General features: G+C 39.7%; 2 protein-coding genes across 2 annotated transcripts; one reads left to right on the top strand and one right to left on the bottom strand.

Moving 5' to 3' along the window:
• Positions 1–17612: 17612 nt before the first annotated feature.
• Positions 17613–22993, bottom strand: yipf5 (Yip1 domain family, member 5). Its single transcript, XM_026182743.1, has 6 exons — positions 22888–22993; positions 21998–22115; positions 21519–21691; positions 19897–20042; positions 18995–19176; positions 17613–18773 (listed from the first exon to the last, which is right to left on the bottom strand). The coding sequence occupies exons 2-6, from the start codon at positions 22105–22107 to the stop codon at positions 18611–18613; spliced, it is 774 nt and encodes a 257-aa protein (XP_026038528.1). The 5' UTR covers positions 22108–22115; positions 22888–22993; the 3' UTR covers positions 17613–18610.
• A 17041-nt stretch (positions 22994–40034) lies between these two features.
• Positions 40035–125733, top strand: kctd16b (potassium channel tetramerization domain containing 16b). The gene is made up of 2 exons (XM_026181513.1): positions 40035–41871; positions 124620–125733. The coding sequence occupies exons 1-2, from the start codon at positions 41034–41036 to the stop codon at positions 125081–125083; spliced, it is 1302 nt and encodes a 433-aa protein (XP_026037298.1). The 5' UTR covers positions 40035–41033; the 3' UTR covers positions 125084–125733.
• Positions 125734–144179: the final 18446 nt, after the last annotated feature.

Here is a 144179-nt window from a genome sequence, read left to right as displayed (position 1 = left end):
CGGATTACATTTTTTATTTTTCTCCGATATCCGATCAAGTAATTTAGGTCAGTATCGGACCGATACGTAATATCGGATCGGTCCATCTCTAGTTATTTCTAGACCTTACCATTATCTGAAAAAGAAATAAGTAAATTATAAAAGTGGTTTACTTCCCAAATTCCATACATAAGCAATGCCTTGGTATAAACTGTACTGTTAATGTAAACTCTAAAGTTTTAAAGTTTTGTAACTGATTGAAAGCGGGCATTGAATTTGTTTTTCTTAAGACATCTCATGGTGCTCATCGTTTGTTTTCACAATGAATCCTTCATTAAGTGCAAAAACCTCAAGACTGAGCCACTTGAGATGAAATCGATCTTAAGTGTGCCAGAGTTGATCTCAAGCAGCTGTGCACGGCCCATGAAATAACATCTGAATTTATGATTAAGTAAGACTGATTTGTGTTGCCTTCTTCCAATAATCAGCTGTGTCTCATATGTATGTTTGAGAACAAAACTCCTCTATGTGAAAGGAAATAAGACGAAACAATAAATAATACAATTATACTTGAACTTACAAACAAACTACTCCAGGGCCTTGGAGTAGGGGTATGTCACCAGGGTGCAGAGGAGGCTACCCCCCCCCTCTGTCCCCTTCTGGCTGCCTCTGCCTCAATTTTATCCCACAACTTAGACATTCACATTATTCACACTCTCATTACACATACATATAGGATCTTGGGGGTGGGCACAATCACGGAGTCCAAATTACCATCAGGGTGTACACCTCACCCCTGGCGTCGTTGCCCACCTCTCAATTTTAAATACATGTAGACATTGAGGGCTATCAGGAGGGACTATGCGCTTACCTGCTGCTCCTTGGCAGGTAGCTCCATGCCCTCCTGGGTTTTAATTGCACCTTAGAACACACATGCATCAACACTACAATGAGCGGGTGGAGGGAGGTTTGGAGTCTTCTCCCACCCCCATTCTCTGCGGCCTGCTGGAGCGGGAGGGCTAGGTGGAGTTGGCCGTCCGACTGCGGTCTGGAGTGTGGGGCCTCCCTGCTGCTACGGAGTCGGGGTGGTCTGCCTCTCCCCACCGCAGGGAAAAGGGTAACACCACCTGGGTCTGGGTGCAGTTCCCCCCTCCAGGGGCAAGGGTACCTAGACCCGGTTTGTAGAGTACGCTTGGGGAGTGTGATCGTGTGTACAACGTCTCTTTATGTCTGTCTCCACGTTGGTTGAGTGTGGAGTGAGTGCATATGAGAGCATGAGGGGGGGAATGGATGTTTGTGTCTGTGTGTGCCTGTATGTCTGTGTCTATATGTCAGGCTGGGTATCAGACGCCACCTCTCTGGGGTCACCTCAGGCCCTCCAAGGTTTGGAGGCCTATCTCCACCTACCACCACTTCCCCTGCCGGTGGCGGACTCCCTCAGGTGTCGGTGCGTTGGTGGTTCTTTGTGTCTGGGGGTGGGCGTCCAGGTACACACCGGCTCACTCCTTGGCGGCCACTTATCGGGGCCTGGAGCGCTCGGGCCCCTTCGGAGGTGGGGTGCCCCTTCGGGGGTGGGGTGCCCCCGGCCTCTCGGCCTGGGGCTCGGTCACTCAGGCACAGCTGGCGGCCGGCGGAGCTCATGGGCGCGTCACTGCAACTCCCCCTGGCTTCTGCTCCGCGGCTACTGAGTGAACCCTCATCTGGGACTCTCCTCAGCTCTTACTGGAACAGTGGCGCGGCTGCCCCTCTGTTGGTCTTCCATGGTCTCTTGTGTTCTGGGGGCCTCTGGATGTCTGGAGTTTTGATCTCCTCCATACCTGCTTCACACCCTGGAGGACGGGGCTGTGGCCCCCCCACACTCCCTAGCAGATCGTTACATGGAGAAACCTTTGGAATACAAGCGCGCTGATCCACACAGGTATGCACACGGGTGTTCACTGCTCGTAGACCCAAATTACACCTTTCTTGGCTGCTACTTCGAAGCACATCTGTCCTGCGTGCTGCACAACAACATTGAATATTTAGTATTTACTGCTGTTTACACTTAGCTAGATTAATGCGATGGTGTTGTGTTTAGTATGTTGCTTTGTTTTTTTTTTTGTCTTTTTTTGCTTGTTTTCTATTCTTCTCTCAACAGGTGATCCAGGAGATTTTTATTTTTTTTCTCCCCCCCTTTCTCACTGTCCCTCTCCCCTTCTGTTTTTCCTTTCCTTCCTCTTTCTTTCTCCCTTTCCTATCCCTCACTCATGTCTGTCCCGTCTGTAACATCTGAAAATAAAATATAATAAATAATAAAAACAAAGATCGACCAAATGGACCAATACGGCAATGCCACGATGATCCATTTGGCAAAGTATATCCATTGGGTATCCTTGTTGGTCTTCAGACAACAATTCTGATGGCTAAAGAACCAAATGGGACAGGCGAAAAAAAAACAAACTTACAAACAAACAAAAGACATGTGTAACTTAGAAAAACTATTTAGACAAAAATCAGAATAAAAAACAACTGCACATATGTGAAGCCATGATCCCTTCACCAAAGAAAGATTTTCAGGCACTCCACATTCTCTGAGCAAGAAATAATGAATCACTCCTGAGACACCATTGTACTCTTCAAACCATGCTTTCTTTTTGAAACCATCTGTACAGCTGGGAACCATCCACAGTCTAGAAGAAGAGCTAATTTTCTCCTGCCTTCTCTTAATTATTCACAAAATGTGTGTTTGCAGTAGTAATGCATCTTTGGGACTGTGTTTGTGAAAGTGCTCTCCGCTGAGCCAAAATGGAGTTTTCAGGATGCCAGAGACAATTACCAGGCTTTAAATGGCCCGTCATTACAGTAGTTTTTATGTCGACATCGAGAAAGAAGGAACAAAAAACTTTTAACAATGAAAAAGAAACTATGTATAGCAATTTTGTGTGTTTGTTGTTGTAATATGGTGTCATATTTAGCTTTGACATAAAGATTACTAAGAAATACTGACTGACAGTTCTGTCCTCATGCAGTTTCTGTTTAGGCCTCTCTGCCTGAAGGCCTTGTAAAATGACTTTAGGCTTTAGAAGAACTGAAATCCAACTTTACTTGCTGCAGCTGTTCTTACAAAGTACATACTAAATAAAATGTACACGGTATTTACAGTGAATATGTCTGCACTTATACATATTCACTAATGTTTCATGTATAATTAGTGTGAATGTTTATCAGCATTCACAGTATTGTTCTTTTAATCTTTATTATTCCATTTTATATATTCCATACGTTTTCAGCATCTATCTTCTTCAACACCGTTCAACTTAGAAAACCCATTCAACCACCATTAGATTCCTCTTCTTTAGGACATTACTGCTTGTATTTTTCTCATTTTTAACATTTATAATTTTTAAATTATTCAACTTTATTCAACAAAAATTTTCCATGTAATTCAAAGGGAGGATCTTCAAATTCTCATTCACCTTACTCGTCTTTCAACTCTAACTACTTCCATACACATTCACATAGAGACACCATTAAAACTTTAAAACGAAGCCAAGACATTGAACTATTCAGCTTGTATTTATCTATTTATCATTTTATTTTAATGAAGTTTACTTTAAGTGTTCAGATTTGTACTCATTTTTATTTGACTACATTAAAGTAATCAAATAAAGACAGTTTTGATAGAGCTCCTGATGTCAGATGGTAGGTTGGGGTTGCCAGAGGTCGTGCGTTTTCTCAAGTCTATTTTCTGTGAGACAAATTCTAAAGGATCTTCTCGATGGCACAGCGGATGCTGGTCAGAAACACGTCATTTCCCTTCTTGTTGAAGTGAATTCCGTCCTGTCCGAATAGGGTTTCGTCATAATATTTCAGGGAGGGATGTTCAATGATGAAGCCTCCAAAGGAATGAACTGCCTTTCTCATGATTGAGTTTACAGTTTTTTCGCCCATGTCCATAATGTACTTTGGATTTCTGTACCTCCACACTTGGCGTTTGTTGATGCAGGAATATAGGATTGTCATGGAGGGGATCCTTGCATGCAGTTCAGTCAAGTCTTTAGTCATTGCAGAGGAAAGTTCCTGGGCGGATACGAGTCCCAAGTCGTTCCCGCCTGCATGAATGACCAAAATATCAGGTGGACTCTTTCTGGACATCAACTCTGCATCAAAACGAAGAAGGACGCCATCCCAGCGCATCCCTGTTTTTCCAAACCAATGAACATTGGCATCAAGTCCAAAGTTTTCTCCAAACACGTGGCGTGCTGCCCATTCTCCTCGCTTTATGTAGCTTGAGCCGATGATCCATATGTTAGGTACCCTCTTCTGTGTCTTGCTCACTTCAGTGTGACTGCAGGGTTTCTCTTTTGAGAAACGCCGTTGCTTCTTTGCTGTGGAGAAGCTTCTTTTGTCATCAAGTCGATCCTCAACTTCAGATCACTTTCTTTTTGATGCAAGTTTGTTGCTAGTTAAAGCAGATTGATCAACCAATGATAGTTTCATCACACTGGGTGGACTTTGCACTCCAGTGGAGAAACTGCTCCGTACTTGGCTTGTAGACTGTGGCGGAGGCGTGGCCCCGGGCGCAGCTGCAGGGGAGGAGTGGAGCGGAAGGCTCAACGGGGCGGCGCCGCGAGGCTGGTAAGAACAGCTGATATTGTTTATGGACTAATGATGGTCTCCTCCGCTGTGTTTATAGTGAGACGAGGAGGAGCGGCCAAGGGAGATCAGCTGGGCTCCAGCTGTCAGACGGTGCGACTGAGTCAGCTGTCAAAATACAAATATATCAATAAACGTGGAAGTTGGCTATACCTGCCTGTGTGTGCATGTGTCTGTGCTGGGTGTACTCTACAAGTGGTGCCGAAACCCAGGATTAGTGCCGGTGGGGAAATGTCCGACCCACAGGCCACGCCACCCGCCCAGCCTCTGCAATTCTTGGCGCAGATGCTGGCGGAGATGGCGACGATGAGCCGGGATCAGGCGGCCGACCAGCGTGCCCACCTGGCCGCGCTGCGGGAGCAGACGGACCGACAGACGCAAGTTCTGGAACGGCTGGTCGGGGCCGCTGCCACGCCGAAGCCCTCGCCGCTGTCGGTGTCGGTGCCCCGGATGGGGGACGGGGACGACCCACAAGTTTTTTTTGGAGACCTTCCGTGCCACGGCGGAGGCTTGCCAATGGCCGCGGGAGGAGTGGGCTCCGCGGCTGCTCCCCCTGCTGTCTGGGGAGGCACAAACAGCGGCCCTGAGTCTGCCTCCGGCGTCGAGGAGCAGCTTCCCGGACGTGAGCCGGGCGGTGGTGGACAGGCTGGGGCTCACCGCCGAAGACCATCGCCGGCGGTTCCGGGCCTGTCGGCTGGCTACAACGGACCGACCATTCGCCTGGGCCCGGCAGCTGCGCGACGCGGCGGTGCGCTGGCTGCAACCGGGAGCATCGGAGGGCGAGACGAAGCTGGTGGACAAGGTGGTGCTGGAGCAGTTCACGGAGGGATTGCCAGCGGAGACGGCGAGATGGGTCCGGTGCCACCGGCCCGCAAGCCTGGAGGTAGCGGTGACGCTAGCGGAAGACCACCTTGCCGCTGGAGCAGGGGAACCCGGGGACGCCGGACGGAGGCCGAACAAACAGGCCCCAGTGCCGGCCCCGAGACGCCGTGTGCCGGCACCAGGGCAGGCAGAGCGGCTGCCGGCGCTGAGCCCCACTAACCCTTTCGCGGCGTTGGTGCCGTCCAGGGCAGCCGAGCCAAGTGGAGCCGCCCCCGAGCCACGGAGAGCAGCACAGACGCCGGGGCCGGAGTGTTGGAAGTGCGGGCAGCCGGGGCACCTGAGGAGGGATTGTCCGCTTATGGAAGTGGGGCAGGTGTTTCGTGTTGCTGGCGCCCCAGCACCCTCCCCCGGTCCAGGAGGGACATACAGTATTCCGGTAAGGACTCGAGGGGGTATACGCCAGGCGTTGGTGGACACGGGCTGCACGCAGACCCTCGTACACCGAAGCTTGGTTCGCCCCGGGGCATTGCTGGAGGCAGAATGGGTGGAGGTGAGGTGTGTGCATGGTGACGTTCACAGGTATCCCATAGTGCCGCTGTTATTAAAATATAAGGGCAAAATGCATAGAGTAACGGCGGCGGTTAGCCCGCGCCTGTCGCACCCCCTGATTCTGGGTACCAATTGGCCGGGGTTTCATCAGCTACTGGGGCAGTACGCGGGGGTGCGATCACGACCGGAAGCGGGGTGTAGCGTGTGCGCGGCATTCAGCGGTGACGCGGGGTCGTCCGACACCGACTCCGGGGGGGAGGAGCCGGCGGGTCCCTCACGGGACGTCCCGCCGGCCCCGGAAGTGTCCCCCATGGGTGATTTCCCACTGGAGCAGTCTCGTGACGGCACCCTACGCTCAGCCTTTGACCAAGTGATGGCTATTGATGGTCACGTGGTGCGCCCTGAGGCCGCGCAGACCTACCCGCGTTTCGTCTTATTAAACGACCGGTTATATCGAGTGAGTCGTGACACTCAGACCGAGGAAACACACACCCAGTTGTTGGTGCCGCAGGGCCGCCGGGAAACGCTTTTCCAGGCGGCCCACTATAACCCCATGGCAGGGCATATGGGCTACGAGAAAACTCTGGAGCGAATAACGGCCCGATTTTATTGGGCGCCGCTGGTGCGCGTCCTGCCCGGACTGCCAACTTGTTAACCAGCCGGCCATACCGAAGGCGCCGCTGCGCCCTCTCCCCCTCATTGAAGTCCCGTTTGAGCGCATCGGCATGGACCTCATCGGGCCGTTTCACCGGAGTGCACGCGGCTACCGCTTTGTGTTAGTCCTGGTGGATTACGCAACGCGGTACCCGGAAGCAGTTCCGCTGCGCACCATCTCTGCAAAGAGTGTGGCGCAGGCACTGTTTCAGGTCATCTCCCGAGTCGGAATCCCGAAAGAGATACTGACTGACCAGGGCACGTCGTTTATGTCTCGTACACTGCGGGAACTGTACGAATTACTGGGCATTAAATCTATTCGGACCAGCGTCTACCACCCTCAGACTGACGGGCTGGTGGAGCGGCTGAATAAGACTTTAAAGTCCATGATTCGGAAGTTCATTAACGAGGATGAACGCAATTGGGATCACTGGCTAGACCCTCTGTTATTCGCAGTGCGGGAGGTGCCCCAGGCCTCCACGGGATTTTCTCCCTTTGAACTGCTGTTCGGCAGAAGGCCACGTGGGGTGCTCGACCTGATTAAAGAAAGCTGGGAGGACGGTCCGAGCCCCGCCAAAAATGAGATTCAGTACGTGTTGGACCTGAGAGCAAAACTCCACACTTTGGGGAGGTTGTCACGGGAGAATTTGCTCCAGGCTCAGCAGCGTCAGCAACGCCTGTATGACAGAGGGGCTAGGCTCAGGCAATTCTCACCGGGAGATAAAGTGCTTGTGTTACTCCCTACTTCCAGCTCGAAGTTGCTCGCCAAGTGGCAAGGACCCTTTGTGGTCACACGGCGAGTCGGGGACGTGGACTATGAGGTCGCTCGGTCGGACAGGGGAGGAGCCACGCAGATTTATCACCTCAATCTCCTCAAACTGTGGCGAGAGGTTGAAACCGCTTCTCTGGTGAGCTTGGTGAAGGAGAGAGATGAGTTCTATCTATCATAGACACTGGCTGTTGGGTTGGATCATCTTTTAGGCTCAAAGCCTTCATCATTCTAATGATGGTCTTCATCGAAGATGAAGAGTATTTCTTTGATAACCCAAGCATGATATCACAGCAATGACTTCAGGGACTTTTAAAAACCTTTTGTCAAGATGTGTGAGAATTGCAACTATAAGCTCCGAACTGAAAAACAACAATGAAAAGAGTTGAGGTTACAACCTCTATTTAATGATCAGCTGATCGGCTTTTCTGTCGGGAGTCCGTCTCTCTTCTTTGTTTTTGGTCCACTTTGCACCAGAAAGAGGAAACCAGCGGCTGAACAACAGCAGCACGTTTAAGCTTGATAAACTGTTGTTAGAATTTATTTAATATTACTTTCTACACCAGGATCCTTTTCTACACAGCTGACGGCTGTAACTGTGCAGGGGCGGATCTAGCAAAGTTTAGCCAGGGGGGCCGATAGGGCATTAACAGGGAAAAGGGGGCACAAAGACATACTTTTCTTTCTTATTTTCATTTAAAATGTCTGACTGTTATTAAATAATTATCTGAATCTTACACCCAAAGTTTTAATCTGATGTAAAATGTATAGAAGTCCATTACTGTATATAGTAACTGTTAAGTCTAATATACCCTAGTAAGCTATACTACTTTTTCCTTTGGGAAGGTAGCATCTGTGCAGTCTGCAATTCTGTTGAAGAAAGATGTTGAATCTATTTAATATTTCTTGAAAAATAATTGATTTCTGTGCATTTTTTTTCACACTGCATCAAATTAAGGTTGATTACGTCGATTAAGCATCATGAGGTGGAGCGTGAGGGGTGGTTCCCTATTTTTTTATTTATTTATTTTTGTTGCTGGGAGTTGGAACCCTATTAGTTAGGTTGCTTAATATTTACGCAAAGTACTCTTTAAAATACCAGAATAGGGAGGATGGTGTAGGTTTAAGTTTATTAGATTGATCAGTATTGCTGAACTATGAAATATTTTTTTTTGCATACAGGTATAACAGAATAGCTTTAGTGTAGTTGTTGTTTTAAACTTGAGTATGAACTTATACAAAATGCAGCAAGATATTTAAAAAAAACAGTTTTGTTGATTAAAAAACACTGTTGCGACCCGTCTAGGGCCAGGCCATAACATGAGCGAGGCACTCGCTTACCCCCCAAGACCCAAGCAGTCACACGAAACCAATCCGTTAGATATGAGGTGATTTATTTACAATGTGAATAAAGAGAACCAAAACGGGAGTGTCAACACTTCAGGGTGAGCCAAGGCCAAAACAATAAACAAAACAAACCTACACAAATCCCGCACCCCTGACCTTACCAAAACAAAGTCAAAAATAAAGACAGAGTCTGACCTCCTTAACTAACTCAAAACAGGAGAAAACGGGTGATCAAAAGAAATGGCAGCTCACCCCTACCCACTCCACTTCCACAACTTTCAAGCGTATACTGCAGCCAGCGGCTACCACAGGACTACTGCTGGGTGATGAGGAGAAACGCGAGGGCCTCTCCCGCTGTAGCACTCCAGCCTCCTTTTAATGGGCGGGTCCTCCAGCTGGATCCAATCACGCCGGGGCAGTATATCCACGCACCAATCGGAACAGGGCCCTGGCACAGCTAAATTAACATAGAAAAAACACAACACCTGCACAAACAAACACATGGACATACAAGTTCGTAACAACACTATATCGGATTCATATCGGTATCGGCAGATATCCAAATTTATGATATCGGTATCGGTATCGGACATAAAAAAGTGGTATCATGCCATCTCTAGAAATAACCTGAATTTTTTGTATGTTTACTAGAATGGCAATTTACTGAAAACTTCATTAATGAATTAAGAAATTATTAGTGATTTTCCTGCAACTGTCACATATTGCAGAGCCATTAAGTGGACCTGACGGGAACACTCTCTCAGTTAGGAAAGGGAATCTGAGGCTACAATTCAAACAGGCTCCAAAATTCAGAAGGTAGAGTCAGAATGTGTAATAAACAACATGAAGTCATGGATTCAGCCTCCCTTGTAGCAACAATTCAGGCTGGTGGTAATAGTGTTTTTTGACACGCTTTGAGCCCTTTAGTACCAACTGAGCATAGTTTAAACATCGCAGCCTACCTGAGTATTGTTGCTGACCATGTCCATCCCTTTATGACCGCAGTGTAATGATGACTGCTTCCAACATCTTTAACTGGCTTTTTGAACACGACAATGACAATCCAACAGAGGACGTTTGGAGTGGTGGAATGAGAAATTCACATCATTGATGTGCAGCTAACAAATCTGCAGCAACTGTGCGATTCTATCAGGTCAATATGGAAGGCAAGGCAAGGCAAGTTTATTTATATAGCACAATTCAACAACAAGGTGATTCAAAGTGCTTTACAGAGACATTAAAGAACAAAAACAAATAAAAAGCATGATTTGAAATTGATTAAAAAAAACAAAAAAAAAAACCCCAGTAGATAAAATCAGAACAGTAGATAAAATCAGTAGTTAAAATGTAAGTTTTGAAATTTAAGCATAACAGTGTGGATTTGGTGTTTTATTCAAATGCAGCTGAGAATAGGTGAGTCTTCAACCTGGATTTAAATAAACTGAGTGTTTCAGCTGATCTGAGGCTTTCTGGGAGTTTGTTCCAGATATATGGAGCATAAAAGCTGAATGCAGCTTCTCCGTGTCTGGTTCTGACTCTGGTAACTGATAAAAAACCGGATCCAGATGACCTGAGGGATCTTGAAGTTTCATACTGGGTCAGGAGGTCACTGATGTATTTTGGTCCTAAACCATTCAGAGCTTTATAGACCAGCATCAGAACTTTAAAGTCTATCCTCTGACTGACAGGCAGCCAGTGTAAAGACCTCAGAGCTGGACTGATGTGGTCCACTTTTTTGGTCTTAGTGAGGACTCGAGCAGCAGAGTTCTGAATGAGCTGTAGTTGTCTGACTGATTTTTTAGGTAGACCTGTAAAGATGCTGTTACAGTAATCAAATCTTTTATCCTTGAAATATTCTTGAGGCGATAGTAAGCTGATTTTGTTATTGTCTTAATGTGTTTTTCTAAGTTTAGGTCTGCATCCATCGCTACACCCAAATTTCTCGCCTGGTTTGTGGTTTTTGGGTGTATAGATTGAAGTTCTCTGGTGACCTTTTCTTTGCAAGCTCCTTTGACTACGATGACCTGGATGACTGAGAACCTTCACAGACAGACTGTTTTTGGTGATGATGTCAAAGAAGTAGGACCTCCTTGCAATCCTCAGTTGTAAATTATAATTGTGAAGTTTCTCTTTATAGATGTCATAATGAACCTGGAGGTTTGTTTTTCTCCATCTGCGCTCAGCTTTCCTACACTCTCGTTTTCATTTTTCACCAGTGTGGAGTTTCTCCATGGAGACTTTTTCCTTCCAGAGATAACCTTCACCTTAATGGGAGCAATGGTGTCCATGAGATTTAACATTTTAGCATTGAAGCTATTGACGAGCTCATTGACCGAACCTCTGGACAGGTCAGGTGTTAAGGGGAAGACCTGGTTAAATATCTCACTACTGTTTTCAGTTACACACCGTTTTGTGATCACTGCTGTTGATATATTTGTGTGGGCTGAAATTTTACTTTCAAAGAAAACACAGTAATGATCAGACAGGCCCACATCAGACACAGTAACCTAGGGCTGCTCAATTAATCAAATTTTAATCACGATTACGATCTGGGCTTTCAACGATCATTAAAAATGACTGAGCCGATTATTAGCCCCTCCCTCGTGCTTTACTCTCGCGCTGCTCCGTGTGGCAAATCGAGCGCACCTCTCTGCATTTCCAACACGTATCACAACAATTAAGAAGACCCAAGGGAAGCTCGGAAAGCTAAGCAGAAGTTATTTGGGGAGGAGAGTGACTGCCGTTGGTTGAAAAGAGAGGTAAAAAACAAACAAACTTCAGTGGTGTGGAAACATTATGGGTTCTACTTGACGTGGATCAAGTAGACATAGTGTGTACACTTTGCTACAGTGTCGTAACTGAACCACAGAGCAACACTGCAAAGTTCACTAGACATAGATGTTTACATTTTTCATTTATTTTTTATATTGCAAACATTTGCACTGTTATCAGTATTTGCACACTATTTTATATTATTTTTTAAAGTCATTATTCAATACATTGTTATTGTTCACCCTTTAAATCCCTGTAGAACCGGAACCACGTAAGCTAGCGCAATAATTTGTTTTGCATATGACGCCAGAGGAGTTGTACTTACATCTTATGCCATCAGCCTGTCCTCGGTCACGGTTTCCTTCCACATAAAGCTTTGCAAAAATTGCATAAAAAGCGCTTGCAGGAACAAAAAAATAATATTCCAGAAACACGGTTTGCCAATCCGATCAGCTGTTCGTAACACTTCCCACAATGAAAAAGATGTCAATCAATCAATCAATCAATCAAAATTTATTTATATAGCACATTTTTAAGACCGAAGTACACCAAAGTGCTTTCCATTAAAATCGCAGTACAAATAAAATCACAATAAAATATAAATTACAAATATATAAAATAAGATAATTACATAATCTAAATACAGAGCCAGATGTAAATTACCCTAATTCGCCTTAAATGCCAGATCAAACAAATACGTTTTTAAACGTGATTTAAAAGACTGAATGGAATCTGACGCGCGAATATGAAGAGGGAGAGTATTCCATAGCCTGGGTGCAGCAACGGCAAAGGCACGGTCTCCTCTGGTCTTCAGCCGAGACCTAGGTTGCACCAAGAGCAGTTGACCCGATGATCTTAGTGCTCTCTGAGGGCTGTACAGACAGAGGAGATCAGCTAAGTAGTCAGGTGCCATATTGTTCAAAATTTTATAAGTAAACAATAGAATTTTAAAATCAATTCGATATTTGATAGGAAGCCAGTGTAAATTTTTCAGAACAGGGGTGATAGAGTCAAACTTTCTAGTGCCGGTCAAGAGACGTGCTGCGGCATTCTGGACCAGCTGCAGACGCTGCAGAAGAGAAGATTGTAGACCCAAGTAGAGTGAGTTACAATAGTCCAGTCTTGACATAATGAAAGCATGAATGAGTTTCTCCATATCTTTGTGTGGTATGTAGGGTTTAGCCTTAGAGATTAGATGTCAACGCGAACTATCGCATGTCCGCCATTTCCTGTCCAAAACCGACGTCATTTTCACGGAAAATGTAGTTTTTTACTTGTAGGCCTTAAAAGCCTATACTGGTGTTTTTATAAGTCATGTTTGACTTTTCTGAATAGTTTCTGTGATGCTTAGAACTCGAATTGCACTGCTGGAAATAGTTTATTTTGATGCACATGCTGTTTTCTTTGCAAATTTGCATCATAGGATTGTCTTTTGTTTTTCCTGCAGTATATAAAAATTGCTGTATCTCCAAAATAAAACTATGAAGACACTCAAAATAAATTTACTGTGGTGGGAAACTATTTTTTGCAACTTTTTTGTATTTAAAGTTTTGAGGGATAAGCCTCTTAAATTTCCCCAAGTAGAAATATATGTAAAAAACAAAACAAAAACGATTTTCAATTTTTTTGTAGTTTATTGCACTTTTTTGTAATTAATGTAATTACTATGGACTTAATGCATACATATTATTAAAATATGGGCTATAACAGTTGTATTGATGTATAACAACTTGAAATGCTCCCAAAAATGGCACTACAGCATGTAAAAAAAAAAAAAAAAAAAGCTCTGGCGGACTTGGTTTTATGGTAGGTCTTAAAGGGTTAAATAAATATCGTCAAATAATCGAGATCTCAATTTCAGTGAAAATAATCGTGATTATCATTTTTGCCATAATCGAGCAGCCCTACAGTAACCTTTGAAATGCTTAGGCCCTTGGAGATCAGTAGGTCAAGAGTGTGTCCTCTATTATGTGTGGCCTCTGTTACATGCTGAGTCAGCCCAATGTTGCCCAGAGTGTTACTCAGGTCTTTAGTCCCTTTGTCCTGAGGGATGTCCACATGGATGTTAAAAACCCCAACAATAATTACACAGTCAAAATCAACACAGATCACTGACAGCAGTTCACTGAGATCATTAAAAAGTCTGTGCAGTATTTGGGAAACATGTAAACATTAAGAAACACAACTTTGGATGGGGCCTTCAGCTGTAAAGCCACATATTCAAAAGACTGAAAACTTCCAGGAGATGAATGAAATGATTCATTAAATAAGACAAAATTTGTGAGGAATGTTTTCAGCACCTTGTCGAATCTGCAACATGAACTGAATTAATGCAGTTCTGAAGACCAAAGGGAGTCCTAATAAGGTTTGTGGTGAGTGTATGTTGATGTGTAAATGCATTTGTCTCTTAAAATATGTTTAGCTTATGCATGCATTTGTCCTTGCTCTCAAAAAAAGATCTTTTTACATAAAGAATTAGGAGTTCCTGTGAGCATGTCGCTTAGAATACACAAATATGCAATATGCACACAGAAGTACATGCTTGTGCAGGAGTGCTTGTACACAAATTACACTTAGACTCATGAATACACAGGAGCATGCACTGAAGGACATGCACGCGCTCACATACACATCCATATTTCATCTTAGCCAGACTCGGCTGATCGGGCCTTGCAGTGTTTGCATTAGTTCATTGAGTTCTGAATCAACTGTTAGAAGAGTCCACAGTACAATGAGGGGTACAATTAGCCTAATGAAGTGCAGGAGCATATCACACTCAGTGCTGTGCTAACAGTTGCTCAGTGAATATTCATGTGCTGTTGGCTTTGCAGATGCATTAAAAGGCAGCACTGCGTTGCTGAATACAAATTGTTACATTTCCACCCGTCGCTTCTCTGGCACCTCACTGAAGATGACATCCTTATCAGCCTCACTGCTCCAAGGCCTTTTGGAGTGTATTGCTTACACAAGCTACACCTCTTATCCAGTAAAATCTGCTGCTGTCAGTGACTCAAAATAAAAATAATTTCTCATAAAATATGATATTTAAACATATTTAAAAAAAAAAAAATTGTTATAGAAGTAGATGCATGAACTCAATTATGTATGAACATTTTCATTTAGACAAGAAAAGAAATGACATTCTCAATAAATAGAGTTAGGAGTTACACAGTGACTTTAACTTTGCACCCCCCCCCCCCCCCCCCCTCAAAAAAAAAAAAAAATCCAACAATGACAATTTTGTGGCTTCTTTGATTTCCTTTTGTTTTTAATTCTGAGTAATGAAAATCTTCCCATGAAGGCACTGCACATGCTAACCAAGTTAACTGCAGGAAGGAAATGGAAAACAAATTCCAGGTTCCAATGTGGCTTTTTTTAAAAGAAAAAGTTGAAATGCTGACTTTTGTTTTCCAAGGCTGCACGAATGCCACATGCATCCTGATTTACAGCAATTCAGCCTGCAAGCGACCCGCAATATTATCACAATCTTTCTGAAACAATGAGCTTTAAGTGGTTTCCCCATAATAGTTTCTTCCCCTTCTTTCGTAATCTCAGAAGCTTTTATCGCTCTATGTATTTCTCTCAAGCTCTGTGTAAAATGGGGTGTTTTCTTGGGGACAGTTTCAATATTATCTGCAGCTCACTGGTCAGCCAGGCATGCTTGCTGGGTAGGACAGACTGTGTCCCAGGCCAGCCAGATGGAGGTGAGATTATCCAACATTAGATGACATAATGGTGGGCCTTATTCCTCAGAGACAAACAGAATGATAAGCTACTCCTAAAACAGCATGAAGGTGAAGATGAATTTTAGAATTAGTAATATTTTACTAGCTGTACAAGTACTGGCACAACAGAAGCAGCAAAAGTGGCACTATATATCTATTCCAGTGAATACAAAGATTAATATTACTTTGCGCCCATGTCGTAAAATAAAATGGTTTTGATTTCAAACAATTATTTATTTATTCATAAGAACTTTACGTGGGTGAAAAAGATTTGGATTTCGATATATTCTCCTACTTGAGGCACTTAAGTAATTACAAAAGAAACAAACCGAAAGTTTAAAAGCCAATCACAAAAACGAAAAATGAACAAAAAAAAGTCAGAGTACAGAGTAAAATGGGATGGGTGTGTTTGGCTACCGGATGATCTTGGGCTAGAGTGAGACATAAATTTTATGACTAAATGTGAAAAGAAGCAACAATGCAGTCATTGCTCCAGGGGATATATACTTCATATTGTAACCAGTGAATACATGAAAAACACAAAATCCAGTGAGTCATACGGACAGTAACTCAACACTGTCACCTGGAGGCGCCTGAGTGTAAATATTCAGGAGGCGATGAAAAATTCAAATTCAAATTCAAATTTTATTTGTCACACACACACAACCATACACAGTATGACATGGGGGTGAAATGCTTGTAGCTGTACAATGCCCGACCATTAAATGACAGAAGAAAAGTTTTACAATATTTACAATTTACTACAAAAATTTACAAATTAACTTAGGAATTTACAGTAAAGAATGTGCAAATAGCAGAAGAGATTATAAAGATAAGGATTATAAATTATAGGAATTATAGGATTATAGGAAATGTGTGGTGGTGCGTGTGGTGACGTGTGTGAGAGTCCAGTCTTATAGTGACGTGTTTGGGAGAGTCCAGTCCAGTCCAGAAAAAGGGAAAAGCTGGATTCTCTTTTAAACAGTACTTGATCTTGTTGACAATTCTTAACTATTAGACTTTAGGAATCTCAACTTTGTGGTGTTTAAATATTTTTTGCCTCTGTTGGATACACACTTAATTTTTTATTTATTTTTTTACATTTTGGGGGTTTTCCAGAGGAATTTCGATGTTCCAGAGTGTTGCAATTCTGCAATTGGGAAACTGTAGAGAAATGTATTTAGAAGAGTGACTATTGCCCCTCAGTGAATTCTGTATCCATCTGTGAACTGATGTTCAAAAACAGAGACAAAACAGTTAAATTGTGACTAAAATGATTTTGAGGAACTACTTTACAAATAGGAAATGAGACGTATCAACTTCCTTTCCTTAACATTACCACAGGACTGCCACGGGAGCAGAGTATTCCCACAGCAACTACTGACAGAAAGAAGGAAAAAAAAAAAACTAAGCCCAAGAGGAAAATGTAACAGTGAACCTCTGAGTGAATGGAGATGCAAGGCACTGAAATCTATGAGCTCTGGAAACCGCCTGAAAGCAAATACTGTACGTTAGAATGTTTGAATGTCAACATCCTGTTCGCTTCTATCGTACAGAGAAGGCTTCATTGATCCCCAGAGCTGAGGCGATGCATAACTGCATAATAATTTGGAGCACCCGAGACACTCAATGCGGTGAACATGAGTTAAAAATTCCTGAAATGACTCTTTTATTAATCGAGAAACTGAGAACATCTGCATCAAAGTGCAACATTACAGTCTTCCATCCATTAATAGCTTTGACACGTTATGAAAGTACAGGTTGAAATTGACACTCAAATTAAGACCACACATACACAGAATGTCTATATGAAGGGGCCTTTGATCAGACTTCTCCCACTAGGTCTTCTTGAAATGCTAAGTTTGTTTTGGTGTTAAGTTTGTTGGAATAGAAAAAAAGGGGTCCTTTTTAAATTGTTGAATTATTCATCTATCTAAAGTGGGTTATTATCCATTTAAGGATGCTCTTTGTATGCGTGTGTATAAAACAAAGAAAAGCTAAAAGAGTGAAGAAAAGAACAGGTTTGAACCCATTATTTCAATAGGAAGCTGCAGGTTCTTGCATTTGCGGACATGTGGCATTGTTTCAGAACAAATTGGATTTCAGTGTAATCTTTCTAATGTCCTCCACACACCACATAGCAGATGGGCTACACCTGAAGCTGAGGGTCTGTAGTTGTAGGCTGACAGTGCCCTCACTTGGCCAAGCTTTAGCACTGTAGGAGAATGTTGAATGTTTCTTTCTCTGCCAGCCAACAAACAACAGTGGGTCCGTGGCCCAAATAAAATGTTTTTTTAAGTCTTCATAGAGGTCGTAGAATTTCTTAGGGTGACCACCGAAACATTTACCCACACAGCAGGTAACCTTCAAAAACAACTTTAATGTGCATAAGAAGACATGAACAACAGATGACACATCAAAGCATTAAGTGAGTCGTCTCTAAAAATAAAGATTTAAGAGATGAAAAGGGATACATACAAGAACGAAAACCTATAGAGACACTTCTGTACCTAGACATACAGCATCTCTACCAATATTAATTCTGAGCATTTGATCAAACTGGTTTGGTTTGGGAGCAGTGTTTTTGTGCAAACTGTTGTTGTCTTCCTGAAAAGGCATCAGAACTCAAAGGAATCTCCAAAGAATATAATAAAATACATTAGATGTAGCAGAGCAGCTGTCTTTCTGTTCAAAAACTGACACACTTGATAAAGTTTGTGGTTCTTCGGTTGCGAAGAAAATGCGATGTTGCGGAGGAGACGACCCCTTCGCTGTTAATGTAGTCCTGTGCAGAATGAAAGTGGGTGTTTCCCTTAGTCTTGTTGTTGCTAAATATATGGGAGGCAGAAAACGCTCATAAAAGCTTTTACAAAAATCAGGACAAATGGGATTTTAGCTGAATTCAGATTAGATTGCAGGGTTCATTTTTATTCTTGAAAACTGCAGTTTTTTTCCCACCTGTGTCCAAAACACTTTGTTCCCTTAATGTCCTTAAAAATCACAGGACTGTATAAGACCATTTAAGGCTCGACTCGGTCCACAGAAAATCCCCCCTCCCAGCACGCTTGTTGACAGTCTTCTCCTGTAAGACGCATATCAGGGGAGGAAGGCGACGAGGAGTCATGTGTGACACCATATAGTCCAGCTTGCGAATGGTCAAGTTGTAATGTGGGGAAAGGTGGAGGCCAATAAAAGAAGACAGAAAAAAAATCCTGGTACCAATTTAGGCAGGAGCGCCCACTTTTCTGTAGTAACAGCATTATTAGCCAATAATTTCACTAATTACACTTACGCCAATTAGGCCGACATTACAGAAACTGGGGAACAGTTATTTGAAACTGTTGATGAATTGCGGTTTTTAGAAGACGGAGATGAGTGCGAAAACCCCATAAAGCAGAGCGCATGGGTAAGCAACCAACAGCTGCTGCCCATCCATGGCCAACGCTGAGATGAAGATCTTCGAGGCTGAGAAACTGCACCAGCTAATAATTGTTGCTGTTAGTATAATTCCCATCATGCCTCTAGAGAGGACACAAAAATAAGCAGAAAGTTAGACTTACTACTAATAACTGATGTTATTTACGGGCTGTACTACAATAATATGACAAAACTCTTTATTTTAAACTAGTAGATTGTATATTAATCTAGTAAATAAATACTATATCTTTTTAAAAAAGTCCTTTTGCCAGATTTGCAGGCTACATTAACAATCATAAACCTTTTTGTTTTCCTGTATACTCACTGTAAAGAGAAGAGAACTCCAAAACTTGAGAGAATGATCATGGGGAGGAGGCAGTATCCCAGCACGCTGGCCACGCAGCCAAACGACACGCCTGTCATACTCATGAGGTTGAGTAGGCAGTACATGCCAAGGCAGCCAATTGCACTGATGCCATACACATAACCAAACTGGATTTTACCTGACTGTAAACAGAGAGGAGGGGGAAAAAAAAGATCCACACAATTAGATATAGACTACACCCACCAACAGTTCACACATTGAGTTTGTACAGTTATATGCTCTGTGCTTTTGTTTTTTAACAGTAATTTAATTGCCAGAACACACAAAAATAATTTGACTACACAGCAGTTGTGTGCCGTTTCAACTATAGCTGATAAATAAAAAGCCATTTGCATGACTCAGATTTGATTGGAAGCAGCCATTTACACTGAGATCTAACTCAATGATCACACTAGGAGATTGTGATCACAAGATTATAATGAGACTCAAACTAAAAAAAGTAAAACAAAAACAAAATTACTGTGGATATCAAAGCTATGAATTTGGTACAGTCTAATGAAGCAGAAGCTCATGATGAAGGCCTTGTGCATAAGTCTCATAAAAAAAGATGGTGCATGGTAAACAAAGATTCATAGTTTTCTCATAACTTGAGCACGTTCAACTGAACAAAACCAGAACACTTACTTTACTGATAATTTCATTACTGATAGTGCTAACAGTTTGTAATGTAAAAGACTACACAGCCTCTGACACATCGATACCAATCTACCCAAATTATAATTAAGACTTGGCACTTTTATTAATGTAGTAGCCAATATTTTCTTATTTTTAAGTACTATTACTCGTCTTTACCAGTTTATCTTCTTTTTATTTTTCACCTAAAAATCAACCAAATGATTTACCAGAAGAAGTGTTGCTCCAAAGGCCAAACAGAACACCATAGGCCCGGCCAAGTCTGTCTCGTTCATGATGCTGCCATCTGCTACTTTCATTGGATGGAGAACCGTCAGAGTCTTCTGCCAGATGTGGTCAAAATTGATTCCTAATTCTAAGAGAAGAAGAGATGAGACATTTCAGATATTTATACTATACTATTTTCTATAAAAACACCAGGCCCTATTGGTTCCAAACACATCTGTCCTCCACAAATACTCAACCGGGGATTTCTTCGATGAAATGCTTTCAGGTGTGTCTTCACACCTGAAATCTGAATCGTAATTGTAGATTTTCCAACTAAATAATGGCTCAGTCTTAAAACGAAACTCACAATGAACCATTACCAGTTCAGTATTATTTTTTTTCTACCCTGAATTCTGATCATATTACAGAAGAGTACAGAGAAGATATGATGAATCCAGTTTTAACTGCAGGACAAAGTCAAGTAAAGTAGTGCCAATAGTCGACGTTCAGGATCGATGGTGGTCAGAGTAATCATCAGTCATCAGAGTAAATTGTATTAGACTGAATCTGCCTTTTTATAGTTTTGTGTAAGCATCTCCACATATAAGCAACACTGCAATATAAATGCATCTGGGTGGGCAAGTGCACATATTGTGCGTTTGTGGAGCAGCTACACATAAACAAATTATCATCATTGTCAAATGACAGATAACGGAAGTATATTTCTGAATGCAGAGATGCAAGTTCAGGTCTTTAACCCGGATTTTGATAAACTAACACCAAAAATTTCAACTGACACCGGTCAAACACAATGTGCTGATTTCCCAGAGTACAGATTTATATACTTATACTTGTTTTGGGGATAAGGTACTGTAAGACTACAGACAGTACTGGAACCAAATATCTACAAACACTACAGTCAGAAACACTTAAAAATAAATAAATAAATGTCTGCAGTCTTTCTCAAGCATGTAAGTAGACGCAAAATAAAACAATAGGTCTGCCAAGAACAGTCAGAAAAATCAAGCCTGCCAGTTACGCAGACACTTGGCCGAACTCCATCATTTGATCCATCAATGCTTTTATTCTATCAAATCGTTTTGTAGTCATGAAATTCTCTGAGTCTGGAAGCAACTGCAACAGGCGAGTGAAACTCTAATTTCATGCTTTGAGAGACAGTTTCTCTGCTGAATATCAGAGATGATACTGAAGGCTGATTTCAACAATGCTAAACTTTTGCATGTTGGGACTTCAACTGGAGCTCCTCCTACACTGCCTTGAAATCATATCAAAGACTGACAAACAGTACTTGCAGTAGCTGATTTAATTCAACAAAGCCATTCAATTTATAGTATTATGAAACAAGAAGTAAAATGATTTTTCTCAGCAAATGATAACAACCATACTAGTCAGCTTTCTTGCTTAAAAAGAAAGAATAACTGGAAGAACTATTGAGATACATTTCACAGAATGCAATCGAGATAATTTAATGGATTACTCTTTTGCTCTGGTTTTCTATAGTATTGAGACTGGAATGAAATATTTTTGCTCAATCTTGCTGATAGACAGACAGACAGACAGACAGACATAACACATCGGCATGTAGTCTTGGTGCTTGACATACCTTCTAGCAGCGGTGGCTCGTCATCAAAACTGTTACTGTACATGGACTGTGATGCTGATGGTGTGTAGGTCTGTGTGGGCTGGAAGATTTGTCCGGTGTATGGTTGCTGGGGCTGCATTACTCCTGGGGATGAGTAGCCCATGGGCTGGGAGTAATCATATTGACCATATGGCCTGGGAAATACACAATAATAAGTAACTGGAAACTTAATTAAAAAAAAAAAAAAAGCTTTAGAAACGTCTCTTTTGTATTTACTCAGGTAATCTTTGTCTAATATTAAAATGTGTTTGATGATTTGTGTGACAAATATGCAAAAACTAGGAAATCAGGAAGGCAAAAAATACTTTTACATGGCACTACATGTCAAATACACAAGTTTCCAAAAGATCTGGAGATTAGTTTTGAGCACCTGAAATGGCCCAGTAATAGTGTACCAGCAGCTGAGAAATTATCAATTAAAAATGGCTTCATACACTTACTTATTGTAGGGGTTGTCAGTGTTGCTGTAGCCATAGCCGGCTTGGCTTTGGTCATCTACACTGTAGCTGGACTGGTAAAAGTCTGTGTTAAAGTTGTCAAAACCCGACATCTCTTACTCTGAAAGTAAAAGAAAACACAGTCGATCAGCGTGAAAAGTTATTTTAATGCGTCTGCTCTATATACAGATAAAACACTCTTACACTGCACAGCATAGACTCGCTTAACAATGCCATCTTCCTTCGTAAGCTATCAATATCAATTAGAAATACTCAGTGTTGTTATCCGAAATGTCAACCTTTGCATTTAGTTGCGTTTAATCTTTTTGTGTTAATTACCTGACACCTTTAAACACGTCATCGTACACAAATGCGCAGCGACCAAATTTCAAGCCTAAATGCACAAACAACGCCACGTGACAGTAGTAGTCATATTTAAAAAAAAAAAAACAAACAAACAAAATTTTTACCTTCCATTTGTTTGTTAACAATAAGATATAACAATAAGCCTCACAACAATTAACGCTAGTTGGGTCCCTAAACGCATCAGTGCTAAAGCGGCTAACAAAACAAACCAATTCCGTAAGCTGTATGCTTCAAGCATTTTCTTGGCTTATTGTTAGTAACTGTTCCATCTATAAAATGGTTCAACAGCTACGACCACGGACACGTAGATGAATAACTGGTGCTTTCGGTACAGACTGAGCTACTAATCTTTGGGAGGCTAACGTACCGTTAACTCTGCAGCTAATTGGCTAGCTAATGCTAGCCATAATAGCCGACACAGACCTAACTTACACAAAATATCAGCGACGGCTTACTACTCAATCCAACATTTCAAACTTAATCACTATTCTCACGCTATGAAACACCACGGTCATGCAAACTCTTACCTGTGCTGTGTGATAACTCTGCCCAGAGCCCTGCCAACTTCGCTGCGGCTGCTACGTGTCAGGAGAAAGGTAAATCTTCCGGGACCTGCCGTCGCTAACAGGAAATTGTTGGGACCACTGACAAATTCCTGCTCGCAGAATATCTGGCGCATCCTGCCGGCGATTGATGGTACTACACGTCCATAAAAATCACTTGCTACCAAAAGGAAGAAAAAAAAACAAACAAAACAGAAGACCAAGGAATACATATTTTGACTTTGTATACACTTCAGTCACTTCTCGGTTTACACACCTCGCAAATAAAGGCAATTACTGTTAGTTTCTGTGTTTTCTGGGCTGCGGTGACTTTTTTCTCAGGGATTAAAGAGGCTTATACACAATGATTTTGTTGCTGTATTGATATGAGCATTTACATATGCACCATATCCAAAGATCAAGTGTGTAGTAGTGGCTATCTGATAAATTCAGTCAGTTTGAAATGTCAAACAACATAAAATCATGCAATTTTCCCTCTTAGTAAATTATTATTATCATTATCAATTTATTTTTAAATAATATACACACACACCCAGCACGCCCCTGCGGGCGGTTTATCCTTCAAGCTCGGGTCCTCTACCAGAGGCCTGGGAGCTTGAGAGTCCTGCGCAGTATCTTAGCTGTTCCCAGGACTGCGCTCTTCTGGACAGAGATCTCTGATGTTATTCCCGGGATCTGCTGGAGCCACTTGCCTAGCTTGGGAGTCACCGCACCCAGTGCTCCGATTACCACGGGGACCACCGTTACCTTCACCCTCCACATCCTCTCGAGCTCTTCTCTGAGCCCTTGGTATTTCTCCAGCTTCTCGTGTTCCTTCTTCCTGATATTGCTGTCATTCGGCACCGCTACATCGATCACTACGGCCGTCTTCTTCTGTTTGTCTACCACCACTATGTCCGGTTGGTTAGCCACCACCATTTTGTCCGTCTGTATCTGGAAGTCCCACAGGATCTTAGCTCGGTCATTCTCCACCACCCTTGGGGGCATCTCCCATTTTGACCTCGGGACTTCCAGGTTATACTTGGCACAGATGTCCCTGTACACTATGCTGGCCACTTGGTTATGGCGTTCCATGTATGCCTTGCCTGCTAGCATCTTGCACCCTGCTGTTATGTGCTGAATTGTCTCTGGGGCATCTTTACACAGCCTGCACCTGGGGTCTTGCCTGGTGTGATAGACCCCAGCCTCTATGGATCTTGTATTCAGAGCTTGTTCTTGTGCTGCCATGATTAGTGCCTCTGTGCTGTCTTTCAGTCCAGCTTTGTCCAGCCACTGGTAGGATTTCTGGATATCAGCCACCTCCTCTATCTGCCGGTGGTACATACCGTGCAGGGGCCTGTCCTTCCATGATGGTTCCTCGTATCCCTCCTCTTTCTTGGGTTTCTGCTGCCTGAGGTATTCACTGAACACTCGGTCAGTTGGGGCCATCTTCCCAATGTATTCTTGGATGTTCGTTGTCTCATCCTGGACTGTGGTGCTGACACTCACCAGTCCCCGGCCCCCTTCCTTCCGCTTAGCGTACAGCCTCAGGGTGCTGGACTTGGGGTGAAACCCTCCATGCATGGTAAGGAGCTTTCTTGTCTTTATGTCAGTGGCTTCTATCTCCTCCTTTGGCCAGCCTATTACCCCAGCAGGGTACCTTATCACGGGCAGGGCGTACGTGTTGATGGCCCGGATCTTGTTCTTACCATTCAGCTGACTCCTCAGGACTTGCCTGACCCTCTGCAGGTACTTGGTGGTTGCAGCTTTTCTAGCGGCCTCTACGTGGTTCCCATTCGCCTGCGGGATCCCCAGGTACTTGTATCTGTCCTCTATGTCTGCAATGTTGCCTTCTGGTAGTTCAATCCCCTCAGTTCTGACTACCTTCCCTCTCTTTGTTACCATCCGGCTACACTTCTCCAGTCCGAACGACATTCCAATGTCATTGCTGTATAGCCTGGTAGTTTGGATCAGTGAATCGATGTCTCGTTCACTCTTGGCATACAGCTTGATGTCATCCATGTACAGGAGGTGGCTGACAACTGCTCCGTTCCGTAGTCGGTATCCGTAGCCAGTCTTGTTAATGATTTCACTGAGGGGGTTCAGGCCTATGCAGAACAGCAGTGGGGACAGAGCATCTCCTTGGTAGATTCCTCACTTGATGGTGACTTGTGCTATGGGCTTGGAGTTGGCCTCTAGTGTTGTACGCCACATCCCCATTGAGTTCCTGATGAAGGCTCTTAGGGTCCCATTGATCTTGTACAATTCTAAGCATTCCAGTATCCAGCTGTGGGGCATTGAGTCATAGACCTTCTTGTAATCAATCCAGGCAGTGCACAGGTTGGTCAGTCTGGTCTTGCAGTCTCGGCTGACTGTTCTGTCTACCAGTAGCTGGTGTTTTGCGCCTCTGGTATTCTTGCCAATTCCTTTCTGTGTCCTGCTCATGTATTGACCCATGTGCCTGTTCATCTTAACCGATATGATGCCTGACAGGAGCTTCCATGTAGTACTGAGGCAGGTTATTGGTTGGTAGTTGGAGGGGACCGGTCCCTTCTTGGGGTCCTTGGGGATCAGGACCGTCCGGCCTTCAGTTAGCCATTCCGGGTGTCTCTCGTTAACTAGCAGCTGGTTCATTTGTGCTGCCAGACGCTCGTGGAGTGCAGTCAGCTTCTTCAGCCAGTAGGCGTGAACCATGTCGGGCCCTGGTGCTGTCCAACTCTTCATACTGGAGACCCTTTCTTGGATATCTGCCACTGTGATGGTTACTGGACCCTGTTCAGGGAGGTCGCTGTGGTCTGCCTTCAGATCCACTAGCCACTGAGCATTGCCGTTATGGGTTGTGTCCTTCTCCCATACGCTCTTCCAGTATTGCTCCGTCTCCAGCCTTGGTGGTGCTGTTCTCTTATTGTTCCCTTGCCACTGAGAGTACACCTTTGCTGGTTCTGTGGAGAACAGCTGGTTTATTCTCCTGCCTTCTATCTCTCTGGTGTACCTCCTCAAGCGGCTGGCCAAGGCTGTGAGTCTTTGCTTGGCAGTTTCCAAGGCCTCAGGTATGGACAGCTTGCTGTATTTCTTAGGCACCTTATTTGTCGCACCTTGCTGCAACTCCGTTAGTTGGCTAACCTCCCTCCGTGCTACTTTGATCTTGCCCTCTAGCCTCCTTCTCCATGGAGGGTACTGCCCCTTGTCGCTGTTCAACTTGTAGCCAAGCATCTCACTGATCACTGCTGCCGTATTGTAGATCAGCTTGTTAGTGTCGGTAATCGTGGTTGTAGGTATTGCCCGTAGTGCTGCATTAACATCATCTAGCAGACCTTCTGAGGGTACTTCACGTAATCTTGGTAACCGGCTACGGGGGATCCAGGTTTCAAGCTTGGCCATGATCCTATTTTTCAGGTCAGTTCCTCTCGCACTCAACGGTCCTTCTCCTATCGCACTTGGGGCTATGTACCCAATCTCGGGTGGGGGTGATGATATCACCCCCCTGACCTGGCGTCCTGACTATATATATATATATATATATATATATATACTGAAACATGATGGTGCAAATATCATGGGAACAAGCTGATGAATTGTGTTTCCATAGTGACCCATACAAAATGGAAGATGAGCTGCAGGAAAGAATTAGAAGTGTGCACAGAAATAGAGCAGGAACACATTTTTATAATGTAAAATGATAAATTCCTTGTATAGCTTTGCTTAACAAAGTCTCACAAACAACAAATTTTACTTCTTATGAATTCAAGTGTTGCTTATTGTACTTACATCTGGTATGTAACCCTATTAGGTTCTGACTCATATCCTGAGTAAATGATTCTCTAGTGATACCAAATAGAGACAGGAAGTGTGAGATAATTTAAGAGGACAAGCACTGAGCTCATGGTAAGAACAAAGGTAGCAGGTTTTGTTGAGAAACAGATCAATCAGTATGCTTATGCAGGAGGACTGCACCGCTATAGAAATACTCCGGCGAACCCATCCTCTTTGATGATGACGGCAGATAATGGAAAGTAATGTGCTGATGACCTCTGCCGAGAGGAAATAGAGAAGGGAGGAAATGGGAACTGAGTGAACATTGCAGATGCACATGGGTTTGACATGTGGGACATGGAAACACACAAATGTAGAAATGTAAGAAGAAAAACACATTATTGGTGCCTATACATTCCAGTGCTCTCTATCTTTAGAGTGGTCAAGACCAGTATAGTGAATTAATACAACAGAAAAAGCCAACAGGAACAATAAAACTGATATGAATTCAGATGACTGTTATTAAACAGTCTCCTTCCATTACTACTATCTTGATCTCTTACCCAGGGCTTATTAAAACTGGATTATTTCTGCTTCACTGACACAAAAAACACTCCTGGCAATCATAATAGGAAATATGTGAATTTTTTGACATAAATTAACTGGTGCAGTGTGAAAGGCAGCTGAATTACACCTGGCTCCCTACCTAGCCTAGAGTTACATTCTTCTTTACAGAATGATGAATGATAAAAATGCTACAGAAGTGCATGAACCAGAGATTTATCATTATTCACGGCAGACATAGCAAGTCCCCTCTGTCTTTAGGCAATAATATACAGAAAAGCCTTTTTTGGTCAATATTGTAACAAAACTGTTGTCTAGCCAAGGTTGTGCGGAAGAAATCTACTGATCTGGTACCATCTGTCACATTTTATCTCCCTGGTAAAAACAATGCTCAGATCCCAGCATTTGCCATACCTCCACGATACAATGAAACACATCCCAAAGGTGCTCTATTGGACTGAGATCTGCTGACAGTGGAAGTTATTAGAGTACAGTAAACTCACTGTCATGCTAAAATCATTTCCTTTTTTTCTGTTTTTTAGCTTTGTGAAGTGGCATGGTTATTCTGCTTGAAGCAGCCATCAGGAGATGGGTACACTGCTGCATGTTGTCAGCAACAATGCTCATTTAGGCTTTGGTGTTTAAACAATAATTAGTTGGTGTGAAGGGGTCTAAAATGAGCAAAAAAGTATCCGCCACACCACTATACCACCAGCAGGAACTGCTAACACAAGCCAGTATGAAGTCATGCTTTCATACTGTTTACACTAAATTCTGATCCTAAAATTAGCTCAAATCAAGACTCATCAGACCCGGCAACAAATATTCAGTCTTCAGTCGTTAAATACTCGTGTGCGTTGCTGACAGGAGTGGCACCCAGTGTGGTCTTCTGCTGTGGTGGTCCATCTGCTTCAGGGTTTAATGTCTTACATATTCAGAAATGCTTTTTTGCACACCTTGTTTGCAACGAGCGGTTATTTGAGTTACTGTCATCATCCTCTCAGCTTGAAGGAATTTTCATTCAGAGAGCTGCTGTTCACTCAATATTTTCTCTTTTTCAGACCATTCTCTGTAAACCCTAGAGATGGTGGCGTTGGAAAAAAATCCCAGCAGTTTCCGAAATACTAAATCCCTCCCCCTCTGGTACTAACAACCCTGCCACGTTTAAAGTTTTAACATCACCTAAATAACCTTTTCTTCCCTATTCTGATGTTCGATTTGAACTCAGAGGGCGATCTTGATCATATATACATGGATAAATACATTGAATTGCTGCCACCAATCAACCTTTGCTTGCTGATTAAACATTTGTGTTGAACAAACGTACCTAACAGAGTCACTGGTCAGTGTATGTTTTCATCACTTGCTTCAAGATTGCTCCAGGATGAATCTATTACAGGCTATTTTTGTGCAAGAAACAGGTCAACTCCTTTCCCAAAAAACAATCAACCAAAGTGCATAAAAAACAGCAACAAAAGAATTTCATTAAAAACCCTTCTCATGCTGTGCAGCCCTGGCATGGATCATTTCTCTGTCTTATGAAGAACAAAATCAATTTGATGCAGGGAACATGAATTCTTACAGCAAACACCCATGACTAATCATAAGCAGAAATGAGTTGCTTCTCCTTCATTGCCTCTCATCTTTCTTTAGACTTTTAATCATCTTTAAACTTGAGGAACATGCCTTTCTTTTTAATCCACTTAATTAAAGAAAATTGAAAAGTGCCAGAGAGGGTAATTGAATTTAGGGTACTGTATTGCCATATGCTGTCATAATTGCCCTCTTATAAAAAGTCTCTCTTGTAATCCTGCTGTCACTGCCTGCCTGGATGAGTGGATTAAAACCATTGAATTTCCTCTACTGAAGCAAACCTTCGTCTTCAACCACCTACTACACCCCCGATTAAGATTTCACCTGCATCAAGCAAGGAAAAACTTATAAATCTTATAATATGTTCCCCTGAAAGAAAACTATGCAGATGGTAGGTATTTTTCCTATTCAGTAATGCATACTGAACATTTTAACGAGCACAGAACTAATCCTGTCTCCTAAAATTAATTTCCATTACAGCTAAACTGCATTCTCAGTTACATTTTAACGCAAATGACGGGGCTTCACAAAGCACACAGAGCTCTAAAGAAATGAATCTTGAGAATATTTACAAGGCTAACTTCAGTTAATTCATCGAATTCATTTCCTCCCGCCCTATATGACTGCTGCACAGATCATAAATTAGTAGGCATCTGGTTCGCTGGAGCAGCTTTCTCCATTCTATGAGTTAGCTACACAAGCACTAAAATGACAATAGAAGACTTGAAGAGTTTGAGAAGTTTATTCCGAAATGAGATTTTTACCCTCTTGAGGTTTTTAAAAAAGAGAGTTAGTCAGCACGAATTATCTTCAATATAATATGTAATAATATGATGTCTTCTGTGATATACCAATGAAGTATGAGGTTAGCTCTCAATGCTTTCTTGATCTGTATTACACACATGCAAGGTAGCTATGGTTCAATGTAAACCTTTGTTTGCAAAATGAGAGATAAGAATTGAAGCATTTTAATGTGTAGTGTGGACTTTTGCCAGCTTTTTTCCTTCCTGTCTCTGGTTGGCATACAGGGACAGCACCATTCGACCCACGAGTGTTCTACCTGTCAAAACAGATTTAGGAGCTTCTAAAATAAACCTCATATTATGAATAGCTGCATGGCTTTGGTTCTCCTTCTTATTTCTATGCTTCCCTCACAGACATCCTTCCAAGTTTTACTTGGAGTAAGTTTTACTTAGCATGATGATTCCATTCACTTTGAGATATGATGAACATATATTATTTTTAGCCCAGTGAGCTGATGCTGAGATGCATGTGTTTCTTTTTATATGAATGCAGCTTAAAGGAGAGACGTCGGTATTTGAATGTTGTTCACTGTCTTGCCCTTTATTGCCATGAATTCCCAGTTACCACAGTTACTCACATGGGATTTGGTAATGAAGTTTATGGTGAAAAGTTTATGACCAGTGGCTTTGGATCTGGAGATAGTAGGTCATCTATTAATTGGAAGGTCAGTGGTCAATTCCTCGGCTCCTCTGGCCTACATTTCAAAGTCTCCTTTGTCGAGATACTGAATCCCAAGTCAATAATCAGTATATCTGGGATATATTTGCAAATGTGTGAATGTTATTTGTTGCTTAAAAGTGCTTAAAAGCACTTCAAGTGCTCAGTATGAATAGTAGTAAAGTACAAGTACCACTTCATATACCATGATAGCTAACCTTTCAGACCTTTCTTTCCTTCAAACGCATCAGTGTCATTTAGGAGAAATAACAGCTACATGTCTCTTTCATTACATGCATCACAGTATTATAATTACTGCCAATGGAATAATAAATATGTGTCCCATAATGAGAGATTTCTCTCTGTGTGACTGTTGACTTTCAGCAGGAGGAGAGATAAAAACACTGGCTCATTCTGAGGGACGGACACAAAAACCTGAGCCTTACTATTTTTGTCTTCAATGCTAATAAGCACCAACTGGACTGGTAATATCTTAATGAGATTTCACATCATTAATGAAAAAAAAAAAACAAAGTATGAAAGCCAGAATTATAAGCCAGAAACAATCAGCGTGGTCTGTGCTTTAACAGCAGAACGAGATAAGAACATGAAATTAATAAAGTTGTACTGCAACTCCTGACTTCCACAGAGAGTGAACTGCATTGTAAACTGCGTCTAAAGCTGCAATCGTTCCCAAGATTTGTAATTCTTGTTGACTTGTTCTGTGTGTGGGGTGACTCCCCACTGGATGTTCTGTCTTTCTGAGGAAATTATTGATGGCAGAAGCGAACTGAGACCCACATCTTCTACTAACTGTCACCTTCATTTTCTCACACACAGAAATGATTCATTTTCACTGTGTCTGCTGAGGGCTTCATACACTACTTGAATGCTTCTTCGCCCATTCTACTGTAATATTGAACTGCATCCAAGTTACATAGTGCTGGATTGGATATAAAGACAAATGAAACACATTTAAAGCATCAAAGCATGAACAGCTGAAGAGCAAAATTGGATGCTATACCTTTAAAGGGGTTTTACAGTTCAAAGGACTTGTGGAGATTTGGCCCTATCAAGAGATTTGTCACACACTGAGGACCTGTGGAAACCACCCTTTAATCCCAAGAGTCTGTAAGCAGGAGCAAGAGAGAGATTGTGATGTAACACACAGACACACACTCTCTTACACACAGGGAGAGGCAAATATACACACCACACCAGTACACCAGCAGGGCTAGCTACCCCTCCACAGTGTTCCCATGGCCTTTGTGCTGGCAGAGAGAGAGAGAGCGGATGCTTAGCAACATCTCATCTGCATGGTTTGCCAAATCAACAGGGTCAACATCCCTTTAGGCTTGGAGAACTCTGCTGTGCTGTGCAAGGAGCTGCCTCAGACATGCAGAGCCTGGTGCAGATGTGGGAAGATTCTCCTCATTGCAGATATCTCTCGTAAGCTGCTTGGTATCAGTATTCACCTTCAGGATATATTCTTCTTAAAACAGAGAAAATGTTGCCATTGTGATCACTGACCATTTGCTTCTATTTTCCACTGTTTCTGTTGTTTCAGATTTTTTTGATTTGATTTTTTTTGTCAACGCTTTGTTATGCACACTGCTGCCTGTATTAAGAAATATGGACTTTACTGTATGTAACTTTCTCCTGAATATCCTTTGTAATTTCCTTGGATGTACAGTACATGGCATCAACCTGACTGCATGGCTGCTCTGTACATTTTACTAAAGCTCATCTGTGTCTGATGTAATCCACATAGGAAGATGAGTCAGTATGCACTTACACACAGTCTGACTCAATGGATTTTTTTTTCTTCTTTAACAAATGAACAGAGATTTCTTCCTTCACTGTGGAGCTGTCAGATCCTCCACCCCCTCCCATCCTTTCACTACACCCACAACTTGATCCTGGCCAACTGCTTTCTGAGTCCCACATGGTGCAAATTGAATCAAGCGCCAGCTACTGTAAGATACACTGAAAACCTCCTGGTGTTAACACTGCATAGAAGTTTGATTATCTCTTCATGTGCAAAGTTTCTACATTTGTTCCAAGAAGTGAAAAAGAACTTTAGGAGAAAGGTCTGGCTACTATTTTCATTTTTAACAGCAATACTCCTTATTCTAAACTTATTCTAAACTGAACTTATTAATAAATTAATAAGTTCAGTTATATTTCTACAGTCAGTTATGATCAGACTGCCTTAAGCACATCTTGTGAAAAGGAAAACAGAAATCTGTCTGATACAGTATCCCTGAAGTTAAAACTTGGGAGGGTATTGTAACTGAGAAATTTATTGGACATGTTTAAATATCTGATCGTTGTTAATATTTCATATATATATATATGAGATTAGTTTTTTTGTAGATACATTGTATTATATGTATATATATATATATATATATATATATATATATATATATATATATATATATATATATATATATATATATATATATGTATATGAGCTGCGCCTTAGATAGAGCGCTGACCTGAACATAGTGTATCTCTCCTCTTGGCCAACTTGGTTTGGCTCTAGTTCATCTTGGGGAATACGCTGACAAGGTAAAAATTTTAGAAGGTGGTTGGATGGTGAATTCATGGATGGATGGATTGTTTATCACTTTTTGTGAAGCATATAGTTAGCTTGTCTACTTGTGTACTATGTAACATTCTAACACAGTCCCCCTTAACAGTTAGAGGAAAACACACCGATTCTAATGAGTGAAAATCACAAATAATGGAAGGTAAGTGTTGCGCTCCAAACTGTGATGCAGTCTTGTAATTCTTTTGTATCTCATCTTGTTCTCTGTGGAAGCCACAGTACATGAGATAGGAGCCTTGAATACAGCAAAAGATCGTAGACCTCTAAAAAACGAGGCCTTCAACATTGCATTTATGCAATGACAGCACAAACCAAACTTTCAAAAAAGCTAAAAAACTAACAAACAAAAAAAAACCCTAACATACTTAGAAAAACAGCAGGACACCTAAATTAAAACTATGGATCAAAATCTAAATTGGAAATACTCATTTGCATCTGTGAGACACCGAATGCAATAATAAATACCATCTATCATTTAAGAGTTTGAAATACAATGTATCTACAAAAAAACTAATCTCATAGCACATGTATGAAATAAACAAAGAAATGCAGATGCAATAATACCTATATATTCATAATATAAGTTATTAATATTATTATTAAAATGTAAACACTGGTCTAGAAGAAACCACACAAGTGAATTCTTGCTGGAACAATATGCAGTGTATACTCTCCTGATATCTAAACAGCCAATCCCCTGGAAGTAACTCAATGCATTTAGTCACTTAGGCATGGTAAAAACAACCCGCTGAAGCTCAAACCAAGCATCAGAATAAGGATGAAAGATCATTTAAGTCATTTTGAACATTGTTTGTGCCAGACGAGCAGGTCTGAGTGTATCAGAAACTGGTGATCTACTGGGGTTTACCTACAAAACCATCTCTAGGGCTCACAGTGAGCAGTCCAAGAGAAAAGAAACAGAGCAAATATCCAGTGAGTGGCAGTTCTCTGAGTGAAAATGCATCGTGTTAGAGATTAGAGGAAAATGGCCACACTGCTCCGAGTTGATGGGAAGTAATTCAGCAACCAAAAGGTATGCAGACGAACATCTCTGAATGCACAACCTTGAAGCAGATGGGCCACATTGGATGCCATTCCTGTCAGCTAAGAACAGGAAACTGAGGCTATAATGCACACTGGCTCACCAACATTGTTCTGTATGGATGTCACAGAGGATTGGAAAAACATTGCCTGGTCAGATGGTCTCGATTTATATGACATTCAGGTGGTAAGATGAGAATTTGGTGCCAGCAAAACCAAAGCATGGATCCATCTTGCTTTGTATCAATGATTCAGGCTTGTGATCTTTTCTTAACACACTCTGGGCCTCTCAGTAGCAACTGTGCACCATTTATGCCACAGCTTATCTGAGTATTGTTCTTAAACACGTCCCTCCCTTTATGTCCACAACATGCTCTTTTTCTAATGGCTGCTTCGAAGCTCATCTCATCTCAAAGTGATTTCTTGACTGTGACGATAAGTTAACTGTACTCAAACGATCTACACACTCACCAGCAACTGTGTGATACTATCATGTTGATATGGACCAAGGCATCTTGTTGAATTGATGCCATGGACAATCAAAGCAGTTCTGAAGGCAGAATTGGGGTTAAACCTGGTATTAGCAAGTTGTTTGTAACAAAGTGTGTTCCCATTGAGTAGATTTCAAGCTAAAACCCAAAACAATTATGTAAACACTGAACATCACACAGGATGTGTGTCAACTGGGTGTATAGAACAAACACAGGAAACTATTATAGAAATGTTCTTGATCAGATCTTAATTTAGCAGTAAGACCTACAGTCATCTCTGTGCAGATACACTCGTACAAAGCCTTGGCTCAGTTGGTTGCATCTAAAATATCTTTGGATCTTAGATTTTGATGCTCTGTTTAGACTTGGCTGCAAGGATCCACCCGCTTCCTTGATGCCTTCTCCTGTACAAAAAGTAGTGCAGCACACACACACACACACACACACACACACACACACACACACACACACACACACACACACACACACACACACACACACACACACACACACACACAAGACACCTGCAGCGTCAATGTTAGTGAGTGGGATGACAGCTCTGCTGCTATGTTGCTGGCCAAAAGACAAGCTGAGGCGTTCAACTTCCCAGCTCTCTGTGGTGTCTTGCAGTCCTCTTCTAATTCTGGCTCCAGAAGTTGCTCGTCTGTCCCTCACCAAGCCACTCTGCTCTGGCTGCCAGAGCCCTTAATGTTTAGTGGGCTTCCTGGTAACTAGCCATGTCTCCAGGGAGAGCAGTGGGCCTAGTTTAGCAGGGAATAGCTTCATGGCCTTGTGCAGAGAGTGGATAAGGAGAGGTTTTCAAGAGTAGAGCAACAAAGTGACACAAACCAAGACCAAAGTCATTTTTAACCTGCTGAAATGAATAATACTAAAAAAAAACCCCATGTTGCTGAAATTATATTGCTCCATTGGCAAGAGGATATAAAACTGTCAAAATTCATAGACATGCCCTCAATTTGTCAGTCTTGACATTTTGAACCACAGAGGATTACTCTCTGCTCAAGATTGTTTGTGGGTCACATTACTGACATTGTATTATGAGATATGATGATTGTGTCAAACAGTTCAATCTACTTCTTCAGTGCAACTGACTCCCACATTAGATCTGTTTGTTGGAACCAGCTAAAAATATCTTGTTTAGATACCAAATCTGGGGCATCGGGACTTGTTACCGACTCCCACAAGGACTTCATTGAATTGATGTTTGAAGATTGATATCAGAGAGACAAAATATTCCTTAACGATAATGAGTCCATTAGTGTACTTCTAAAACAAGCCAAAAAATTGCTCAGCAATGTTTAAAGGCACATTTGAGAATGATGACTCATTGCTGTCCTAGCAGCAGGTGTTGGAGAGTAAACACTTTCAGGACAGAGTTCAGTCAGCCTGCATGGATCATCTAATTGAGTCGGAGTATCAGGAAGTTATTGTTTTTTGGTTTTGTGTATGAATAAATAAAAACAATAATGAAACAAAGATCTTTATAATTCAATTAACTAAAATAGAGCCTTCCCTTTTTCAGACTGTTACAATTGTGGACCATGGTTTTAAATTAAACAAACAAAAGGAAAAAAAGAGTTTTCCACTTTAGATGATTTAGTATTGATAAGCTGTATAACAACTTTTTAAAAATCTGAACTATTAATAGGGACAAAAGTGTTTTAGTCTGTTTAATGCAGTGTTTCGCCACAGGGTGATTGTCAACATCAAAATAAAAGGTTTTTGCAATTAGCAGGCTCTTAATTTCTGCCATTCCACCTTCTGGTCATATGCAAAATAGAAGCCACCAGCTGTATTTTTTCACATTTCCCACACATTTACATACATACACGGATCAATATGACCACCTGCCTAATATTGTGTTGGTCCTCCTTTTCCTGCCAAAACAGCCCTGACCTGATGAGGAATGGACTTCACTAGACCCCTGGAGGTCTTCTGTGGCATCCTGTAAGTTACGAGGTGGGCAACTTACAGGATGCCATGGATTCGAGTTGTTTGTCCAGCATGTCCCATGGATGCTTAAGTAAATTGAGATCTGGGGAATTTGGAGGTCACGATATTAGCTAAAACTCATTGTTGTGCTCATCAAACAATTCCTGAAGCATGTTATCTTTGTGGCAGTGCACAAATCCTGCTGAAAGATGTCACGAGCATCAGGGAATACGGGTGTACATGGTCTGAGACAATTGTCCAGCCAATACAATTTGGCCCTTGTCAAACTCGCCAAAATCCTTATGCTTGCCCCGTGGGGACAAAAGGTTTACTTGCTCCCTCATGCATCCCACCAACTACCAGCTGCCATGATGAAGAGGTAATCATTGCTATTCACTTCACCTGTGTGTGGTCAGACTTTTATGACTAATCGGTTTAGTTTTTAAGAAAATCATTCATGCACACACAGACACAGCCACGTCTCACCTCAGAGGACATTAGCTTCCATATAGTATAATCTACTTAACCTAACTCTAACCCTATCCACAATCTGATTAAGTCTTAATCTAACCTTAAACTGAATGTTAACCCTAAAAATTACATATGCCATAGAACCTGATTTTACTTGTCATTAAAGTGAAGTCAGGCTATTGCAATGTGACTGCACAGATTTATTTGCCCACATCATTAGTCATACAAGCAAAACTGCACACATTGCTCTCAGGCCCTTTAATTTCACAGTGATTCAATAAACTTGATGGCTCCCTATTGGTAGCAACGATTAATTCAAAAATGATGCTAACACTAAAATGTTTTAAAGAACACCAATAATCACTTTCCTCGTGTATCTGACTGAAATGACTGCTCTCTTGCAGAATTCCGTGCTAACATGCTTGAGTTTTTTCCTAGTGAAATTTTGCAAATAATAAATAGCTGTCTATACATAAATAAAAAAAAAAGTTAAAGTACACGTTGAGAGATAACTAAGGTTTTCATAGAAACTCTTGGTAAATACTCATCCTCTCTGAGTCGGCTGAATTTATGCATTGAATGTCTGCCTGCTGTACTTGCAGATTTCCCATCTAAGGCCTGGCATCATTCGGTGTGGCTGTAATGAGAGATGGAAGTGGGAGTAGTATGCTGTTTATTTCAACCATCTGTGACTGGCCTGAAAATTTCCCTTTAATAGTTTTCTCTGCACTGCACAGGAAGAAAATAACTGTGCTGCCAGTTGATCTGTATCAAGGAAGAGGAGTGCTCACCAAGTCGCTTTCTTTTTCAAGTGAAAAATTAAAAATCTCTGTGATATAATGTTTCTCTCTGAAAAACCATAAATTATTAATGTTGCCGCTGTGCTCGCAGAGTGAATGTTTGTGTATATTTTTAATTTGTTAATGTGAAACTAAAATGATTTTAAAAACATGGAGAGCAAGGACATAATTTGGAAATTGCAACTACTGCACAAGCATGTTTTATGAAAACCCAGTAAGTTTGACATTATAACCCTAACAGAATAACTCAGAATCCTGCAAAAGACAATTTCCAAAAACTGATTTTCTGGACTTAAATGAAATAAATTATTTGAAATAATTCAAACCTATGTTGATACTGTACATTGTGACCTGAAATGCAGGCACGGTGCACAAACCATAGATGAATGTGTCTGGTGACGGTCTTGCTGTGTGTTTCGGAAGACTACACCAGTGAATCCAGGGCTCTTTGGGGACAAAGAAAGCTAAGGTGAAATTAATTTTGTCAGCACAAGCAGGTTCAACTCCTTACAGGTGGTCAATCGTCTGCTCTTTAAATAGCACCACAGTGGGGAGTGTTGTAGTGCCCACATGTATTTATGAAGACGCAGCCGACATGGCCTACTTCTGGGTGACTGCTGATGTCCCAGCTGGGCACATCTCCTCTCTTTCTACGTGTGTGTATGTGTGTCTGTTTGCATGATTGTACTTTATAGGAATTTTTGTGCGACTTTACAGCTAAATTGATAGTAAACCTGGTGACTTAATTCTCAAGCGATAAAACCAAAAAATAAAAATAAAAAACCCAAATAGTCACTTTTTTCTCTCTAAGAATTTCATTTCCAGTAATTTTTGTGCAAAACCTGTGAGGTGTGGGTGTTGTGTTAAAGCAAAATTAAAAGTTTAAAAGTGCTTTTAAAAAACCCACATGACACCGCGTCCCGTAGAAAGGCATTAATAGCACTAAAAGCACTGAATGCAGGATGAGATTGTGCATTAATACCAAATGAAAGAGAATCAATTCCAGTATAAATGTTTTAGTGACTTTACTTTTTTAATTTATCTGCTGCATTTGATTGCCTCTGTGGCTATGTTGCTTTAAGCTACAGTTAAAATGGATGAAAATTAGAATTAGCACTGAAATAGAAAAGTAATGGCATCATTTTCTCAGTGGTAGGGCGGACACAACAGTTAAGCAATATGCCTGGAAATGCAGTTTTTCTTACAGCAGGGTTGGTTAAAAGTGGACAGATGAGCAGACTACATCATTCTCACCCAGACTTCTTATATACAAGTCCCTCTTTGGTTCTGCAACACTTTCACCATGCAGTAACTGAATTCTGTATAATGGTCATGTATAGTGCCGACTACTTTTGTCCCCATGACATAAAAATTTGATTGGAAAAAAAAAGAGAAAAAAGATCCCTCTTTGTAAAACTTCCCCAGAAACAGAAAAGTGACAATCCAAGCCTTGGAATGTCTGTCCGGAAACTTTGCAAATGCAAATGAAAAACTAGCGCAGCATGCATAAATGCATTCATTTACACTAACTGTAAACCAAAAACCTTTCACCCACTAATTCCATCACCTCTCTGTGCGAGGATATGTCCATGGCACTGAAAAAGGAACTTGGGAGGGAAAACATAGGGAGGCGCTGTTGTTCATTTTACAAAGCAAATGCTGAAGGCTCACACAATTCTTCAATTCAAATGTGCTTTTTTTTTCTTTTTTCGCAAGCGTTTATCTGAATTTTGAATGTAGGTATTTGGACTTTGGATTTCAATTTGTAAAACAGTTCTAAAGTGGAAACTGCAAATATGTTGCACGACAGTAACGCACTATGGTAAAAATAAACGTGTCCTGTAATGATGTATTTAAACTAAATGCCATGCAAATGGATTCAAGCTGCGGGTCAAATTACAGCATTGTGCTCTCGTTATAATAATGGCACAGCGATGGATGGAACATTTCTTCCTCTATGCACTGTAAGCGGCTGGGAAATCTTAAAAAAAATATATTTTTCATTGCAGCTCCTTAACCTACGACAGCACCAGTTTCCCCACATTTGCATACAGCGGTGCTAGTATTACAAATGGCATAGGCTAATATAGCAAACTTTAGTGTGCTGTATATTCAAATAGGGACAAATGATTTTTGCTCACATGCGGGGTTTACTTACACAGATGCCTGCGTTTGCATGCGGGTACATGTAGGAGAGAAGGGGCAACACTGAAGACACCACCCAACTCTGTAGGGGAAGGGAGGCGGTACAAGTGTATGCGAAGGAGAGTGAGGAGAGTGTATGTTAGGGTGTGTGTGCTGAGGGAGGGGGGAAGGGGCTGAGGGAGAGAGAGAGAAAGAGAAACAGAGAGAGAGAGAGAGAGAGAGAGAGAGAGAGAGAGAGAGAGAGAGAGATGCTCGTTTCAGTACCGCGGACAGTTCCCGGTAATGCAGCCAACAGTGGTTCGGTCCTTTCTACTGCTTTAAAGAAAGAAAAAGAAATCCAAACGGAGGTTTTAACACCTCTTCAGGACATAAAAAAAGAAAAGAAAAAGAGTCGTATATGGGTTTTATTGTGTGTGTGTTTTTTTAATGAATAGGAGGGTACTTTAAATCAGCGCGCACCAGGCGACATGTCTGGATGTTGTGACAAGCTACAGACAAAATGATTAGAGGACTGTGTTTGCAATCTCTGCGAGGTTTCTCGTCACTGAAAGGCTTTTTTCCTCCTCCTGTCAGTCTCTACAACCTTCAAAATCGTCTGCTCTTGAAAGGAAGTTAAAGAAAAAAAACAACAAAACAAAAAGAGAAAAGTGACAGCGTCGCATTTGCACCTTTTTCATTTCTGGCTAGATTCTAAAATAAGTTGTTCGACTTTTTTTCTGGTTACGTGCGTTTGTGGAAAAGGACATATTCCTATTGGATGTTACTTTCAAAAACTAAAAAGGCAAGCAAGGCAAGTGCTTCCCCCCCTCCATCCGGTCAAATAGCCTTCTTCCAGCACTCACTGGTTTTCCATGTAGGCTAATGCTCTTTTCCCAGAGGCGAAGGGAGTCCCACAACCACTAATGCAGTCAGCTTTTTGATGCGCCAGAATACACTCATCCTCTCTTACAACGACGATTCTTTACTCCATTCAAGTTGCTCTTTTCAGTTTTGCCGTCGAGACTACGAAGTGACATCTTCCTCTCCATTTTCGACAACTGTTAAAGACTGGTAGGTGATAATGGCAATGCAGCCATGAAAAATGCTCATTCGGATCGCTGTGAGATGAAGTTGGAGGTCCTGCGTCAAAATAACAGGGGGCTCAGCTCGGGCAACTTTTGACACGGACCCATCGCTTTTTTCTTTCTTTCTTTCTTTTTTGAGACTTGTGGTTGAAAGAGGTGTGTAGCCTGCTTGGAGCTGTTCATGACGGAAACGATGGCGCTGAGTCTAAACTGCAGGACTAATCCCAAAGAGCAGGCATCAGTTCAGAACAGTTTCCCAGATGTTGTTGAATTAAACGTCGGGGGACAGGTTTATTACACGCGTCACTCAACTTTGGTAAGCACCCCGAATTCGCTGCTCGGTAAGTTATTTTCTTCTAAAAAAGACGCATCTAACGACTTAGCAAGAGACCCCAAGGGTCGATATTTCATTGACAGAGATGGCTTTTTATTCCGGTACGTGTTGGACTACCTCCGGGATAAGCAAGTTGTCCTCCCGGACCACTTCCCGGAAAAAGGGAGGCTCAGAAAAGAGGCTGAATACTTCCAGCTGCCCGACCTGGTGAAGCTGCTGACCCCTGAGGATATCAAGCAAAGCCCGGACGACTACTTCCACAGCGACTATGAAGATGGGTCCCAGGGTAGCGACCACCGGCAGTGCCCGCCACCCTCTCTCGTTCCCGCGGACAGAAAGAGCGGGTTCATCACTGTGGGGTATCGAGGGTCGTGCACCATGGGCCGTGAGAGTCAGAGTGACGCCAAGTTCAGGAGGGTACCTCGGATACTAATATGCGGCAGGGTAGCCCTTGCCAAAGAAGTGTTTGGGGAGACGCTGAACGAGAGCAGGGACCCGGACAGGACCCCGGATCGGTACACCTCCCGGTTTTACCTCAAGTTCAAGCACCTGGAGAGAGCTTTTGACATGCTGTCGGAGTGTGGTTTCCAAATGGTGGCCTGCAACTCGTCAGTCACAGCTTCGTTCGTCAACCAGCACACAGAGGACAAGATCTGGTCCAGCTACACAGAATACGTTTTCTACCGTAAGTCACAGTGGTGCTTTAGTGAACGAAAGGTCACCGTTTGCAGGCGTGCACGCACACGCAAACTTGGAACGCCGCTAGAAGGCGCACATGGGTTGTCAGCTGGCGTGAGGGGAATATCTAGCTCTGGGGATGGGTGGGCCTTCCTAGCTGTGGACTCTTTTGACTGGTGTGAGCGTGCCAGTCACTTTATAGTGGGTGGTGAGATCCGATTGTCTGTATGGCAGTGCTCTTACACCTGACTTCTGCCAGCAGATTTGCTCGTTGACCAGCAGCCTGGAAGATTTCCACGATAAAGAACCATTATATATAAATTCCTTGCATGGATTCCACATTTCTGTGCCCTGTAGGTAGCCTGGATCTTCCTCTTTAAATGCAAGCACAGCTGCAGAGTCAGGTTTGCATTCTCAGTTGAAGTTTGTGGAGCGAAACCCATTAGAGATCATTTCCTGTAATTGAGGTTAAGCAAAGGTTTTCCACTTCTCCCTGGAAGCAGTGAAAGCTTCGCAGCTAACACATGATTGACAGGCTAGTCTGTGTTCCGATTCTGGCGTGTTCAAATCTATTACAGCATGCTGCAGCCTTCAGTGGGCTCTTATATTTCAAACGATTTAACCAGATTTTAAACATTTCACAACCATCTGAGCCAAGGCAGTTGTGAGAGCAGTGATTCATCAATGCTTGCCATTTCTTATCATGGTACAATTTGCTATTCCACCTCCTCTCTGCTTTTATCCAGCCCATCTTTTCAACTTCTTGCATTCCCTCATAGCTTTTGCTACTGCTTTCCTTCCATTTTTCCATCTTTGCTGCTCAGTAGCTGCTGGCAGAGTGGTAGTAAAGAAGATGTCATCATGACTGTTATACTGGCTCTCATAAGATTTTACGAGGCAACAAAAACATCCATATTTTTTAATCTGAGAGTATATAATTGATGACAAATGTCATACTGATACTCTGGATGTGCTTAAGTTTTCAGTACCTGACTACTTAGATGGCAAAGCTTTTGTCACACAACCCCTGAAATGGTAGCAGGGGGGCATTTTTAAGAAACCAAGAACAATTCTGGAAATAAAAAGGCCTCAGATTTGATTTGACATAAGATAAAACCAAGTCACTCAACTACCTCACTGCATTTGATCAGGAATTATATCATAGCATTATGAGTACATGTAGACTATGGGATCCTATACTGCTCATAGTTACCATCCCGTTCAGTTTCTTAATGTGGAAACAATGTTTGGTTCATAGGTTTTTTGGAAAATGGCACATTTTTCTTTAAATTTTGCCACTGTACACCTAAACAGAGTGTTTTAAATAAAAAAATCAGTTTGTTGGTTATTGGATGGATATTTCAAAGGATTTTATTTCAGTCAAGGAGAAATAGTCCTGCAGTCATGCACTTCTGTGGTCTTTCTATGCACCAGATTGTTGATTTTGCCACTCTTAAAGTTTTTCCTATCTCCCTCATAGCTCTATTTGGGGTTTCCAGTTTAATGATGGCCTCCTTTATTTGCATTGACATCTCTGGGCATCTCATCTTGAGATGTCAGAGAAAAGCTGAAACTGCAAATTACAAGTTCAACGCTTGGAATCAACTCAACATGTTTTATATGCATAATTTTGCCATGAAATAATAAGGGAAGAGACCTCATTTGGCCATAAAACGTCTTGTCATTCAATTCAGATTACTTCTGAGCGTCTGAAAAGGACTATGTATAAAAATGGCTGCAAGTCCTAAAAAATGATTGCACTTCTTTTATGAAACTTTTTTGAGTTAAAGCTGAAAGTCTGCAGTTCAATCACATATTGACTATTTCAATTAAAACTGTGCTGGTCTATATGTGCAACTGAATGTATCAACAGTTTTATATTAAATTTAAGTCTTGTCACATAAGCAAGGTACAGAGGACAGCATCGTGAATATAGATGCAAATAAAACATTTTAAAGCTGACAGCAGTGTTGTGCCAGATATCGTCACGTAAAAAAATAAAGGAGAATATGTTTCAGTGTTGTCAAAAAAGGTTACAGTTCTAAAAAATAAGAGTTGTGACCCGACTTATCTCCCAGGTAACACTCGTAATGCTGCAATCTCTCGGTTTAGTATTTTGTGAATACGTGTTCATTTTGCCGATAATTACATTATATTCTATGCAGAGTTCTGACTGGCATCCTTTTTATCCCAGCAGAAAAAGAAAACAGTGCAAATCAGCTTGTCTGTTGCAGTTTTTAGCAGCAGCCATGTTCTAAATTCCTATTCCATCCTCATTCCCAAAACATTTGTAATTACATAGCAGACCGTTCTCCTACTTTAAAGAACTGCAATAAAGCATTGGACACTGTTTTATATTCATAAGATTTTGTATTTCAAAAGGTAGGCATCTAACCCAGTTTTTTAGCACCACTGGCTTTGTTGTCTCATCTCAATGCCCAATCCTCCAGATGTTTGGCAAGCGAAAAGAGTTTATGAGCTAATCTGCACAAATTTTTACATATAACATTACATTCTAAAACGCTTATTTTTTAACATGTTCATACAATAAAATAAGGCCTTTATTAAATATTACAATAATCTTTTTTTGTGCATCAACAAACTTGTCATTGCCCCCAAACTTATGGACCTGACTGTTTTGCCTTTGTCCAGAACTATGGAGAATTTTAAATCAAACATTCAAGGTGCGATTGAAATGCAGACGTTCATATTTAATTCAAGGGGTTTAACTAAAGTTTTGTTTTTAGTGTTTAGGGTTTATAGTAATTGGTACACATAGTCCAACATTTTCAGAGGCTTGAAAGTAACTGGACACACTAACATCTTTCAGAAATTTTTAAATGAGTGCCTGATGTTTAGAATCCAGGGACATAACAAGATACTGTGTTTTGTCCCTTGAGATGCTCTGCTAGGGCTTTACCATCAGCTGAGACTTGTTTGTGGGTCTTTGCACTTGGTTTTGTATTTACTAACTGAGAAACATGCTTTAATGGGTTGAGATCAGGTGACTGACTTGGCCATTGCATTGAGAAACCCTTGGGTTGCTTTTACAGTATGCTTTGGGTCATTATCCATTTGTACTGCAAAGTGCTGCGCTGTTAGTGTTGCAGCATTTGGCTGAATCTGAGGACAGTATAACACCGTACACTTCACAATTCATCCTTCTATTTGTATGAGGAGTCACTTTATCAACAAACACTAATGGCAGCCTGTTTGACATGAGCTTTCTTTCCTTTTAGTTTTTTCTCCTCACATAATTCATTCTGCTATTTTTAATCTTGTCTGATCTTGTAGGTTGTTTTAGATATTCTCGACAAAGTCTAATCTGGCCTTCCTGTTATCAATTCTTTTAAAAAAATATCAAATTGTTGATTTGGCCCCCCTCTGTGAAAGGTTTATTTGGGGCTTTCTTCCTAACAAATATTGTCCTCTCTTGTGTACGTGTGTCCTCATGTCACACACATAAAACTGCTTGTCATTCAATTCTAGTATCTTCTGCATGTTGTGTCACTTGTTGATTAATTTGGAATGGTAAGTGGACTGATTCTTATGTAGCACTTTTCTACTTTGCCTGAGCACTCAAAACGCTTTATGTAACTTACCCCATCCACAACAGCTTCTGCTGAAGTGCTTTCTATCTAACAGTTGCAAACATTCATACTCCTATGGATGCATCAGAGAACATCTTGTGGTTAGTATCTTGCCCAGGGATATTTGGCATGCACACTGGAACAGCCAGGGATGAAACCATCAACCTTCTGATTAGTAGATGACCTGCTCTACCTCCTGAGCTACAGTCACCTCAGAATCCAGTATAGTGGTGTAGAAAATTATATATTTGAAAAAATAAAATAAAATAAAAAAGGAAAAAAACAAGCAAACTGATGGACCTAACTGCATTTTTTTCCACCTCTGGGATGAGGGCCAGAGCCCCTGGTTTCAAAAAACACAGAGTCATGCATTCATCAGCGGCCTTGGGGAAAACCAATGCTAATCACATCAGTCAAATGAACGTGTGGTCCCAGAGCAAACTGGAGTAATTAAAAAAACAAAACAAAAACAAAAACAAAAGAAAACAAATGAACAATCAAACAGAAAAACGATTTGCAGAACTGTGTCCAGAGCTCTGCATTAAATGCCGGCATAAAGCACAATGACTCGAAGGCTCTTGGCTCTCATAACCTTCAGAAGTAGCACTAACAAGCTAAATAAAGTGGTGTTGAGGGCTGCTCAGATGAACACACACACACACAAACACACACACACACACACACACACACACACACACACACACACACACACACACACACACACACACACACACATACACACACACACATTGCTTATACAACATCTGTGGACTGCTGCTGCCTTTCCTTGCTTACTGACAAACAACAAATGCTTCCTGGCTTTGCTGACAAATGTTCAGCTTGTTAGAGGCCACATGCTCAAAGGAGAATGGCAGATGTGCTTTGGCCTGTACTTCACTTCACAGTAGATATGCACACAGGTAAGCATGGCATTACGGAGCTTGTATAATGCTGTGGAATCACTGCAGTCACTGACAGTCCCATGCTTATCTGCCTGTCACATTTTTGGCTCGCTCATCAACCCCCCTGTCTCCCCCCCCCCCACTACGCACGCACGCACACACACACACACACACACACACACACACACACACACACACACACACACACACACACACACACACACACTCTTCCGCTCCTTCATTGTCTGTCTTCGGTCTCTTTTCTTTTCATGTCACCTCATTTTGCTCTAGTCAGTCATACCCAACTCTTCTCTCTTGTCTCGGTTCCCACTGTCCCTCTCCTCAGCTTCATTTTGCTACATGCGCCGCAGGGGTAAGGAGCGCTGTGGCGGCACCAGTTGCCTTTATATGCCTCACTGAAGCGTCACGCCTTCTGTCTTGCTTCTTATTCACATCTTTGTCTGTGTGACTCTGTAATTGTTTATTTTATCTCCAGATTTCTCATTCCTCATTTGAGGTATTCTATCAGCCTTTTTAGTGTACACTACTGTTAAGTCTGTTAAGTTATGTGTGCCTACTTTTGCTTACTTGTCATCTTAGGCTGTTTATTTTTTATTATTCTTGTTTCACCTTAGTAATGACCCCTGCACTGAGCAAGTTCCATAAAAAAAGATTTTTCCCACAGTGTTCTGGAAAACAAAAGACAAGTCTGCTGTGTATTTAGCCCTTCCTTTAACCTCACTTAACATCTTTTGGATGAATGGCATCATCAGCTGCAGGTCTTACCAATTTCACTGCCTTACTAATGCTTATGTGGCTGAATGGCCCAAATCTCTGCAGCTAGGTTCAAAATGTTGTTAAAAGTATTCCCTGAAAAGTGGAAGTTGTTATGGCATGACACGGAGGCCTGTTGTTTTGTGATGAGCTCTGCAAAAAGCGCATTTGCTGTCGGTGCAATGTTCAGTTGTTTAAAGAGCTTTGGCCATGTAGGCAATCTACCTGACACATCTATGTTACCATTACCAGCTGTGAATCATTTCCCTTAGGCCTCCCAGTGGGTGGTGTACCAAAGCACCCTACAATTAGCTAGCTAGTGTTACCAAAAACCTAATTGCTTGTTTTAGTCAAATGAGTATCTTCAGGGAAAGCAGGCTAAACAAGACAATGCTGTGTCAAGGTTTTTTCTTCCGTTTTTTCCATGGATAAATCTTTGCACAGAAACAGTCTTGATTGTCAGCTATCTTGTTATTTTATATTTAGAACACACACAGAGGACAAAAAAACCCATACACAACAGAAATGACTGATCTTTAGACACATTTGGACAAACACTTGATCATGAAATCTCATATGTTTAGTATTTAGTATTAGTATTTATTTATTTATTGTCATTGTCAAGAACAATGAAATTGCGTTTGGGGCTTCCAAATCTGGTCTTTTAATGAAGCGTTTTAATGAAGGTTTTTGTCTAAAAGCCCTGACGTCGGAAACTAATATGTTCCCCTTTAGGAAAGATATGAAATACATTTTGCATATTTGTTCGCAGACAGCAGCTCTAACTTGTAAATTTCCATCAGATAAGCAGCAAAGCTGTCCTGAGCCATAACATTTACACCACCATACTTTAGGCCAAACAGAGCATTTCAGCATCTCCTGAAAAGTTCTGTTTGACCTGCACCAAACTGTACCAAAGTCTACTGTTGCTTTGGCAAGAAAAATAATTGTGCTGTTAAGATAGCTCAGACAGTAGATAGATACAGTGTGACACCAAAAATTACTAAAGTTATGTGCAGATCCTGTAATGGCATATTAGGGTTCTTGGAGACGTCTTTCTGCATCCTTGTCTTCCTGAGTTGAATTTGTTGGTGCTGAATGTAATGGCAGTTGCTTGAAATCTACACCACTTGTAGTTGATTTCCCTCAAGGTAACATAATTAATTCAAAATATTTCAAGAGCTCTTTGGATCCTGGCATCATGACACCACACACTTGAATCTCAAACATATTAATTAAGACATATTTCACCTGCCACTTCATAAACTGGTTCATATCGTTGACAGTTTAGAACTCCATCCACCCAATCATGCATCCATGCATCCAACCATTTTCTTCTTCTTATCCTGATCTAGATGTGCCGTTTCCCTGAGACCATCCCTTTGTGTATTTAAATCATGGCTATAAGTAGAAAAAGTGAATTGTATGAGTATGTCATTTGTATTAATCTGCACTATTTAAAAAAATGATTGGATATTTGTCCTGTAAAAACATGTTAAGGAAGCAAATCTATCGGCTGTACTTTTTCAGTGACTCCAGATGCTTTGCTTAGGGGCACTGCAACAGTGGATGAAAAGGTAACTTACCTTCTATTCCCAACATTGTCAGCCTTCACTCAGGGAAATTGTATTTTCTTGCCATAAGCTGAACCTCCTTTATCTCTTCCAATCCTCCGTTTGCTTGTTATCCATCACCCTGTATCCTCTTCTCCTCTAATTGTACCTATCAATCTCTTTCTGTTTCAGGCTATTCAAATTCTGAATAGTCTCTGAAGCCTTACAATGCAAAGTGTATTTAGCAATTTGTTGCATGGCTGAAGTGATTGATAATCATCTCTTGTGACAGTTACTTCAGTGAATTGCTAACGTTGACCACAGCAGAACCTTCAAGCAAAACATCTACCATGTGGCAAAAAAAGAAATATTTAAAGTCTTCAGAAAAAAATGATTTTGTTGGATCAGGATGTTTTTCCATCGAGGCTTTATTTTTACCTCCGCGGAACATGCCAGTGAGTGAATTATGTGTCATCACAAATGGCCACTTTCATGCGCCCATGTATGCTGGCGTGTGACACACTATGCCATTAGCTTTTTACGCACAGACGAGTAACTCCTTGTGTGGCAAATGTGATTTGGCAGGTGGCAGCAATTACGGTGTCTGTGCTTGTGTGTGTGTATGTGATAATGTGTGACCCATGTTGCACTACCTGAGGCATTTGCACACCCGTTGAGCCGCCAGCTAAAACCACCTGCACTCTACCGCTCTAACATACACGGAAAGACACACTCATCACCATGTGAAACTACATCATGCTAATCCTGCAAGCTTCTCCCAGACCAGTCAGTGATGACATTAGCAGCAGCGGCCCCCGTGCTGCAGGCCTGTAGGAAGTGATTAGCCGAGGAGCAGACAGGCCATGACAGCTCTGAGGAGAGTCTTGATAGAGACAGCTGCTACCCTGGCCTCAGCACCACAGGGGAGTCCACCACCACACACCTCAAGTTTGCGTTATTTAGAGTGAGACAGAATGGGAGAGGAAGCAGGTGGGGGGTACAGTTCAGTGCCTGAAAGAAGGGACAAATACAGATACGGACACTTTTCTTTTCTTCTTACAAATATTTCTGCTTGTATAACTGCTGCTGATACTGCTTGCTCTCGCTCTCTCTATCTACATACATATATATTACTTCAGAAAATTGCTGATTTGACCATTTTCACAAGAATGTTTTTATGTTTCTTAAGCTGCTTATCAGTGACCTATGAATCAAACAAAACATAAAAGACATAAAAAGGCACCAAGCTCAATTGAGAAAAGAACCAGCGTTGAGCACTTCGTTACTAGCAGCTTGTTGCAAACACACAAAATTTGCTCCATTTTTTTTCCTCTTTTGTCAAATCTACAAAAATGCCAAAGATAATACAGTTTGACAGGCATAAAATACCAACAAGCTGATTCCCAAAGTGCTATTAGCCAAGACCTTAACATATCTCAGCATGCACGGTGGGCAGAGTATCCTTAATGAGCTTCTGGAAACGGGACTATTGCAGGTCAAGCTGCAGAAATAAAAACAAGCAAAGCAAAATGTCATGTCTTTAGGAAATTGTAAAATAGGGAAAAAAAACCTGACATAGGACTGGGGAGATGCACCTGGTCATCTATACTGTTTGCTGAAATCTTATTGTGAAGCTGGCTTCAAGAAACCATTCTTAATATGAAGGGAAGCAGGCAGAAAAGAGTGAAGTATGCTAAATTACACAAGAATGGGACTGAAAATCAGTGGCAACAGGTCAACTGTTTAAAGTCAAATGTTCAAATTCTCATCAATATGTACAGAGCATGTCACAGGAGAGGTACAACAGTGAGTGTCAACATTCATCGGTAAAACAAGGTAGAGGCTCTATCATGGTTTTGGGCTGTATCTCAGCCAGTGGTGTTGGGAATCTTGTCAAAACCGATGGATATGGAGTTTGATCCACCTTGCAATACCATCTGGAAAGTTAGACCTGTAAGTCTCAGTTTTTGATAATGAATTTCAACACATCTTTGCAAGTTTTAATAAATTGCTCTATTTCCCATTATCTTAGCAAGATATAAAGAAAAGGGGGGTTTCTCAAGGCTCAGTATATGTAGACAGACTGTCTTATACCTGGGAACTGGCTATTCTAACTGCTACAGCTGTGTGTTTTTTTTCTTTTTTAAAGCTGTCTCAGTTAAAGCCTCAATAGAGCTCCAAGAGGGAGAGAAGGAAAAAAAATGACAAGATAAGAAAGAAAAGAGTTACTTAAAGGTAAACTCTAAAAGTAGTCTAGGGCAAACAAAAAATGAACTAAATTTTCACTTTTGAAATAGAGTTTACTCACCTTTTGAAAGTGATAGAAAATACGTTATGGGATATGTTATAGATAGATGTCTTAAAAAGTAACCCAATCCTGAAACTGTGTATTGTTTTGCATTTATTTAGCCAGTTTCTAATCAATTTGGCACATATAAAAGCAAGAGGGCAATAAGGAAACAAGGAAAGGCCAAGTAGATCATATAGAAAGAAGTACTTGTTTGCATAGCCTCATTTTGAACTTCTCCCTTAGATGTTTGGTGTAGCTAGAGTAACTTTCCATGATCCCCTCCCACTGGAGAATATGGGGAATTACCAAGCTCGGAGACAAAGAAAGAGGAAGAAATACACAAACAAAACAAAGTAACAGTGGAGCATCAACAACAAGCTTTCCTAAGTCCTCGGTGACTCCCTACTCTCTTAGCCGTCTATCAGTCCATTTTCTTTTCCTCTGTGACTCCTGGCACTCTATTCTCTCTGCGGCGGTGGCACAGCTGATATAATGCTGATGCTCTTTCCCGTTGTGTTGAAATAAGTGCACTGTGGTGCGACGAGGTGTGGAGCGTTGCCATAATGACAGAAACTGCAGCTGGAGAGCCTCTTCACAAACTCAACCCACCAGCTGGCTCCTGCAATGCATCAATGCTTTAATAACCCTGCTATGTGCCATTCCAGATTGGCTGTAAATGCAATGTAAAGGGTATACAGCAAGTATAAAACAGCAAAAGTAAGAGGGAGTCTATGACGATGTTTTTTTGCTGCTGGTTCGGTCAATATTGTTTGGAGATTGATAAAACTAACAGCTTTAGAATCAGCGCAAAAAGGGTGTAAACACAAAGCGCGGACCCGCCGAAACATCAGAATCAGCGAGCTGTCAGCTTTCAGCCTCGACCGTGTCCGTGCCGTCGGGTGAGAAAGGCGACATCTCACTGATTCTGATCTGCAGGTCCGTGCTTTGCGTTTACGTCTTTGTGCAGAAGCCGTGTACCTGCTCTCATTTACTGTTTTAAATGTTTGGTGGTTGTCAAAATTTTGTGACGTTCCACCTGAGATTCTGGAATTTTGGGCAAAATACATTTATATAAAAAAATCGATTCAGGATTTTAATGAATCGATATCACGTTATCCAAGCCAGAATCGATTGTAATCAATGAATCGATTATCAAAACCCACCACTATTTTCTAGCTAGGCAGCAAACCATCCACTACAGCTGTTTCTGCCTCTGAAAGCAGACCAACAGTCGCGATCCTGATCTTCGAGGATGCTGACGAGCTGCCAGTTCAGTCAGTCTAGAAGTATTCAGCGTTCTGCAAGTTCAACTAAAACAGGTGCTAAGATTGATATGAATACATCGATTGCAGCTTTATGGCTAGGAAATGTGCATCTATTGGTGACTGTGGATAGAAGAAGTATAAGGATACAATGAGATGGATGCTAATCTCTGAAACTGCTCTTAGTGGATCATGTTTGTCATTAAATGATAGTTTTATTCTTACACTTCCCTCTAATCCCCCCTTTACGGATTCCCTTTAAGTTGTTGTTTTGAAACAGTCATGTTATTGATCTTGTCAATTTTTTGCCTTTAAGTTCCTTGAATTTTAAAAAAACTTAAAGAAGTTTCTTTATTCAGAGAAAACCTCAAGAATCAGACGATCCCATTTGAGCAAGCATTTGGCTATGGTGGGAAGGAAAAACCCCCTTTAACAGGAAGAAACCTCTAAGCAGAACGAGGCACAGAAAGGGATGTGAGAAAGGGGGCAGCCATCTGCTGTAACTAGTTGGGGTGATGGAAGTGAGACAAAAGACACACTGTGGAAGAAAGCCAAAGATTAATGATAACTAATGATTAAAAGCAGAGTGAAGTAGAAACACTCAGTGCATCCTAGGAAGCCCATATCAGACAAGATCTATTGCAGGTAATCTGAGCCACCACTAACTATATGTTTTATTAAAAAGGAAAGTTTCTGGCCTAATCTTAAAACTGAAGAGGGTGTCTATCTTCTAAATACAGACTTGGAGCTGGTTCCTCATAGGAGGCATCTAGAAGGCTGCAGACTCTGCTTCTCATTCTACTTTTAAATATCCTTGGAACCACAAGTAAGCTATCAGTCTAAGAGCAAAGAGCTCTATTTGTGTGATATGGTACAATGAGGTATTTAAGATGGGGCCTGATTATTATTGATTAATTATTGATGGATTTAAACAAACATTTACCTTCATAAGTTGGAGTTAAATGAAGGGGGTTGTAATGTGGCACTTTCTGAGTCCCGTCCAAGGTGCTTCATCTTTTTAATTCATCAGCACCTGCATTCAGCTCCATCAGGAAGAAAACTTCACAAAGAAACCTCACAGTTTGATCATGTTTGGAACCATTTCTTATTCTGTTGTGCCTCATTAGAATCACACATTGTCGCTCACACAGCAGTGGTCCACATCCCGTTTGAGCATATGGTCATACCCTTGTAATTTCATTCCTCGGTGCTTTATATCTTCCTGGGGCAGAATGACAGTGCCATTTCATTTAGAAGCAGCAACGAAGTCTTTATGTGTATTAAGATAGCTAGAGGCACTGGTGTAGTAACTCCAGAGGAAATTATCTCTGGCAGAAATTGCAAAGGTAACTTGTGATACCAGCCGAATGTGTCTTGGTCTTAGAAAAGGCTTTGTTTCAAATTTCCTTCCTTTACCACTGAGAGAAAAGATGCAAATAATTGTCAAATGTCGTTATCCTGAATGTGCTAGAGCCCAAAAGAGGAGAAATAATTAATCTCAAGCCATTACAGTTACATCTTAAACAGATACCTGAAACCATAAGTCATGGAGCTTCCAGAGAAGAGTGTCTGGGCACTTTTACAGTTGTGAATGTCTTAAAGGAGTATATACTATATTTAAGCAGTTAAACACTTTTAGCAGGCAGTACCACTGTTAAGGATTATTCCAAACTTCTACACTGTGTCTCATTAGTAATCCCTCTTTGTCATGTCAGGGTACTCAGCTGCTTGCTAGAGCATACTGTCATCGCCATTTCATTCCTAAGTATCTGTGAAGCTCCCTGTCCATTAAAACACACACACATGCTGTAAGCATATGCATGGCATGCATGCACACATGATCCCTCCTCCCCTCGCACACGCTCGAAGGTTAACTTTATATAAACAGCTCACAGATGAAAAATGGCTCTCATTAGAGAAAAGATTATAAATCAGACCGCTCACTTAAACACACTTAGTGTATCAACAGATACCGGCAATCTTTTCACTGTTGTGTAGCGTACCTACTGCCTATTAATTTCAGCCAGAATGAATTTTGTGCAATGCTTCATTACAAAGTAACACCTACCATGCACACAAATTATTAGACATACCATGCTGAACCTTAAGCCACCTCATCGCCTAACATTTCTGCTGTAATCTGTTTTCTTTGCTTTCATCTGTAGCTCCCTTTTAAGACTGAGGGGGATTTACAGGGTAAATATATCACACTGAGATCAGAGTTCATACCTGAACACAGTTGCACCTCTCTCTCTCTTCTCTAGAAAGCAGAACTTTCAGCTTGTTTACATGCACATGCCTTCATAGGCTGCAGCCTATTTGTCTCATCTGTGTGGGACCTAACTAGAACTAACATGTATACATTCGTATATATATATATCTATCTATATATATATATAGATATATATATATATATATATATAACCCCGACTTACGAAATTAATTCGTTCCCGAGGGTCTTTTATAAGTCGAAAATCGTCGAAGTCGAAGCACCCATCGCGCCTTTTGAGTGAAGCGATGCTGAACAATAGGCTAATTGATAACTAGAATAACAATACGTCATTCAAGTGGAACAGCAAAGCGCAATTACGAAAGCCAAGGGGTTGTCACATGATTCGGAAGGCTTTGTGGGCATTGTGGGCTCGGCCAATCAGAGCCAGTGGATTTTGTAACATGGGCATTTTGCCGTAACACGGGCAACAATATTGCCGTTCAGTGCGTTCGTAACTTGAATTTTTCGTTTAATGCGGTATTCTTAAGTCGGGCTTCCACTGTATATGTGTGAATAAAAACAAAAAGACCACTGAATAATCACTTCTTGGGTTTTTGGTTAGCTTTGCTTGATCAAAGTCGAGTGAAAATGAACAGGTGTTTTTCGACTGATAGTTAGGAGGATTTTTAGAAAACCAAAGCGTCCACTGTAATCCCATCTAGCCCACAGTCTTGTTTACTATTCATGCTATAATGAATTACTGAGAGCTGTTCACAGTAGACTGCCCAGTCCGTGGCAGTCCAAAACAGGTCCCTGGCTGTTTGTTTGAAAAAGTAATGGTTTGCTACTGAGAGCCCTATGTACACATACAACCTGTGTAATGGTCTCCTAACTGCACAAGCCAGTATTACCTGTGTGTAGAAGATGATTTGCTGTCTGTGAACCTGTGTGATTATGGTCTGCAGACAGGAGGTCTGTTGATAAATTGGTTTTGTGGGACAACAGCAACCGCATCAAAGTGCAAACATCCCACAGCACATATGCACAAATGCATGCAAGTACACACTCGCACAGACTATATAGATAAGATCAGACAGCATTCTGGCCCAGAGACACATTGTTTACTACTAGATTAACCTGGCCAAAGCTTTAGAGGGATTAGTAAGCAGTGTGCGCCTTTACAAAAGTCAACACAACCAAGGCACCAACGCTAACAAAAGTCCAATCTGCAGACCTGTCTTTGTGTCTGCATGCAAGTGCCAGCCATACCAGGGACTGATATGATCTCAGGACTGCAGCAGGCTCATTTGTACATGAACATGCTTGTGTGTGCTGGGATGAGAAACAAGCAAATGGAGCAAGACAATTATCTACATCCATCACTTCAGAAACTCATTTAGTCAATTAAAACTGTTACAGGCTGACATTTAGGTGCAATGATCCCATTTTAATAATTAAGACTGTCATGCACACACACACAAACACGCGCACACACAGAAATACACATACACACGCACACACTAAGCTGTTAAAATGGTAGGATCAGAGCAATAATGGAGTTGTCTCATAATATAATGACATGTCCTTGTTGAAGCGCAAATCTCATTCATCCTGATTAGGAGTGTGTGTGTGTTATATTTTCTTGTGAGTGTGTGTGTGTGTGTGTGTGTGTGAGGTGTAACAGGGGACACTAGCCTTTTCAGAGTTCACTCCCCTGTTTTCGTGTGACACTCGAAAACAAATGTCACTCTGCCTTCTGTTATCAGACATCATTCGCCCTTTGCAGACGCTCTTCTTTGTTCTACTTCTTAACTTCACCAAGCCTCACTTCTCTTTCACGGATGAATACACGATGAATACGTGATCAGCTATGCTTTGTTTCTTTTTTCAGCTAAAAAACATTGTGCGGCTGGAGAGATGTGCCACAATGCTCAAACCAACCAATCAAAATTAGACTCAAAAACAGACAAACGCTAAAGAAAAATATTTATATGAAATTGGCAACCATTAATCCAAAAATGAATATTTAAAATAACTATTCAATTTACTTTTGAACTTACAATCTCTTTAAAAATGTTTTGTTTTTTATCGTGTGTGTGATTTTGGGTAGTATGCTAGTGTTAATACCTTCTCAAGGCCTTTGGAGGACTTTGCCTTGTTTGGATTTTTGATTTCCAGCTCCTGTTTACTGGTCAGGTGGTTTGTGTTCTCACTGTAACACTTAGGGCATCGTAATTCTGTGCTGTTAAGCACACCACATGGGCCATCTGGATATTTGTTAATAAAGTTTTCAGTGCAACAGAATATTCTATGTATATTATATAAGCAACTCTTTTGATGATTAAATTACAAAAAAATGCATTTGTAATCAGTTACAGCTACCGAGATGGGATACATCCAAAAATATTCTAATTACCTCTTATAAAAAAATGTGTACAATATTTGTAGACTAAACCAGTCATCTTGTTGCACTGCATGCTTTTGTTCTGCAGGAATACCTTCATTTATATTTGCGGACAACGTGGGTTAGCAAAGTTACTATAATGAACTTGAATGCAACACCATGAAGAGGGGGATTCATTCACATTAGCACAGTTCAATTCATTTTGTAGTAAGCACAAAATGTAGCACTGTTTTTGACAAGTTCTTTTCTATTTTCCTTTTTCAAAATTTCAACCACTTTTTGTCTGCCAGTCCAATCGCTTTGCAACCAGTGAACGAGGCCAGGCTGCCGGCACTGTCGTTCCTTGGAATTCATTAACGTTTTCCCTTTTCAAATCGGTCCGATGTGGACTGTGATGAAAATGTAGTCCACATTAAAATGCTTGCTCATTACATTCAAAACTGCGTAACTAGTAATCTGTGATGTACAGCTACATGCAATGCCCTCCTTCCAAACACTGATAACTTGAACTAAATACATTTTTTAAAAAGGGGAAGCAAAACAGAAAAAGGGACAGCAGAGAAACAAACACATGATGGCTAATCAGAGCACAGCTAACTTTCCAGTAATGGTTTCAGTATATGTCTGCTGCATTACAAAGTTTTCTGTTTTTAGCAGTTTTACAGCTAACGTTATTGCAAACTATCAATGGATGCTTAGATATGGCTCAGTGGCAACACAGAAATATGCTTTGGAATGAAATCTACAAGTGGGCGTTGAGCATATAGGGCACAAGCATATTTTTCTCTGTTTTTTGTTTGTCTTCTCAGGTCTCACCTTCCTCTTCCATATTTCCTGCTGCTTTAAGGATTTGATTCTGAGCCAGTCATACAGATCAGATAGGTTTCAGTTTTCTCCCGAGCATTTAAAACATTGTGGTGTTGTGGTGAGAGCACAGCCTCCTCTCTTCCGTAAACAATCTGCAACTGCTTGTTTTACTGATTCCAAACATTAGACCTGAAGTGAACAGAGTGATATAGCTGCCAGTGTTGCAGCTGCCGACAGATGTTTTTTTTTTAAATTCAGGGTTGAGCTTCTGTCTCATTGTGTAGTCATTTCGCTTATTAGCCTTCGTCTCTCTATTTCCCTCCCTGCATTTCCCCCACCCACGATGGGAGTGTTTGGTAGGTGCTTGAGACCTTTGTTGTTTGCTGACTATATTCCCGTCTGTATTTGCTTCTCCTTAGCCCCCTTCATCCTGCAAGAAATGGGTTTAGCTGTGATTTCATCCTCTCTTTCTGGAAGAATTGCTGCCATTTCTTTCTATTCTCTGTCCTTATCATTATTGCTCTTTGCTTCACTTTTTCGTTCCAAGTGCCCGAGGAATAAAATCAGGGGCAGAGAAAACAACAGTCCCGTTGGTCCTTTTCATTCTGCGGTGTTTTATTTTCTGCTCCTCTCCCACTGACTCAAGCTTTTTATTTCTTTATTTCTTCAGTAGATTCTCAAACCCTTTCTAATGCTTACTACCACCAAAGAAATATAGGTAGAGACTAACAACAACCAACAGGAATGACAATACAGTAGCCCAGTTACGTTAAGGATGAAAAGATGCACTTCTTGGTCTCTTGCGCCTCTTACATTAATCACATGTAGCATAAATACTAAAGAAAACTTTCAAAGGTCAGATCAAAAAGGGTGGGTAGGACTGAGTTGGTTGTAAGGGAGGCTGGGTCCATCTTCCTGCTCTCAATTGTGAGCAAGTGTTGCCCAGGTGTGTGAAGAGAAAGTCAAGGAAAAGGTCAAAGTTTTTAAGAAATCCATAGGCCTCTTTTGAAACTTTGTTTCAGTTGTTCCTGTTATACTATAGCTTGCATGCATACTAAGACACCGTCCACTGAAAAATGACATGAACACATGAAGTGATCTTACAATATGGTGATGTATAATGTGTGATCTCCAGGGCTCTATTACCCACAATTAGAGCATACTTCATGACAAAAAAAGCATTTGTCTGTTTCTTCTTGTTTCCGTCCTACAACTTCCCCCAGCTGACGCTCCTACTGAAAGCAATAATACAATCCTGAAAAAAATTGACCCCAGTCTGCCTTTTATCTTTAACTTTTCACATGGCAGAGGCAACAGTGACTTAAATCATGAATAGTGACGTTTAGATGATTTAGATCTTAAATCCACACAGAAACACACACACTGCTTACAGAACTGGTACGGGACAAGACCCATCTTGCATCTCAACAGATTCATCAGTTTAAATCAGTGCAGTTGAAGCAAACTATGCATGTAGTCCATATGCCCTTTTCCCCGCCCATGTCCTTCAGGTCTTCCTGGGTAATCCTGATGTGTTTCCAGGTCAGATGGGGGTATTTAATCCCGCTATAATTTTTTAGGTCTTCTATCAGGTGGATGTGCGCAGACGCTCACAGTCCAATCATAATGTGGCTTCAGCAGTCACCTCAAGGTGACACTCACATTAACAATTTAGTGTTTCCAATTAACTGCATGTCTTTGGACTGTTGGAGAAAGCCAGAGTACCCAGGGAGAACTCACGCAAAAAGGGGGAGAACATGCAAACTACACACAGAAAGACCCTGGCTTGATGGTGGAATTGAGTCTGATATTCATCTCTGACTGACGCTTGCATTTCGAAGCTGCATTTGCTCCTAGCACAACGCAACTGAATCTCTGAATATCTGTCTGGACTGTTGAGTTGCACTTTTGTTAATGTAGGCATCATGTTCTGATAGTTAAAAAAACAAGAGAGTGAGAAAGAAAATAATTCCCGTTATGCTGCATTTTTTAGACGTTTCTGTTGTCACGGTCCCTAAATCCATCCCTAAACTGCTTCAGTTCAACAAACATTTAATAATGAAAGCTTGATTGCTTACAAAGCACAAACACAAACAAGGGAGATGGGGGGGAAAACAAACAAAAGAAGACCATGAGCCAGCCACACAATAGAGTCCATCTTCTCCCCTAAACTAATATTAGTAAGATAAACTAATCAAACTAAAAAACTGCCAGTAACTCCCAACTCAGCTCGTAATTCATAAATAGAAACCGGAGAAGCAGCAGAAGGATACCAGTGCTGTTAGAGGTGATGGAGGGACTGAGGCGTCAACTGCTAACTGCATGCTCTGTCTTTTCTGGCTTTATATGTGTAGCACTGAGGCTTCTGCAGCCAATCAGAAGTACGGATAAATTAGAGGAGAGAGCAGGATGAGAGACAAGGAAGATAGAAACACAATGGAAGGGTAATAAATGTCTGTGCACAAGTATTTTAAAGCTCGGCGATGCTAAATCATTTTTTGCATTTTGGGTTTTTTTTGTTTTATTAAGTGAAAGTAATGAGAAAAAAAAAGCAATATTTGATTTCTTTTTAACAATTGGAATTTAATCTCATTTTTTGGACACTTAAATCATCAGATCATTGATGGAGGCTAAAAGAAAACTGGTAAAATGAATGTTGCTTCATTCAAACTATTTTATAATCATTGCTTTGGAGGCACACATTACAAATTGAAGATGCAATTGACTAACCAGCAAGGATATAGACGTATCTCAGCCTTGATTATAACGTGTATTAAAAGCATCAGGTGGCCTTGGAGCAACTTGGGTTTTTTAAAATCTCCCAGTTTTGGTGTTCCCTCTTTTTTCCCTAGTTAACATTTAGCCTTCAGTTGGTTTTCTTTGTGAAGTTTGCTTTTAAATCCAAGTGGTTTTGAACGGTTTGCTTTTGCATACCCATCCCTCCCATTCTGTTTCAGTGACAGTGATGTATTTTGGTCCTCCTGCTTACACAGATAGATGTGTCTCATATTGTAACCCTCATTCTTAAGAGGAAATTGTCAGCCTGTGTAATTGCATGTGTCTCTCTGTAACATAAAGTAAACAGCTGAAAGGAGATCGTGTCAGTCACATTTCTGGCATGTCAGTTTATATTGACTCTCCAGTTTTATGTTCAGCATGTATATATATGACCATATATGACATTCAGATATTGAAATGAAGACACCGCTATCCAAAAGTATCAACAAAATGGAGCACATTATGTTTTCTAGACACATATACTGCTGCTGAGACAGCATGTTTTCATAGCTTCAAAGGGCAATACACTGACTCTCATTCACTTCCTGCAGACTTACTAACATTACTGTAACTACAACTTGTTCAACTCTAGCATTACCTTAATCTTAACTTAACCTTAACCTTTCACTAAGCTTTTCCACAATGACATTCTATTAGGAATTTACAGTAGGTCCCCACAAGATAAGTAATGTGTGCCTGTCCACCCACCTGCGCGCACACACACACACACACACACACACACACACACACACACACACACACACACACACACACACACACACACACTCAAATGCTTACGGTAAGACAGGAATCCATTATCAGTATGGAGTAGCCGAGAGAGAATGTGAGTGATGTGGTATGAGTGGGTGGGGTGCTAATGTGAATGGATGCTTCTCATATATTGCGTGCAGCCACCAGTCAACTGAAGTGATGACTTTGTGCATTCACGCTGAGCGGAGGACTTCCTGTGATCAACTTGGTTATGGTGTGATGAATGCGAGTCAGAACGACTTCATTTTGGAGAGGCGAGGTACTGGAAGCCTCTGCGGCAGGATGTGATGGCTCTGTTTTTGAATTCAGCTAGGAGTAACTGATAGACTCACCGGAGGTTCTGGTGCAGCAATAATCAAAGTTCATGTCTGGTTTATTTTAAATTGCCGCACGCTGCTGTTGTCCACTCTGTTGTAACGTCGTTGAGTCTGTTTCTTCCAGCTTTTAGTGAATTTAAGTCTGTCACACCCCACATTTCAGGATCTGTGTTTGTTTGAAATGGAAACGGTTGTTTTATTTCATTTTAATGCACTAACAAATAACAGCATGTCAACAATTAACCTGTATACTTAAAAACTGGTGTTTCCTTCATATTCTTGCTGCAAAGACCACTTCTTTTGCATTTTCATTGATTGATCATTCTTTTTTTTTTTCAAGCATAAAAACAGCAATATTGAAATCGTAAAAAAAAGCCCTTACTAATGTCTGCAGTCTTCCTTATGGGCTGTGCACACAACTGCAGCAACCTCCATCAACAATGCAGGGCAGCTTGCCCAGGAGGAAAAAAACCTTCAAAAATGGTCTGTGAATCACTCTTAATATTTCTTGTAAATGTTAATTTTATACTTGGGAAATGATTTAGAATAACTCTGGAACAGTGTTCTCCCAACTGTCTTTGGCTTTTGCGTCTAACAAACTCCAGTTGGGCAGTTCCCATATAAGTCTTTCTGAAAGGCCTCTCAACAGTGAATGAGCGAGTCAATCAGTCACTGCTACCCCTTAGTTTCTTCAGCTGGTGCAAACATTCGTCTAAGCCAGCCAATAATCTCTGTTTGCCCAGGAAATGTTTCTCACGATTCCACGGCGTTATATGCACCATAAATTGTAAGGTCATGTGTTATGAAAGAGGTTATCTGATCTGGTATTATTAAGTGATATTTCCACTTCATGGGCTGGCTTTCACTGCTGCTTCACGCGCTCATGGATCATCAGATAAGGCAGCGCTTTGACAGGCAAGCTATTGGCTGCCAGTGCCTCTGGAGACTCAGAGACTCCACAGCTCATGCTGGCAGCAGAAATGGCCCTCATGTATGCATAAACACACAGACACAAACATACACACGCACACAGATGCTCAGAAATACAAAAATGCATGCAGAAATACAGACACACAAACAAATAACTGCAGTGGCAGGTAATAACTTTATTACACTCAACCCATTTTCTTATTGTCTGCATAATGAACATATGAGTGGGGTGGTTCTGGCCAGTGGTTGAGAAGATCACGCAGTTTATGGATTGATCTTCTTCCCATGTGCTGAAGTGGCCTTCATATGGATAGTGAATACCAAACGGGTACCAGTTAGTCTAGGTCAGGCAAACACCACAGCATAGCTGACCGCTGCTGGTGCCTGAGCGGCCAGTGAACTGGTGAATGAGTGGAACATTTTCCCAAATAGTGCACACATATTACACTTTCCAATTTTAAAGAAAAAAGGTCATAGCCATGAGGTAGTTGCACTTATGGTGCAAAGGTATGTGAAAATGTATATAAGAATTGTTACCAAATAACAACAATAACAACAAAAATAAGTATTAAAATTAGCTATAACCTCAAATTTAAAGATTTGGTGAGTGACAATCAAATGATTATTATTTAAGTGTTAATAAGATATTGTATAATATTTAAAGATGTGAATGGTGCAGCTTTTTCCTGATTCTGATCACTACCAATAACTTGGTTTTGGGTATCTGCCAGTGCCAGTGTTTAATTAAAAATCTGTATTCCTCAGCAGAAACTCGCTCTTTTAATGTTTTTAAGAAACCATTAAGTTCGACTTAAACAGCTTCCCTAAATTGGAAAAATTCCCAAACTAAATCTGTGGAATCTTTGGTATTTATTATTTGAATAATAAATGAAAACAGCCCCAGGTAAAAAAAAAAAAAGTATTGCATCTGATTTATTTTCACAAGTATTATTTCAGATCAAAGTGAGAGTCATTAGATTACAAACTGCTACCAAGTGTAAAAAATGTATACGTAATTTTTAATGGCTAAACTGTACAAAGCAGCATATTTGTATTAATGATATATTCTAAAAAATGCAACTAACTAGGGATGAACCAGTGATGTGCTCAGAAAACTGAGAACTTCCCTGAGACCAGCTTGTGAACCAATATCCTAACCAAATATTACTAGTCTGTGCAAAATACTTTTCTGTACTAGATGAAAATTAAATAATAAAATAATCTAAAATTATACAATAATCTAAATTATTTAACAAAATAAAACCTTTCAAAACATCTTGCTGCTGTGGTGTGTAGCCCGTTGTGTTGGCAAATGCAATCTGTCATGTAACTGGACAAATGTGACCTTTAGAGTTTTGAGATGTGATCTGAAACTCAGATTTCCTGAAGCTTCACCAAGTTTGAAAGAAAAACTAACATTCATCAACACACTACTCTTAAGGACTTTTTGCAGATTTAGATTGTTTCTCCTCTTATTGTCAGAGGGCACATCACATGATCAAAGAACAAGTGGGACACTATGAAAAGACGAGATGAAAGAGCAAATGAGTCTTGTTTTCACCAGTGTTCTTTTTAAAGCAGTCTAAAAGCACCCAAAAGTAACTCTCAGTGTAGAATCTCTGAGAGAGAAATGACCTTGAGGTTTGCCTAAAAAACAAAAAGATTCTTCACAGTCTCTTTCAGGGTGGGGGCCTTTGAAGTCATGATTGTTCTGGCTGAAACATACTGGGTGTCTTTTGTACATTATGATACCAGTGCTGATGGCTCCAGGAAATGTCTGGTCCCAAATGGAATTCTCTGTTGAATTCAATTTATGTGTGTTCCAGCGTGCTCTGGGGACCACTAGCTTCACAGCATACTATACAGTGGAAAAGATATATAGCATGGATGTTTCATCCTGATTTCTGCAACACCCAGCCTGGGGCCCAGAGCTGAAATGAACAGGAAGAAGATTGCCTGGTGCATAAGTAAGAGTGCGGGTAGAAGGAGCTGTTGATGGAGTTCCCGCTTGTTTGTCATGTTTTTAATTCCCCTAATGTTATTTGTTATGACTTTTTCATGAGCTCACCATGATTAAAAGTATGAGCTTTGTGTTGACACAATGACAGCTTCAAAATGTGATCTGATAATATCAAAGCAGGAGCACAATCCAAGATTTCTTATTTTTAATCTTCACTTGGCAGCAATTATATAACTTTCATCATAGTCACACCAGATCCTCCATTATTTATGTGAATAAAAAAAAGGGAAAGAGACAGATATCGGACTGTGAGTGGATATTGTACCGGACAAACATAAAGAAATAGTGCAATATTTTATCTTGAATATGGTGTAATGCTTCATCCTGAAAGATGCTGCCGTGTTGAGTAAATTGTTAAGGGCAAAACAGAATGCAATTATGCCGTCTGACTGCATGGTTATATTTCCATTTTCAGCATGTTTCCTCACATGGAATTTGCAAGTGATTAAGTAGGCTATTTATTTCTCCGCTTGTCTCGCTTGTTTCATGAGTTAAAGAGGTTGTATGTGGGTTTTGTTCTTAGTCCCACAGTGTACCTAATGCGCTGTTTGCTGTAGCCTTTCGCCTTATGTTATCAAGAAAGATGCAAGCTGTATTCACCTCTGTATTTAGTGATTGTATAATATCTGAACTAAAAGATTGGTTCAATTTATGATTTCTATGCAAACTTGATTTGCATAAAAGCACAAAATTACACCAGCCGCTTCCAACAACAGACACACTAATTTGCATGTTAGTACATGATTGGGTAAGTGCTGACCATCTGCCTGACATTAGAGGAGTGACTGGATGATTGCATTTGATGACAATTAGGACACACTAGAGTCTAGTGCCAAAAAAGACATGACCAAGATATTTTGTACAGTTACCCGAACATCTTGTCCAGAGTGCTCTCTTATGAGAGAGTCTACCATTATCAACACTAGGTGAGGGATAGTTATCTCAAAATGAAGCTGTCTTTTGCAGTGCCATCTAACTCCACTGTCTTTCTCTCACCACGATTTAAGAAAAAGTAGTTCTGACAAATGTGCACTCTGTCAGCCTTTGCATGTATCCTGCTTCTAAATTCTCCAACCTAAAAATCTTAGAAACATGGTATTTAACCAGCGCTCCTCATCACCTTAAAACCGACACAAAGGATGAACACTCAGTAAAAAACTTATATGTCATTAGGTCCTCTTAAATAAGAGATATTTAGAGAATGATTTCTACAATGATTTCACACCAAAAATATTTAAAGTGAAGCTCCTTCCCTTTTTAGTATTTAAATTATTAGTATTAAAATTCAGATTTGTATTTAAAAGAGATTTCAAGTGACTTTGGCTCACTGGCTTGTTTTGTAAACTGCAACTATGCTGTTTTTGTTCACTAGTAGTAAATTACAGCTGCTTTTTTCATGAACTAAGTTCTAATTAACTCTCTGTATACAGCAGCACCACCACAGTGACGGTGTTACAGAACAGCATATAATTCGAGCAGAACAGGTTGAGTTCCTCTAAGAATTAGTACCATAACCATTGACTGGAAACCTTAACACTAAAAAAAAAGATCTACGGTCTCGGCAGACTGTTCGATGTGTACATAGGTAACAGATTCGTCATTTCTTCTTCATAAGATATATCATGATTCTGTTTGATATATCAGAATCATGATATATCTTGATTCTGATATAGGGATGCACCGATACCGATACTGGTGTCGGGTATCGGGGCCGATACTGTAAAATGTGCGTGTACTCATACTCGTAAAAGTTAACCGATACCATGAACCGATACTAACTTATTTCATTAATCAGAGGGTGGCTTGTCATTTTTGTTGTAGTTTTTTAGTTTCGCCACTAGGGGCACATCCCGCGCTAAAGAGGCACAGGGTTAGACGAGTCAGACTGGCAGCTCCAGATAAAAAAAGAGAAACTGGAGGCTGCTGTAGCTAGGCTAAACAAAATGTCAGCAGTGTGGACCGGAACAGCCAACTTTAACTCAGGTTTTGGAAAAGCGATGAAAAATGTCAAGACAAAATCCACGGGCAGTTAAAATAACAGAGGCTCTGACTCAGTTTATCGCTCTGGATGACCAGCTAATGCCAGTTGTGGAAAACATAGGATTCTTCTCAGCATACTCGAGCTGCGATATGAAATTCCCAGCTGCCCACACATCAGGGAGATAATGGTGCCAAAACTTTCTAAAGAGGTAAAGACAAGCAGTGTGTGCGCGATGTCAGTCTTTGGTTTAACGGCACAGTGGACTGATGATCCACGGGCAGATGGGGAGTTCGTTTGTCAATGCCAAATACTTTCGTTATTTTGTTTGCAATAATTTAACAGAAGTGCTTATTTTTCACTTGAAATTTTTTTGTGGTCATTTTTATTAAGATATTATTTATTATCGGCAGAGAATAAAATAAAACCTGTCTTCCAATTCATTGCGTGTGTGTGTGTGTGTGTGTGTGTGGGTGGTAGAAGTATCGGTTTTTGTACTCTGTATCGGCAAGTACTCAGATCCAAGTATCGGTATCGTATCGGTTTGAAAAAATTGGTATCGTTGCATCCCTATTCTAATATATCATGAATGCAGACATGTATGTCACACATACAGTAGAGCTGGGCGATAGAACGATAACGATATGTATCGCGATATAACTTTTACTCGATAGAGAAATTAAGCTATCGCGATAGACCTCGCCGCTCTTGTCCTCTAAAAAAAAAAAAAAAAAAAAAAAAAGGTCAGCCAATCCAAATTAAGTAGCGCAGAGCCGAACCAATCACAGCCGCAGCGTCACGTTGCGTGGCTTGTTACGTACAGCACAAGTGCCAAGCCGCACGTGTGTTTGTTTGGGAAGCAGCCAGCGGGTAATGGAGCCAGCGTGTAATGGAGGAAATGAGTGTGCCGACTAGAAAAATCAACCGAGCGTGACCGAAGAGAAAACAGATGATGGTTCCAATTAGAGATGGCACGATACCACTTTTTTATGTCCGATACCGATACCGATATCATAACTTTGGATATCTGCCGATACCGATATGAATCCGATATAGTGTTTTTTAATCAACAAAACTGTTTTTTTAAATATCTTGCTGCAGTTTGTATAAGTTCATACTCAAGTTTAAAACAACAACTACACTAAAGCTATTCTGTTATACCTGTATGCAAAAAAAAATATTTCATAGTTCAGCAATACTGATCAATCTAATAAACTTAAACCTACACCATCCTCCCTATTCTGGTATTTTAAAGAGTACTTAGCATAAATATTAAGCAACCTAACTAATAGGGTTCCAACTCCCAGCAACAACAAAAATAAATAAATAAAAAATAGGGAACCACCCCTCACGCTCCACCTCATGATGCTTAATCGACGTAATCAACCTTAATTTGATGCAGTGTGAAAAAAAATGCACAGAAATCAATTATTTTTTAAGAAATATTAAATAGATTCAACATCTTTCTTCAACAAAATTGCAGACTGCACAGATGGTACCTTCCCAAAGGAAAAAGCACTATAGCTTACTAGGGTATATATATATATATATTAGACTTAATAGTTACTATATACAGTAATGGACTTCTATTCATTTTGCATCAAATTAAAACTTTGGCTGTCAGATAATTATTTATTAAAAGCTAGACATTTTAAATGAGAATAAGAAAGAAAAGTATGTCTTTGTGCCCACTTTTCCCTGTTAATGCCCTATCGGCCCCCCTGGCTAAACTTTGCTAGATCCGCCCCTGCACAGTTACCAGCCGTCAGCTACGTAGAAAAAGATCCTCGAGTAGAAAGTAATATTAAATAAATTCTAACAACAGCTTATCGAGCTTAAACGTGCTGCTGTTGTTCAGCCGCTGGTTTCCTCTTTCTGGTGCAAAGTGGGCCAAAAGCAAACTAGAGACACGGACTCGCGACAGAAAAGCCGATCAGCTGATCGTTAAGCAGTTTCATGATTGAAGTAGCAGCAGGAGAGGCAGTCGCTCGCTCGTTAAGCTTAACGCAGGAATGCTTTACAAACATTCAGAGATGGACTTACACACTTGCTTTACTTCTCTCGGGATAACTTTGTCGGAGATGAAATGCCGGGTTGCTAGCGAAGCTCCAAATGCTATCCAGACCACCGACAGGTCCCGCATGCCACAGCCGCTCTATCACGTGATGCATACTGCTCCGACGTGCTAACGTTCTGAGGTGAGTTACGGCGTGTTGCAAGTTTTGTGAGGTGCTTTTGTGATATTTAATGGATAGGATTACATTTTTTATTTTTCTCCGATATCCGATCCAGTAATTTAGGTCAGTATCGGACCGATACCGATACGTAATATCGGATCGGTCCATCTCTAGTTCCAATGCCGGAGAGATTGTCGAACGGAAGAGCCATAGAAGTTCCGTAGTGTGAAGGTATTTCGGCTATTTCAAGTCTGACAAAAAACAGAGTAACGTGCACTGTAAATTGTGCCGAAAGCAAGTCTGGAAATACAATAAACTGGAGCATGCGTCACACTGTGCGCCACGTTATTGTTTCGGTGAAATGAATTTCTACAATACTGTTACTGTTAATTCTACTCTCTGCAGTGTTTAAATGCTTACATATACACACAGTTACTGTCCGTCCACACATACGACTCGGTTCTGCTTCTATGCCCCAGCTTTGTTTACTTTTTCCCACCGAGGCTTCTAGACTTCTGATTGGCCAACATTTCTGCACGGTTAGGAATCTAGCGCCACCTGCTGCTTTGGCATGTTCATAGCAGCGTTTTCCTTCATTTCTCCCTTTATGTGCGGACGGGATTATTTTTTAAAACGAAAACGGAAAATCTCCGTTTTCACAAATACCCGTGTACGTAGCCTCAGTCTCTGACTGGAAGCGCTAATTCGTCATTCGGCTTTTGTCAGACTAAAGTAACTGTTAAAACTGTTTGAAAAGCTAAGCTATACAACAAGGAGAGATTGAGAATTTCCTTTTAGTTCTCAGTTTATTTGATATTGACAAAAGTTAGTCAGTTTTGTCTGTTCTTCTGTAAAACAAACTAAGATTTATTGTTAGAATTAATATTTTGTTTCTAAGTGGAATTGACAATTTAGTCTGTTTCGTTTGTTCTATTTTGAAACTTAAACGCTTTAGCGGCTGCCTTTTGTGTAGTTTGCAATATTTGCCTTTATTTATCTGAAAAAGTCTCATGTTCCTTAAGTACATCTACCCTGTTGAACTTATTATGGGAAATAAATATTTAAATAAAAACAAGCTGCTGATTATTTCACATTTTACTTGTGAGCAACGGCACATTTAAATCTTACAAATATAGTTATTTGGCTCATATCGTGATAGATATCGTTATCGCCTGAAATGAAAAAAACATATCGTGATATGAAAAAATCTCATATCGCCCAGCTCTAACATACAGACACATATTTGTAGACATGTGTCTGTATGTGTGACATCACACATACAGACACATGTCTACAAACGAACACATAGACCTATAATTCATATATAATGTATATGCAATGCATAACTATTTGGCTAATGCTCAGTCATTTCCTTGAAAGAAAATATAGTGTCGCAGAGACACAGATAATAATAATAGAGAACTTTGGTTTGAAGCAACTTTACAATTGCATGCTATTAATGAATTAATTAGAGGCCACTTTCTGTGAGAAGGAGGGAGGCACACAATGGCAGATAGAGTGAGTGCGTTTGAATTTCTTTTAAGCAAAATGCCACCAATACCCTCTGTGGCTGGAGGGCGAATCCTCCCTTAATAACAGTGAAGTGTGAGTGAGGTTGTTGCCGCTTTATAATCAGCAACTTTACCTTATCCAGGAAATTAATCTTAATATTCCTCCTCAAGCATGCTCTTTATAGCAGCACAATTTATATTCATATCATCACCTCAGTGGAGTTTTCAGAACAACAACTCACTACAGAGCAGCTTCACTGAAGCAACTGGACACTGTGTCTTGTGCTCACGAACATTCTGCATGTAACCATCCACCTAACCTTTAGGTAAACCAAATTGTGTTGTAAATGCCAACTGGGCTGCTATCGATAAGGTGAAAGAAAAAGGTTAAATGGTTAAAAGAATTTATTTTAAAAAAAAGATGTACACAGTGAGGCAAATTAAATTTTTTTATGTGAAAGTAGCTTCTGTGTTTCTCATGCTGTTAATTGACATGACAAGATTATGTCCTACTGCCCAAGACTATGCACCTTTGCTTTTATTCAGACAACAAAAAGCCTTTTCATTTCAACTTTATTTTATTAGGAACTCTGAAGTATAAAATGTCAAAGGCATGGACTTGAAAGACTGCTGGGAGCTTTGCGGTTTTAATTTGATATTTGGCATGTCATGGAATGTATTTTCTTTGTACTTAATGCATAGAAGAAACGTTTGAAGTACAATGTTTGCTAGATTAGAGTGTGGAGCTTATAGCTTGTGGCACGTATCCTTGTCTTTTCAGTGCTTTCTGAGAATTGTGTGACTTCTGAGAGATGGTGGCAATACATGAGTTTCTGGATATTCTATAAAACAGCGATACTCCATCAATCTACCCATACCCATCAGCCGTATGTTCTTAATCACTAACAGGGGAGCAACTGGGAATTTGAAGTACAGTACAAAGTACTGCACTTAAGATAATGCTAATGCTTTTAAAGTCAGGTGGTTAAAAGTAAAAGTATTACCAAACTGATTTAAGTATATATGGTAAAGGAAGAAGAAGAAGGAGGGATGCAATGCCCCTTGTAAGGTAAGCTTTTAGATAAGGGAGTAAAAAAGACAAGAAAGGAAATTGGGTGAATAAAGAAAAAACAAATATTAGCAGTATCTTAGGCTGTGCTATCTTCTGTAGAATAGTGCAAAAGTGAAAGTAAGTTAGATATCTTGCTATAATACGCTCTGTCTGTATGATTGTTTATTTCTTTGTCTGCAAACTTTTCCTAGACCATTAGGAGGAAGACACACAGGTCCATTATAGGCCACTGAAGGTTCTTAACTATGTCATAAATTATAGTATCATCATGTTGCCAAGAAACCACCCCAGAATAGGGTAAAACAGCCTGGTTTTAGCAATTATACATCTGTTAACATGTTATAAAAAATAGTATCATTTTTGTTACAGTAAAATCAAATTTAGATACAAAAACTGTTTTATATAACTATTGAACTATATACTTGATTTATTATTGTCTGGCAAACACCTAATAGGGGCTAAAATTACTAACTTTTAGTATACAAATAACATCTACCATTCTCCCCCCCCCTTTCTCAGTGTGATTATTTTGACCAGTTTACCAATGACACGAACAGTCCCAGTAATGCACATGTACTAGCAGGTTAAATGAATGAATATATCTGGAAAAAAACAAATAAAAATTAGCCCCTAAAGGCAGGGTGGATGTTAAAAAAAGTCAAAAAAAAAACTTTAGTAAACACAAATTTAATACCAGTGCATTTATTTTATTTTATTTTATTTAGCTCAGGGTTGTTATTTATATATATCTTTTCATGTCTAGCATTAACTGTGAAACAAGTATGTGCTCGCATAGAGGATGATGAAAACATGTTATAAATGCAAATGAATTTTGATGTCATGATCTAATATGGTTTAAGGTTTTGTTGCATAATTTAGTATCTTTACAACAAGCACCTTGATGGCGTATTTTCCTTATTGAAAGAATGAGACATATTGAGGACTGACTTTGACAAATCTGTTTTGCTCTCCATGTCACGATTACACATCCCAAGTCCTTTTGATATCAGTGGATTACAGCCTCTTTCAGGCCACAGGTAGTCACTGGAGTAAGTTGCCAAGATGATTTACAAGCATGCGTTTGTAGGGCTCAGAGTACCCAGCTGATGGACAGGGATGCACATTCTGCTTCACATTTATCAGTGACACTTCAGTGCCCTCTAATGCCACCTCATAGCAGATGTCCACTAAGGTAAACGGGACAGGATGATGACATACTAAGCTGACCTAAACCGGTGTGCACAGTGCACTCACACAGTGCACCCAGAGGGACAAACACCTCAGTGTGTTCTTTGTGGAGCTTGACGATTTAAAGAATCTAGACATATATGACCTGGACAAACACAAAAAACACCAGAACGAGTTACTGACTTTCTTTCTTTACTCCTTTGATTTCGAATGATTAAATTTTCAACAAAACAGAGGAGACTGAAAATGGTCTGTAAATCAAAAACAAAAGGTGATTAAAAGGGAGCACGAAGAAGCAGTGGCTTATCCAGTCCTGACCTTTAGTTTGCCTACAAAATGGTAACAATACACATGCACCCACAGACAAATACTCTCTCATATCTCTAACATAATGATATTCCCATTTTATACAATAGCACAGATAAAAACAAACAAAAAAACCCCCCCAACAAAACAGACAAAACAAATTATACATCAATTATGTATTGCTCATATTTGTTCTTAAATTGTGCAATATTGTTACTGTTTAATTCATAACGTTTTTTTAATCCAACCAAAATTTAAGTTTATTATTTACTTTTTTGTCAACATCAAAGAGCTGTTTTAAGTGTTCCCCAGAACAAAAAACGTTTGTATCATGTACAAAAACAACAAACCATACTATGTTTGTCACTGTACAGATGTCACTTATATACATAGTAAACAGTATGGGACCCAATACTAGACCTTGTGGGATACCACAAGTAATATTCAAGCACACAGATTTTGATTGACCAATTTGTACAAACTGCCGGTCTATTATCAAGATAACTTTTTTTTGTTTTATACCCCTCTCATACCATTAATTTCCATTTTTTTGGAACAATATGTTATGGTCAATTGTATCAAAGGCTTTTCTCAGGTCAATAAATAAATATCCCCACTCTAAAGTTGTTGTTTTTTTATTAATTATTTATGCAAAATGCAAAACTAACAAAGAAAAAACTGTCAGAAAAGTTAAGGAAATAAAATATCAGTGGCCTCCAATTCTAAAATCATTCCTGTTTTGGAGGTTGTCTCATTGTTGGCCCTCTAGTGCACCTGCTGTTAACTTAACTTCATTGAGACCAAAACAGCTGAAACTGATTAAAAACCCTCTCTGCATTTTAACAGTCCAGATCAAGTTTTTAGTGAAGTGGCTAACCTTAAACGTAAAAGCTAAGGGATAACTAAGGCGAGTTAGCACCACAAAATTCTAATCAAAGCAAGCTAGCGTTAAAAACAAAAAAAGGCAGTCTCACTCCCTCCAAGGCCCAGGGCCATAACAATTAAATATGGCACTACCTTTGGTGAAGTAAGTTTCATGTTTATTCCTCTATCACACTTCTTTGGATCTGAAAATGCCATTCATTTGAGTCTTCTGGGAAGTGGGTTGTGTCGAACATAATCATATGAAATTTCTCTGGAATTGGGGCATAGCTCATTTATCTCGCTCTGTTTTTCTACACAGTGTTTAATATTCAGTCTCTTGCGGTGGTGGGAGACATTCAAATGCAGTTTCCTCTTATAAACCTGCTGCAACTTTCTGTGTCTGAGCCTGTAGTGGTGATGGCCATATGCGGACATATGCCCCTGTTGTATATTATGAGGCATTTGCAGTTACATTCTGAAAGTCTGTTATGAAAACTTATAGCTCAGATGAACAATGTAATTACGTTGTTGGTTTAATTTCCTTTATATTACAGGATAAAAATCATTTAGCTTTTACGTATAGCCAGGATCTGTGCTTTCCACCCACCCACACACCATTAGGCAAGTTTGCCTTCTCTCTTCAAACGTTTCTTTCCCTGTTTGGGGCTTTTGGAAGGAGCTGAAGACTTTTTTTTTCTCTCAAAATCTCGCACACATCAAAGTAGTCAGGTTACAAACAGATAAAAGAAGTTATGGAGGAGAGGGAGAGACCACAGAGAAAGAGATGATGGGAAATATACAGAGAAAGAGAGGAGAGAGGCGGGAGGGAGGCAGAATGTACTGTATCTCATCAGTTGGATGTATTTTTGTTTCCACATTCACTCACATGCTGCGGAATGGCACGCCACCTCTTCATTCCACACCCACCCACACCCACCCACCCACACACACACACACACACACACACACACACACACACACACACACACACACACACACACACACACACAATTACACACCTATGCACACAAGCACAATAATTTAGAAGAATGTCACTTTATCAGCAGCAGTGTGGAAAGAAAGTAGAATAGCTGAGAGGCAGCATCTCCAAAAGTCCTCAGTGATTCAGGACTAAACAGTTGAGCCTGTTAATAAGAATCAACAAAGCTGAAAAATCACTTGTGGCTATTCAGCATTTGTTTTCACACCTCTATTAACTTTTCCTATTATCTCCTCTTTTTTTTTGTTTTGCTTCTCATCTCTCCATCTGCCTCTCCTCTCCTCTCCACTGCCACTCTTAGTCTTTGGCTATCTTTCATACTCTTTTCTTTTTTGGATGTCCTTAAGCACCCCCAGTTGAAAAAGAAACCTTTGTTTGGCTTTCTATTATCCCCTCATCCTCTCTGCTTAACTTTCTTCGCCTTTTTACTCTGTGTTGCTCATTATACCCCTTCTCCATCGACCACGATGCTCAAGTTCAGACCACTGCACCAATTTGGCCTGACAGCGAATTATGTTGAAAAAAAATCCCGCTTTGCTAAGCGGCCTGTCCTGGACTGAAGTTCAGACAGATAGGACATGATGGGAAGGACTGTCAGCCTAGAAATTGTGTGGCTATTGGAAAACAAAGAGCCAGAAGAGAACCCAGCAAAATACAGCCAGTTTACTTTCTTTGTAATTTTTAATATCTAGTGTTCCAAGTGCCACATCAGTTAAATGGCAACATATTATCACAATTATTGCTTTATTTTATTCCTTTTTGCAATTTTAATACCACTGAGTTAGAGATAGATTGAAGTCCATGTTAGTTCTTTCTGCACATTTAAAAACATTGCTCTGAACAACAAAACCCCCCCCAAAAAGAGCTTGCATGTCTATTTCACCACAACCAATATAAATGTGCTAAACTCATTCACACAGTTCACTAATCTACTGAACTGCAGTCTCATCTTACAAGAGACAGAAAGAAATACAAAACCTATTGGCATGCAGGCAAGCATAGACACACACGCACCATCAAGACACAGAGTCAAATGGCAATCCCAGCCCCAAAAATAACATACTACACACACACACACACATATGCGCATACACACACACACACACACACACACACACACATGCGCACACACACACACACAGAACACACACACACACACACACACACACACACACACACACGGCTGGTTTCTTGGGCATTCTTTGCCACTTTGTTGTCTGGTTGACAACAGCCCAACTGTACTTGGTGTTGGAGTCTAAGTGTGTCTGGTCATATCCAAGACAGCTTTGGGGCAAAGTCTAATTCCTGCACATTCAATAGCAATCTGATTAGAGCTCTAAATTGCTTTTCCGCCCAGCCTCTTAGTGCTTTAACAGTTTCTGTCTTCCCCAAACACCATATCTCAGACCTTTTCACTATCTTTCTTCTTCTCTGTCTGCCTCACTCGTTTTCTATCTTTATAATTACTGTCCAGCTTTCTATCTCTTTCCCTTTTTGTACTTATCGCTCACTTCCTTATGACTACTATACTGTCTCTAATACTGCTGCACATCTCACTTTCTTTTTACCTTCTTAATCTTTTGATTACTTCACTTGATCTGGCTCCCACTGTTTTCCCACTGTTTTGTTCTCCTTCCAGTTCCATGTTTTCTTTCTTTTTCTTCTTCCATTTTGTAATCACCACATACGTTTCTAGGGGTTTTCCTTTAACTGCAATAGTCAGAGTGGAGACTGTTTTCCAATCTTTTCCACACTCACCCATTAGCCCATTAGAGGCACGATGTGCATTATTTTGGTCTCAGTGGACAGCCTATCTCTTTCAGCGCAGTCAGAGAGTCCCAGTGAATGTTATGTAGCCAATCCAAGGGGGTCCAGCACGCCTTGTTAGATGTGTCTCAAGCTTGAACGATTAGCAATTACACTGTCTGGCTAAACTTCTTGAGACTTGATGGAGTCAGCACTCTTGTCCAATAAGCTGTCTGAATGAAGCTATTTTCTGCTAAGAGTGGCTAAGTTCTGTTGATGGCAGGTGTTACTGTGTTTGAAAGTGAAGGTGCATCAACAGAATAATTTGGCCTGGTCATCCTTAATACTGATATAAAATCACAATATGCACAATATCTTAACACAAAGTATAAAAATTCATCAACTAACAAATGCCACATCTATATTTTACTGCTACATGTTCTCATCTTTTTGTGTTTGGTAAACATACAGAAATCCTATGCAAGAACCCAGTTTCTTCCTCATGGTCCAAACAAAATGAATGTGAATGGGACATAGCATTATCTTCTACCATGTTTCTGGCCTATGATTGACTGGTGACATGCCCATGGTTTAACTTCCAGTTAGGGTTGGCTCCAGCTCCCATCTTTTTTTTTTTTTTTTTTTTTTTTCGCCTGTCCCGTTTGGCTCTTTTGCCATCAGAATTGTTGTCTAAAGGCAAAGAAAGATGCCCAACGGATTTACTTTACCAAATTGACCATCCCAGCCTTGCCATAATGGTCCATTTGATTCACCTTTTATTGTTTATTTTATTTTCACTTACTGAACATGGGACAGACTTGACTGGGGGAAAGAAGGGGAGAAAGAAAGAGGGAAAGAGAAACAGCTGAGAAGAGGGACAGGGGAGAAGGGCAAAAACCAAAAACCAAAAACCAACAGAATGAGCAGAAAAAGAAAAAAAAGAAGAAAAAAAAGAAAAAAAATGCATATATCAATCACCTGGGTCACCTGCTGAGAAAGAAAAAAGAAAACAAGCAGAAGAGAACAAGAGTAATAGAATAAACAACATCACAATGATATATGGGAATATGACAGTAAATACTAAATATTAAACATTATTGTGCAGCACATAAGATCAACAGAACACAGTGTGCTTTGAGGTAGGAGCCAAAAAGGGTGTAGTTTGTGGGTGTGATCCCCCGTGTGTACACCTGTGAGCATGGACGCTCTTGTTTTTTGTTTTTTAAAAGGTTCCTTCATGTAATGATCTGCTAGAGGGTGTGGGGGGGCCACAGCCCCGTCCTCCAGGGCGTGAAGCAGGTATGGAGGAGATCAAAACTCCAGACATCCAGAGGCCCCCAGAACACAAGAGACCAAGGAAGACCAACAGAGGGGCAGCCGCGCCACTGTCCCAGAAAGAGCTGAGGAGAGTCCCAGATGAGGGCTCACTCAGCAGCCGCGGAGCAGAAGCCAGGGGGAGTTGCAGTGACGCGCCCGTGAGCTCCGCCGGCAGCCAGCTGCGCCTGAGTGACCGAGCCCCAGGCCGAGAGGCCGGGGGCACCCCACCTCCAAAGTGGCCCGAGCAAGCCCCAGGCTCCAGGCCCCGATAAGCGGCCGCCAAGGAGTGAGCCGGTGTGTACCTGGACGCCCATCCCCGGACACAAAGAACCACCAACGCACCGACGTCTAAGGGAGTCCGCCACTGGCAGGGGAAGCTCCAGCTCCCATCTTAACCCTTTGAAAAGATAACTGGAGTTAACTAATGTCTGAATACACTGAAGGCATTCATACATTATTAAAGGGTTTCAAAGGAGGTGGTAAAAAGGTGTAAATTGAATGAGTCATATTCTTTAATGAAGACATTGTGGAACCTTGATGATCACAAGGCTATAAGGAAGCTCAGCGGCATCCCCCAGCAAGGTCATCACTCTATTATCAAAGAATCTCTCGAGATGCATCTTGTAGTGTGTTGTTAGTCCACATGTATAAAATATATATCTCTGTTGACCAGTCATGACCACTATAATTATAAAGAATTAATGGGAGTTTAATGCTAGGCTCAATAAGACCCAAACAGACCTGAAAACCCACTGCAAAAATGCATTACAATGACTTGTGTAATTGCTTTTCTATGGCAAATTCAGTACAATAAAAAGTGTTAGAAACTATTGAAAACTATTTTTATTTTAGTTAAAAAGACCCCAAACCCAAACTGTACTATTATTAACCCTCTAACATCTTCCACTTTTGAATGAGTTGAATAGCGTCTCATAACATATATAGCGACTCATAATATATTTTCATAACCATGTTCGTAAAAAAAACCCCAAAAAACAAACAAGAAAAACCACCCAAAACAACTTTTGGGAAAATATTGCAGACTGATGAGAAAAAGCTTTAACTTTTTGGAAGGCTTGAGTTCTGTTAGATCTGGTGTAAAGCTAATACATCGTTCCAACTGTCAAATACGGTGGTGGTAGTGTCATGGTCTGGGGCCGCTTTGGTGATTTGGGACCAGGACAATTTGCTGTCAGTGATGGAATCATGAATTCTCTAATAGAAATTCCTGAAGGAAAACGTCTGTAATGTCTGTCTGTGTGTAGTGCAATTGGGTTGTGCAGCAGGAGAATGATCCAGTGACACACACCAGCAGGTTCACTTCTGAATGGCTAAAAAAAAAAACAAAATGAAGGGTTTGGAGCAGCCTAGTCAAAGTGTGGGTTTAAATCTTACTAAGATGCTTTAGCATGAACTTGAACATGCTTGAAAAGCCTACAGTTTTGAGTGGGAGAAATTCCTCCACAGTCATATGAAAGACTGTTACCACAAATGCCTGATTGCAGTTCTAGTAGGTTTAGAAGGGCTAAAAATGTTTTGCATAGGGCCATGTAGGTATGGTTAGCTTTTTCCCCTTACTAAATAAAATCATTATTTAAAAACTCCATTTTGTATTTATTCTGATTATCTTTGTCCAATGTTGAATTTTTTTTAGATGATCTGAAACGTAAGTGTGACACATATGCAAAAAATAACAAATCAACAAGTGGGCAAAGGAATTCTGGGCTAAAGTGAATATAATGGGATTACTCTGATGAAGTAGTGTCAAAAACATAGCTTCTTTGTTCAAGTAAAGGCTGTGAATTATTCAGCATGATCCACCCTGTTTTGACCTTTAGAAGTTTGCTTTCCTTGAGCTGAGAAGCAACTGATTCAGCTGCATTTTTCTGGAAGATGTGCAGAGAATCCTAATTGTAAGTGAATGTAGGCACTTTACAGTTGTTTCGATATCTGTTACAGTGATCAATCTAAAACTGCTGTGGATTACTAAATTGTAGTTGTTGTACAGTATATAGTAATTGGAGCACTTAGGGCAGTGACCCCTAAACTGGGCGAGTGATTCCAGGAACAGTCCCAGATATATAAATATTATACTTTTAACATCCTAAGCAGAAAATAATGCAATATTCTTATCCTACTTCTACCACTACCGTCACTGACCTGTTGGCTCAGCTTTGCTTATTATCGCATCACATCACAACACAATGCACACAAACCTTTCATTTCCATCCATCCCTCTGTCCGCCTGTGTAACCCAAGGCTCTCCTACACCCCTTTAGTCAGTTCTGTGGCCTGTTGCCTGGACAGCAAAGTGATGGATTTGTTTTCATCAGACCTTGTGACCCCCCCCTCTGGCCATACACAGTGCCCAGACTGAGAATGCCATTTAGCCCTCAGCCCCCGTTCTCTGCAAAGACTGTATATGACCTTTAAACTCCGTCTTGCCAACAGCATATTTACTGTGCTGATGCAACATATATAGAAAAGCAGAGGGAAAAGAGGGTAAAAGTGAAGAGAAGGAGGGGTGACAAAGGTTTATAAGCTAGGGCAATTTCATGTTGTACTCATTGATCACTGTCAGCATTTTGCTGAGATCATAGAGTCAGACATTTAAGCATTAGCTAAACAAGCTGACTAAGCAATGCTGATGAAAAAATATGAATCCATGAATTATTCTGATGACCATGTACATGATTAAACCAACTGTTTGTATATATTTTCTTTGATTTAACTGATTTTACTTTAAAGCTCCTCATTGCAACTAATGTGTCCTAATATGACCTAAAAAAGAATAGTAAAATTGTAACCAAAAACCATTGCTAAGTATTTGTTGTTCTGTCTTAATGAATGATTTGAACACTGACAGAGATGCAGATACATCATCACAGTTACTAAAACAGCAGTACTGTTTTTCTTCAATGTAGAAGATAAAATAACTAAAAAGGGATTGTGAAATTATAATCAGTGTACTTTTATAAGTAGACTGATCGGACTTGTTGTCTAAAAATAAAGTGTATGTTCCCAGTTCATGTTAGTCTGTCGAAAGATTTGAACAGAGATGAACTAAAAAAAAAAATTGAGGTTAGAACTCTGCTTAAACCATTAGATTGCAAATTTTGTTGGCTCTCACTATGTGCTGCTGTAACATGCTTTATATACAAGTATAGCAAAGAAAAAAAAAAGCTTTAAACACTTAAATTCAAATAAACTTGGATTTTGAGCTAGTGTTGATCCCTTGTTATGAATAGACAGCTTCTCTTTTTCCTTATTTAATTCTCTTCATCTCTCCATCACCCATTATTTCTTCTAGCTATTCATTTTGCTGCTGCAAGTGCAGGGAGAAATGGATTTGTGCGGATCTTCAGCATAAGCACACTTGAAAACTGCAACAGGAGTGAAAAGGACGCATTGTTGAAGCCCAAACTCTTATGTCACTAATTGCCTTTTTAAAGTAATTACTTGCAGGACATAGGTGTCATAGGCGTTTAATACAACAACAAAAGTCAGGGTCATCAAAAAACAAAAAGACATATTCTTAAAAGTATGGAGGCATGAGTAACTGTAGTATTCTCCAAAATGAAGTCACTGACATTCTCCGGCGTCCAAACTATTTCTCTGATTTTTCCCACACACCATTCCAGTGGCAGACATGCAAATTTTATAGCCCTCTTACTGCCCCCTGCAGCGACACAAGATGTGTGCTTCATCGTGACAAGCCCTTAGCCCTTGAAATTGTCCTTCCATCACTTGCCTTGTCTCTTTATGTTATTCCATCTCTCTGTCTCTCTCTCGCTCTCCTACATGCTCTGTGTTGCTGAGCCACTCTATGACAAGTCCTCACCCCCTGCATGTTATATTGGTTCAAGCAAGTCATTGCAAAGATGCCCCAAACAAATTTTGAGGATAGATATGTGGCTGCATGGAGGAAAACAAGGGGGAGGGGGATGGCAGGGTGAGTGGGTGGGTGTGCTTCTTCAATTCCACTCCCTCTAGGCCTCATACAGCAAAATACCAGCGCTAGAAATGTCAGACACGCTCACTGCTCTTTCTTTCACTCTGTGTTTGTCTGGCTCACTCTGCAGAGGCACATTCCCCATTCCTTTTTCTTGCAGCTCCCGCTGTCTGTGATTTTGACGTGCACCAAGCTTGTTTAGGCCATTGATAAGAAGGCTTGTCATTGATGTGTGGTCAAAGTGTTTCTCTGTGGAAGTTAGAGGTGGCTGTTTTGACAGCAGATAAGGGGGAAGGTGGGAGTCTGAATGCTAATGCATGACAAGGAGTCAGAAGCACCTTTCATCTATGGAGAACAGGGATGAAGCACAAGAGATGAGGGGAGACACCAGATACAGCACAGGGCAAGAACTTCAGCTACTGTTGTTTATTTTCTCATATTTCAACTGTTCTTTCACCCCATTAATGTCTGCCTGAATGCCTTACTCTAAAATTCTCAAACACTTTTATGATTCTATGCTACAGACGCTTATGACTGCTTATTTTAAAGGTTTAAGTACACATACGTCCTTCAATAAAAAATATAATTTGAGAAAGCAGCTTATTATAACACATGGTTATGTTTTATTGTCAAGTGGCATCTAGAGGTTATGTATATAAAATCAAATCAAGTCAGCCTACCATGTTTAATCACAAAAAACACTGACCAAAATGTCAATGCTAAAAAGGGTTTAATCAGTAAGAACCAATTAAGTTGATTAGGCAAGTTCATCTATAGGGGTCATTAATACAGTTGCCAATAATTTTCTTTTTCAAATTTGGCCTAATGTGTAAATAACAATTGGAAGAGCTATGATTATAGTAGAGTTATGAGCACTGTTAGTGAGGCAGATGACAGGTTCTAGAAGTGGAAGCAGTTCTACAGTTTCAGCTTTAACTGAGAAAGACCAGTCAGCCTTAATTGCCAGTCTGGATCCAAGGACAAAAAAAATGTTGCTTTTCAACTGGCCAAATAAATGATCTGGGGCATGAAGGTCTAACAAGTCTGACATATAACCTGGGACTAGTTCATTCCACTACTTGTAATTCAGGAAACAAAATGTAATAGTTAATTATAAAATGAACAAATACCCAGGCTAGGTGAGATATACCAATGTTCAAGTATGAAATTCATCCATTGAATGCCATGTGGCTAGGCTACTTGTCTCACCCCAAGAAAACTGCCAACAAAAGTCTACAGACAACCTACAAAATACAATGAGCAAAAAGAATGAACCAAAAAACAAAGATGGGTAGAAAAACACAGCGGACAAGCCCCCACTTTATGTTATGTCCTGGTCTAGGGGTATAGGAGCGTATCATAAGGGTTAAAAAGGGTGTCCCTGCCCTGGCCCACAAATCCAGACCCAACAGCCAATCAGCTGTTAAAGTTGAGGTTTATTGCTACCAATAACACCAAAACTGAAAGCATAAACTCTATTGTGAACAAAGGCCAAAATAATAAACAAGACAAGCTATTCGAAAGAAGTTTACTTAACCACTTAGTACTTAAAACCTACATGAAACAAAACCGAACAAAAGACAAGCACTATCTCTAACTCCCTAATTTAATAATAAAGAGAAAACCTACAAAAATTAAATAGGCGGTTTACCTAGTCTGCTTCAGTGCTATTTACAGTCTATTTACAATACTATATACAAATCCTGCTGCTGCTGCCAGAGGAACAACTCCTGGAGACAAGGTTTTTGAAAAACCCAGTTGATATTGGGGGCCAGTCAGCAGCTGCCAGGTCAAAGTCAGCCCAAAACAGTTCCTCCAATCAGAAAGAGGACCTGCAGAGACTCTTAAAGGCACAAAATACACATACACATGATTGAACTTAGCTGCATAAAATTGGGGCAAAGATCCTCAAACATAACCCAACTATTAATGTGTTTAACAAACCTTTACTATTACACTGTTATATACTAAGTAAAATTTCTAAACACTGATTTTTTGTTTTATTATTTGTGCCATCTGTCCTGCCACCAGCATACTAGATTATAGGAAAGGTACACTCAGATTTCCTGTACACTCACTGATGGTGGAGGATTTTTAAAACCAGTGGTGTGTGGTAACTTTTATAGAAAGGCAAGCAAAAATGATTGTATTCTCTTTAATCTCCAGCATCATCTCCAGATACAACACGACCGAGCTGGATAAAACCTCATTCTCTTCTGATGGCTGAATCCAACAATAATAGATCTACTTCACTGAGAAGTTCACTAATACTGACTAACAGCAGCAAAAACAGCCACACATACTGACAAGTTAAGGACATCCTCAAGAACTTACCTCAGTATCACCGTCATCAATCAGAAAAGAGCTTCACCACCTCATCGATCTGTATTGAACTACTTTCACAAAATTTTACAGCTTCCTCCTAGTAAATAAATATGGACACATTTACAGTTGACATAAACAGTGGACTGACCTTTTACACACTTATTCATTTTAAGTGGGACAAGTAAGAAAACAGACTTTATTTCATTGCAATCTGTAGTCTACTGACATCTAGTGGTAACATTTTATATACTGTAAGAATATATAAATTGCATTCTATCAAGCAAGTGATTTTTTTAAATTGTTAATTATAAAGTGCTGTTGGAACCTGCACCTGTTTAACTTGGCTGTTTTATTCAACTGGATATAACAAGTGTTGATGTCTGCTCTCCATCACCAAGGCTTTCCTTGCTAACCTGCCAAAGGAATTATTAAAGGTTTCTTAAATGAGACTTGATAGCCAAGGTAGTTAAAAAGAGAAAATAGATTTTTTTAAGATTGTGAAAACCAGAAGCTTGTTAACTTTTGTTTCTCAAATCTGCAGAAATTTACTGTTCTCAGATCAGCGACAGCAAAGCCAGTAGCAGCTTGTCTAGCATGCTGGTCTCCCATCTTCCTTTAACTGATTGGAGGTCATGCATATGCGAGCAACCAGAAAAAGCTGCTGGCTGCTCTCAGCAAGTTTAAGCCACTGTTAATAGGTCATGGGCACACTCAAGATATCCTACAGATTTGAGTAGAATTGAAGTAAGCAGAGATGATCTTGCTTCCAGAGCCAGTAGCCAACCACAGCTTGCTGGCTTGCCTGCTCTGATGAAACACAACTACTTAAAACATGTAAGCTTGTGTAGAGTTGGTCAGTCCTCTTTTTTTATTTTTATTAATTAGGATAACTCTACCCCAGATGAAAATAACTGCCAAATATCTAATCTGGTTCCTGACATTAACAATTTGGCCCTCAAAATTAGTAATGTGGTGGCCTTGGATGGAATCAAATTCCCAGCCTGTTATTGTCTCAGTCTGCTCCTGCCTGTCAGCTTCTGTTTGTGAGCTTGTGTGCATTACATAGAAAGATAATTACTGTATGAACAGTACAATTACTTTCCCTTTGTATGTTAGTCACTTTTCCAATTTCCCTATAATATTGCGAGAAAAGCAACCCAATTACAAAGGAGCACTGTTCCAATTACATAAACATTGATGTCTACTGTAGTTTGGCAGTGGCAGCTGGTTGAATGGTGTTCTTATTATGCTTAGCTGTTGTTTCATTTCTCTCCTTCTTAATTGCATTTCCAGAAAACAAAAAATTAAATGGGTCAAGTGCCTTCTAAAATAACCCTTAAGAAAGCCTTCTATTGATAGGTAATTAGCAATGACTAATACATATAGATCAGGGCCAAAAGAATAAGAACAAATAAAAAGGTAAAAAAAAACAAGCAAGAAAAAGATACCCGAGGAGGAAAAAAAGAAACTGAAAAAAAGACAGTGCTAGACAGTGAGCCTAAACCGAATAAATTGTCTAAGAAAAATAAAAAGCAGAAGGAGGCACAAAGCGACTTCAAAACCTGCATGCCTCAGTGAGTTGCCCCCTAGCAAACCTGCAGCTGTGACATCTGAACACTTACCATTATCGGTGCAACCTAGCTTCCCACAGATCCACTGATAGCTTCTTGAGGGCAGTATATTGGGGTCAAGGAGGATACTTTCCCAGCAGCACAGCCTGCATTTAAAGCCACACCCCAGGTGTGGTGGGATGGAGATGAGCCTAGGGTCTAGCTATTGGCAGGGCAGTGGAGAGGTAACCAAGAAGACAACTCTGAGGACACAAGTCCACAGTGGCAGGTTACTTGGTCTTATGCCCTGTGAGTGGGGGGTTCTGACTCTCTCATTTGCTCTCTCTTGCTCTAAATTTCTCTCTCTCTCTCTCTCTCTCTCTCACCTCACACACACACACACACACACACACACACACACACACACACACACACACACACACACACACAACATACACAAACATTCCGTTTTACTGCAATAAAAAAATAAAAATATAGCCAGTTGCACGTGTCTCACAAGAATCAATTTTCACATTGAAGCATTCAATTTTGTCAATGTTTTCATCATAGAGCTGGGTCTTGGACACATCTGATGAATGTCCTAGGCCTGCAAGGTATGCACGCGCGCGCACACACACACACACACACACACACACACACACACACACACACACACACACACACACACACACACACACACACACACACACACACACGCGCGCAAATTTCACTTAAAGTAAATCTATCCAGAGTTAAACAGGATGAATTCTAGTGGAAAATTAGAATTAGAATTATGTGTGTTTTTTTTAATTAATGGAGAAGTAAAGTAGAGGTAATGAAAATAATTAGAACATTTGGAATGTGCAGCAATATATTAAATTCTATTAGATGCCAAGATGAAATGATGCTAGGAGTTGTCACTGTGGTCAGAAAGTACTGTGGGGCAATGTACTGCACTGCTGAAATGACAGCAAACAAAATTAAGATTGTTCAAATGCTGTTTACTTGGCTTTTTCATTGAACATTAGTGAGTTAAGCACACAGTAAATGAAAGGAAGAAAGCAGTGTGAAAAGAAGATTATAATGGCAATTCCCTTTCTGCATGAAACTGCATTAATTCTGACAATTAGAATGGTTCATCCAATTTACAGAATATAAAGACCCACTGTGCCCTCACCTGTGAAAGTAAACGACATGAAATTCTAATTAAGGTGGCAATAAACCAGTGTGTTGTTAAAAATGTGATACGTGAATGCTTGGCCAAGCATCTGTTTGAAGAATAGCTTTCATCTTTTCACTGCCCTCTCTTATCAGCAGCTGGTTCTTATCTACATGTATTGTCCTCAAATATCATCTCCATAAGTGATGGGCCTCGTTTTTGAAGAAAGAAAACAATAGCATTGGTTTTTAGGTTGAAGGCAGAATTCATTTAGCAGATCAAACAGACCCAACGAAGCACAGATATTAAACTTTATAATTAAAGTATTAAAAAAAATGTTTAGACATCTGTTAGAATCCAGGATGCAGTAAAACAGGTGCAGATTTTCAGCGATGAAACTGAATTCAGTGGTTCATAGTTCATTCATAACTTTGAGAACATGTATGTATACAACTTCCAACTACGGATGTAGATGACTGTACTGTGAATACATGTTGCCGTTTTGCACAGCATGATGTCAAATTTTATTTTAGTTAGCTTTTTAAAAGCTGTCTGCAGTTATAATCTCATAATCTTGATACCAACAGGATTGACAAGAGATGTACAGTTTTTGGCCAAATCAGAACTCAGCTGGTGAGGGGGTATAGAAAATAGCTGGATATATCTTGATATAATATGCTACAACTAAGAATTTGGTAAATTATCTTTTAAAAAGTTGCATGACACATTTTACAGTGTTACACACATGCTTTAGATTTCTTACCCGAGAGGTTAAAAAATCCCAACGAATTTCTGTAGTCAACCTTTTATTATGTTACAGCATTACCTTAGGAAGGAATATGAAATAGTGTAACCATACTCTGGGCAATTGAACCACCTCTACTGGCTCCTTTTGATGTGGAGGAGTAGGCACTTTATGCTGAGCCCCTTCTTAATGCCCCTCACCCAATCTCTGAATAAACACCCAGATTTTTTTTACAAAGGATGCTCATTTCCAGCACTTCTACCTGTGATCTCATTCTTTCGGTGACTACCCACACTTCGTTACCATAGATGAGGACTGGAACATAGACCTGTAAATGAACATCCATGTTATTCTAGATTGGGAGTGGGCAACTGATTTTCCAAAGGGGCCACATTAGAAACTGGAACTGCTGTGAAGGGCTGCACCAATAAGCTGAACTTAATTCTGCTAAATATTCACTTTATATTAGTCACTTTATAAGCTTATTGATGCGGCTCTCCATAACTAGTGTCTCATCAGTCGCTTGGAAAAATGAATTTCCCATCCCTGCTCTAGATGATCCACCATTCTGTGTCATTTACTCACTTGTGAACAAAACCCTGGAGTACTGGATGTCCTCCATTTCGAACAGCAACTCTTTCCCAACGTGGAGTAGGCACTTCACCCTTTTCTGACTGTGGACCATTGGCTTCAGACTTGAAGGTGCTAATGCTCATCCCTGCCGCTTCACACTTGGCCGTGATGAGAATAAACAAAACATCAAAACTCACATGGCACTGAAGAATTTGTGTTGTACTGAAAAGTGAACTGTATAAAATTTACAGGTTTTTTGGCACTACTCATGAAAAGTGTGTCACCGTTATATGCAAACACTATCTGACTTAATAAACTTGCTACAGTAAATTTAATGGGAGGTTCATTTGTGCTAGATCTATAATTGATGGCTTGAAGATAAATGCTCATGGCAAATTTGTTTAAATGCAAATGTTTTTCAGATTGAAACACTTTGATAACATGTCTGGAGGCCCATATTTTCTGGATTCTTATCATTTAAAGATCTGCAGATGTTATAGGAGAGCCAAACACTCACATTATTTATCTGAAGCTTCAGTCCAGTTCTATTTCTATTTCTATTTCTATATCTAAAATGTGGAAAGCAGCCTGTGTTTACCCGTTACTTAAAGCTGGCAATCCATTAATGTATTACCCAAATCTCCAAACTTTCAACCCTAGCTAAGATCCTCAAATCTCTTTACATTTAAAAACATTTTACGTGATGATGATGTCTCAGGCGATTTTCAGTCTGCCTTTAAAATTGGGCACAGACTGTGGCACAACTGTTGCCACACCTGTTATAAATTACCTCATTGCTGCCTTGGACAGGAGACAACACTATTCTGAATTTTTTGTGGATATTTCTAAGGCATTTGATTCAGTGGATGATTAACTGTTGCTGAAAAAAAAAGTTAATGATTAATCTTAATGCTGGTTTTAACCCTAAAGCTGTTAAGCATAGCTTTGCATGGCTGCTACCTTGGCCATGACTCATTTAAAGAATTTTAGATGATTAGTTGCATTTATTATTAAGCTGTAGAATGTTTTGGCACATGTGTGCAATGCTTTATTTCATAGTTTATTTAGTGTCCTTCTTCTTCTTTTGTGTAAACATTTCATGCTAGCATGGATTCTTTTTAACTTCTTTAGACAATCATTGCAGACATACAGGAAACTTGAAAGGTTTCACAAAGGTTTTATTTGTATCTGTACACTGGTAGCATTGTATCTTACAAACCTAATACCTATGCTTTGTCTTCAAACCACTACCGTTATTTTTGCTGGACTCCTTTTTCCAGTGCCACTCTACCAGTGGCTCAGGTGGTAAAGTGGGGTTTTCACTAATTGCAAAGTTAATGATTCAATCCCTGCCCTCTAATGCTTTTTATGGTAGCATTATTAACATTATTTTGTGTGTGTGTGTGTGTGTGTGTGTGTGTGTGTGTGTGTGTGTGTGTGTGCTCTCTACTGCTGCTCTGTGTACCTTATAAAATGAACCTAACATTATTTGCATTCTTAATAACTGGTGTTTAAAAGTCACTCTGCTGCACAGCGAAGGCTGATGTCATGGAAAATACAATATAAACAAAAACATGCATAACCTGCTCTTTTTAGTCATCTGTTAATAGAACACTAGGAGGAATTAGTAACTCTGATATTAATAACTTCATTTCAATAATTTTTAATTAGTGCATTCAATATAATGTCAGTCCAACTTTGCGCCTAAATTGGAGCCTAAAACCCCTCATTTGTGTCAGCACATAGCAAGCTGCAGTGACTTGAAGAATGACATGATGGGCTTACAAGATGCAAGATTAAAAATGTTCCAACAGTCCTGGGGGAAACCCATAGCAAAGAAAAGAGGGTGAGTCATATGCAACAGTTGACAAAAACCAAAATGATAGGAAAACAGCATTCAGTTTAGAAAAAAACACCCCATCTGTATAGATTTCAGAGAAAAGACTTATTAGGTGAAAACTTGTCATATCTCAGAATGGAGTACTGTGTGTCCATTAACAAAACAAGGACAAAGACAGACAAAGAAGTGTCTGAAAGTCATGTCCTTAAGAAACAGGAAAAAATCCAGAAAGAGTGGCTGTCAAGAAGCCATTCTTAAGGAAGGAAAACAGGAGAAGGCTGATGTATGCCAAACTACACAAGAACAGGACTGAAAATCAGTGAAAACTTACAGAGTGATGAATACAAATAGGAAATTTCTGGGTGAAATCGTTGTCAGCACATACATAGGAGGTCAGGAGATAGATACAACACTGTCTACAGCCATCTGTAAAACATGGTGGAGGCTCTGTGATGGTTTGGGGCTGCATTTCATTCAGTTATGAATGCAGAATGTACCATAAGACTTTGATCCATGTTGCAATATCACCAGGTCTAATTTCATGCTTGTTAGAATTGTACAAGTAATGTTTCTGCCTTATTCTGAGATGTTAGTGAGGCAACTCTTCCATCCTAGAATTCCTCTTTGGACTATTAAAGTTGCTTTTACCAATGTTCTCTGTCAGTTTGATGGCCCGAAGGCTTGGTGTTCTGAGTAGCTCTCATCTCTCTTATGAGGCAGGCAGTTATTTCAGCAAAAAAACTGTAACCCCCCACTTTCCAATCACACAGTGCCAAACAACCAAAATACAAAAATTAATAATTGGTGAAATGGGAGCTAAAAGTGTCAAAGATGTCTGTACAACTCTCTCTGTCTCTCTCTCTTTCTCTCTCTCTCTCTATATATATATGTATATACAATTATGTCACTGAATGTATAAACAGATTAGAACTACATTAAAAATCCTTTTAAAAAGGCCTTTTAGGTGGCTCATTTTGAGGTTACCTGTGATGTTACCCTTACCATTATAGCAAATTTTAAGCTTCAATCATTTGTCGGTATGACAGTAGAAATTCTGCATGGGTGAGGCTTTACTAGAAAATACACAGCCATCAAACATATGGATGGTACTGGTATATCAGAGATTTCCACATTTTATCTTATTGTATACGCAAATTATTTTTTCACTCCATTTGTCACTTGTCAGAGCGCACCAAAGCAGCAAGTGAAGGGTATCTTGACCTCCTGTACCTGTAATAAATCAAAATCATATAAGCATATCATAGTGTGCCGAATCAAGCCTTTTTGAATAACAAAATATCTGTCCCCGTAGAACATTTCTCTTTACTGCTTTCTAACTTTTATAAAGGAGCAATATGCTAGTGAGAAAGAAAGGGAAATGTCCTGCTGCAGTTTGCCTATTTCTATCACCATGCATAATTTAAAACACTGAGCTATTTTAGGGGCATTGTGCAGGCTGGCAAGAGTGAGGCCAGAGTGTGAGCCAAGTGAATCTGAGTACAAGACTAATGATGGTAATGGCTGCAATTATATATATGGCCATGTTCTCATTTGGCTCGCAAAGTCACTCTCTTTTCCATCTCTCTCACTGCCTGTGTCCTTTTATCATTAACTCTCTTTGAAAGACAGCCACCTTATCGCTGCTTCTACCCAATTTTCCCATTTCTCACTTTCTCTACTTCGCTGTTTCTCTTAGAGTCTGTTTTAGCATCCCTGTCTGCGCAGACAGGTGATGAGAGAGGGAGCTCTTCGTTATCTCGCATCTGCTAACCTATATAGCCACACTGACACTGCCGCTGCACTGACAAAAATCTCAAGGTGCGTGACACCAATCAGATGGAGCTGCTCTGTCATCAACCATCACCTGGCTCAGTGTTTGACATCTTTAGTGTGCTTGTTCCAAAAGTTTAAAGAAGCACTCACCGGGAGATGTAAATATTTTCAAATTGTCACAGCCCTTTTTGAGAAAAGTTATATTTTGTTGCTTAAGAGTTTGTCTTTGAAACTGCATTTGGTGTGAATGGTATAAAAAGCTAACAAAAGTTTTATTGCCATTTAACATATTTCTGCATTGTTTATACTCAGAATAGCAAGCACAGTGTTTTTCTTTTTTTCATGTTTCCCATGTTTTTGCCAAATTACCACCTATAGATCAGTTCAGCTGGGTGATAAGTTATTAGTCTTTACTGTCAACCACATGTACACTCACTCACGTTCTCGTTTACATCGGTTTCAGAAGATAGACTGTGTGAATGATTTAACCTGATTAGTTTCGAGCTAAATTCAAGTGTCAAAAAGATACGAGGGAAATGAATCCAATACCTAGTGATTAATCGCTTTTGTGTAATTTTACTGCGTAAAAAGTCAGCCTTAAATCTTCAATTAGAAGGTTTTAAATTAAAATAAATTTAAAAAAACATGCATGTAACAATGTAGCCAATGTGAGAAACCTTAACATGTTGTGTTCTGTGTGATGTTGCAACTTGTTTTTATATACTTGCATCTTTTATCAATATCAAAATTCCTCCTTTTCTATTATTCTGGCCTCATCTCCAACCTTTTACAGCATCTGCTTTATCATCGTAATCATGCACATTTTGTTTGCATATCTAAAATATATATGTTATAAACATTTAAATACAGCTCTGCATTAAAACACTGTACGTCCTCTTTAAAGTTTCATCAGTATTCAGTACAGACAGCACAACTTGCATGTTTGGCCTTCTTCTTTTCAGCATTCAGGGTTTTCTCTGAAAGAAAGCTAACAGCGCTTGTGTCACAATATTCTTGAGGGAGCAAATTCTCTCACATGCACTCATTTCTCTCTCCCCTTCAGTAGGCATCACATGCTGGTCAGGATGACATGATTTATAGAGTTCTCTCTGAATAAATAATCTATTGCAGTACTCGGGAATCAGGTGTAGGTGATGCATAGGCTTACTAGAGTGATGGAGAGGAGTAGAAATGGGACAGTATGGAAGATAAATGAAGAAATTGAGTAGAGGGAACGATGAAGGTTAAAATAAGGAGAGAAGAGGGAGGCTCCATCTGAAGTTCTGTGACTGGCTATAAAAAAACAAAAGTTGTGCCTGATATAAATTTGGCCACAATCCCAGCTAAAGTAGTCACCTTGTACCACTCTCAGAGCCCTCCCTGGAAGTGCTGTACTGTAAACACCTTAAGCACCATCTGCAACTAAATTGCCTCCTTTGTGTCAAAATGACAACCCTTAGGAGCGAATTACCTTTTGGGAAAAAGGATAAATTTGCAGGGAACAAATTTTTTCAAACACTATGGGTGGGGAGACGTTACAAGACTTTACAGTATAAACTGGTGTTCACAGCATGACCCTGAGCAAGTAATTCATGGTTCACAAGCCTGTAACAGAGAGGATAATAAAGAACGTGCTGTTGGTCATGCTTATGACTCGACGTGCCTTTAGAAACTACCACACAGCAAAAGCTTCGGTGAGGTCTTTGCATCAGTGGAGCCAGTGATGATCCTTGACATGAACATTGCATGAACCTAGGTCTAAACTTGCCACAATATACAACATTTTATTTTACCACAAGCAGGATGTGAAACAGTGAGAAATCTGCTCATACAACATTTAGAATCATCGCATCACAGCTGTGTGAAATTGAAAATGTGGCAGCTTGTATTCATATCCAGACTTGACCTTTTCCCTTTTGAATATGAAATGTCATCACTTCATCATTTTACTGAGTTAGATGTGTGTGTGGAATTTCATCATAATTAGTGTGAATTCTTCAGTTACAGCCAAAGGCATGTTTTGTGACATCGCAGTTACATTTGATCTTTGAGCATCGGAGTCTAATCAGTTTGTCCTTGAGCCGAAGTGGACATTTGCCTGCAATTTGAAAAAAGTATATTTCATATATTTACACCATACTTGAAATGTCGGTGATGCTTAGTGTAGTGTTTGCTTTCATTACAATAGTTGTTTGGGCTTTTCACATCTATTTTGGGTGTAAATTGATCGTTTGCTGTACTTTTTGTTGATTGGTGCAACTCCCATCATAGCAAAAGCATTCATGCAAATACCCAGAACATCTAGCATAGTTCAAAAGTTACTTAGGTGAATGTGATGACAGCAGACACGACAACAGTGAACATGACATAACATGTGAGAGAGACAGAGGCCAGTGGAGATCATCTACTGAAAGGTAGTGATTGTGAAGGGGAAAGAAAGTAGAGCGATGTCTCATGCAGCTTCGTCTGTCTCTAAAATGAGCATGCTGGACATGTCTTTGATGCCAGATTGATCCCTTGAACTTCACAGCAATTTGCATATCAAACAAACCCAGCATAATGCTACATGGATTATGCCTTTTGCTCGCAAAATGCCAACCCCGCATCCCAAACAGATTTTTTTGAGTAATTTAACTGAAATGATAATTCATGAACCACAGTTGATGGGTGGAAATGAAAGCTATAAAACATATAAAAATAATTTTCATGCAGAAAGAATATTTTATGGTGAAATTTAGAGGGCTCGATGCAACATTTTGTTTTTGTTCATTTTATATGTAAGCTCCAAACCACGATAGAGACTTTACCTTGTTTTATGATTTGAACCACAATTTGGATTCATCGCTCCATAAGACCTGTTTCCACTGATTTTTTTATTTAATTTGGCTTACATCAGCCTTTTCTCCCTTTTTTCTTTTCCATTTTCGATGACGCTTCAGTGAATAGTAGTTGGATCAACTGATCAGATGTATCTCTCAGATGCTGTGTCAGATCTTGCTAGACCTTTTCCTTTTTCTCAAGAAAACTACTTTCAGATTCTTTTCACCTGCTGTAGGTTTTACACCTACTACTGCTTCTTTTATCCTTTACTTGTACCGTTTCCTCAGAGATTGCCGTCCATGCTGAAATATGGCAAGCTAAAGAAATAATGGTAGCAAAATGACATGTTTTTGTGAAAGATGGCAAAGTTCGTAAAAATAGGTATACGTATGTGAAGACACAACACCAATTGATCCCTTTAATTAGGTACTATTGTTTAGCCCTTGAATGATTCAAAGATCAAATGTCAAGCGGCTAAACAAAAAAAAAATGCTCTGAAAATGGTAGGACTTCACTTAAAAATGAGTGTCAAAGCTGCCAATGTCCAACACAAAAACTCGGAAAACTATTGCTCGAGACCAGTGTAAAAAATTCCAAGAAGTCAAGCTCCTTGGGGATGGCTCAAGACTTTTTTTTACAGTACTTTATGGAAAATTATTTCTGCTGTTTTAAACAGTTATTATCAAAAAGTAACTTGTCGTACCACTAAGTTAAGTTTTTGGTGAACATATTGAATAAGAAAAAAGAAAACAAGCCCCCCCACAAAAAGCATAACAAAAAGGATGCAGTGACTTCTTTTAAATCATCTCCGTGCTGTCATCATCCATACTTGTGTTCCAAATTTGCCTCAGTGTTCTTTAGCAATCCAACATCTATATGTTTATATGTGGTCACCCTGGGAAATCTATGTCCCCCGTTGATCCAGATGTTGGATTTGAAAGCCCAATCCCTTGCCTCATCAGTAACTGTATGTACCTTTCTCAAAGGATTTGGAGAAATAATGTTGTGGCTTGTTGTTTAATGTGAAGGGACCTTTGTCAAAGCCTCTGCTGGGGCCTTAAAAATCTCTGTCAGCAAAAGAAAATTGTTCAATGTCTGCTGCCAGTTCTTAAGGGAGCCCGAAAAGAGTGTTTGGGATGTCTTATAGTCTCTCATTACAGTGATGGAAGACTGGATCAATCTCTCTGTCTCTGAGATCATTATTCAGTCATTCTGATTCTGGGGCTGCTCCCAGACAGAGTATTTCCACCAGACATGTGCAACATATCTCACCTCCAAAACTCGGGTTACATCATTATGTTTCGACAAAGTCATTTGGTCAGATCAGTTCATTTCCAACAAGTTACTTGATTTATTTTCGTCTGGCTTTGCTGATACCCAATGAGAGCCTTTGATGAAAGTGTTGTGTAATATCCACATTAATATGCAGTCCTATTAACTGGACTTTGGCAACAGTTGTTGCTGTGATGTGAGGAAGGATATGACTTATGAAATCTGTACTCTGCAAGCATTCTAAACTGCACATCAGTTATTCATTAATTCTAGTCGCCCTTTAAAAAAAAAAAGACACACACTCTTTAGATGATTACATCTCACAATCATAGCCCACTGATACTGGATGTGCTTTCAATTCACAAACAATTTACCTGACCTGGGTTTCACTTTTGAGCTGTTATTGGAGGGGGGCAATAATGCACTACTGAGAACTAAAGATTTGTCAACAGAGAGCACTGGAGCAAGCTAACGTCAAACCAAAACCACCCACACTCACCAACAAACCACAACATAAGTCAGGGAAAGAAACTGTGGTCCAATAGGGATTTGTGTGTTCTTGTTGTTCTTTTATCTCCCCTCCAGGACAATTCAGTGTTCTTTTTGATATTCGTCCTACACGTTCTCCAGATGAGTACAAGAGTGAAGTAGAGTGTGCTTCAGAGTCCTTGTCTGTTCTGCTTTGTCTGACCCGCAATCTACACATGGGCCCCTCTCCTTTCTCTCTCTCTCTAACTATTGCTCTCGATTGATTGCTTTAATCAAACACTGGGCTGTAGTCAGGTTGGATGAGAGTGCCGCGCTATTTTCCACTTCTCCAAACCATGCAGTGTGAAAACTCCCATTTTCTGCACAACCAGGCCAGAGAGCAAATGAGGTCACAGGTAAAATGAAAAACAAAAGCAAAACACAAAAATATCAACACGAAGAAGAGGTAATTCCCTTTAGAAATGTGGCAAAGGAATACCTCAGGCTGTGGTTTAATTAGATGTATTTGTAATGACGGGAAAATGGCACAGTGTGGAACTGTGAAAGTGATTAGGCCTTCCTGTGTATTTATTTATCCCAAGACATAATGCAGTGTTGTATTTTATTGAAAGATAGAAGTTATTCCTTCTTGTCATGAGGAGTGCCAGTAAGTACACACAACACGTCAGGAAAAACACGGAAAACAATAAGTGAACCCAAGTTAAACCTCTGTAATATTAGATGCGGTCAGTGGACACATTAAGTTATTACTAAAACAGAAGAGCATCTGGAGGCTGCACTCAGCGTTGAGGTCAACAGATCTCACCTGGAGCCAAAATTGTATTTAATGGATGCTTTGCTTCCTCTGCTTCAGATTTCTAGCAGATTTCTTTAAATGTTGGATGGTATTTTTGTCTAATCTTACTGACTCACAAAGCTTAGCTTAAATTACTAAATGATAATAAACTTATTAGTGTAGTTATTATGTTTTGGAGAACTTGGAAATTCTTGGATATTTTGGACATGTATGACTCACAGCACTATGTCACACTGTGACTGAGCTTTCTTATGGTAAATGGTAAATGGCCTGTATTTATATAGCGCTTTACTAGTCCCTAAGGACCCCAAAGCGCTTTACATATCCAGTCATCCACCCATTCACGCACACATTCACACACTGGTGATGGCAAGCTACATTGTAGCCACAGCCACCCTGGGGCGCACTGACAGAGGCGAGGCTGCCGGACACTGGCGCCACCGGGCCCTCTGACCACCACCAGTAGGCAACGGGTGAAGTGTCTTGCCCAAGGACACAACGACCGAGACTGTCCAAGCCGGGGCTCGAACCGGCAACCTTCCGATTACAAGGCGAACTCCCAACTCTTGAGCCATGATCGCCCGTATCACAATGATGTAAGAAATACTGGAGCCAATTAGTGTCAGCGGTTCTCCTGCTGCCTCCAAAACTTACTACATCTATATCTTTAATAGCATCTAGTTAGTAACTACAGCAGGGATGACAGAGTTCGCAGAAGTGCACAGTCTCATTTAAATTTCCTGAGAATGATGAGTTGAAGAAGTGGCGAATTGATTTTGTGAAGTGCCCCACTGATGTAGAGCTATAAGGATCACTACCAATACAACCCACTTCAGTTATGATCGGCTCATGGATTATTCACAGTTACTGGCTTTTTTTTTCCTTCATGATTTTGAAACCTCAAGTGGAGGAGCTTAAGCATCTCGGGATCTTAGTTTCCAGTGATGTGAGAAACAGGTGATTGATGCTGTACTGATCTGTTGTGGTGAAGAGAGACGAGTGTAAATGCAAAGCTGTCGATGTACTGGACAATCTACATTCCAATCCTCACCTATAACCACGAGCTGTGTGACAGAAAGAATGAGATTTAGAATGGAAGTGTTTGGAGAGACAGTGGACTCTTCCTTATGCATGCGGTCATCTGGGAGGGGCTGCTACTCCTCCACACCGCTAAAGAAGTGGAGGTGATTTGGGCATCTTTCCTGGATGCCTCCCGAGGTGAGGTGTTCCAGGCATATCCTACTGGGAGGAACCCCTGGGGAAGACCCAGGACATTATGTCTCTCAGCTGGCCTAGGAATGCCTCATTATCCCCTTCAGATGAGCTGGAGGAGGTGGCCCGGGAAAGGAAGGAAGGAAGGAAGGAAGGAAGGAAGGATGGATGGATGGATGGATGGATAGATGGATAGATAGATAGATCCACGTCATATGCTACCAAATTATTCACTCTATTATAAAATATATTTATGTTGTTTTTATACACTTTTTAATCGACGCATGTAGTATGTGCTTGTGTCAATATTTTGGGGAGTTGTAGTTTGCTGGCAGATGTCTTTCAGCCGTGTCCTTCATGCAAAGTAGTGGCTGTTTGATGTCGTGGAATGATTACAGGAATCTGCATGTCGGTGTGTGCACACAAGGACAGAGGCAGCAGCAGGAACAGAGCCAAATAAAGGGGTAGAGCAAGCGATCGAGGTGCAGAGCAGTCAGAAAACAATGGAATAAGATAAGATGAGAGCCCATAAGGGCATGATGAGACAAGAAATGGGCAAGTGAGAGATAATAAAGGAAGAAAAGAGAAACGGGAGAGAGCCCGAGCCAAAAAGTATGAGTCAGGGCAGAAGTGAGAAAAGCAAAAAGAAAAAGTTAGGAAGACAAATGAGAGGGACACAGAGAAATGTGTATGTGAGTGTGTGTGAGTGGAGGAAAGATTAGGGAGGCAATATCAGACTGTCCATCAATGTCACAGAGCTTGTGTCCTCTGTAAGCCATTTCATCCATCAGCCCGGAAGGCCTGATTGTGTGTAGTCGGCAGTCTCGGCCTGTTTACCTATTCTACATTGTGACACTCAAATCCCTTTCTATAATGCCTGGTCTAGATTAGGGCTCTCTGGAAACAACCTACAGATGTTATTAGAGATAGAGCATTGAAAGCAGTCCACAAATCCAAAAGTAAAGCATATTTTTTATTTGCATCCACTCTATGGAGTGGGACAAGTGGATCAAATATGACTTTAACTCTTAAAGTTTAATGTAGCACCTATTTGACACCATCTATTTTTGCTGGCCATAAAATGCAGAAAAAAAGGTTGTGACAATACACTCATAACAACACAACATTTATAAGCTTTGACAAGGTGATTAGAGCTCAATTAAAACAAGCTTTAATGACCGAACGTGACACTGTCAGACTGAAAAATATCTGAAGTGCTTCTGCTACAAAATCCCCCCACATGCCGCTGTTTAAAAGTGGCATTGCTTTGAAAAGGGAGAAAGGGCTGTTGTAGGTTACAACTGCTACAGGGTGATTCTGAGCTGATCCAGCTGAAGTGATTAACTCATCATCCACAATCTTTACCACAGAAGTACTGGCTCAGTGTTCGTATAATGAATGTTTCCAAGATGTAAATATCCTCTTCTTTTAGCTTTTGACAGAAAGCCTGACGAGCACAAGACGAGACTACCTAAGGGGTCTTTCAAGGTTGTTTTGTATTTCATATTTTAATTGGTCTAGATAACAGTAAGAGCTTTTCAGGAATATTCACAGATTATTAGGCTCAGAAAATGTCCTAATTAGAGGCTGCACACAAGGAGGAATTTTAGCAGCCTGTTTGAAATAAAAAGCTGCTATTCTTAGCTCACAGAGATTTTAGACATGCTATTGTAATTTGGGAAGCAAGAAAAGGAAACTACTCCTAATGGGTAAGTACAGTCATTTTAGCTTATATGTTCTAGCAAGATGACGCTATTCGGGATGCTGATTTTAAAGTGGGGAACCATTTCACCTCTGGATGTTTGTTTTTATAACACACACACAAAGACAAAATTTGTGTTTTTATTTCACAGCTCAGAAGTTCCAGCTTGTCCATGTCACATTTCATATTATTTATGACATCTATTCATCTATATATTTTGAAACTGGAGCCTATCCCAGTTGACAGAAGTGACGTTGCCAGTCCATCACAGGACTGACCACAGATCAAAGAGAGGCAGGCCATAATTAATGCTAATATGCACACTTACCATCAGTTTTGAGTTGCATGAAAATCCAAAGAGAAAAGTTTTTGGGTACTTCAGTTCAACCAATTAGACTTGCGTTTGTTTGTCTTTTTGTTTTAGTTTTTGAAGACATTTCATCTCTGATCGAGAAAGCTTCTTCAGTTCTAAAAACAATTCAGGATTCTCAGGTATTTAACCCTTTGTGGGGTTTTCACTTTGGAAATAGTCCCTATGGTTTTTGGCCTGCTCTGTGACCATGTTATGGTAAATTTATGATTTACGTGTCGATTTGCGTAGGTATTTCACTTTGCAGAGCTTAAGCTGATGGATTTTTAACCTATGCAAATGTGCTTGAGTGCAGTCCTCTAAAAAACAACAGTGAGTAGCTTGGAATGGATAATGCTGTGTGTAATAAGTTCACCAAAAACTAGAGAATTTTGAAAAAGAAAATTTTAATGAAAGATAAAACAAAAATATAGAATGAGAAGCACAGACGACACTTTTCATTAGCTATTTCAATTGCTGGCAAGAAACAACAACAGCACGAGCAAGAGTTGCCCACAGACTGGTTATTTGTGGCACTGCTGCCTGGTGATAGCAAACAGCTACAGCATGTCTGTAGGCTGTGTAGGATCAATGTAGAACCTTGTTTCCCCCATGAGTCATTAACCTGCATTCGTTTGAGTCATTACCGTCACCAGGGTTAAGGTGTGAGTGGGGAATGGGATCTCAAGGACGGGTTAGTGTTGGCTAAATATTAGTGTTGTAGGCCACCACCTCTGTTCTGTGATGGTCAAGACATCCACACAGAAAGACTCTGGCCAGCAATCAAGTATGGATTGAATCAAAAGAAACAGCAAACAGAACAAAAAAAAATCATGGGTTAGACATTACAAGTTATGGAAGGCGATTTGGTCTGTCATAGACAGATTACCCCAACAGATACTGATCATAAGATAAAAACATTTTATAAACCGAATTTCGCTTTCTTTATTATCCTCTTTTTCTTTACATGAACTTGTGCGGGTTTTTCATTTTGTGCCGTGAGAGAGAACATCCATCATCTGTTTTTTTCTTTGTTTACTGGTATTTGGTCAACCATGACAGAGCTTTATGAAGTTCTGCCCTGCGCTAGAAATCACTGATTGTTACCATTTTCAGGCTCCGCTTAGGAAAATAATCTGGTGGGACCGTTCACTGCTGGCTTCAAATAAGATTTTCAAACCTACATGTTTCACCCAGGGGAATTTATTCATTTTCCGCTCTGTATGCATGCACATATTTGAGAAGCTCAGACATTACAGTGGTCCAAGAAGTGCATTGTATTCACACAGCTTGGAATAGAGGTCCCTTTATTCAAATGGTGCATGAAAAGTTCCGTGTTGCAAAGACATAAATGTGTATCCATAGTATGGTGCTGCCCGAGGAGTCTGTTAGATTCTGTCTGTTAGACTGTTAGATGATGAGAGTCAAGTTGTTGATACCAATTATGGTGTTAATTTGCTTATTACACAGTAAAAAGAAGGATAGGGTAGGAGTAGAACTGATAAGCAACTCTTCTACCAACACAGTCACAGTTGTCTTTCTTTTGTCTGTAACTTTGCCTCTCTCCACCTCTGGTGTCAAAAAAAATATTAATAGATGTATCCTTGTTTTGCTAAATAGTGTACCGTATGACCCCTTTCTCTCATCCAATCTCTTCTCGAGCACGATGCTCCATCCATTTACATCGGTCATCAAAGTCCATTAAAGGACTGTTCATCAAACAGGCCACACTATGTCATTCAGTGAATAATGCATCATTTGAGAGCGGCGGGGACTTGGAGGAGGGGGTGGTGGTGTGAGGGAATTAGTGGCATTGATTGAGAACCAGGTTTCAATTGATTACCTCTAAGCTGATGGAGCATGGAAAGACATTTTGCAAACCCTGCTCACTATTCCATTTCAAGTACGTGCGAAATATGGGGAAAGAGATGAAGAAAAGAACAAGGGGGCAGTAATAAAGACAAATTAAAGGAGTGTTTATTTCGCCGCAGCGTTGAGATTGAATGGCTGTTGCCTTGGATACTGTGAATTTAAACAGAGAGGATAACAGCAAAACGGGCAGAGAGTGAGAAATAGAGAACGAGAGAAACAGCAGGACAAGTCGTTTAGCATTGTGCTCCTTATCGATTCCACCCTGTCATTGCTCAGGCAATGGCCAATACTACCTACCAATTAGGAGATTAGGCATGTGGTGTATCTCAGGAGGACAGCTGGATGGATGGAGAGTGGCGGGACAGGAGGAGAGCTGTGTAAGAGTCCTTAAAATCCAATTGTACATGAAAAGTGACATATGGTCACCAGAGCATAGCTGGGAAAGAGACATAAGAGTGAGCACAGAAAGATGTTGTTCCCTGTGTTGTCTTGGTGAGTCAGAAGTATTGCCTAAGGGATCTGACACACGAAATTCTTCAAGCACAAATGCAAAAAAGGAAAAAAAACAAAAACGAAATCCACCAGGACTTGCTTCTTACAATTAAGACCCATGCTGCAATTGTTGATACGCTTTTGGTGTTAGCCTCCGAAACTCTGTAGGTACGTCCATTTGGAAAATTATCCTGGTGAGTTTTTTAATCTTGAAACCATCCAGTGTCTGTCGTGGAGTGTATTTTTTGTGTGCTACTCTCAGTTTGTAGGAAATTACACAAACAGAAGAAGCAGAGTGTGCATTAACTTATGGTGTGAAACAGCCTTGTAGTTAATGCGATGGTTAAATGTGTAATAATCGTAAGAAAAGAGAGTCCAACTCAGTAGGGGATAATGGTTGAAGCGTAATTTTGAAATGCCACTGCATGTACTGGCTTTACTTCAGGCTGGGATTGGTTGCGTATTAAACATGTGTTTGATCCTTCAAGGAGGAATTAAAAGGACATCTATTGGTTTAGATATTTATGACCAAACCCTTTTCTCTTTTTTTAATCTGACCACTTTCTTCCAGCTGCCACATTGCCCCAGGTCTCTGTTTTCTGATGTGCTTTTGCCATTGTGGTTTACATGAAAGCCACCAAAACAGGCAACATCATTTATAATCATCATATGACTGTTCAGAATTATTTCGTCATAATTCTTTGGCCCATTTACTGCCAATAATCCAGTGAATAAAACCTGAAGAGCCATATGACGTTGTAACATTAACACGTAAGTCTGGACTGAAAAGCAAGACTGATAGAACAAGCAGGTAGAAATGAAAAAAGGTTTTACAAAGTTACTTTGACTGTGGGTAGAAGAAAAGGTCAACGAAAAAGCAACAATAACAGACTAAGACAGCACAGCATGAGTACAAAGGGTGTTAAATGATAAGTGAAATAGAGCCTATTATCAGAGGTTAAAGTGGGATTCGGCAGGTTGGGAAACCCTAACAAGTGCAGCGTGGGGAGAAGAATCAATTGGAAATGAGTCACAATAATTTGTATTGTGAATTCTAGCAGATTTTTCTTTAAGTACAGTCTGCAGATCAGCTGACCTGTGCTGCTGCTTTAGCCAGCTAAGTGCCAACGTATGAACAGATGTTTTGATAGCCTATTATGGCTGATTTCCAAGCCCAAGACAAAATAAAGCTGTCATAAAAGGTCAAACTTGTAAGTGAATCTAATCAGCATCATCATTTTAAATGATTAAACTGCTGCCCTTAGTGCAACCTAACTTTGAAACCTATGAACACCACCGGCTGCTGTGCACAAGACTTTTTTGCAACACTGTAAACTTCACAACAGTACTACGAACTAACCAGTAACTACTACTAACCTGCACTAACTTGCCTTATATTTTGGATCCTTTCTGATCCTTTCCAAATTTCTGAAATAAATTGAGGCATTTAAGTTTTAAATTTCCACTCGCTGAGCAGTCCTTAACTTTAAAAATAATTCCCCATCCTTCTCTCATTTCCTCTCTTTCTTTCATCATTCTCCGTCTCTGAGAGTGTCACACATTAGCCTAACGTTCTTTTTTTTTCTAACTGTCTCTGGGAAACACATGAACTGTACGCTAACTACATCGCTACTGAGATACAATGTCACAGAAACAAAGTTTTTGTCTGCTGATATTAGCTGCGTTTGATATTACCAGCCACTTGAAATAACATTTCTCTGTTTGTGACAAACTCTCCTTTAGTAGCACCAGCTAGATGTGGAAGTATCGCCAACACAACTTTGACATCTGCACCATGAACCACACATTTAATGTGCAAATATTAGAAGTTGGGTGAACTGCCATGAATAAACAGTTAATTTGTCATGTGTAGCCGCTTGATCAGGACTCCTTGATTCTATGTTTTTAGACACTCTTTACTTTTTTCTTTTCAAAGTTTAAACCAGTCTTCAAAATTTGAGATAGATAGAGAAATTTTTTTCTGTGTTTTTCTTGTTATTGTCATCATGGTTCATTGTTTAGTTTCAGTGCTTAAACAGTGACTGGAAATTAAACTTAAAAACCCTACATGGTTCACAAACTCCCATCTCTTCAGGTGACACTCCTGTGATCCTTGTGACTGACATCTCTGTTGCTTCCTTTGTGGACATTTTTTATTTGATTTTTTTGTACTTCCTCACCTACAAAGATGTTATTTTGGAGCACTATGCTGTAGTATAAAAAATTAGGCCAATAGTGTGTCTTGTGTGTCAAAATGACCCGAATAAGTATCCCCATGTTACAGGCTGGGAGTTTGAATGTGTTGAAACAATAGCTTTAATTTCCCTGCCTAAACCAATCAAAAGGCATTTAGAAGAAAAGGACACGACGAAATGAGATAATTCAATAAGCACCTGTCAAAAATGGTAGCCACAGTCTGAAAGCTAAAATATCTATAATGACTATGTTATATGTTAAAACTTACATTTTTTTTTTCAGCACAGAAAGCGTTGCTTTAAATGCCGAGCTTCCTAAGAGTACGCTACCTCTGCCAAAATGTGAGGGCTAGTATGATATACTGTAAATGCTTTTACTTGTGGTTTGGAGGAAAGGAATGCAATTTGGCCATCTGGACTTGTTACTAGACAATTTATGGTATTGAACAGGTGGAGTTAACCAAGGATTCAATGGCAAACAAGCGCTACTGTGTGTCAGAAATAACTGGTGGCACCCAGTATATATGCATTAGAATGCATTTGCATAAACAATGCCTCTGTGTCTGTTGTTATGCTGCAGCTCTAAATGGATGCCAGATGACTGAGTAGCTCAAAGGCGTAAAAAACCTCTGTGCTGCTGGTGTCTCAGCTGCATGTGCTGAGCAGTCCCAGCTGCATGTCGAGCACAGGCAGACAGATCAATTAGACTAAAACTGATAAAGTTCTAAAATTCATGTTATAAATGAACTTGCTTTTTACCATTAACTTAAAAATCTGCAACATCATCATAATAAATGTATTGTAATTGTTCAGTATCTCTTTCTCTACCATATCATATTCTATGTGGTTTACTGAAAATAAAAGGCTTGCTCATGTATTGAAAATCACGTACATGCCTCATTCAGCAGTTTTGACTAAATGTCTACTTTCAGAGAGACGTGCGTGACTGCGAAGTGTGACTGCTTTGGGTCCTGTTTGTGTGTATGTATGGTGGGCTACCTATTAAAAAAGCATAAATCACACAATGTGATGGGTGTATGAGGTAGAAACTGAAAGACACCATATGGAGCTCTGCCAGTGAGCTGTAGAAGAGCTAAATGTAGGATGACGGAACACAGCCTGCTTCCACTATATTCACACACCCACACCCACCCACCCACCCACACACACACACACTTACACACACACTGCAGCTCACAAACATGCTCACTCTCAGTCACACATTGCGATATACACATTCAGGCTCACCCCAGCTGTGTGAAAAGACGAGTGGCTTAATGACACTTAACATGAGATCAACTCTGGAGATGCTCTAAAAGTCACAATAAGCCAAAGCTGTTGCAGCTAATGATCCACCACACACTCAAAGACACTTAAATGTATACACATAATACAAACTCATGAAGGAAACAAAAAACTAAGCACTTGAAATTATTAAACTAAACTGAGAAAAAAAATCAGAGGACTGCAAACACTCACTTCAGTTCGCTCATCTTTCTGTCAAGAAGTGTCAATCACACAGTTTGTTTATCTTTTCATCTGTCTAAATTTGTTTCTGCGATTTGCCTGACACTTTCTGCACACAGAAGACCTGACATATCATTTTACTGCCAATTACTTCTGTGCTCTGTCAGGCTCTCTCCCGGCACCTGCTGTGTGCCTGAACGTACTTGTATGAATGTGTGTGGGTAAAAAGAGAAACATACATGTGTGATTTTGTGCTGTCTGTGCTTTCGGTAGCTGTGCCCTACTTACTCCAACTACCCATCATACATAGTCCCTAATGAGCCCCCTGGGAAGCTGTCCAGGGCTTTCGGTTCTCCAAAAAATGCTCCAGTTCCAACTCTATTTCAAAGCTGTTGCCTTGAAGGCTGTACAGCCTTTGAACTGGCATGGTTGGTAAACAGCAGTCCAGCTTTGTCACTATCCTACTGATAATAACATCATCAGATCTGGCCTGTACACCTAAATATTTCAAATAATGATGTATACCCATTTGTTTACACACATTTGCACAAGCGGATAAAAAGTGCTCTTTCAGACAAGCCAATACGTGCATAAACTGGTTACAGCCACTTTTGTGAACTGGTTTTTGCTTGCCCATATTTTTTTTTTTAAAGAGTGGCCTCACACAGGGAACACTGATGCCTCCTGCTTTGATAAAATGCCAGCACATTCTCAACATAATGAATGACTGACAGAGAAGCAAGAAGGAAACAGAATGATAAGATAAAAGCTACGTGCAGTGATAACATCAACATGCTGAGATTTACAGTAGGTTACGCTAAAGACTGTCATGTCCCCATGAGGGAAAAATTCCTTTTGGTCCACCAAACACTCGTTTTCTTGCACACCCTATCCTGTGCTGTTTTCTTTAAATCATCCCTGCTGGGAATACTCCAGGTGAAATGGGACAACAGCGATGAGCCGTTTACAGATGGTGCTCCAGACGGAGGCTCTTAATGTGAAATGGATGCTTGAAGTGGTGTGTAAAGGGGGAAAAGCAATTCTCGAGTAGTGTTTTGTTTTCAGAGAGTTCGTGGGGATAAGATGGTAAACTCTCGAAAGCTTGCCGTCTCACAGCCACCTGCAAGGAGCGAAAGCACAAAAGAGAGATATTCACAATATGAAGTGATGTAGTGCTAACACCCTGCCTAAATGCCTCAGTTGAAAATGATCCTGGCTGGCCTCATACCAAATCTCTCCAGAGCTCATCGCATCTGTTTCCTATCTCAGCTTTTCCTCCCAGTAAAGAAAGACAATCGTGCGGCATGTGGCAACCCGCTTAGAAAGAGTAAAACAGATCGAGTAAAAAGAGATGATGATGGAATGAGAGATAAAGAGGCCAAATACAGAGAACCCTGCCAGGATGCGAGAGGATTAAACACCACGGCTATATTGATCAGTCTGTATACCTTTCAGAGCCAACAGTCTTTCTTAAATCTTTTGATGTTTCTACTTTTGAGTCAGCCCTTTCATCACTCCAACCGTCCGCCACGGACATCTACATTGATTCTGTCTGAATCCAGAATTGCTCATGTTTGTTTTAAACTCTTGTCTGATCTTTGAATTATTTGTAATTCAGAGATGGGGCAGAGGTGTTGCTGCGATTCATTTTCTGAACTGATTTTGAAAAAATCTATTTCAGATTTGACCGTCCATCATTTCGCGTATTTGTTTCATTCATCTACTGTTCACACATGCAACACATTCATTGCCCAAAGACTTCAAATGCCCGTCTGCAGACCGCACAGGGGAAATTAGTGCCAGTCATGTGAACTGCTAAACTCATTTTACAACTATGTATGTTAATTGGCAACAGGTCAGTAACATGATTGGATACAAAAAGAGCTTCTTAGAGAGGCAGAGTTTTTCAGAAGTCAAGCTGGGCAAAGGTTCACTAATCAGTAAAAAAAAAACCCCAAAAACATCTATATATTGTGAAATTGTTTCAGAATAATCTTCCTCAGTTTGAGTTTGAATATGTTATCATCTACAGTACAGAACATCATCAAATCTGGAGAAACCTCTGTGCACCAGGATCAAGGTCAAAAGTCAATATTGGATGCCAAAGCTTCTCTGGGCCAAAGCTCTTTCAGAAAGGACTGAAGTGAAAAACTGTTCTGTTGTCAGACGGAAATTGCAATGTGAAATTATTTTTGGACACTAGTTCCTCTGGACTAAAGAGGACAGGGTCTATCCAGCTTGTTGTTAATGCCCAGCGCAAATCTGATTGGGATGTGTTAGTGTATGGAATTGACAGGTTGCACATCAATGCTGAAAAGTGTATAGAGGATTTAGAGCAACATCTGCTCCTGTCCAGATGACGACTGCCTGCAGTCCAGATCTTGAACTCTATAGATTCCTATATCAGACAAGAACGGTACAACATTTCTTTTCCATAAGTCCAGCAGCTGGTCACCTCAGTTCCCAGACATATACAGACTACTGTTTAAAAGAGGGGGTGCTACACTGTGGTAATCATGGCCCTGTCTTAACTATTTTGAAATATGTTGGTGCCATCAAGCTCTAAATGACTTTTATTTGTTAAAACATTGTATATTGTTTTTATGTTCTATTATGATATAAAATACATTTAATGATCATTTAATTCTTTTTTATTTACATTTACAGAGAATCATACAGCATTTTTGGAACTGGGTTTGGAGAAATAAAAAACACAATTCACCAGTTTAACTGCTGGGAACCTTCATGACTTTCATGACTTAAAAAAAAAAAAAAAAACCCAAGATGGTAGTTTAATTTACAATACTTTTTATTATTATTGCTGCTCAAAAAGAGCCAGTCTCCTGGGATGTTACTGCTGCGCACTGTCTTTAGCCTCCTGAGCAGTCTTGTTGATGAAAACATAAAGAGAAATGTCAGAAATGGAAGCCATGATTCTTGCTAAACTTTTTATGATTTTCAGCTTTTAAAAAAATCTTCGAAAAAAAACAGAGGACGAAGTATGCACAGACATTTAATTTTGTTGGCAGAAAGGCATGAGAGGGGTTAGATGACAGATTTGCGAGACAAAGGAGGAAACTGATTGAAGATGGATGAAGAAAGTGGATGATAGCTGAACAAGACTGATGACTTATGTGAGAAAAGGAAAAGAAGAGAAAATGAAATAGTTGATGTTGGTAATGATGGAAAAATAATAGTCATCTTTAGAAAGATGAAAAATGAATGTCCACCTGTGCAAATGATGTTGCTAATAGAGGAGTTAAAATTAAACAAAGTGCCATTTAACCTCGAGTTTGCAGTCATCCAGATGCAACTGAAACAATGCCAGAGTCGAGATAATGTCAGTATTACAACAGAAACATTGAGCAATCTATAAGCAATTACATTTTAAAAGCCTTGTCTGTGTCGTAGATTGATAATGAGACTGTGTATGACAGAGGGACAGATATAGTGGACTGCGGGTCTCCTCCTGGGAGGCGATAATGCCAAAACAATTGTTTGCAGATTACAGCTAGTTTGTTGGTACAGATATCATCTGCACAGATCTGCACTGTGCCACGGCATTTTGGTTCACTGGCTGCACTATCCCGTGTACACTTATTGCCACAAACGTTTGCCTGTAGCTGTGTATTCAGAGTAAACAATTGCCAGCAGTGTACTTTATCTAAATATTTAATAAACATCCAACATTTGCTAATTCTGTGACTTTTTAGCTGTAGAAAAATCATCTTTTCCTAAGGATATCAAGGACCAGATAATGATGACTTTTGCATTGTCTGCATCATTGTTCTGCACCCCTTTGTCTGTCAAACATTTGTACTTTACCTTCCTCTCAGATGATTAGTTTGACTTATTGTTAATGCCATGTGTCATCATCTGCATGTGCTGCATTTCCTCTTAATGCCTACTGCATGCTTGCAACATTTTCCGCTGCTTCATGCTGCTCTGCTTGGATGGATTCAGATTAAAAACCACTCTATTTTTTCATAGGCTCCCATTAGTCACCTGTGACTTTATTTACACATTCATGTGGATGTTTGCAGTCACTGGGAATTAGCTTAGCTTTTTTCAAATCATATAAATAAGATCCTGATTTGCATAAACTGCTGCAGTCATTACTGCCACCGTTTTTTGTCTTATAAGTCATTTTCTAACTCCGAGAGACATTTTTACCCTTTGTGTCAATGTTGTGTTTTAAGTTGTTATTTTTAAAAGCATGGCAGTACATGAATGAAGGCTAGATTTGTGGAAAATCAGCAAATGGGTCAAAAGTATTTAATAATAATTGTGTATTTATTTACTCCTTTAACTGTATCTGCACATAAGTAACCAAAATAATTCATTATGTATGAGAAATGCAATACATATTTTAAAAACACTGATTCATTCAAGGTGCCAGCTGCCACGAGCTGGTGCTATGGGTGGATCCACTGATCGGCATCAATGTTTCGGTGGATGTTATGTGTCAAATAATATGTCAGTACTAGGAATGCAGTGATCTGTGATTTGAATGGGGTATTGATCTGATACTGACCTAAAAAGTAGGATTGGATATCAGTGACAGTTTATCACCTGATCCATTCAGTTCAACATTATGTTGTTTGAGTTTACTATATCCTACCAGCAACAAGCAGCAGAGCTAACATACAATAGAAGAAGCAAGCAGCAGAGGGACAGTAGTTTGGTGGAAGGCTATTTCAGAAAGATTCTACTTATATGTTGGCAAATGTTTTTACTTCACTACAAACTGTGATCAAAGTGAACTAACATAGAACAACAATGCTTTCTGTCTCTTCATTTCTCATAGTGTTTGGGCTGTCCTGATATAAAAGCTAGAAGAGCGTTCTTTCAGTTTGATGCTCATTTGTAGGCTTTTATTATGCTTATGCTAAGAAAGCACACTGTTGTCAGTGTGATTAAATATCTCACTTCAGCTGTATCCTATTAGCTGCACACCTGTGTGTGAGGGAAAAAAAGGTGAAACTACTGTGTAAATGACAGCAGTTTGCTGCTTAATGAATCTCACCTTGATCCAAAATAAGATCAGTAGAAATAAATCGGATGAATGACACCGACACATTAATTTTTTTCACCATGTTTATCCTGGGTATGCTTTCATTACTTATTTCATTAGCGAATACCAAAAAATGCAGTGAATTTATATTGTTGGATTTATTTACTTATTCCATTTTGTGCTACAAAGATACTAACGCCTTTAAGTCCAGCCTAGTGAATATCTTCCTCAGAGTGAGAAACAAAGATTATTAATTAAGGCTGGTACTGCACTCCATATCCACAGATACCTACAGCCAGGGTATTGGTATCAGATCAGAACCAGAAAAAAATGGATTAGGAGATTAGGTTTCCCAGCAGACAACTGTGTTGTTACTGGACAATGTTATTCAGCTCTGTCAGTACTTTAAAGTTTTAATTGTTTTGTTTTTTTTACTTGTGACATGCATGCAAAAGCCTGTTATGTCAGCGAAAGTCTGAGTGGCTAACACTACGTACATTACTTTGATATGTGTGCTGTATGTAGCCATAATTGGAAGGCAAGGTAGAATGTAACGTAGAATTAGTAGAAGCTACTGACTTACAGTCTGTGCTTTGAGTTTGCCCTTTTTCATATTTATTAATGTAGGCAGGCTAATTAAAGTTGTAAATATAAACAGTAAGTGTATGAGCACTGATGGCCTGGCATTCAGCATGAGCTGGGAGACACAGAGTCTCAGAGAGGGATCATTAGTTTGCATCATGATGAAAGTTTAAGAGGGCAGTCTGGATGTGGCGGTTATTAATGAATGCTAGCATAGGCTGGTGTCTGTTTAAAAAAAGAAATCTCTCAAATTGAACCTTTTTGAACATTTGGAGAGGAGGAGGAGGAGGAGGAGGCTTGATTAGTAATCAGTAGGACTGGTCTTCAAGAGGAAAGTTTCACTGTGCCTGCGTCAGCACAGCTACTCTGAAGTATTTCAAATTACTCAAGTGCCCATTGCTACAATTAGTTCTAGAGCATGTTAGTACAGGGCACCACTAGTTTATGTCAGATTTCAATTTCTCATTCTCCTTCATTCTGCAAATACTCCAATTTTTCTACATTTGAGATGAAACTGAAAGGAGAAAAAGTAAGTACAACAAGAAGTTTAATCAATTTGCAGAAATACCTTTTGTAATCTAGAAGAATGAATCCTGTAAGTTTTTTTTCTCATCTGTAGAATGCTCTGGCTTTGTGTTATATATGTACTTTTCGATGACTGCAGTCTAACAATAGACACACTGCATTTTATAATATGGAATTTACAGACACTCTAAGAGAAAGAGAGTGAGGAAATAAGCGGGAAGAATGAGGGACACAAAAACCCTTCAGGGGGTGCTGCAAGAAATGGAAACTCCTGTCAGCATGTAGTGTCACTCTCAGAAGCCAAATGTAACACCTGCTCGGTAAGACGAGCGTTTCCACCCAGCAGACACACAAAACAAACACGAGTGCAGAAACGCACTCACAAAGAGACAGAGTCTTAAAATGAAGGGGTGAGAAAATGCTGGCATTAAAGAAGAGGCCTGTTTAAGAGGATAGTCAAATGCATCAGCTCACACTGCTTTGCAAGGGACTAATAATGCTGCATTATGAGAAAGACGGGGATGGAGGAGAAACGCTTCATTCCAATTATCTACTGTGCTAACCTTGCAAATATTCTTTGAACAAACAGCACAGTTAAGGAAAAATGCCTCTTTAATTCAGAATATGCTGAATTTTCATTTGACAGCTGACATCTTTACCAAGAGCTCATTCCTGGGGCCAGGAAGAGTTTAATCAATATCTGACCAACCAAGCTTCTTCCCACAGCTAATAGCCAGACAGAGATGTAAAGCAGGCTGCTGCAGGTCCGGACTCCTGACTTGACCAGCATCTATCACGCTGAACTGTCCTTGAGCAAGATGCTGAATCACTGCCAACTGTAATTGTTGTTCTATTGACCTCCGCATGGAGCCAAGAAAAAAAAAAAATCTTGTGCACATATTTTTAAAACATCTAACCAGACAGAAACTCTTCATTTAAATATGTGCTTCTTGTAAAACTTATAAATTAAGTTAGATGTAATAGTAAAACACGTTGACAGCAATTACCCAGCGAAAAAAAATAAACACTGTAAAAAATCAGTATTGTAAATATTTTAGCCAGGGATTATGTTTGTCACCTAAAGGTGATTGGGAAAACAATTACTTACTTAGTTTCTAAGGGACTGAACTTTCTTGGGAAGCCATGAGAGCACCAGAAGCTTCTCTACTAACGATGAAAAGTCGACTGACTTGTGGATCCAAAAACGCATTTGTCTGAGCTTTTGAGCTAAAATAACATACACTATATAACAGTGATACCAACTCTGAACCAGAAAATAGACTCACATCCCCAGAAAATCGCAAAGAGTGCAGCCAGAGTCTCATTTTCCCTCTTTTCTGATTGATTCTCTATGGTGCCTCAGATCAGTTTGATGCTCAAAGGAAGAGCAAACTCTTACTTTCTCTTAGCTTTGTTTTTGCTTGGATCGCCTCAGTTATATAATCTCTACTTTCCCAGGGATTGCAGTAATACTCGGTTGAGAAACATTAGTAATTCAGTTTTAAACTATATAATAAATTATCAGCAGTTCAAACCACTTGTCTCCTGATTGCTGATGTTCTTGGGAGCGTGGCAGTGTAAGCCTTCTGATACAGACACTTGTAACTTATCCTTGTGACATTGTGCACTAAAATATATGATCCGTTTTCATCGGGTGGACCAATGGCACGAACAAAAAAAAAAAAAAAAAAAAAAGAGAGAACGATATGCAGCATCCTAAGCCTGCAGTCCGAATTGCAGTTTTGAAACTTTGTGCCAAAATAAACTGTCTTGCATGAATACCGCACGGTTATGCACAGTCTCATATATTTGCATTTAGTGTTTAGTTAAGACCCCAAATACAGGATGCTGGAGGTGCAACAAAAAGTGATCCATAATAGCTAAATCAAAACGTAAATGCAGAGGAAACGGAGACCAGAGTACTTAAGCCAAGTGAAGAGATGCAGCCAGAACGAAACACAAATAGCAAACACAAAGTGGGAACTGAAGCTGAATGAAAGAGCCAAGGACAAGAAAAGCAAATCTTCTTAACAGGAATTCAATCTCCACGAACACAAATACATAAATACAACTTTAGCTCAAGATACTTTAATGATAACGAAATCAAAATAGTAATTCAAATACTTACAACATTAGAACAACAGAGACACCAAACAGAAAACATTTAACATTGATCAGTGCAAAAAACCTAAAGTGAAAACCCTGAGACCAAAATCAGTGACCATGACAGACTGAAATTCCAACCAATTCAATTGTAGAGAAACATGAACTCGAGGGCTAGCTGAAAGGAAAAGGCATTTATTTTAAAACTCAGCATGCCTGGTGAAGCTTGCGTTAAGCCAAACTTTCCCAGTAGAGCTTTAGAAAAGAAAACATCTAATACAAGTGTCTGCATACTACTCATAAATAAACATTTGGTATTTAACATTTTTATTCTGAATGGTACATTTAACTTATAGGTTGCATTTATTTTACAATTCTGAAAAGACATGTAAATAGTGAGAAATCAAAACACGCAAACACAAAGTATCAGCATGGATTGAAGGTGACACTTCACCAGTTATTGTCACTAAGTTGTGCAAGTTTTAAAGCACTTACAGCAGTTTAAGATTTCTTTGCCTTTAAGTTAGGATGCCGACACGTAATTATCTTCAGCTGTGAGCTTCCCCCCCTCTTATGGTGTGTTGTCTTGATGCATGATCAATAATTTATTTGGCTCAGTGTATTTGGTTCATGTACCGAGTGTTTTTCATAGGAAAGGAATGAGACACATATTTACAAAAAACAACATCTTGGTGGCCTCAAAATCCCAAAACACAATATGCCAAAAATGGATCAACACCAAGGATCAAGATCCCTGGCACAAACAGAGCAATATAGCGTATGCAGTTAAATGCCAAGAGGATTGCTGTAAATTATACACCTGGGAAAACAAACAATGCTAATGGGTGGTACAACATATAAGAGCCACCTTGTCCAGCTAGAGACCCACAGTCTACTTACACGCCAGTAGCCACTTTTTCACTGATGAGAACCTGCACAACCTGGACGGGAGTCACGGAGATCATGCATGGAAGAAGGGAACAACTTATTTGAACTGAGGAAGAGATTCACCATTGTACCATGCTGCCATTAGAGCACTTCCCCGACTCTCTGTGAATAGCACTCATGGCCACTTATCAGTAGTCATAATAATTTGCATATTAATAATCATGAAACTGATCTTGTGACTCATTGTTAGGCAATGGTGCTAGTTTCGTTATGCAGTCGATATGCAGTCTGGGGAAACTGGCAGTCAGCTGAGACTGAATAAGTGACTTGGATGAGTGATGGAACATTTCTCTCATGGAAAACGCTGCATCCAGATGAACTGAATCAACTTTGTGGGATTATTTCAGCTTATTTGAGTGCTCTTGTGAGGAAATTATCTGACACTGAGTGAAAGTAAACGGCTGAGTTTGTGATCGAATTACAGGCTGAATCCATGCATCATATTAAAAAAAACACACATACACAATGAGTGTGTGTAATATAGCACATTACAGTGCTATATTACACAGTTCATTATTGCATTACTCCTACTTGCTATTTGGCATAATGTTCTTCACCAAAAACTGCCTCGGCTGACTATATTTTGGTCTCAGTTAAAGTAAAAAAAAGTTTAGTTTGCAAAATTAAAATGATCTCAGAGACGATTAGAGCACAGGGCCGTTCCAAGCGACTCGCAAGCCGTCACTGTCAGTCTTTGACGTCGCTTCCATTTTGTACCAGCGCTCAACTTTCATACAGAGGAACATCCATCACAAAAGATTAATGGGTGTGACCATGATGCATTCTGACTCCCATTTCTCAAGAGAATTCAACTAGAAGCATTCAGGCATTTCTGAAAACTTTAACCAAACAGAATTAGAAGAGATGTAAGAGGAGGAGTGGAGGTGGGTACACCAAAAGAACTTGTTGGGGCAGTTCCTTGTTAAAATACCCCTTAAAGACATAACGTGTAAAATTACAATCTCAGTCAAAATGACTGTGATTAATGTGTTTTCATTTTGAGCTGCTCATGTATTTTCTGCTGTTATAATTCCACAAAGATTTAATCATTTGTTTGTTGTTTGTTAAGTAACTTGGCTGTAACACTTCACTGAAGCGCTCCATTAGAAAACTTGAGGAACCATACAGGTATCTGACAGAAAACCTTTTGTCAAGGGGCAGCTGATATGCCAAGATGTGGTGCGAAGCACTATAATTAGAGAGAATAAACAAAATACTAGAAACAACTTATGGAAATAGAAGAAGCCTTATTCTGAGACAGAAAGACTGATAGAAGAAGGCGGGGGAACTAATAAAGCAAAGGGAGGACAGAGAGAGAGAGAGAGAGAGAGACCCAGGTAGGGAGCATGACACAGAAACAGAGTGATGCAGACAGCAGAGGGGAGGTGGGAGGCAGAAAAAACTGACAGAGTGAGGGAGTGATAGATAGAAGAGGTTTATTTGCTTTTGTTGTGCCAACATCATTTATCTCCAGTGAACAGCCTCCCAGTGCTGAGAGGCTATATGACAGAAATCAATCAGAGGGCAATCGTCCATACACTTCCACTGATGCGCCAACCCATCGATACAGGCTTTAGGAGAGAGAGTAAAGGAGGGAGGCATGGCAAGAGAAGGAGGGAAGGGAAGGAAGTGCAGAGAAAAATGGAAATACAACAAGAAAACAAATTAAAAGAGAAGGCTTTTTGGCTCCAAAGGCTCCAAAATGAATGTGCAGCATGTCTCTATCTGCTCATTCAAGAGTCATTAAAAAGTCCTTTCATGTTTTTATGACCACCAAATACTCCAGCAGCCTCTGCCTTGTGTGCTTGGAGCTCTGTTTAAGAAGAGCAGATTTGTATTTTTCAAATTTTCTCAAACCAGCATATTTGGGTAAATATCCAAGGCTGTTTGAACATGTCACGCATATTTGGAAACAATGGCACTGAATGCTGCTGCATGGGCTGTTAGAGACATTTTAAAGTATGTTTATGTGTTTTTGGACTGCTATTCTCTTCATCAGGGTGATGAAGCACCACCTGTCACTGAGTGCGGTGTGCAAAATGCCAACTAAGATTTTCTCAGTAAAGACAAATTACATGAAAAATGATTAGGCATATATGGTAATGTTCTATTTTAGAATATCTCAGCTTATACTGCAGTAGTGTGCCAAAGTCTTGAGTCACCCCTTATTTCCTCATATTTTGCTTCCAAGGAGCCAGAGTTTTTTGTAATTTTTTAAAGTGGTCTTCAGAAGTAGTTTTCCAGGCTTTATAAAGGGCTTCCAATGCGCTTCTTGGGAAATCGACTACATCTTTAGTTTAGTCCTTGTACTTTGTACCATTTTCAGAATTTCTTTTTCTTTCTTTTTTTTTTTTTTTTTAGTGATAATCCAGGAAAGACCTGACAGAGAAACTGAGAGATGTTGTGGTTTGTAGCTGTATTTCAGCCAGTGATATTGGGGATCTTGTCAAAATTGATGGAATTATTAACACAGAAAAGTACTGTCAGATTTTGATCCACCATGCAATACTATCTGTAGAGCATTTGATTGGCACCAGCTTCATTTCTCAGCATGACAATGATCCTGAACAGACTGCCTTTGCAGTTAAAGCATACCTGGGTAGAAAAACACACATTGGAATACTATCAGTCATAGACTTTACTCTACAAAGCCCCAGATTTCAACATTATTGAAGCAGTATGAGGTCATCTTGACTTAAAACAGAAAAAAAGGGCAGCCAACATTCAAAGAAGCGCTTTGAATGTCCTTTAAGAAGCCTGGAGAACTAATCCTGAAGACGACTTAAAGAATTTTTTTTTCAAGCAATAATGGTTAAAAAGCCAAATATGAATTAAAAAAGATTGTTGCACAGTACTGTATGCTTGCATGACCACCCTAACTGTTAAAACATAATTACTGGACCCTTAGACAAAACCACATTAGAAAACACGTTGTAATTCTGCTTGACAAAGAAAATGAGCAAGCCTTTTTAAATAATAGCTGTTGGAAATAAATTATAGATAATGTATGGATTAGTAATAAGAACATTAATTTCATTTTATATGTGCTGTGTGTGCTGTGACAAGCTCAGTCTTTTTACTGGCCAGGGCTAACACAAGTTGTGGAGGGCCCTGCTGAGATTAATACATCAGGCACCTGTCAGGAAGCACTGTGTGTTTGTGTGTGCATGTAATACCATGTGACAGTCATTAGACTTTGGTCCGACCTCCTGCCCACCTGCCCGGAAAAGAAACAACACGAGATCACATAAATCATCTGCTTCACATAGAATACGTCTCCTGCAGACACACACCCGAAGCAGTGTGTGTTCTGAGTGACTCTGGCCAGAGGCATAGCTGACAGCCTGACACCTCTGATGACTTGAATGGGAGCCCGCCCTGACACCAGAATCCCCTTTTCTGCCCAACAGTGTACAGATATTAGTTCCAAGGCCAATATCGCTTACACACTGAGGGATGACCAAAGGCGGGCATGCGAACTGTTGATGTATACCTCTCTCCCTCAGATACACACACACACACACACACACACACACACACACACACACACACACACACACACACACACACACACACACACACACACACACAGTCAGTATATCATATATTGCATGTTACTTATTAGCATTAACACACAAAGTACGGAATTCTATCTGCACTAACAGAAGCACACACCATCATGCACTCAGCCCTGAAGCAATGTATGCATGAGGCTTACATTAGTTCACACAATGCCATACGTATACTGCACAGGATAATATAGATAGCATTTACATACATATTTACTTGTCTCATGGATTACACATGCTTCAACTGACTGAAGGAGTGCATGGTTTAAAGATAATATTTTGTGACTTATATCTGAGTCGGCGTTACTGAAAACAAATTTCTTTTTAACCCAAGGTACCTTTGAGGAAATAACAGAAATTTCTCCGCTTTCGATTTATTAGTTTAACACAATCAGAAGAGGCTCAATAACACAACAGTTTTACTGTCTGTCACTGGAGCTGTTTGGCGATCAAGGCCCTTTTCTCGAGGCACTTCTAATTCACGAACTCAACCCAGGATATGAGTTTATACTGGGTAACATGGCCACCTCTCTGACCTGTTTTTAATTTAATTTAATTTTTTTTGTTTTTTGATCTAACTGTGCAGCTGGACTCTAATACAACACATTGTACTGCATATTCTATTTCTGTGTCTATCTTCTGTGAAAACCACAGCTACATGAATTAATTGAGTGTAAAGAGTGGATTTTATAAATCAGCCTTAAGATGTGCCCAGCACCACGACTCTGAAACGACTTCAAATATTTTATGGTGAGAGAAGTGTTGAAAATGCACATGATAATTTGTATTATTTTGGTACAAATAAAGTCAGTAGTTTTCTTTCTGTCCTGTTAGTGAGTCTAATTTATAGGCCTAACCTATTTTATTATTTCCTCAACAAAGTTAAAAGTATAATTTTCTGCTTTTATTTTCATGTGGATTGAAAAAAAACTGAATGGAAGATGTTTTCTGTTCTTCTCTCCTTTGGTGGTATGTGGGTAGCACTGTCACCTCCAGGTCTATAGCACAAATCCACCAGCTGGCTTTTCTGTGTGGACTTGACAACTTTTGTCTAGTTTCCTCTCACAATCTAAAGATATGAATGTTGGGTCAGCTGACCCTGAAATAGACTGGTCTGTCCTGTAACAGCTGGGATAGGTGGGAATACATGAATCTCTGGTTAGGTTTTGACAGCGAGGCTCATTTAGAAGAGTTTCATGTAACCATGGAGAGAACGTCTCACTAACTTAACTCATCTAAGGTGACAATAATTGTACCTGGCCGTTTTGTACGATGAAATTAGGTTAGAGTTGAATACAACTCATGCAAGGTCACCCGTTATACAGCACAGGTGTCATCACATTACAATAGGTCACACCACTGGCTTAAAGACTCACTCTACATGGTCATTGCTCATTAGGTAGATGATGCAGGGATATTTATCTTACGGTTCAGACAACCTCAGGCAAAAAACAACAAGCAAACTTTTAATTACAAATTTTAACCTGAGTGATGGATGCAAGCATCCTTTGGGACACTCAGCAACAAGATGAATCACTCCTACCCAGTATAATTAAAATCAGTTTGTGTAGCAGCTCTAACCTTTCAAACACTAAAACCTTGACCTTTAATTATAACGCTTCCATCAGTGTAAATTTTGAAGCTGTAAAACACACTGTCAAAATGCATCTATGGTGATGCAAAATTGGACTGAGGGCATCTGAGATATCACACTTAAGGTAAATGAGATTGCTCTTATTTGCAGATCAGAGAAAACATGGAAATCAGTGCAATACTCATTGGAAAAAAACCCCAAAATATAAATGATGGTGGTATTAACAGAGAATGAACAGAAATATTAACCCAGTTCTATATGAATGAAGTCTGACCTCACAGGGTTGTGACAATGGGCTTGGATCAGTTACACTGGCAAGTTTTTATAGTGTGATGCAAAGATGTAGTTTACATATGTAATACAAATCAATGGCTAGGAGCAAGTGCAAAAAAGGAGAAAGTAATGTAATTACATGTAATTACAGTGCTCACGTGACGATAAGAGACATACCGTGACAGGAAATTCAGCTAGTCAAAGTGACAAATCAGATTCCTCCTTGTAGTCTTTAATGCTCGCGAGGCTAATAGCTACTCACGGTACCTGTGAATTAAAGCAGCATGTCAATGTCAAGACTTACAGGATAAAAAGCTAAATAGACCTGGATATAATTACCAAATGCCAAAGATTAAACAGAATGTCATATATCAAATGCACAGACGCAAAGCCACAGGGACACACACAAACACACACACGACACGCTGTTTTACTGATTTGTTGTAACAGTGGTACCCATTGTGTTAAATTTATGTGGACAGGCAGATTGGCTACTAGCAGATTCGACAATTCTCCAGGGTATAAGACCATTTTTCATGTCACCAATTACAAGCCTGCATCTCATTGATTGGGGGGAGCCTTTCACTCAGAGTGACATAAATTAACTCATGTGTCCAGTAAAAAAGCTGGGACGAGATGGCTATCATGGGGTTAAATCCTCTACGTTGCAGCCAGGAGTGCATCTTTTTTATTTCTTCTGATCTCATTCTAATTGTGTTTATACCTGTAAAACTGCAAGTTGAAATGAAATATCACATGTTCTATCTTTTCTGTGAATGTGTGCATGGAAGTTTAAATCTCTAAATGCCAGTGGTAATTAAAGAGATTCACTGCTGGTAGAGTGTTGTGTTCCATTTCTGTCAAGGACTTTGAAAGGTGAATTTTGTTTAATATACAGCAGGCAGCAGTGTATTTGGGTGTGCGCTTTGGATTCAGTGTCAAAGCTGTTTACAACATACACAGCAAAATATAACTTCTACTATAAATTTCTATTCTAACTATACTCACAAAAATGTAGTTATGATGAGTTGTGACTATTTATGAGGAACAATAGAAGGAACAAATCTTGGATGGATCAATTGTTTTCCATTCTGCTGTCTAGAAACGAGCCAAGCATGCTGCTGAGTATAAAGGGAATTAAAAGCAGGGGGGCATTTATTTTAAGCAGAGTTATTTATAGTCTTCTACAATCTTGTTTGAAGTGAAATGCTCAGCAGCATGAAAAGAAACAATGGTATTATTGAATGTGATGAGCAGAAGATGCGTGGAAAGCTGAGTCCTGTCAGAGCTTGTGTGTGGAGCTGAGGGGAGGTGAGGGGTGGGGCTCAAAATCAGAAAGGGAGGTGGGGGCATGTGTGTGTTAGCCTCGGGGGTTTTGATCTCTCGCTTCGCTAAACAGAGAGAAGTCCATCAGCAACAGATACCCGTTCAATTATTCAGGAGGTTAGCATGAAAAATAAATGGCTGCTTCCTGCAGGGAGAGGTGTGGCACTGCGCTGGTTCCTGAGTGTTTCAGGTTATTGTACGCTCTCGCAGAGGTTAGATTGAGCAACTGCTTCCATTCTGGAGTCGATCAATTATGTGAGACCGCTCGCTTAACCCCATTAACACTAATAAACTCCACAATTTTCTTAATACGTGTTTCAAACAACATCAGCTTAAATTAGAGTAAATCAAAACAAAGCAGGAAAATACAATAACCCACATCCAGTCAATATTCATTGTTAAATTATCTTAAAGTTTCTACAGTTTCTGATAGCTCCTTAGCTTTGCAGCATTCTTCACCGGAATCCATCAAAGCTAAAGGTAATGTTAGCCATATACAAAGTGGCTAGCGTCGCTAACTAACAATTTTCCAACAGTTGGAAAATGTGGGGTGACTATTACTACTATTACTACTATTACTACTACTAGTACGACGACAACTAATAATAATAATAAAAGTCAACTTGGATTTTAGTTCATGAAGTGCATGAAGATTTGTCTTTGTACAACAGAAACAATGACAGAAAGTGAGAAGTTACACGTTTTGGCCCTGTCACTTTGTGGAGCTTTCAAATGCACAAAAAGGCGAAAGAGGAAATACTAAATATGGGGTCTTTCATGCTACAGTCACACAAGGGAAAAAAGTGGATGTAGACCAAACCACAACAAAAATTATTATGACCGAGTACAATAAACTTGCAATTTTGTTGCCATGATGGAAATGAGACATGGCTTGTTGGTTGTCAGTCAGGGTTGACATGGTTACTTCAAAGATAAGGACCAGGTCTGAGAGTACTCACTGTCAGTTCCTGGCTTCAAAGTGTCTATGTGCATCAAGACAATTATAAAATGGCAATAAAATGGTGTCAGTCTGATAACTGTCTGCAGTTTGCCATTACATGCAGTCCGCTGGAGATAATGGAACAAACAAGTATCATAAATCACCAAAAATCTGTTGTCTGCTGCCATCTATATACACACAGAAATTCACCTTCAAAATCACTGCTTGCATTCAGGGTCAGGCCAAAACTTTGACTTAAAGTAGAATTTTCTTTATAGATTCTTAGAACCTATTTTTTTAACCTCCTAGGACCTGGCGTCCACATTAGTGGACATTACATTTTGGGTTATTTAGACCAAAATACTAAATCTTGCTCTACAAGGGCCTGATATCCACTTACGAGAAAATTATACTGCAACTGTTCTATTGAAATTTTAAATGAATATCCTCATATGTGGCTCTCATTTTTCTTAGAAACAAAAATTAGGAAAAAAAAAATCTGGTATAACTTTATTTTTACATTCATCAGGTTCCAATCAGCCTAAATATCAAAGAGAAATTAAAAACGCATGCCATGGAAGAGTTTGGGTCTTAGGAGGTTAATATTATTTTTGGTCACTATTGGATAGTGACAGTAAAGAAGACGTGCAGTAAAGAGCCACAGGTCAGACTCAAACCCAGGCTGCTGGTCTCTGGCCACACAGCAGATGGGCACCTGCTAACCTGCTGAGCTAAACTGGTGTTGTAAAATCTCCTTTTTATATAGGAATATAACCAGAATACAATGTGTCTACATACAAGTTGCACTTTATTGATGTAGATTGGCTCACATTGATTCCAATGTGCTACATAAATTTGGTTTAATTGTGGTTTTCACTGTTTAAACTAACCACAACTGTGCATTGTCCTTTGGTTTCATTGTTAAAGAGATTAATACAGTATGATGGCAAATAAGACTACACATTTCTGGGGAATCAAACTTGTGCAATCTGCTATTTGTTTGTCTTAAAACTGACCATTGCTCACATTGTTTTTTTTCTTCCTCGGTTACACACATATTTGCAGTGTAGATGATTGTTTATTGTCCTGGCTCTTCTTCCTACTGTTTTAGTATGAATACATGTAGGCTACAACGTATAAATCTGGACCTTCATTGTCTGTTTTCAAAAGGCTTTAGCTCCTCCACTTGTTTCATATGACAGTGTGAATCTATGAGGGTAGTTCTCTGAACAATACAAGCTTGTCACATAGTCAGCCAACTCACTTCTATGACTGGAGGCCAGCCAGCTGTCCCCGATGTCATGTCACTCTGTCCTAATGTGATTGCCATTTGGCATTAGCTGACTTTTCGTCTTTGTCTGTCTGTAGCGCTTGTTACTTTTCCTTTCTTCTCCTGTCTCTGTAATTTGTGCCACTCTTTGTGCCACTGTCTCATTTTTCTCTTCACAATGATTGGTCTTAAAAGAAAAGAAAAGGTGGAAAAAGTAGCATCTAATATTGGCTCCCGCTCTGCTTCCCTCTCTCTCCAGGTGGTCCATCACGTTGGTCGTCCCCTCCATGTGACTGCTGCTGCAAGAACCACAAAGGTGACGGCGAGGGTGAGAGCGGCACCTCCTTTAATGAGCTCTCCACCTCTAGCTCTGAGAGCCAGTCAGAGGCCAGCTCTCCCCAGGGAACAGTCATCTGTGGCCCAGTAAGTCGCCAGTCGCATCCCCGTGCCAATGTCCAAACCCTGGACAGGCCGCTGAAAAAGGGCCCTGTCACCATGGTCCAGCAGTCTGAACAACGACGCAAGAGTGACTTGCTGCGCACTCTTACAGCCAGCTCCCGTGATACCAGCAGCTGCAAGAAAAGGCCCACAAAAGAGAAGCTCACAGTTGAGGAGGAGTTGGAAAAGTGCATTCAAGACTTCCGCAAGATTAAGATCCCAGAGAGGTTCCCTGAGAGGAAGTACATGTGGCAGGCTGACCTGCTGAGAAAATATCGTCTCTGAGGCAGGAAACACAGCTGAAGGAGCAAACACATGAGGCCAAGAATCAGTTCAAGCGTTTTTTGATCATAAATTTTGCAACAAAGGGGAGAGAACACTAAACTTATTTAAATCAAGTTTCTGAAAGAAACCTTACTTTTATGCCAGTGCGCTGAGAGTCTAAACAGAAGCTAGAAGGAATGATAAAGAAAAAAGAGACTGTTCTATTATTGACGTATGTATGGTAGTAGGCTTTGTATGTGTGTTCATGTAGATTAGGCCTACTGTATGTACTGTAGGTGTGCTGTAACTTACTGAATGCCTTCAGAACTTTGAATAATTTATCCCAGAGGACCAATACAAGTGGATAAAGACAATGTCCATGAAATGATCAACCACCAGAAGGCTTGCTGATGGCTACACTTGGGGCTATTGATGGCTGCTGGACTGCACATGCTGTAATCGGTCATCATTCACTGAAAAACCATCGCAAGAGCCACGGTTTTAGTCAAAGCAGATAAGCACTGGTCTAGTATGTGATTGTATGTGTTTATGTCTGTGAAGGTTCTCAGTCATCCAGGTCATGGTAATCTAAGGAGGTTGAAAGAAAAGCGAGAAGTGTCAAACTGAAGAAGCTTCTTGGATGAGAGGTCAAAGGTTTTCTTTCCAAGCTCCTTAGATGTGTGTGTTTATGTGAGTGTGCGTGTTTTGTGTCTGTTTGCACCCGGGTGGCCTAGAGGTCACACATAAGTCCACATTGGGACCCAAAAACACTTCATACTGTTCAAACAGTGCTCTCACTATAAATGCACGCAAAAATGTCTCATGACAGGATGGCATGAAAAGCTGGGTTAATTACTTTTAAACAACTTCTGGAGACTTCCGAGCTGGTGTAAGCACAGTTTTATCAGCAAGTAACTTTTGCATAGATCTTCACAATGTTGGTTAGATGTAGAGCAATACCCACATTACTGTGTGAAGGGGAAGCAGAAGAGTGAAGGTACCAGAGATTCAGTGAAGTTCAATAAAAATATAGCACACACATACACATTTTCCCCATGTACTGAAAATCATATTCACTGCAGCATAATTACATTCCAAAATGAACAAAGCAGTCAAACTTTTATTCACATACTGACACACAGAGCAATCAAGCACAGTGTCATTTAAACTACGCTTAATATGGCACAATAAATATGGAAAGGATAAAAGGGGACTGCTGTATTTGCTTACCCAGTGAACACAGACAGATGCCTTCTATACTGACTGTTGACAAGCTAATCAATAGTTATTGATGATAGAGTCTGTTGATAGAGCTGATAGATGTAACTCTTGTTTACAATTACTAATGAAGCTCTTGGGTTACTGACAAAGACAAGCTGCTCTTCTATTCAGTCAAAATTAGTCATTATTCATGTATTCATTTACCTACTACTTGGCTCTGTCAGGGTCTGCGGGATCTATTGCAGTGTAGACAGTCAACTGCTATATTAAAGCAACACAATTTAAAAGCATGAGTTAATATCCCCTGGAAGATGATTGTTATTCCTTCAAAGTCCTTGCTGAAGAAAAAGTTACTGCCAATGGCAAAAGCACAGAAACGTTCACTGATGGTGCAATTATAAGGCATTTGTCTTTAGATTTCATATTGTTATTGGTCACTTAAAGCTGCCGTTTACTTTTTCATTGCCAGGTTAGTTCATTATTATTACAATACTAACTGCAAATGTAAAAGAAGAGTTGATAACTATATATATCACTGTTTTTGTAGATATGTATTAAAAGTGGTGGGATAGGGATTCACATCGATGAGAAGGCTTCTGATTATGAGACAGAATTATTCCATTTTTGTCATGAAGGTATTTTCCTTCATGAGGAAGTAGCTGATAAATTGGTACATGTGTTGGTCAAGGCATTCAATAAAATCACAGTTTTTCTGAATAGTTGGGTAGCTGTGATAAAAGATGTTAGCATTAGGAAGCTATACATCTAAATGAGTTTCTTTATATTGTTGAAATTTCAGATTGACCTTTTGATTAAAAAAAAAAAATTATATATATATATATATATATATATATATATATATATATATATATATATATATATATATATATATATATATATATTAAAACAGAGGTGAAAATGAAAATAATTATATTACACAAACTTGGCTGGACTTGTATTTATCATTGAGGGTTATAAAAGTGCAGAGGAGTGCGATCTATAAACAATCACAGCTTTTTGCAAAGCAAGAAAAAAAAAGCACACACAACTAAGAGTAAAATATGCATAATGTATACTTGTCAAAGATCAGTTCATTTAAAACAATCCCTGATATGTTAAAAAGAAGGATGATTTAAAATGTTTTATTACACTTATTTTTCTATCAAATGCCCTTTAATTTAATACACCGTCGAGCACTTATTCTGCCCATATAATGTATTTCCTGTGAGAGAAGTTAAGTGGCAGTAAGAGTGCCAGGGATAGTCATAACCATATGTCTGCTAAAGCTCATTATAGTATAGAGTAAGTGGTTGCAATAGGTGCTAGATATAAACTAATCATTCTCCTCATGTCAATACAAGTAATATAATTTATTTTTCTACATTACTGGAATATTACATTTTCATTTTGAAGTCATTGATCTTTTTCGTTGAAGTTGAAATATGTTAATCCAGGCTACATATCATATGTAAATAAACACCATAAATCATACCTAACCAGAAAAATGTATTATGCTCTCTGTATATAACATGCAAATCCATGAGGCATTGCTGCTACTCTGTTCTTAATGTGCAGTAGACTGACAATAATGTAATACAGCCATTATTGTTTTTATTGTTTTGTCATTTAGCGTTGGGCTATCAGGGATTAGGGAAATATAAGATATATCTATAACAGATCTCATATTTATATTGGGTTTTTTTTCCAAACAACAGTGTCATAAATGGACTTCTCTAGCACACTCATCTGTGTCACAATCACTGATGACTATGATGCTGATTTTCAACCAGAATACAATGGAGTGTTAGAATAGTCATATGTTTTTGCTGTTTTGGCTCTGAACTTGATTTGAAATGAAACAGTGACTATAAAAGTACTTTGAGGGTGTTTACATCCATTTTTCCATTTCAGAAGAACAGTGTATAAATCCCCTTTAGCAGATGCAGGAAAATGCAGCAGGACAGTAGTTCTAAACCCACACAACAACAACAAAAAGCTTTTCATCAAAGAATTTTATGTTCTTGACTTATCATTTGTCCCAAGCAAAACTGAGGATTTTATCCCCAAGAATATACAGTCCGAAGATCACAAGAAACTGCTCCAGTAGGTCTTGGGTCATGGTAGTCTCAGGTCCCACTCACACGGCCTAGAAACGTGTGACTGTGTGACTGGGACCTGGGGCAGTGACCATCTGGTAACTACTGGGACTTGAGTTGATAGTGTGGCTTCTTTTCGGGTAAATTTTAGGATAAAACCTATCAAGCCGCTATGTCTAATGGATTAAAAGCCTGACAAAAAGGGTGACACAGATTAAAAATTATACATTCAAACATACGATCCCACAACTCCTTAGCACAACCTTGCCATTCTCAAACCATCCCCTATTTAAATTTGGCTGAGTTTATAGATCATCGTTTTGGCAGCACTGCGGAACTTGTTAAAACTCAATGCCGTCTAACCCCAGTGGACAAAGTACAAAACCCAATCAATGTTAAAAAATGGTGAGCATAGTTCTGAGCATGTCAGGGCTCTGTGTGCGGGCAGGCAGAGAGGAGGATCCAAATGCAGGACTCGGAAAACGGAATGCAACTCAAAAACCTCAGCTTTATTGCTGGCCAGAAAACAAAACATGAAGTGAGGACTGAACACCGAAACCAAAAACACACAGGCATAATCTGAGGGTACGACGCGACACTGGGCATGGGAAAACACAGGGCTTAAATACACAGGGTAGTAATGAGGAAATGGGCCACAGAAGGGAGACACAGCTGGGAGAGATCAGGGCTAACGAGACATGGGGAACAAAGCTGCACACACTAACATAAGACAAAGTCTTTCACAATAAAACAGGAAACATGAATCACAACTCAGAGACATGGACTCAACACAGAGACAGAAAATGAAACATGGAACTGAACTATACATGAAACCACCATTCCTAAAACATGGATAATAGAAACATGAAACTCTAATAATGATAATAATAATAATAATAATAATAATAATAAACATCACAACAAGAGAATGAGAAACAATCCAAAACACCAAGATAACTGAAACACAAAGTACCAGAGAAACAAAGAATAATCCATGATGCAAAAGTGAACCAAAACATAATAAACTCAAAATACTGGGTCCAACGGACCCAGAACCGTGACAGAGCATACCTAAGACGTCAACACTGTGTGTTTGATTAATGACATTGATTTGATGTTGGCACATTGTGAACTCACAGCAGGATACATTGCAAGTGGTCAGATAGGAGAGTCAAAGGAGTGATCTAAAACCAGTACTGGAACTAAGGAAATGACCTTAAAGGTGGAAAAATGTCAAATTTAAATCAGGTATTGTAGCATTTGAGTTGTATGGGGTGAGATTAGAAGGTTTATGATCGTACCTTAAATTTCTGATACTGTTCTTTTCATGTGGACGTAAACACCCAGAAGATAAAGCTGAAGATCACAACTTCTTGTCATAGTCTGGCTAATCAATGAAAGGCAGTCCAAGATTAGCTGAGTACAAAGCCAGTTCACAGCGTACATAGGTGAGAGAATTTATGTATAAATCTTTCTATATGTTTGCTTGGTGTGAACCAAACGTACATGCATACATATAGACAGAAAAACAGTTTTGTCTCTGGCTGATTTAAATTTTTTAGAGTAGGTAGCATACTTAAGACTGATTCACATTTAACCCATAAATTGTGTGTTTTTAATTGCTGGTACAATTATCATCAAACTAAAACACAAGAGCAAACATAGTTTATGTGTAATGTGAGGGTCCAGCTTTTAGTTTTTAGCATATCGTTTGTAATTTTTTAATATGTTTAATATATTTTAATATGTGCAATAGTTTGGGTTTTGCTGTCCATATTCAGCTATGCTGAAGTGACTTTATGGATTCTGTTTGCTTGACTCTACCCATCAGTTTAAAAACATCGTTTTTTTCTTACTTAGAGATGATTCAACAACAAGGTCAACTGTCATGAAAACCTAAGAGCATTTTCAAGCACAGATTTTCACAAGCTGTGATTCGAAACGTTGCTGAACGGACAAAGAGGGAGACATATACCAAGACACCTGGTGGCCTTCTAGAGTAGACTAAAGACGTTGTTGCACAATTTACAAAAAAATATAATGTAATACAGAAACACAGTATTTTAAATGAAAGAAAGTTAATTAACTTACACGTAGATCACAGTCACAAATAAGGTGTCTGTCATTATTCAAGCATTTGTTGTTTTTGTAGATTTGTCTGGTCAGTTTTCATCTTCGAAGCACAAGAGGTGATTTTCAGTTCAGTAGAAATGTGAATTTTTTGATAAAGAATGACTGCAATCTTGTTTTCAGACAGACGTATGTAAAGGATGGGAGAATGAATTGATTATATGTTTGTTGACTGAGATCATTTTGGATTGCACCTATTATGGTTTGTGATTTTCTTGCCTGTGTGAAGTGAAGCCTGTGTACATGACTGCAGGTCTTTTTATTTTCCTCCTGCCTTTATAAGCCTGCTAATCGCAAAGAATATCATAATATTCTAATACAACATGGCAGACCCGGCAGATACTGTACGAAACAAAAAGGGGCGTCGGTTTTGATGTATGTTGATCTGACACACACACACACACACACACACACACACACACACACACACACACACACACACACACACACACACACATACAGAAAAACAACAAATGAAAATAAAAAAAGAAAAAATGGTTCAGAAGCATTGTGAGCATGTTGGTATACAAAACTTATAACAGATTTGACTTAGTCTGTTCTTGTGAAAAAGATTATGTTAAAAACTGATATTTGACAGAAAAAAAAGAAAAAATGAAAAAAGATAAGCACAACTGTGTTGATAGTGTCTGTTGTTCCTCCACCGGTGTATAACATTATCAAATAAAAACTAAACTGCAGTTTGACTGAGCTCTGGCAAAACAAAGCAACTCTCATCAGGAGCACATAGCTCATGGAATAAAACTTCACCACAAATTCTCCTGAAAGGTTAAATCCTGCTTTAGTAACCGTGGCATTATGAAAGTCTTTATTATATAAATTATAGATTTACTTTTCAGAGTTCATCAGATTGAATTGTCAAACAATCACTGCTGGTGAGAGTTGCTCTGTATTCAAGGCGTTACTTATGTCTGCCTTTAGAGACAGTACAGTTCATCTGAGAGTCTTTAGATACGAAGCATATAGTAATTTTAAAAATGTATGAGTACAACCAATAAACCAGACATTCTGTACAGTGTTCTATGAGTTTCATTTATTCTCAAAATCTTACAGAGTTCAACGTTTTCAGCACTTTTCACTTGTTTGGGTTCTCGTAAGTTTCTGTGGCATTATTAAAAGCAGCAGTGATATATTCAAATCTTCAGTATTCATTTGATATTAAAGCTTCATGGATGAGCACTTGAGTGGCCAGCAGCTCTTTATGTGCATTTCAGTGGCATCACACTAAAAGTATTTTTTAGCATCACCCCGATTTGCTGTACATTTTTGCAGGGCGTTTGGATGCTAGCTCTGAAAACGAGCTATGAATGTTATCAGCCAAGGAGGCCTAGCAGGTGACGCTTTCTTTCTACCTAGTGATAGTTGAACTACTGACAGTGGCACACGAGTTCAAGGTGAGAATTTTGCATGCAACATTTGTTATTCCTGCTTCATTTGTTTTTTCCTTTTCACTTTTTGTCACTCTAAGCTAAAGAGAAGTCTATTTAGTGAGATTTAGGCATCAGAACAAACCTCCATTTGCCAGCTTCCTGTAGTATTTACCACCTGATATTGTCACTCATATAATTTGTCTTGCTTTCTCACTCATTATAACCAGGAGTTAAAGTGGGATTTAGCAGCTTGGGGTATCATAAAATCTGGTGCACTGGTGCAATGTGGGAAAAAGTGATTAGAAAGTCACATAATATCTTGCTTTGTGAGCTCCGGTAGGCTTTACTTTGTGTACAGGCTGTGATCATTTGACCCAGGCTGCTAGTCACTGTTCTTTGTGGGTTTAGCTAGCTGAATTCAACAAGATATAGAATAGAATAGAATAGAATAGAATTCAACTTTATTGTCATTGCACATGCACAGGTACAGGGCAACGAAATGCAGTTTGCATCCATCCAGAAGTGCTTTAGTGATATAGATATATTACAATATATATTAGCAATAATATAGATATGTGAGTATATTACAGAAATGGGTCTATTATGGTATGTTATAATGTACACGGTATGAAGTATGTTGTGAATATTCTATAACTATAAGTATGTACAGGCTGTAGTGAGTACAAGCTATGTACAGGATATGAACAGGATATAAATATGAAAAACTATACAGAATATGAATATAAGCAGATGCTTCACAAGCTTTTGTGGCTTTTATACTAAAACTAGTATAAAAGGTAGAATTTAATGAGTGAATTTATTTGCACTCATCACCTTTGATATATTCTGATTTTGGCTACCCTTGATGTAAACTAACACTGACCATGAACACCACAGCTGCTCTCGACCAGCCCATCATAACTATAAACTTCACCAAAGTACTGTGAACTAATCAATTTAACCTGCAGTCATACTGCTAATATTAACATTACAACATCTTGATATAACCTTTAAATAACAGAACATTTGTATAGTCTAGTTAGTTTTGCAGGACTTCTCACAAAGACATAATTGAGCAACACTTCGCATATAGATCCAGTATCCAGTATTTTCATATTACCGAACAAGAATCTCCATACTGTCACTGAAGCAAGGCTAGACTGCAGCACATGAAAAATTAACTCATTCCGTAGTAATATGCATTAACCTGCCTATCAGATTTAATTGGTCATTAACTGAAGGTGACAGAATGTCTTTGAAATGTTCCAGCCCACTTTAACCCCTGATTACAACAGACGATAATGATGCTCAATGATTCCTCTACAAGATATGGAAAGATGCCTCTGGTCATGTATATGGGATTAATAAAGGCTGATAACAACCCAGTCTGGAGTTCTGTAACACTGTTTTTTCTACAGTGTGATAACTAAAATAACTCGTGGAACTACTTCTCTCTGGAGTTACTCTATAATTTAATTTGGAGGCAAATGGCAAAGAGTAAAATTAATATTAATATGCACTATTTCTAAAGACCCACAATGGATTGAAAAAAAAATCCATTACTTGTGTGCATTGCATTCTTTTTTCTACTTGACACCAAACAGCACAAATCTACATATAGTATCGTACCATAGTCCCGAGAAAATTTCAATTAACTCCACTCCATTTGTTAAACACTATTTACTGAGTAGTATATAAAGTTGTTTTTGTCCAGAAGCTGCAGAAAAGATTTATATATAGCCCAAAAGGATGATTTTTTTTATGATTTTGATAAATTACATCACTTATCCTGGTGTTGTCAAGAAAAAATTATCAGCTTAACCACCAATACGAATGGACTGGTAATTATGTAGCACATTTTATTCAGTTTGAGCGCCTATAGTCCTAGTCATCCAATCACACACATATGGTTATATTGATACCTTAGCACTTTTAGCTAACACACACACACACACACACTCCGATGGCAAGTCAGGGTTCACTATGATACTTCGACACATGGTTTGTAGGAACCAGGGATAAATTCAATTACTTTGCGACTGGTAGATGGTTTGCTTTACCACCTGAACCACAGCTGCCCTGTTAATTGAGCTGTTTTTACACCTGACATTTTGATATGTCAAAGTAGAAAAATTACTGGTGAAAGCAAATGGTTCTTGATGGTTTTGTTCCTTCATGTATACCAGGAAAACCATGACAGTGGGCTCACTGCATACCATACCTAAAGTTCTTCAGATTCAACTAGAATACAGTCATATTTAATGCTCTCACCTGTGCTCTTATGACTATGACAAGCAAAAATGCTGTAAAGAAAACAAAAAACCCATAACCCAGGTACACATCCCACTACACAACATGTGCTATGAGGCTAATGAGGACATCTGAAGGAGCTGAACAAGCATGCCAGTGATCAGCAAGAAACCTGACAATGCTTGCTGTTGGGCAAGTCAGGACTTTAAATGACAGGTGAGTAACAACACACATACACACACACGCACACAATGTTTAGCACAACAATGTTTTATCACAGTGTTTTAGCACAACTATGTTTATATTTTACATTATTATCATTATTGTAGGGTCTTTACCTTATAATATAAAGCATCGTGAGGCAACTGCTGTTGTGATTTGGTACCATATAAATGAAATGGAACTGAAAAATTGGATGGTGTTTTCAGTTATCATATAGAAGCAATTTGTGTGCTTCATCATGTAAAGGTCTCTGTCCTCAGTAATATTCCCAATCTTTATAAAGTAACCAATTGCACTATGGGGACTTTCATGCAGCCGATGTCTATTATAGTGATGATTTAGTTCTTAGAGTGCCGACTGGGGTTTGATCAGAGACTAATCAGTTATAGGAAATGAGAATTATGGTGACCTTTATGTACTCAGTGAAGGATGTAGATATGCAATGTTAAAAAAATCATTAAAAAAACTCGAAAAACTTCTCTTCTACCTACTTCAGGTCCTCTGACAAAACTTCAAGACAATTAAATAATCTATTTCCAAAAGGCATATGGAGACAAATCTGCTATTTCTGCCAGACTAGCTCATCCCCCGGACAATACAGTTAATTATACTGATTTCAAAGTCACAGTCAGAAGGAAAATGTCTGGCTGGGAGGGAAGAATGCATGTTTCATGTCTCTCTTTGTGGCTGCCAGTTCTCCATGGAAAGGAAGAGGGTGGAGAATATGCATGACAGGTCCTAAAATAGCATCAGTGGGATCAGCTATCTTCTCAAGATCAGGGAATGGGGTCTGCATGTGACTCTTTGAGCTGGACAAAGTCTGCGATAAAGAGACAGATAAAATAAGAAATGGGTTGATGGGGTGTGAATAGAAGTGTAAGGGAGAGGTGATAAACAGTGTTGAGAGAGGGAAAGGTATTGAATTAGGATGAAAGGTGAGAAAGGGAGCAGGATGAGGTCGAGGCAATGAGCGGAAAGAGTGGGAGAGGTTAGAGGATGGAAAAAATGAGTAGTCTGGATGTCTGCATAGAGGGAAGGAATAAAGACAGAAAGGACAAGAGGAAATAAGGAAACAAAATAACTAAATACTAGCTGTTACTGATAGGAAAAGGCACTTTACAGGTAGAGAAGGCATGCTAACACATGAAGCAGGTGTAGAGACAGGTGGAAGAGAAACGTAATGAGGAAGAGAACAGCAGCAATGAGCAAGAGGTGCATAATAGAAAATAGAGATTAGGGGAGAAAGCAGGAATAAGCACACAAAGCCTGTGTTGGCTGTCAGCATCCATCTTTAAGATAAGAGCTGCAGCTACATGATCTGTTTTCCAGCATTACAGATGAAAGCGAGCGCTCCTGTGCGGCAATCAGATCAGCCGTGTGTATCGCCATTGTTGCCACTAGCCGGGATGATTTTCTCAGCAACACAGCTGAATGATGCACACTGCCAAGCATTGTGGAGCAAACAATGGTACAAGTCTTTGTGCACAAAAGGCTGATCTAGCTTCAGCTGTGCCATGGTTCTGCAATCACACTGACAAGATTAGTAAATAGACATATAATGCTATATCTCTGTTAACTGAAGTAAGCCAAAGATTTTTTGAGGTCTTGTCATTCCAGGAAAGTCACAACGCAAACTCACGGAATGTCAACTGGTAACAGTAACTATAACACATAACATTTTAGAGCTGTTAAGTTAATGCTGACCGTGTAAATCGACTGAAACAACGACAACATAGCATGCTGTTCTCTAGCTACAATTTACAAGTGTGTCTTAAAAAAAATAGAAAATTGGGAAAATTTTTCACAATTAAATTCAAAAGGTTAAACTTTAAATAATCTATGTTCATTGTAAATAAGTGAAATATATCAAAGATTTCTTTTGTTTGTTTTGTTTTTTCCACATTAATTTAGATGACTGTGTCTTATAGCTCATCCCAGAAAGTTGATTCTGTTCATCTGGATGAACAGAATGGGTGGGAGGAACGTTTAATTTCTCATCCAAGAGGAAGACTAAGGAAGTCATTTGAATAAGTAACAAAATAAGAATAATATTTCTGAGATTTTCCTACCTTCTTACGGTAGGCTATTAGAATATTTTCTAAGATCAGTCAAGTATTTTCAATACAGCAATGTCCAACTTCTGAAAAGCATGTTCATTTACACACTCAGTACTTGGTTGGAGTTCTTTTACCATGAATTGCATCAGTTGTATCAATGTAGGATGGCATGGAGTGAGCAGGCTGAAGCTGCTGAAGAGAGTGAAACCCAAATACAGGTCGTCTGTGTTTTTCCATTGGGTGATTATTTTTTTTAAATATAAAAATTCCTCTTGACAGTACTCCATACAGTCTCTGTGGGTTATATGTGAGGTGAATTAGCTGGCCAATTAAGCACAGTAATTACATGGTCAGCAAACCATTTCATAGTACTTTTAGGACCATGGGTAGGTGCTAATTCCTGGTGGGGGAAAAAGTAGGCATTTCCGTAAAGGTTGTCAGCAGATAGAAGTGCTCTAAAATATACTCACCTTAAATCACCACAGACTAGGACCATGAGTTCCCAAAAAGAGGCAATTTTCTTTTCATCTGAAAAGAGAACTTCGTCTGCTAAGCAGCAGTTCAGTCTTTCAGTGCTAAAGTCTAAAGTCCCCAAGCAGGACAACACAATCACCAGATGGCACACCCAACTGTCCCCCACCTAGTGACTCCAAGAAGATGGGGGACAGTTCTTTTTATAAGTTGCAGTAGATATTTGATGCATAAAGGGTGTAACTAGCCTGATGATGTTCACGCCCCTGCAAGTCCACTCGAACTACATTTTGACTCAACTACTGTTTCAGTTATGAGTGCTCAGTAGCATAAAAGAATAAATCATGTTTTCATTCACACAGCACCAATGCTGCAGATATGTTTAACACTTGAGCACTTCACCCTATAATTTACACATCAATCTGAGCAACTGCAGGCTAATGGACTGGGGTTGGGATTTGGTAATGGAAATGACATTTCCTTCATTTGCAACAACCCAGCGTACATTTATGAGAACCATTAAAAGTGTTTATCACTAAATTATTCAAATCAATGCACTTGATTAGCAATATCAGGAAGTTAGATGTCAGCATTGATCTGTTAAAATCAGTAAATTTTAAGTTGGTGCTTTTAGAACTGTTTTTGTAATTATTACATGTCAGTGCTATGTGTCTTAGTGGTATACATTTGGTAGTAATAGATGAGAGGGATAATGCATAAAATGAAAGAAATGATATAAAAACATTGAATTAGCTAGGCTTTGGGGAAGGGACTCAAGAGAGAGTGCCTGGCAGCCAGGTCTTAGCCCATGGAGCCATGGAGATTGACAGATAGTCAATCAATGTCTGCAGTGATGCAGATGCTGTATGAGTCTATTGTAATGAAGAGTGAGCTAAGTGTGATGGATGGATAAAAGACATTGCCTCATCTAAACTTTACTAGTGGTACAAAGTTAGCTGGAATTGTCCTTTATTCCAGTGAAACATAGTATCAAATGATTTAATAACTAGTGAACAGTAAAATAAACTTTAAAAAATTATAGTATTTTTGGTCATCTGGTTCCTCAGGACAGGGGGCTACAGCAGTGAGTTTAAAACCCTCAAGTTCTTTTGGTTTATCTGTACACCTTTCTGTGATACTTGCAGTCCATTACCTGATTGACTCTATAACATAGTTTCTTGTAGCTTTCTAGCTTTGTAATCCATTCCAGACTGATAGATGTCAATGACTCAGCTATTCCTCAGTTTCTTTAGATCATGGCGTTATGTGTTAACCTTTAGAATACTTCACTTAGTTAGACAGGTTTCATTTAAGCGATTTCTTGATTCAGTAGGTTTAACAGTGATCAGATATGTGTGTGGTTAATGAGCTTGAACACAGCTTTTCAACAAATGTGGTTAATTGCAGTTAATTCATTGCTTAACAAGGAAGGAAAGTGATTTTTTTTATATAGGGCCAGAAAGGTTTGGGTAGCATTTTCCTTTTAATTGATGAATTTGAAAACCACATATTTGTTTTGGTCATTTTATCTTAATATAAACATTTATTTGAGGATCTTAAACATGTAAGTGTGCTAAGTCCACAAAAAAACTAAAATGTTGACAATCTGGCACTGAACAAGTGAGAAATAGGATTGCTTCTAATAAACTACTGTGCAATCTTTTTTGCAACCACAAGAGTTACCCCCTGCTGTCAATTACAAAGAAAGCAGTTTTTAAGCATTCACATTCATTTTTCATACACTGAATGTGAATATAACCATTCAGTTCGCACCGTGCATCCCCTTTCAAACACTGAACTCAATAGGCCTTTTGCAGTCACAGCATGGATTGACAGAAAAAGCAAAAGGTCAAGCGCACATCATTGTGGGTGGAAGTTCCTCATTTCTAAGTCATAGCTGCAGCATTCATGATAGCTCAGTAGGTAAAGTGGTCGCCCCATGATCGGAAGGTCGGCGGTTCGAATCCACTTAACGGCTACCCTGAGGTACCCCTGAGCAAGGTACCATCCCTACACACTGCTCCCCGGGCGCCTGCTTAGTGGGCTGCCCACTGCTTCACTGAGTGAATGGGTCAAATGCAGAGAAAAACAAGTAATTTCCCCATGGGGATCAATAAAGTATCCATTATTATTATTATTATTTAGCAACCCAGTACTGACCTCTCGGTTGCATAGGTGAGTTTGATTTTTATCACTTAGTGAGCTCTTGCATGAATTGATCATTTGTGAGGCATAAAAACATAATGATGCAATTTTTAAACTTACTGCATGGTTGTGCATTTTGAGTGCTGTTCAAAAACTGCTATCATGAGTTCCTGCTCATTCTGACAGTCAGCAAATGACAGTCAAGCATGATGAGCACTGAGCATCACTTGAGGTAAGATGAGCTCAGAGCTCCACTCGCCATATTTCTACATGGATTTTTAAAAATTGTGTCCCGCAGCACTTGACACATAACTTTTTCTCTGGTGCAATTCCTGATTGACTTTCTTTCCATTCTTCTGTGGCTTAATGTGAGAATTAAACTGCAGCTTAGCTCCAGTTTACAGCTTAAGATAAAAAAAAAAAATAAATAAATAAATCCAAAATGCAAGTGATATAAAAGCATTTCACTGAGGTTGTGTTGTGGTTCCCCCTCACCTTCAGAGTTGTATTCTATAAAGGAAGTTCAACACAACTAAGCTTTCTTTGCTTAGCTAGCTCGGCAAATCCTGTAGTCCCAGTCAAAAAAACAGTGGTTTTCAACTTTCTCTGTGAAGTCGGCTTTGTGTGTACGCTCCACAAAATTAGTGCCGCCTCCAAGTCATAGACATTAACAGATGATGATGATAAAATGGTGATTAAAAATGTATGAAGATAAAACAGTAAAATGCAACACTTTTGCAAACAAGACAAGAGATTAATGTTGCAGAAAACTAATCTAGTGATTTAGTGCAGTGAGTGGTAAAACTAACATTTTAATTCAAGTTATTTCAAGTTGCACTTTCTGAAACTGGATACATTTAAACATTAAAGGTTACTGTCCCATTGCCTTACAGAGAAGCTGGGGGCATAGCTTTGACTGACAGGAACATGAACAGGTACACTTGGGGTGAGTTCTGTGTTGTAGTACCTGTAACTCCAGTAAAATAACAGACTTATGATTATGATCAAGTATAATAGCATTTATGCGTTTTCTGCATCACAAAATTAATACACAATTTGCATGCATAATACATCATTTGCACATCCTTGTCAATACAACACACAGTGTGCATTTCATTCAAAGGTTTTAGCAAGGCACACTTTGACAACTCAAAAAACATGCATCTCTAGCACAGAATCTATCACCCTATTTTATATTATATAGGGAGTGCAGAATTATTAGGTAAGTTGTATTTTTGAGGAATAATTTTATTATTGAACAACAACCATGTTCTCAATGAACCCAAAAAACTCATTAATATCAAAGCTGAATGTTTTTGGGAGTAGTTTTTAGTTTTAGCTATTTTAGGGGGATATCTGTGTGTGCAGGTGACTATTACTGTGCATAATTATTAGGCAACTTAACAAAAAACAAATATATACCCATTTCAATTATTTATTTTTACCAGTGAAACCAATATAACATCTCCACATTCACAAATATACGTTTCTGACATTCAAAAGCAAAACAAAAACAAATCAGCGACCAATATAGCCACTTTTCTTTGCAAGGACACTCAAAAGCCTGCCATCCATGGATTCTGTCAGTGTTTTGATCTGTTCACCATCAACATTGCGTGCAGCAGCAACCACAGCCTCCCAGACACTGTTCAGAGAGGTGTACTGTTTTCCCTCCTTGTAAATCTCACATTTGATGATGGACCACAGGTTCTCAATGGGGTTCAGATCAGGTGAACAAGGTGGCCATGTCATTAGTTTTTCTTCTTTTATACCCTTTCTTGCCAGCCACGCTGTGGAGTACTTGGACGCGTGTGATGGAGCATTGTCCTGCATGAAAATCATGTTTTTCTTGAAGGATGCAGACTTCTTCCTGTACCACTGCTTGAAGAAGGTGTCTTCCAGAAACTGGCAGTAGGACTGGGAGTTGAGCTTGACTCCATCCTCAACCCGAAAAGGCCCCACAAGCTCATCTTTGATGATACCAGCCCAAACCAGTACTCCACCTCCACCTTGCTGGCGTCTGAGTCGGACTGGAGCTCTCTGCCCTTTACCAATCCAGCCACGGGCCCATCCATCTGGCCCATCAAGACTCACTCTCATTTCATCAGTCCATAAAACCTTAGAAAAACCAGTCTTGAGATATTTCTTGGCCCAGTCTTGACGTTTCAGCTTGTGTGTCTTGTTCAGTGGTGGTCGTCTTTCAGCCTTTCTTACCTTGGCCATGTCTCTGAGTATTGCACACCTTGTGCTTTTGGGCACTCCAGTGATGTTGCAGCTCTGAAATATGGCCAAACTGGTGGCAAGTGGCATCTTGGCAGCTGCACGCTTGACTTTACTCAGTTCATGGGCAGTTATTTTGCGCCTTGGTTTTTCCACACGCTTCTTGCGAGCCTGTTGACTATTTTGAATGAAACGCTTGATTGTTCGATGATCACGCTTCAGAAGCTTTGCAATTTTGAGACTGCTGCATCCCTCTGCAAGATATCTCACTATTTTTGACTTTTCTGAGCCTGTCAAGTCCTTCTTGTGACCCATTTTGCCAAAGGAAAGGATGTTGCCTAATAATTATGCACACCTGATATAGGGTGTTGATGTCATTAGACCACACCCCTTCTCATTACAGAGATGCACATCACCTAATATGCTTAATTGGTAGTAGGCTTTCGAGCCTATACAGCTTGGAGTAAGACAACATGCATGAAGAGGATGAAGTGGACAAAATACTCATTTGCCTAATAATTCTGCACTCCCTGTATATCTATATCATACTTAAAATGTGCTATAAATAAAAGAGTCAGTGAATACAAAGTGTTTCCAGCTGGTTTTAAAATTTAAAAACCTGGAGCATAACCTGCTTCCAAACAGATTATGTGTTCAGCACAAGTTACCACGGTGATTAAGCCAGATAAAAAGAGATCCACTTTCATGACACAGAAAACTCTCACTTTAAGGTTGACATAGCTCACTAAGCCATTCATATTGATTCATAGTACACCCCTCAGGTGCAACCCCACCATCTCCCCATCTCCCTCCAACCTACTGCGTCTTTTCTCCCTGTATTGTGTGTGTGGGTGTGTGCTTACCTGGCTACCTAGGCTTTAGGTGATGCACCTGCTGCTCATTATACATGAGAATTTTTTTTGTCTTACATAAGCTGTTTGTCCTCCTCTGTCACATACCCCTCCCCAGTGTGTCAACCTGTCCCACTCAAAACTTCCCAGTGATTATGTCTGTGGAATCCAGGAAAGTCTCAGCTGTGTTGAAGTCTGAGCAAGCTGGACTCAAAACTAGAAAAGACAACAGAAGATTGATTTTCTAAAACTTGAAGTAGAATTCTAAGTTGCTATACTTACTTGTGTTAACAATTAAAAATCCTGTTGAATTTTTCCTGTTGCATCCATCAGTGGGTGGCATGGCATCGGATTTTTTTTTTTGCATGGTAAATGTAAATAAAATAATGCAAAATAGCACTGCTAGATTTAATGGATTAAATTTCCTTTTTAAACTAAATTACATGGATTAATTACAGTAGTTAAATAAAATTATCTGATTTCATTTCACGTATCAACACTTTCGAATTGAGCACAAGTTCATGCGTAGTTCTGTGAGGCACAAGTGGAAAGCTGTTTGTAAACAGTACAAGCCTAAGGGTGAATAAAGAATTTCATAACACTTTGTGAATAATAAGGACCATCAGAATTTTATTTTCACTTTAAAGTCTCTCTAGAATTTAGGAAGTTTAGAAAATGTAAGCCAATAAATAATTACATCAGTGTATTGGGAAAACTGAAAAAGAGCCCCTGTGAAAGTATGCTGTCATCTTTTTCCAGTTACATTCCAAACCAGAATCTATTTTTGTCTCTGTTGACCTGATATATATTTAGATATATTGACTCATATTTGGCTGCTTCTGCTGTCAACAGCTTGTGCATCTTTGCTGCTGATACAAGAGCAATAAATCCAGTCAACTCATGACAACTCAATCAGAAAAATGTGTCATCAGTGCCGTTTGAAGGTCTTGGATAGTAGACTGTATTGTTATTCCACAGAATCAGTTCCAGAAGCATCTATTTTTCAATCCCAAGTCAGGATGCCAAATTTTAAGTGCCAAAACAAAATGGAAAAAACAACAACAACCCCAAAGCAAACAAAAATCATTCGTCTTTTCTGCGGTGCTTTTGGCAGTTGGCTGCAACTGAAAGAGACATGCTTCCAACACTTCATTAGTACGAACTATGAAATTAATCCTCAAACGCATTCCACATACACAAACGCATGAAAGCATATTTTATGCACATAAACACAAACATGTAAGCAAACATAAATGCATGTTATGTAGTGTTTTTGTATACACTAGGAAAAGAAAATGGGATGGCGCCATGTCTGAGACATTAATATTGCACCATCTTGTAATATTTAATATGTTAATTAAGGTGCCCTGTGGGAATAGAGTCTTAAACATGCTTCATCAAGCTAGTGCAAAATCACCATCTTTTAACACAGCAAGGTCTGTTCACGCACACAGCTACATGGGTATAATAATCATTGTGTATGTGCTTTATTGTGTGATCAATTTTGTGTTGGTTTTGCACACTGCGATCAGACCCCGTTAGCCACGCTACAATGCTGTGACTATTTATGTAGCCCCCTGTTGTATTAATATAGGATGCTTATTAATACAAGCAGTGAAATTAATTGTTCTATGCATGGCATGTTTGGAAAACAAATACAGGATGACACAGCTAAGCAATGTCATATGTTGCTCAATGAATTATGTATGTATAATAGATAATCCACGTTTTTAATTTTACCTCAATATTTTATAAATATAACCTTTATTATTTGTTACTATAATCTAAAAATATTGCCTATCAATCATATAACTAAACAATACATACACATAATGCAAAATGTTGAGAAACAAGCTTAAGCTTAACAAGCAAGTTAGCTTAAAGACACAAAAAAGGCTCAAAATTGCAGGTCTTGGTTTATTTTTTAATTATTTAGATGAATTTGATCGTCCATAGACCTGTTTAACTGACTGACATTAGTCTTGAATTCAGCAGTTTGGCACTGATTTCCAAATGGCATTAGCTATGCTACTTACCAAACTTTGTAACCGACTTTGAGGGATCAC

Source organism: Astatotilapia calliptera, chromosome 10 (genome assembly GCF_900246225.1).
Source record: "Astatotilapia calliptera chromosome 10, fAstCal1.2, whole genome shotgun sequence".
NCBI lineage: Eukaryota > Metazoa > Chordata > Actinopteri > Cichliformes > Cichlidae > Astatotilapia > Astatotilapia calliptera.
Note: the sequence above shows the minus strand (reverse complement) of the source record. Positions and strands in the feature narration are given on the sequence as shown.

Excerpts from the sequence above, each read along its gene's own strand:
- yipf5 (XM_026182743.1), bottom strand. The coding sequence starts at position 22,107 with ATGTCGGGTTTTGACAACTTTAACACAGACTTTTACCAGTCCAGCTAC. Across the intron at positions 21,692-21,997 it reads ACTGACAACCCCTACAATAA|GCCATATGGTCAATATGATT; the intron begins GTAAGTGTATGA and ends TGTATTTCCCAG. Across the intron at positions 18,774-18,994 it reads GGAGTTCTCTTCTCTTTACA|AGGCATGATGGGAATTATAC; the intron begins GTGAGTATACAG and ends TGTCCTCTCTAG.
- kctd16b (XM_026181513.1), top strand. The coding sequence starts at position 41,034 with ATGACGGAAACGATGGCGCTGAGTCTAAACTGCAGGACTAATCCCAAA. Across the intron at positions 41,872-124,619 it reads CACAGAATACGTTTTCTACC|GTGGTCCATCACGTTGGTCG; the intron begins GTAAGTCACAGT and ends CTCTCTCTCCAG.